Raw genomic sequence first — 144,179 nt, forward strand, 5'->3', positions numbered from 1 at the left:
ATAATGTTGGGCAAATGTTGGATAATGTTGGGCAAATGTTGGATAATGATGGGCAAATGTTGGATAATGTTGGGCAAATGTTGGATAATGATGGGCAAATGTTGGATAATGTTGGGCAAATGCTGGGTAATGTTGGGCAAATGTTGGATAATGTTGAGCAAATGCTGGATAATGTTGGGCAAATGTTGGATAATGTTGGGCAAATGTTGGATAATGATGGGCAAATGTTGGATAATGTTGGGCAAATGTTGGATAATGATGGGCAAATGTTGGATAATGTTGGACAAATGCTGGGTAATGTTGGGCAAATGTTGGATAATGTTGAGCAAATGCTGGATAATGTTGGGCAAATGTTGGATAATGTTGGGCAAATGCTGGATAATGTTAGGCAAATGTTGGATAATGTTGGGCAAATGCTGGGTAATGTTGGGCAAATGCTGGATAATGTTGGGCAAATGTTGGATAATGTTGGGCAAATGCTGGATAATGTTTGGCAAATGTTGGATAATGTTGGGCAAATGCTGGATAATGTTGGGCAAATGTTGGATAATGTTGGGCAAATGTTGGATAATGTTGGGCAAATGCTGGATAATGTTGGGAAAATGTTGGATAATGTTGAGCAATGCTGGGTACTGTTGGGTGTTGCTGAGTAACATTGGACATAAATATAATAATTATCATTATAAGAGAGGGCCCTAAGAACTTAATAAAAAACATAAATAATCACTCTCTTGGGCATATGCATAGTATAGAGGTGTAGCTGAATATATGATTAATGTGGAGCTTGGCGCCATTTATGAAGTCGGTGCTGTGTGTGGAATGTATGTGTGGCATTAAGATTTAGTTCCATTTATTCATTCAGTACTGGTTGTTGAATGTAGGCAAGGTATATATATATATATGCATACAGTTATTGTTATACGTAATTTCTTTTGAAATGACATGTGTGGATCTAGGTAAGGTAACCAAGAGTTGGGCAATAGACTTATGGTAAAACACTATTAAGCCGACATACAGAAGATCTATATATATATTTAAACCAATACTTGGAAAACATTGGTTTTCTTCAATGGTCTGATTCTTAAATCCAGGTAGTATTGTTGAGTTAAAGATTTCCTGACCCAGTCTTGGGCCTGACTGTTTTGGTCCTTTGAACAGGAAAGATCAGATCATGGAAGTACCCAGCAGAGAGACAGAGACCCACACTTGCAACATTTACTGACCAGGGAAGAACCTTTTTGTTCCTAGGTATTTTGCTTGTAATGATCTCCCAGGACTGACTTTTCTGAACAGGTAACACCATCTGGCTGCTATCTTAATGTCTATTCCTCTCTATCTAGAACCTTTGCCAGTGTTCTGTGTATTTCTAATCACAATTTCCATCATCTTTATAGTGTGCTGCCACTAAATGTACTTATTTCCTGAGAGGAAGTGTGGTTGGCCAGTGGAAATAAGATATTAGCGTGGTAGCTGGTTGCAGCTTCACCCATTATGCCCATATCAGCGTGGATGCAATAAGCCACCTTCATGGGGCTGAAACGAAAAGAAACCTTGCACGTCCTGTGTCAGACTGTGAGTTCCAGGCGGCACGGGTCGGGTTATTATCTTTAGCGCATGGAGAATGATTGGTCAGAATACTCTGTCCCTGTGGTAATGACTAATTTAAAATAATGCTCAATTATGAACTTGCTGGATTGCCCGAGTTTGTCATCACCATTGGTTTATTGTTCATAATAGCAGATATTATTTGGCATATTTGATAGCCTTAAGTACACAGCCATTGTCAGTAAAATCAAGAAGTCCCCAGGTTCTGAGGAGAACCACACGTCCTCAGAGCCCTAGGCCTAGGCTTATTTATCTTCCGGGAAGGCGAGTATTAAATGACCGATAGACCGGGTGGTGTCAACTTGTTGTAGAGAGGTTAATTGGAATAGAGTGTGTATGGGGAGGGCTTATCTACACACGGAGAAGCTCTTTGAGTATAATGGGGAACTTAGGCTCAGCAAAGAGGCTTGACCAGAGTCTGCTTCTCCCAGACACAAGCAAACGCCTGCCGAAGAAATGGCAGAAAAATATGGGTTGTGGATAACTGAGCGATTGCCAGAATGGAATTACATGACCAAGAGTGATTTACTTGGCCAATATAAGGAAGCTTTAGTTTAAACATATGGCCACATTTTAGGGAAAATTATTCTGACAGACTAGACAAGGAAGGGATGAATGTGGCCTACATACTGCGGAGATAAATAAGTGTTCGGCATGCTTCACCAAATTACAAGAATACCCTAGCATAAAGGGAACAGAACTTGCAATTAAAACCCTCTGTAAATGCTGTGTTGGAACAACCATTAACACAGAAAACATAGATAAACTTATGAAAAAACTCCAATTCCAGTGGGATGTGGAAATGTGTAGAGATCCAAAAAGACATTGGGAATTCACTACGGTAGCAGGGAAGCACGTACAAAGAGGAGGGGAAGGAAAAGGAGGGATAACTGGCAGAGGTTACTCACATACAACTAGGATTCTGAGTACAAAATCCAGGCATTCTTCTACAACTTTGGGTGTTTTTAAGATTCCCGAAGCAAGAGAAAGCCTGCACACCAGTACAAACAACAGAACCACAAAGTAGTACAAAAGCAGGAGTGAGTATAGGAGAAAGAGCTGTAACTTCTTGTACTTGGGTACCTTTCACTCATTTTGAAATTATCCAACTGACTAAGAGATTCACAAAGGACTCACAAAATCTCACTTGGGCAGATGTAGTTGCAATATTAAGACCTGCGCTCAGTTTAAATGATTGGAGCATATATCCCAGGAGGCCTGCAGAGCGTTAGGCCGAGGTAGTTTAGGTCCTAATAGAGGACTCGCATATCCATTTACTTCTGAAGATTATGATGCAGGAGCTCTCCCAGGAGAAGGGATCACTTTTTGAGATTAAACCAGCTCCAGGAGAAGATGTGTGAGATTACTGGAGGTATCAGGATTTCTCTAGGGAGCTAGAAGTGGATCTAGAAAATAGAGCAAATGTTATTTCTAATGCTGCCAGACAGCATGGGTATCAGGTTTGCAAAAGGCTATCTGGAAGAAATTGTATGAGATTAGGCCAGATTATAAAAGTATGGCTATCAGTGCTTTGCGTGATCTGTGTACTAGAGTAGAACAAGAAAGTTGCAAAAAAAGAGGTTTTTTTTTTAGTGATGATGGGGATGCAAAAATCTTTTAAATCCTTGAAGTCAGAAATAGTCCTAGAACCTCATATGCCACTGTAAATCAAACAGGGGTTTTAATTTGTGGCCAATTGCCCCTCACTTTTTGGCACAAGGGGCAGAACTGGTAGCCTTGGCAAAGGCATAAGAATTGGAATAAGGGAAGGCTGTTATTTTTACAGACAGTAGATATTGTTACAGTATTATTTTTGATTTTGAACCAAGGTGGGAAAAATAGAGGGTTCAAAACCGCCCAAGGGCTCCTATTAAAAATTGGAAAGAGGTTAGTGCTGTTTTCCAAGCAGTTAAATTGCCTTCTAAAAAAAGCTGTGCTGAAAATAAAGGTTGCTGGTAACACCGAGTTGCAAAAGCCATCCATAAACACAGACAGGATTCAGAAAGGGAAAGAGAAGGAGAGAAGGCACACAGCACCACTGTTGACCCCTCCCACCAGAATTTTTCTAACAGCACAGGCAAAAATAATTCCTATGACCCCCCTTAATAGGCTTTGACTGTTGCAAAAGCTGCGCCTTCTGGATGGATAGATAAGATACAGGAGCTAGGAGCCATTAGTATTGAGAGCAAAAGGGAGGGGGCTATGGGCTAAAATATGAAGCCATGAGAGCCTCCTAATGCTGAATTTAGGATATTGCAACTGGTGTATGGAACTGGCCACGTTGGATAAAGTCCAGTGTCACAGCTAATTTCTAAACAATGGTATTTGCACAATTAAATGGACAAATACCAAGCATTTGTTCAAAACAATTGTCAAACGTGTACAATACACAATGTGGGGAGACACATTTGCTGAGACCTAGTTACCCCTTCCAGCAGCTTTAGGTAGATTATATAATGATTCCCCATAGTGGGACATATAGGTATGCATTGGTTTGTGTGGGTATGGTATGTTCTTGGGATAGAAGGAGGTATGGCCAGTGGCCACTGCCAGTGCTAAGACAACAGCCTTAAAAATGCTACAAGAAGTTGTCATTGGATATGGTGTTCCTGAGACAATAATGTAACAGAGGTGCACATTTCACAGGGCAGATAATGAAATAAATTTGCCAAGAGCTAAGGATACAATTGTTATTCTACATCAGAGTTCCCCAACCAGTGGCTCATGAGCAACATGTTGCTTGCCAACCCCTTGGATGTTGCTCCCAGTGGCCTCAAAGCAGGTGATTATTTTTGAATTTATGGTAAGAAGGCAAGCTTTTGGTTGCATAAAAACCAAGTATAATACCAAACAGAGCCTTCTGTAGGCTGCCAGTCCACATAGGGGCTATAAAGTAGCCAATTATAGCTCTTATTGCTACTCCTAGAAACCTTTTTCATGCTTGTGTTGCTCCCCAAAACTTTTTCCATTTAAATGTTGCTCACGGGTATAAAAGGTTGGGGATCCCTGTTCTACATAGTGTTTCACAACAGGTCCAAAAACAGGGTAGTACTTCCTACACAAACCAGGCAAAATGCAGAAGAATTTATGCTCTTATGTAATTGTGTTAAAAAAAAACACTCACTGTGTTGCACAAAAGTGCATTTCTCTCTCTTCTAGATCCACGTACCTGAGGTGGAAGCATAATCTCAAATTGGAGACTGGGTAGTCATCAAGGTATTCAAAAGACATACAGTAGCTCCACAATATGAAGGACCATATCATGCTCTGTTTGTCACACCAACTGCTGGGAAACTAGAAGGAAAGACATCTTGGACACATGCCAGACACTGCAAGCTGGTGATTACCCCTGCTCAACAGCAAACATGGCGTATATCCTTTACTTGCTTGGTATAATATTATACAATGTTTTGAGAGAAGCCACCAATTTAATATCAGATATGTAAAGGCAATGAAGACATAGTTTCCATAGTGGGCGCAATCATTAATAATACTTATATTCATGGTAATTGGTCGTCAGGCAGATAAGTTAAATGAATATTCTAAGATGTAAGTTGAATCATTAATGACACCACTAGCTCAGTCCATGTTATGAACAAAGAATTTGCACATGTTAGAGAAGTGGCACTTCAATAAAATGGCCTTAGGTTACTTATTGGCTGCACAGGATGGAGTTTGAGCCATAATAGGAAATAAACGTAGCACTTGGATCCAAGATTCCAATGATCCAATCTAGCCAAAGTAAGGGGGCAAAACCATTTTCATGGTTAGGAAGTGTAGGAACTTGGTTGTCAAACATTTTCATGGCTCCTATTGTGTGTGTAATTGTTATTATGGCTAAGCTAGTATTATGTTGTTACAGGGCCAAAGTTAAAACATCCCTTTATAGAAACACACAAAGGGAGATAGTGAAAATGATTGACTGTATAATTAAAGACAGCAACATCTTCTATTGAGTCAGGGGGACAAGATATCCTCCAAGTGACGACCCTTAGGAACCTCCTGAACATCCTATTTTTGGATGCAATACATAAGTCTTGCTTCAGCAACAAGAAGGATTGTACAATAGTTGTAACTCTAGCCATGTCTGAACAACACAACGCATCAGAAGATGAAGTTCCACTGCTTCCAGAGGGTGTGTATATGGTGGAAAGGATAACCGGTTTCATAATAGAATCTAATAATATATTCTGTGTTCTCCACGTGAAGATACTTGGGAGCCACTAAACCATCTGACTGAGCCACTAGGGAGGAGCTTGTGAAGAACTTCTAATTGATTTCTGGTTGTATTGTATAGATTTTAATATAATTATATATATATATATATATATATATATATATATAATTATGGGAGGTCAGGAATGGAGTCTCCTCAGACAATGTGTTCTCCTGTGGCATGTGTTGCTAATAGTGCTTACATGTTGCAAAGTGCTCAACCTGAGCTCCCATACTTTAGCTAACTTTGGTCAAGCTGTTATTATGACGTTTGCTTAAGTTGTTCACAGATAGAAGTATCTAGAAATGTATTTTTTGCACTTGTTTTGCAAATACTTTCAGGACATGCTGAGTCACTCGTCATCACCCCGCGCTATCTGAGCACCCCGGATGTCACACGTTGTCCCGCGACCCCCATTATCACAAGGAATCACGCTAATCTCCAGAACACTGGACACTGATTGGTCAACGTATGGGGGGGTGCAGTGGGAGTAGTTGGAAATCCCTACAAGGGGTTATGAATAGGCATGATGGGATATGGACTTTAGAAGATTAATGCACAACATTGCATTGTACGTTGGTTTTCTCCACTGGTCTATTAAAAGCTTATTTGATTCTTAAATCCAGGTGGTATTCTTGAGTTAAAGATTTCCTGACGCAGTCTTGGGCCTGCAGTTATTAATAAAGTGGGCAACACTGGGTAATGTTGGCCAATGAGGGGTAATGTTGGGCAATGCTGGGTAATGTTGGGCAATGCTGGGTAATGTTGGGCAATGCTGGGTAATGTTAGGCAATGCTGGATAATGTTGGGCAATGCTGGGTAATGTTGGGCAACGCTGGGTAATGTTGGGCAACGCTGGGTAATGTTGGGCAATGCTGGGTAATGTTGGGCAATGCTGGGTAATGTTGGGCAATGCTGGGTTATGCTGTAGCATATAACAAAGTTGGATATAATAATATAAAGATAGAGCCAAACTAAGCAATAGTAAGTGCTAAGAATCGCAGAATCTCACACCTGCAGGCCACTTATAGTTATACACAAAAAACCTTATATCGTGGGGCTGGTAAACCAATCAATTTCATTATTGAACAGACTACTAAAACACAGTAGAAGTAGTTATCCACATAATGTAACAGAACCAACCAATGAGGCTTCCCCTACTCAGTATAAAAGAGACAACCAATGAGATTTTTCTAGCATATAAACTAACCAACCAATGGCATTTTTCTACAGAATATAAAAAATCCAACCAATTTAAGCTTCTCTGTGCAGTATGAAATGGAAACCAATGTATTTCTCTGCAGAATTACAAGCCACTCAAATTTGTCTAATAAATATTAAAGCAACAGGCAACATATTTCTTTACAGTATATAAAATTACCAACCAATGAGATTTCTCAAGAGAATATAAAGGAACCAATCTGTGAAATTTCCCTACAGACTAGAAAATAACCAGCCATGGCCTTTATATTGTAACGGAAGTCCTTGGTGTATTTATTTATAATAGGGGGTATATCCATTCCTGCACAAAGGACATAATACTGCTCTTGTGCAAGAGTCTTGTTCATGGTCGAATAGGAAATTCACCATAGCCGTGGGCTTTGCAGAACTAATTCAGTCACGGTGATAAGTAATTGGATTTGCGCAGGCTTTGATGCAAGACTGACACTATGTTGCTCCCACTTAAAGGTGATCTTATCAACACTACGAATAAAGGGCTGTGACCCTACTCTACTCCCTCCCTCTGTATAATATATAGATTTGTGATGCTTTAGGGCTCTGGCACACGGGGGAGATTAGTCGCCCGCGGCAAAACTCCCTGTTCGCGGGCGACTAATCTCCCCGAGTTGCCATGACCCGCCATCCCACCGGCGAACATGTAAGTCGCCGGCGGGATGGCACACGCGGCAGCGCGATTTCCCGAAATCTCCCGAAAAAGACTCGCGAGACTTACATGTTCGCCGGCGGGATGGCGGGTCATGGCAACTCGGGGAGATTAGTCGCCCGCGAACAGGGGGTTTTGTCGCGGGCGACTAATCTCCCCCGTGTGCCAGAGCCCTTAAATAGAGGCACCAATACACATTAATGTTCTTGTTTCTTGCAGAATGGCTAACTGGAATATTTGTAGCCAAATGCAGAATCAGTTTTTGTTTTGCTTTATTTCACCAGACTTTAATGCAGGTGTTGCTTACTCAGGTTGCAGTTTCAGCCTTGTCTTAGCTGCCCTTATCTCCAGCTGTACAACCCTTCATACCCCATCCATTAGGCCTCCTATTTTGCTACTATCCTCTAACAAGAAGCCAGGAGCTCAAGCGTGTAGTGTAATATAATTGGGTGCGGTCTGACTAAGCAGTCCATAGGAGTCCTTTTCTTGCTCCATTTGTGCTCCCCAACAAGATATGCTCTGCACTCATTGCCAAAAGAAAAAGAAAGCAGCATCAGGACAGGCACCACAACCCTAAGCACAAGACCCTAATGTGAGTCCAACTTCTCCCTACTGAGCGCTCACAGGAGTTGCCTGAAGGTGGCTCAGGGCATAAAATGACCCCTGGCCCCAAGTCTCTATGCACTGAAATGGAGGGCAGCCATTTGCAGTCAGCCAAACTTAGCGTTTTAATGTCATTTCCTTCAGCCCTTTCTTATTTTTACCATATGCCTATATAAACTCTATACCATTTGGTACTGTCAAATTGTTGTAAAAGCAGGCCCTGAACATCCACCAAAGGGTGGGCGATATCAGGGAACATGTAGGCTAATTCGATCGTTTGGCCCCAGGGCGGCAATGGGGCAGTCGGTTCGGGGACCACATCAACGAGCCAATGCGGTCTCCGATCCGACTGAATCTTTTAACCTGCCGATCGATATCTGGCCGATTTCAGGATATGGCCGTCGTTTCTGCCCCTACATGGGCCAATAAGCTGCCGAATCGGTCCAAGAGACCAATAAAAAAGGGACCTTTAGACTCAAGGTTAATTCCCCTTTACATGGTTTTCCCAAAGTTGGTCCTTGTCCTAACTATGGAACCAGCTGTATGCTTTAGTTCTGTGACAGAGGAACTGGTTACCCATCACTGTTCTAGTGAATGCAACAATCCAATAACCATCGATTAAGCCCATTTCTAAATGCTGTTCTCTAATTGGTAGCTTCTTGGTTCAGTTCTCCAAGGCAAGTAACCAATGAAATAACAAAGACACAAGCATACACACCACTTCTTTTTCTTTCATTTGTATAAAAGTTGTAAATAGGATGGTACTGGGCTTATAATGGAAAGCATATAGAGGTCTTTATCATTCAGATGCCCATCCCCGGTGGCCCACCTGCACATTGTCTTCTATGCACCAGGATTGCAGATTTTAATTAAAAAAGAGGGATTTATTCTATATATATGTATGTTATACAGTAAATTATATATAAAAGAAACCCCCATCTTCCTAGTGATGGTGCATTGTGGGTTGGTTTGCTGGGGAAGAAGGTATAGACCCTGAGCTGGGATACCATACCCATGTTCTTCCCACTTTCAGAAGACAGAATAGGGTAGTGAGAGATGGGATGGGGCAAACCGGCACACAAAGTTTGGGAAGGGGCAGTTTATTTCGCACGCACAGCGTACATTGTAAAAGACTGAGGCATCGCAGTGTTTCTGATGAATACAGAGGAGGCTTCAAAAATACTCCCACTCCAAGACAGAGCATTGGGAGGAACAGGGAGAACGGGCAAATGTCCAGGCTTGTGCCCTTAATTCTCTCACGTCAGTATCACGTTCTTCCCCTGCTCATTTCTGGTCCATACACCAGCTAGTCTGTATAAGACCTCCGAGGCCCTGTTTCACTCAGGCGCTCCAGCATCTAAGGGGTCTGCCAGTCTTCGGTGGTGTGAATGGGGTGTTACATTTTCAGGAGCAGGTGGAGGTGGGGGAGGGGGTTTGGGGGACTGAGGTGGTCGGGGAAGAGGTGGTGGACCTCTCAAAGTCTGTATCCGCCTGCATTCTTGACAAATTCTAAAGTGAGCACACCCCCCACGGGTGGAGGAAGACGGAGGGTCCTCGTGAAGTCGCTGTGCACCAGGAGCAGGGGGTGGGTGAGGTGGGGCAGGAGGGTGCTGATGGGTCTGGTATAGGCGCCCATTGCAGAGTCGGGTCTCCCTGGTGGAACGGGGAGGTCGGCTCAAAGAAAGCAGAGTCCGGCCATGTAGATGGCGTGGTGGGCGGCGGCGGTGTCGGGAACGGGAAGTCTTCTTACAAGACACAGCACTGCGTAACTCACTTAGCATCTCCTGACACACGGAGATCTGGCGAAAGCAGAAGAACAGACAGTGAGTGTAGCACAATAGCTATAATGTTCCATCAAAGCAACTATTCATTAATTGGGACTAATAAATAAGTAGAAACTTGTAAATGTAAAGCCCAAGAAGATTAAGGCCCCACCAAACATCTGATGGTTTGTTGTTCTGCAATGCCACAGAGACCCTGGTAAAGCTCATAAGACATGGCCCACCTGGTATAATATCACACCTACTCTATTCTTATTTCAGGCCCACATGAAAAGACATGAAAGTATATTGAAAAACAAGCAGGAAGGACAATAATATTGGTTAGAATGCTAGAAGCTATATTTTATTATTACGGACCCATTACTTCCTTTCTACCAACTTGCTCTCTCTTCCTCTAACACCAGATTTGGTGGCTGAAACCAAAGGTATCTGGACCTGGTATCTGTTATTGGCTTTGCCCTGATGTGGCTAAAAGTGCAACATACAGTCCATGTACCCCGAGGTGCACAGGATAACCATGATCTATTCTATGTATGATCTATTTCCCACATTTACGCCTGGCACTGTACATTCATATTCCTGCTATACAGTGGTTCCATTTGTTCCATATCCCATGTGCCCACTTACTGTTCCTCCTACAACAAGAGCTAATCCTCTATAATGAGGTCTGGTAGTTGGAAGACCATAAACTAGACAAGATCAGCATGAGATCAGGATACTGGGACAGAGATGATATTATTATGTATCCAGCTTATTTTATTCAAACTGTCTGCAAAGCACCCTCCCAGGGCAAACCTGACTAACACAGGTCTTATATAAAGCAAATATTCACACTTTGGTTGACCTACAGCTGGCACATCAGCAACTTTTGGCAGTGCATACCAGGAAAAATCGGTAGCCATAACAAGTATATATTAAAAGCAATAAATCATTATTCAAACATATGATAAAACAGTGTCAAAGGCTATGCACGTCCTTCAATGATCTACAGCTGCCAACACCCCTTAAGGGTGAGTGGGTGACAAGTGTGGCTTTCTATGCATTCAGGTAATTAGGTGCTGCACAGACTTCCCCCCAAATAATGGGAGAAAGCAATAACATTTTCATTGCTTTGTATTATTCTGGCAGTTCACACTTCTCCTCTGGCTTATCTTTCCCACTTCTATGCTACCATGCATATACTAACCTCCTCATTGTCCACAGAACGTCTTGTTGACCAGACAAATTCCATAATGGCCACAAACACAGCGATGATTAAACCACAGATCAAAACCACAAAGATTCCTCCAATATTCTCCATCCCCAGTCCTGTTAAAATAGACAAATACATTATCACAGGGAGGAATGACAATCATTTATAGGCATCAGTAATAAAATGGAGGATATGTTCCAAAGTTCAAATTTTCTAGTGATATAGAAAAATCCTGGGACATTAAAAATGTAGATGTTATTGAGCTAGCATAGGGTTTGTTAAACTTACTGCTGGGAGAGGAAACCTCAGATAGCCTTAGTAACAGGAAATCAAATGTTTGGACACTGAATCAAAAGGTACTGACTGGGTTTGAAATCAATGGGTTTAAAATCAGAAAAGAGTTGGGAGACAGAAGATGCTTGGTTTACTAATAAAGTGGCCACTAGACATTGGATATGCTCAGAGAGAATCACAAATGCTCGGGTATCAGTGAGGCAAGGCTGAGACTGGAGACGCTACAAGAGGCTTTGGAATGGCAGCCTGGAGATCAGAGACGCTTAAGAGGAATCAGAAACTCAAGCAGCAGATTGGTCATGCTGAGAAGGGATACAGAAAGCTAGGCTTCAGATCAAAGGTGCCTGATGGGAATAATGCCTTCGGGGGAGGCTAAGTTGGTTGTTCAGAAGCACGTCTCTGGTCAGAGATGAAAGATGTCAAAAGGGAGGGAAAAGTATACGAGACGCAGTTTCAAGATCAGAAGAACCATTTGCTTGCAGGGAAAACATGGTGTTTTTGGAGTGCCTACCGCTATCTTTAATACAGGTTTTGTAATTATAATCCAATTTAAAGTTGTCACAATGTGAAAGATACCAAGGTAATTGGAGACAAAACCACAAAACTATAAAAATAGCAGTCACAATGGAGTAAAAGGATGGGGATAAAGTGATGATGCATAAAGAATAGCAAAAGTAGATGTAATTTGCTCCATTAGTATCCCAATGTCTCCTACCTTTGGCTCTGTGGTCCTCCTCCTTGGGACATTTGCCTCCCTCCCACCACTTGCGCTTCAGTATCTCCAGGCGGTTGTTCTCCTGTAGTTGTAGAATTGCAAGAGTGATCTCGTCTCTGTACGGAGACCCTGAATGAGACAAGGAATCCAGCGCATAGGTGAGAGGAGAGGTAGGTATTAGAGGCAGAAGGAAGGAATAGAATGCACACATGGAGCTGGAGATGGAGCAGGAAGTACTAAGGCACCTTGAGACGATGTGCTGCAGTATAGCAAACATCTGTTCTCTATGAATTTTACCCCTAAATTAAATATATATATACATACATACACCAGCGTATAGTTTGCACTCTGTTTGTATAAGCTATTTGCCTGGGTGCCAGAACCAAAAAACTACATAGCATCATATAAAACTGCACTCAAAGGTCTTGAAACAAAAATTGTCATTTATTGAACTGACCTTTCTCAAGGTTGCAGGGCAGGAACAAAAAGCTGACATTAATAACCCCCAACAAGAACTGGCGCCAACGGGTCTGTGTTGGTTGCCATAGTAACCAATATAAACACCTTGCCATGAATTGTGTAACAGTGAAGTGACATAAATACATAAAACAAAAGATAAAATAAAAGAGTGTTTGTCTCGGTGTTGTCTCGTTAGGCGTCATAATCCCTGAGTCCTATTGTGCTAAAATGCAGTCAGGAACATTAGGATAAATATTGTAGGCAATACAGTGCTTGGCATTTAAAAAAAAAGCTGACTTTAACTTTGCAAGACCCGTGAGTGCAGTTTTATATATATATATAGTTCAACAGTTTAGGATTGAGCCGAGGATAAGCAAAGTGGAATGAGTCAGTGTTGCCAACAGTTTTGTGTTTTATATTTAGCATGTTATAACCCATATTAATTATTTTCTCCTTACCATTTTATTTAAAGCCCATGTTATTTTGCCAAATCTAACCCTGCCAGCAGCCCCGTGGCATATAACCAAACACTCCCCCTCTTACCCTCCTGTTCCTCTGGCATGGTCACCCTCCTCCTTAATGTCCTGCCTTTGGAACATGTGCAATGACTCGGTGGGCACCAGGTACATAATGCCAATGGGCCCTAGTACCCTGTAGGCAGAGATGTGCACCATTCACTGCACCTTGGAACTTAGTAGATGGAGGCCATCTTGGTGCAGTCAGGGTAGGGCCCCGTTTTAATGGAATTGGGTTGCTGACCCTGAGACGTGGCACAAACACCTATGCCATACAAGGAATTAGATTAGATAGAAACAGGTTTTATTTTATATATATATATATATATATAGCATGAAATAATCCATGGCCGGCACACCCTTAAAATTCAAAAAAAATTTTTATTGAAAACTCATTGTTTAAAAAGGTTTTTAAACAATGAGTTTTCAATAAAATTTTTTTTTGAATTTTAAGGGTGTGCCGGCCATGGATTATTTCATGCTAAATACTCAGATTTTGGCTGTGCACCCCACAGAATACTAAAAGCCTTGGAGTGCAGACACCATCAGGACTGATATATATATATATATATACACAAAGGATGGCACACCACTACATAACATACCTCGGGTGCTCAGTAAAAGGTTCCAATAGTATAAAAAAGACCAGCTGATCTTTTTTTATACTATATATATATACAGTATATATATATATATATATATATATAATATTTTAAGGGCAATTTATTAAAATTTACTTGAAACAATATTATTACTGGTGTAGATTTTGAAAACAGTGGGGTCATTTATTAACACTGGGCACATTTGCCCATGGGCAGTAACCCATAGCAACCAATCAGCGATTTCTGCAGTCAGCTGCAAGTAGGACAATGATTGCAACAATTTAATTGATTGCCATGAGTTACTGCCCATGGGTAAATTTGCCCAAGTGTTGATAAATGAACCCCAGTATGGTCTGTGAACTAGCCTTTGAAACAGAAGGCAAAACAGTTCAATGCTTACACCACAAGAGGGGGCCAGAGCTCTTCCTATTGACCAATGCCTCGCTGCAGCCAGGGCTATCCCAGTTACAATGCAGTAGGGATGTGAATGCTTTAATAAGCAAGCTTAGCCTATGAGCGTTGCTGCGACTCCAGACGAGAGCAACATATGCTGCGTGAATGGAGTAAGTAGTATATTCCCCCCATGGATGTCACGGATATCTCAGATAAATGATTCAGCGGGGTGAGTGTGTGGGTAGTGGGTGAGAGCGGTGTCTGCGCACAGTGTGAGTAATGTCTGGGTGCTTTATGGAAAGGCCTTGTTGTAATGCACAGACTTGGCAGGTAGTTGAAGCGTAGGGGGGCAACCAGAGATTAATTATGTGCCATTTCCTTTGCAGAGTAATGAGAAGCCAAGCCCAGCTGTACTATTGCAGAGGCAGAATAACTTGCATTGCCCCTGACCCCTAGCTCTCTCTCAGTATCTATCACTCCAGGCTGGGCTGTGGCTTTACACTCCTGTGGACCAGACTAACACAGTTCTCACTTGCTAAGCAGGGACAGTGGGCACATTTATACCTGACACTGGCAACTAGCCTTCTGTGCTAAAGAACAGTCACTGCCAGGACTTAGCATACTGATATTGTGTAAGCATCTTACCCATTTGCTGCCATCTGCCCTAGTATAATTGCTAGCTACCCCTCCCTCTTTTACTGTTTATAGCTGCTGTTCCATGGTCCCCATTATATAAAGGCCTGCAAAGCTAGGTAAAATGGCTTTTCTATGTAGGATAGATTAAAGGCTAGTTCAATTTCCAAAAGTAACCATAAGCAGAAAATACCTTCAATAGTCCCCATGCTCCTGGCCGAGCCTCTGGGGAGGTGGGAGATTGATGGGAGATTGCAGTGAGTGCAACTTGCTCATTCTATACTGTATATAGTGTCTATATTACTGTGCCCCACAGCACCTACTACACTTCAGAGCAGCTACAGAGTCTGGTCCTTTTAGTACAACCTGATATTGTGACTGCAACTGATTAGAGAAACTTACAGTTCTATTCCTAGAAAATGATATAGCTCTGAACCCTCCATAGAGTTGCTGAATTAGCCAGCAAGTCCGCTAACTGTATGCACGCACTAAATGCCCACACTCTGCCACCCACTCTCACCTCCCAGCCTCCCTTATGGGCTTAGCCTGCCCCCTACCTTCTGCCCACCTACTCACACCTGTGTTGAGCACAATCAGGCGAGGGTGGGTGCACATGTAAATGAAACATGATGCTGCTACACTGATGAATGTATATTTAATGGCACCTACACAGTCAATAGAATGGAACATTCTAACATTACATTAAAAGAAGACAAGGAAGCTCTGGATTTCAAGGGCCACTACAGCCTTTAATTCCCTTGCAGAAGGCTTAGTACAAGGGAATACTTTGGATTTATGATATATGTCAGTATGGGATATGAAAATCCTAGGCAATTTTCACTGATCTAGAAAGTATTATTTCTGGCTACCACTTGCCACACCCTGATAGCCCTGAATAACAGGATACTTTGACTTTCTGAATTATCTAAATAGGATTATAACAAAGTAGGGGGTGCATGTGAAATGATAAGCAAGCTGGTGCCTAGCCCACTAAAATAACACTGTCAGTTTAAGCAAGGATTAACCTGCAATTTGAGCAAATAGTAACAGCAGGAAACTTTGCACGACTTTGGAAAACAAAGTGACACATATGCCTTCCTACTGCCGGTGGGAAGGTATTTCAGGAAGATTAGTCACCCCTGGTATACAGCTCTTTGTATTTTTATCATGACAAAAAAATTCAAATATTTAGGGGCCCTCAGGTCGCGAGCGAGAGTCAAAATAGGCCCTGGCATTTCAATTACACAGAGGCCCAAAAGCCCAACAAATAGCAACTGTCTATGACAATTTATAGCAGCCCCAAATTGCCAGTGTGGGCCTGGTTGCCCTTAATGGTATGAATGGCATCTGTTGGTAGGAAAGGTCCCTTCTAAGGTTCCCTGAGTTTGAGATCACACATAGGGAGATATATTTGAACCATTTCTATTGAGAAATTCCAAGGCAAAGTTATGTGTTTATCACTAAGAATCCCTGCGACTTACCTAGAGGCATCCCAATGCCGTAGCCTTTGGTATCAAGCAGGCCCCCTATCTGGGTGAGGTTGCAGTTGAGCCGTCGGTGATACTCATTCATGGTGGACTCCAGAAGAAAGGCATAGCGGGAATTAAGCACGCGTGCTATTCCTTCCTCCGTGCTCTTCACAAACACACTGGGCTGCTTGGAGTTCATGTAGTTCCACATACGCTGGTATGTTTGATACCGTGAATTCTGCAGAAAGCAAACAGGTTTCCCTTTTGGAATTGCAAGTGTGAATGCAACCGTTGCAGACCTGGATACTGGGAGCTGTAATTCACAATGGGTGCCTGCTAAAATTCCAGGGATCATTGTCCCTATGTAGGAAGGTTGACAAAGGCACTAATTTGCACTGCTGCAGTTGGTCCAAGCTAGCAATAAGCAGTGAGTTTTAAACATTAAACTGCCAGGGCTGTCATGGTTGGGCATCACAGACATTTTTTTTTTCCTGGTCTTTTTTCTTTGAAAGCCATTCAACTAGTGAGGCTGGAGTCTGACATCAACTAATAAGAACAGATAATACACTTGATATTAGCCAAAAGACAGAGAAAGCCAAATGACTGACCCATTCCAAAGCCCCACTTGTCTCCTTTAAAATAACTGTAATATCACTGAATGACAATTGGCTTCACCAAGTCTATTGTATTTATTGGAGAGCTGGCTAATCCATATTTACCATCTGCCCCAATAGCGCTGCCAGATATACTACCGGTATTCTCCAAAATAAAAAAAAAACATGCTTTTCTTAGAAAGTAGAGATCACATGACCATTGATATAACTGCAAAGACAGTCCTTTCTGCCTCACACTACAAAACAAGCGCTGCTTCCATTGCGTATTTGCATTAATGGGCGCAGAGCATTTGCATCTAAAGAATCAGTGAACACGTGACTCTTGTGCAGATCAGAAATGCCGCCCACTGGCCTTGGAAAACTTTCAATTGCATCCAATCTACAGGGAAGTGCAAGTGCAATAGTGCTCATTTTAAAGCAGCAGCCGCAACTGCATCAGGTGCAATGCAACCACGTCAGTGCTACACCCACTCTCTATTGCAATGGTGCTGGAATTATGGGGGAAAAAATATGGCAACTGCACTTAAAACTGTACTTTGCTCACTGCACTTCCAGTTGTAAATTATCCTTAAGTTCTTGGTGGAGTCTTAATAAATGCGAAACAATATCAAAATGTGCCAAAACTGTCATCCTAACCAAGGGTTTTAAAGTGACAGGTCCTTTAATATATAATAATTGAACGTATTGATTGCTCCGGTATTGCTGCTTTAAACTTAAAATTTTTGGGGGTGATGGGTCCTAAAATAATTTTTGCTAGAGGGGTCACTTTTAAAAAACAAAAAACTGCCTCCTTTCTGACCTGGAAGAAGGTCATTGTGGAACCTCCATGAATGGTGCCATATTCTATGTTGGTCTGATCTGCAAGGTCATCTGCTGATTCGATTGGAACCTCCATTCTTTGTACAGTCAGGAAGGCAGCGAGGTTGGCTGTGTATGAGGAAATGATGATTAAAGTGAATGCCCACCTAGGGTAGAAGAAGGAGAACCATGATTTGTAAGAGATAAAGAAATGCATCAACCTGTTGCTGGGTACACAGATCAGACTGCAATAGTACTGAGTTAGCACTGGCACATACCAGACCCCACTGACGCATCTTGTTGAGAGAGCTCTGGGCATAACCTCTGACCCCTGCTGCATAAACCCGCCAACTGGAAACCACAGGCTGTTCCCCAAGGTGTATTGGTTCTCAAGAATATGATGTCGCTCACGCAAACACGGGTGTGGGTTGTACCATTCGTAGGGGCTCAATCTTAAAAGAAAGAAATAGTGTTGCAGTGGATTATACCATTCATAGCAGCAAAACCTTTTGTTTCTCCTGCTCAATTTACTGTCAAAGTCGCAAAGTAGCAAAACAGGTTTCTCCTGCTTGGGTGCTATTCTCATATATATAACTAGGTGGGGCATGTGAGCACATTTAGCAATGCAAACGATTTCTATTTTTTATTTCATCTCTATAATGCTAAAATCTTCTCCAGCCTTTAGCAAACCTGCTTTTTAGAAGGGTGTTGGGGGTGTCTGAAAGCATTGCCTCTCAATGTATTTAATGTATTTGGGGCTGAAGGTCCCTATCCCTGCATTTCATGTATTTGTGGTGCCAATGCCCTCTGTCTCTTACTGTATTCAATGTATTTTGGGTGCCACTACTTCTGCCACTCACTGTATAATGTATTTATTTTTTTCATTATAGTCAGTGTACTATTATTTGCAAGAGAATCCTGTGTGTATATACTGTATCTATATATCCTTTACTGTACAAGCTAATTGAGGCTAATGACATGGAGTAGTTTTTCCACGGTGTATTTCAGCTGACAAAGAAATGCCTGAAGCCACCCTAAATTATTATGCAGCAGTATAAGTAATTTTGTTTGTTTACTCACTTGCTAACAGTGCTCAGCAGAGGTGTCAGGTAGTTGTTATAATCTGCCTATTGTTCTGCTGATTCTAAATTTTTATTGCGTGAGCGGGCTGGCATTAATTAGGCTATTACCTTGTCATCTCTTACATGCCCTTCGGGCCTGATTGAGGCTATATGAAGTCTATGCAAGATCCATGGTTTTATAATTTTTGTACAAGGCAATGATAGGAACACTGAATTGCCTGGTGATCTAATAAAGCTTAAGTGATCTATTAAGCTTTTACAGCAGTGTCATTTTCCAAGGATTCTCTCTACTGTTGGTTTTCATAGCAGCATGGGTGGGCCAATACCACCGGGTGCCCTAGACCCTGGGCAATGCGATGGGTCATTGCCCCCACCGCGTAATGACAAGTGGCAGGGGCAATGACAAAGGAGCGCGGACTAGGGGTAGTCAGGAGAGGCTCCTGTTTGGCGGCCCCCAATTGTTGCGCCCTAGACAGTTGCCTCTTCTGCCTACCCCTAGTTCCGGCCCTGCATAGCAAGCACCAACTAGTGATAGAATAAATTATTTAGTTATAAAAACTCAAGCACAAAGATACAACGAATTTGGCCGAATCTCAGCACTTTTTGAAGGATTTGCCTGAATCCATAGTGCTTCGCCAAACTGAATCTGAACTATTAAAGTCGGTGCAGCATGACTGAAGGCAACATCTTTTTTGCTTCACTAACCACTTTTGTAATTTATTTTTTAATAAGCCTTTTTTCAATGTCTTTTTTTTCTCTTCCAGCTCCTATAGGGATCCAGGAATTACTATAGGACAGGTTCAGACTGGGATTCAAAATAGACCCAGGCATTTCAGGTTCTACAGGAGTTCTCTCCAATCAGAAGTCACCTGTATAAGCTGCCCTCCATCCCACTACTGCTGCAACCCTTCCGTACATACGCATGCTGGTACTGTGTCTGTTTCCATGGTATGAAAAGCCCCAGGAGCCATAGAAGATAAGACAGTGTGTTAAAAGAAAAGAGTCAAATATGTATATTTGCTTATCCCTAATGTGTGCACTTTATGTTCAGGTGAAGATCTGCGTATGTGATTCATACAGACTGTGGGCAGCAGTCCCTCGGCAAGTGGCAACAGCCTGTCGGAATGACTCATGCGACAATTCATCCATCTGTGCCCGTACTTGTATCTACCCAGCTGGGCTTCACTGTACTTTGGAAACTTTTATATGCCAAGTTTGGGTTCTAATAACCAATAACAACCAATCACCCCTTAGCATTTACTGTTCTGCTGTTTGAATAATACCTTTTATTGGCTGCTCAGGGGTGTGAGACCCGGAGCAAACATTGCACCTATCATTATACCGCCCCAACAAATATCTTGTTACTTCTGCAACATTATTGATTCTATTGCCCTTAGAGTAGAGTTTGTAATTTAATTGCCCACTCAAAGTCCTCATTTTTGACAAATTGCTATTCCTTCTGGCCTTGTAGAGTCATTATTTGGAGTCAGACAAAATTAATTGATGTCCTGAAAACTGTTGTTTCCAGTGTAAAGGTCAAGCTGTTAGTAGTACATGAGCCAGACACGTGGATTAATTGGGCTTATAAGCAGAGAATAATGAAGGTTTAGGAAGGTGTAGCCTCCCCAAAACAAGGCCAGCTGCCATATATAAGTATATGATTATAAACTCAGCTATTATTGCCAAATCAGGAGCCTTTGATGCCATAAACTGCATTATGGGGTTTCATTATCACCCACAACCACAGTGCGGGCAGGATTTAGTGGTGTCAGTTATCTTGGTATTTACTGTCCATTGTCTAACAATGCAGCTAACCAATAAATTATTGACGCCCAGGCGACTGCTTACATCTAGGATGGACAGAGCCAAGCTTAAGGTTTCCATGAAGGGGTAGATATTGCGCTGAAGTTTTCTGCTCGTTCTGTCCCCAGTGCTCCGTATGTGAGCAAAGTTCGGGTGGGCGGCAGGGTGGCCTGGATGTTGCTCAGAACCAGGGATCCCCAACCTTTCTTACTCGTGAGCCACAGGCAAATGTAAAAAGACTTGGAGAGCAACACAAGCATTATAAAAGTTTATGGAGGTGCTAAATAAGAGCTAAGATTGGCTGTTGGCTCAATGCACACTGTAAACTTACAGGAGGCTTTATTAGGTAGTAAATCTTGTTTTAATTCAACCAAGACTTGCCCCCAAGTCAGGAATTCCAAAATAACTACCTGGTTTGGGGGCACTGAGAGCAACATCCAAGGGGTTGGTGAGCAACATGTTGCCCCCGAGCCACTGGTTGTGGATCACTGCTCTGGACAATAGGCAGTAGATCTGGCTTATTCTGTTTCTGCCACTGGTTGTGGATCACTGCTCTGGACAATAGGCAGTAGATCTGGCTTATTCTGTTTCATGGTGCATAGAAGGCACAATCTATTGGATAGTGCACAAGGACACAGTTTGGAACTTGTATCTAGCTACTCACTGGTCCCCAGTACAATGGCCAGCTTACTGAGGATTTTTTAGATGTTGCACTGGTTTATGTTGGGGAGACTGTAAGGTCCACATGGCAATAACCACTAGGCTGGGTTTAGTCTACTGAAGGATGCACAGGACAATGGGGCTTAGTAGAGAATACTAAAGTGCCTCTAGCTAGAAATTTGTAAGTCTCAGTCTGTATGTATTTGGCTGAATGTGGATTTCATGCGTGCCCAACCACCATTTTTTGATATAAGATATTGCTAATTTTGCTGCCCATTTTGGGCAAAGACGCACTTGTTCAGTACCCTCACCTGATGAGTGTATATAACCAGCTAAAATCTACTGGAAGGTGTACAAGAAACTAGTCTGTAGACTAAGATCAATATATTAGACATGCACAAGACAAAACGTGGCAGAATGAATGACACACAGCACATTGGGCTCCCTTTGTTAGTGTACATAGGACAGGGTACACAGTACACAAATGAAATTATTGATGTCATTACCTGGCTGCCAGGAAGAGCACACAGCTGACTGCCAGATAAGCCAACAACATGAAGAGCCAAACAGCAGGAGAGAAAGGATCCAGGAAAGAGAAGTAACCCGGCTTCCGGCCCTGCGGGAGACAGGGGAATATATATACAATATATATATATATACACAGGCAAGGAACATATATATTTATAGGTGAGGTAGAGTAGGTGCAGGTACATTCAGAGGATACAGGGCACAGACTGAGTGTGTATTTATAAAGAAAAAGGGCACAGCATTTTACGCAGGAGTAGGAACCTCATGGGAAAAGCATCCACACTGGTAAAATGCAAAGTTTGAAGGAGCTTCCACTGAGCTGATCAGGTACATTGGAAGAAGGGCATCTGTTTAGTACAATGCAAGTCAAGGGGTAGGCAACAATACAGGAAAGAGGGCACACTATGCTAGGGGGCATAGAAATTGGTGTAAAAGGTTGTTCAGTGGGTACAATGTAAATGAGGCATCCATACAGGAGAACACGCTCACTACTAGAATACAGACATCCCTACAGAAGAGTGGGCACAGAGTGTAGGAAAGCATGTATACAGAAGCAGAGGAGAAAATGGCCATTACAAAGGAAGAGGGCATGCTTGCAGGAGAATAGAGCACATATACAAATATTAGGTACAGAATCCACAGTAAGTAGGGCACACCCATGCAAGAATAGGCATGGTGGATAAGTGGGTTTCCATAATGAAGAATATGTACAGTGTGTAGAGGGACATCTATATAGGAAAGTAGGCAGTCCCTGTAGTAGATTAATCCATGCACAAGCATAAGCAAAATACATTTTTAGGAAGCCTGTATAAGAGTGGTCTGTGGGGCATCCACGAGAGAGACCTCCACATGGGAAACTATATAAAGCCTTTAGTGGGTAAATCCATACAGCAGAGTGAGCAGAACCATATAGGGTATTGTTATAGGATAATAGCAGAAATGCCTTTATGGGCGTGTACATGATAGGAGGTACAGACATCCGATAGAGCACAGTGTGTAGGGAGGCATCCATATGGGGAATGTGGGAGATCTATCGAGAAATCCATACAGTAGAGCAGGAAATTATATATACAGAAAAATGGACACAGTGGGTACTAGATCATCCACATAAGAGCAGGTTAGGTGAAGGGGCGGGATTATTAGGGTGACAGTCATGTAGGACAGCAGGCAGTACCCCACAATATGTATGTGTGGGGTAGGAAGGGGGAACCGTTTTCTTCAGCTTTTGAAGATTATGTGTTGCAATTTTAAGTTAATATGTAGTATTTTTGTTCTTTGCAAGGGTAATCCCAACCTCTTTTATCTACCCCCAAGAGTAATTCCTGTGCTCCTGTCTTACCACACTTAAAACAAGGAGGACTATGCCTGCTTTCCCTACAGCCCAATTCTCCAATTTGTGATTGCAACTCTTCCTATGGGGTGAAGCCTGAAAGAAAGGGAATAACACCTACCATCTGCACCCGGTACAAGATGCTAATACCCAGGGTCATAAATGGTTTGGAAAAATCGATCACCTTCTCTCGCTCAGCTGTGATAGTGAAAGCGGCAACGGCAAGGTCGGCCTTCTGTGGGGGGAGAGGATAGTCACAATGGTTAGCAAAAACTGGAGCTGCTCTGCTCAGGTAACCCCCATGCAGTTGTTTTTTGAAGCACAACTCCCAGCATTTTCCACAGACATTAAACAAAATGAACCCTTACAGTCAATATATCACTAATTGCATTTCCATGCCCATCTATAGTATACTAAAACTTCTCCATTAATTGTCTGAAGTTGCACAGAGTTTCGGTTTAGCAGCTAAGGATCAACAGGTTGAAAACACAGTGATTAGTCTTGCTGGGTATATATTAGAGTGATTAGATTTCTTGCTGCTTGATTACTAATACCCAAAGAGAGTGGTCAAGCAAAAGTAACTTGGTAATTAATCTAAACAGGCTATTCGTGTCTCCAGAGAAACTGCCCACAGATGATATTTTACACAAAGTAAATTAAAGAAACTTCATGAATTTTCAACCTACCATCTCCCACCTACCAAACAACTACCATGGAAACTGGGTCAGTGATTAGTAAGGGGGTTGCATTGCGTCCATAGGTGCCACCATGAATAAAAACCCACATACAAGTATCAAATAATTTCTTTCAGCTGCCACAGTTGCCTCCCTTATTTGCAATTAAGAAGCACCCAAAGGCTGCACTACACAAACTATGATAAACCAATAGCCCTGCATTGAATGAAAATTTTGGGAACCGTATATTGTAACAGAAAAAAAAAAGCTAAGACAGCCCTAGTTATTCACAACATACTATAACTGTCTCATATGCTCAAACAATGCCCAGAGACCATTAAATAAACCTCAATCACTATCTGACAAGTGGCATCGCTAGTGAGCATAATCATTAGTACATACATTTATTAACCATTTCTGATGCATTGCCTGATAACATTTCCAATCTGACTGATTCCCAGAAGGTCCATGGAACAACTTTCATAGACTGGTTGTTAAGTCTGTATCTAAAATTCCTCAAAAAGGTTCATGCAAACATATTCATCTTCATCTTCATCTTATTATTTCTCTGTCTGAAGCTCCAGAATGATCGGGCACAATGTGAGGTTGAGTTAGTACATGGCAGTCATGACATTAATGATCATGTTGTGAACTGTATGGATCTCAGACTCAAACCAGGGCCATGCAAGGACACTGCTTCTGAGTGTAACAGAGACAATGAATACGTATAATGGTAACTGAAATGCCCAGACTCTCAGCTAAATCTGCGGTATTTCTGCAGTGTCTGATACAGGTACTTGCTTTTGATCTGGGGCTGCATTTCATTGTACATTCAGCCCAGTATTTACCTCCCATCTGCCAACTGGTAATGGAACTGTGGCGAACTCACAGCATACAGATGATTTAGAGATATTTAATTTCAAAGCTTCCAAGTTTTCCTTTAAAAAACATTCAATGACATCTGTATTTCTTACATTCACTGACATCTTACCAGGTAAGAAATAATCCATAAAAATGTATGTCACTGTGTGTTTCTGGAAGTATGTTTTCTTACCCAGAATCTACTCTTGTTCCTGGTAAGCTTTCTGTACTGCTACTGTGCAAATGCTCATACAGTGGCTGCTCTATTATCATTTACCTAGTGTCCAGTACATTTCTGTTTCTTATAATCTTCTAAATTGCTATATCTAATGCTATAATTTGGGAGTGGCCTTACATTGCTTAGCAGTCAGCTTCTATTCGATGTTGCCTGTTACTTGACATTAAAAATTGAAAGGAAACATCAAACACACCGGACAATGGAGTCTGCTTAAAACATGATCTTTTATTCCTTCATCTTAAAAACAAGGTGCCTGACACGTTTCATGCGTTTGAGCACTTAGTCATAACGCAAAAACGCGTCAGGCACCTTGTTTTTAAGATGAAGGAATAAAAGATCATGTTTTAAGCAGACTCCATTGTCCGGTGTGTTTGATGTTTCCTTTCAATTTTTAGTGAAATCTTCCCTCAGCTGCGGGTTCGGGGCTTTGGGCACCCGGACCACCTCTGGATAACGGTGAGCACACATTTATTTCCTTTTTGCAAGATTCTGCAAAATTTGATTATTTCCGGGATCTGCTATCAAGTGATAGGCTGGGGGTTTTTACACCCGAGCCTCATCTTGTCGTTTGGTACGTTAAATACGGCTTATAATGTGTTAAAGGATTATTTTCAGAGAGAAAAATTGGGCTTGATTTATTCGAGTCTTTACCTTTAGATTTTGTTACTTGACATTGTCTAGTTTATAGTTTGATAAGATAAATTTGTTGTCCCCTCTTACCTTGATAAAGTATATATTAGATGTTCATTCTATCCCTTTCCATATATCTGAATGAACCTGCATGCCTTGAAATATATTTACTGCAGTATTTCTGTTTCTGAGAATTTGCTTGAAGAGAGACTCCAGTAATGTTACTTTCAATTTCTATTACTCATAAGGTTGAGTAAAACACATGAGCATAACTTATATTGTGCAGAAAGCCTTATTTATAAGCATGTTTGTACAGGGTAATATGTAAAGGAGCTGCCATAAAACTAATAGAACTAATAAACTAATATCTTCATAACTGTACCCTTACCTTTCTTGCTCCCAATTTCTAAGTGGGGCATAGCACCCCTTCTTCCACACACAATGGCTTGAACAGATGACATTTACTACCTGCTTCACTCCGAGACCCTGAGTTAATTATTCGAGCAATTTAAGTAATTAGCAATCAGTGTGCCAGAATGCTGGAGCATTAGCAGGTGATCACTGTCTGGCATTCTGATTCATCAGTAATAACTATCCTTGCAAATGCCCAGACCTGGAACCAATTTAGCCAAGAAGATAATAATTAAAACCAGACCCCAAAAATCACATTTAATGCAAAACTGGAACAACATTGGAAGGGAAAAATCCTATTAACCTCTGGCAATCACCAAAACACAAAATGTAACTTGTGATAAGCAGCCATATCGTAGGAGTCTGTCAGAACATGATTCTCTGTTATCCGCTCTCCAGTTCCATGCCCTAGAAGTGCTACAGGCGGATGGAACATCTATCCATTTTCAATGCAATTGTTCCTCTGCCTACCATTTCCCTGTCATTACCACTACTCCTGAATTGTGGATGGGTAAGTACACCCTACAGATTTTTTTCCCAGATAAAAAGGCACCATCACACCATAATATCCTGTTATTTTGCAGAAATTGCAGAGAAATGATACTGTCGCTTCTATGCCATTTGGTATAAATAACCTTAACTACAAAATAGTGAGCTTTCCGCTTTCTACCAAAGAGTGGCAATTAATGGAACAGTGACTATGGGAAAAATACTAGATGATAGATAGATAGATAGATAGATAGATAGATAGATGATAGATAGATAGATAGATAGATAGATAGATAGATGATAGATAGATAGATGATGGATAGATAGATAGATAGATAGATAGATAGATAATAGATAGATAGATAGATAGATAGATGATAGATAGATAGATGATAGATAGATGATAGATAGATAGATGATGGATAGATAGATAGATAGATAGATAGATAGATAGATAGATAATAGATAGATAGATAGATAGATAGATAGATGATAGATAGGTAGATTGATAGATAGATAGATAGATAGATAGATAGATAGATGATAGATAGATAGGTAGATGATAGATAGATAGATAGATAGATAGATAGATGATAGATAGGTAGATTGATAGATAGATAGATAGATAGATAGATAGATAGATAGATAGATAGGTAGATGATAGATAGATAGATAGATAGATAGATGATAGATAGGTAGATTGATAGATAGATAGATAGATAGATAGATAGATAGATAGATAGATAGATGATAGATAGATAGATGATGGATAGATAGATAGATAGATAGATAGATAGATAGATAGATAGATAATAGATAGATAGATAGATAGATGATAGATAGATAGATGATAGATGATAGATAGATAGATAGATAGATAGATAGATGATAGATAGATAGATAGATGATGGATAGATAGATAGATAGATAGATAGATAGATAGATAGATAGATAGATGATAGATAGATAGATAGATGATAGATAGTTAGATAGATAGATAGATAGATATATAGATAGATGATAGATGATTTTTATATTACATATTACTCATACAGAGTACAGTTAATTATTTGTGCCAGATTAGCCCTAGAACATTGAGGCATCTGAACAGGCAGAAACAATTTGGGATCAGATTTCTGTATGGATGGTTAGAAAGCCTAAGCATAACATGCTCACACTGCCTGGTGTATATCGCCGTCAGATATTTAGTCTGCCGGCTCCCTAGAGGTTTAGTTTACCGGGCCCATTGCCAAACTACCAGATATGTACATTTAGCTGCCAATTTAGCCATTGACACGTGTGGTTTGCTTTAGCATTCATTCCCTGAGCTCTAAGAAAGCATGATATTTATATTTGAGTCCTGAAGGGGCTTTATACAGCCAGTGCTCTGAGGCTGTGGCATTCTCTTGCGGTAGCAGAAAAGACAGATACACTAGATAGCTTCAAGAAGAAGCTTTGCTGCCTTTTAATCAAGTGAGAAAATGCAAAGCTACTGCTATCATCAGTCTTATTACAGCATTGATCTAATCTTGTTTGTAAGTCCCCTGTTTGTCATAATATTATTGTAAATCATTGCCTCGCTCACTGGCGCTATATTAATAAATGATGAAGATGATTGCAATTTTGGCATCTGGAAGGAAATTTTTCCCCTTTCTGTGCCAAATAAGAGACAAAATCAGATGGGTTTTTTTTTCTTCCCACTTTATCTAAAAGCTGGATGGGATTTGTTAGAAAGGAGGATTGTGCTATGGTTTTCATCACCGTCTATTAGGTTTTCATGCCTAATCTTTGGTTTCTTTTTCTCTTTTGATATGTGATCACTGCAACTCAATAGCATCTATAGGGGCTTAGTGAAAAGGTATTGGTGGTGGTAAATGTTTAAATCTATACTCAAAACATAACTTTTTTAACTTTTACACTGCAGGGCTCAAGCACGCCAATCATCAGATCAGCAGTCTCTAGCGCTTATATTGGAAATCATGGGTCTGAGAGAAAACGGTTTTCTCTGTGAAATGAACACGATACAGTTGGAGAATATTTCAATCAGTTTTTTGGCCATCTAGAGGGTTCATTAATAAATGTTGTGTTAGCAATGCCATTGGTTGCATCCAGACTATCGCTTTGCATTTCCATGTAATTGGGCCAAGTACACAGTACTGGATCATGCACAATTGCACATATTGATGCTGAGGAACCTTGGATCTATCGCAGCGCTGGACTGGCAATATGTGGATTCTGGCAGATGCCAGAAGGGCTGCTGTAAGATGCCATAGACAGTCACTATTTAAAGGAAAACTATACCCTGAGAATGAACTTAACCAACAGATATTTTACATCATATACTTAATATCGGTGCTGTCCAACTGGCGCATGCGGCCCGCGACCCCCCTCTGTGTGGCCCCCCACCTGTCTGGCTGCTTTGATGGCTTAGCTTTAAATGGTATCAGTACTGAGATTAACTGGCCCCCTGCATGGTTCTCACCTCAGATTCAGGCTGTAATCCCCCTGTATTGTTTAAAAATGTAATCCCCTGTGTTGTTCACACCTTTTAATCCCTCCATTGTTCCCCCCTGCAGTGTTCACACCTCAGGCTCAGGCTGTAATCACCCACTTTGTTCCCCTGTTCACACCTCAGACATTGTAGGTACTGCCTGGACTATGCTGCCTGTGTGTATTGCACACACAGGGAGCATATGGTAGGCAGATTATGGCACATAGGCAGCATAGGGCAGGCAGAGTATGGCACCCACAGGCAGGGTAGGGCAGGCAGAGTATGGCACACACAGGCAGGGTATGGCAGGCAGAGTATGGCACACACAGGCAGGGTAGGGCAGGCAGAGTATGGCACACATAGGCAGCATAGGACAGGCAGAGTGCTGCCTGTGTGTGCCATACTCTGCCTGAACTATGCTGCCTGTGTGTGCCATACTCTGCCTGACCTACCCTGCCTGTGTGTGCCATACTCTGACTGCCCTACCCTGCCTGTGGCAGGTGAACCTGGCAGGGGTTTGTTTTGGGAGTTTGTTTGGAAATAGCCATTAAATGGTCCCTAAGGTGTGTAATTATGTGCTGGGGGTTGCTGTGCTATCCACTGGGGAGGAGGCATATGGATATCTTAATATGACATAATATAATTCTTTCACATATGAGTGGTAGTTGATATCCCCACAGTAAGGACCAAGCATTTGGGTTTTTGCTGCACTACCACCATTGTGAAAAAATTGTGTGGTTTGAAGTGGGTGTGGTTTAAAAAGGGGAGTGGTCAAAACTGGCTTCCATTAGCGGCCCTTCACCATGTTTGCTAGAGAAATTCCGGCCCTCGGCACCGCAGAAGTTGGACAGCACTGCTTAATATGATAAGTATAAGACATATTAAAGAATCTCTCCAAACTGGAATATATCAGTAAATATTGCTTTTTTACATCTTTTCCCTTGCTCCCTCAGAGATCACATGACCAGAAATAAGGAAGAAGTGTGGAAGCAAAAGACAGAACTGTCCATTCATTGCCTGATGGGGCCTAGCATGTATGTGTGCCTTGGTTTGTTTGCATGCACTGTGAATCCTATGATCCAAGGGGGCGGCTCTTAATCCTTAAAATGGCCATTTTCTATTTAGGATTACCCAATGGCACATATTACTAAAAAAGTATATTTTTATGAAAATGGTTTATTTAGATGAAGCAGGGTTTTACATATGAGCTTGTTTACTAAATATATTTTTATAGAGACCTACATTGTTTGGGGGTATAGTATAGAAATGCCAGGGCCTTTTCTGAATCTCAGTCTGAGCCTTATAAACCACCACCCCCAATAAAAGCATTATTAAGACCACAGGTGCAGTGTGCAAAGTGAAATTTTAGAAGGAAATCACTTATTTTAACCTATAATATCTGGGGTTTCCAAGCTTTTTAGTCCTCCAACTGTTCCCAAGTACTGTGACATTCAGTTCTACAATATCTGCTGGACTGAATTGTGGCCATTCCTGGGCTACGGCACTTGGACACGGTTTGGCAGGATGAATGATTGTATTCCAATATTCTCCCTGCACACAATTTAGATGTCCAGCTGAAACTGCTGATCTCTATCCTGGAGAAGTGCCCGAGGAATGCTGAGGTGCAGAAAGCATTGTGTTGGGATGCAATTCATTCTGAATCAGTCACACTGTGCTAATCTTGTCTCATCAGCAGCTACAGAAGAACAAGTACACAAGTGCATCTCGTGAGCCATGGCCGTGTACTAGCTGCTGAGTGCATAAATGCCTAATGTTTTGTAACCCCCTCAGTCTAGCACAGCCCCTCAGTAGCTCTGCTGTACTTGGTTATCCAGAAGAAATGTCCATGATTATAGTTTATTTACATTCCTCCTGAGGTGGTACGACACAGGGGCTGTGGAAGTTTACCAATGTACATAAGAAACCAGTGGAACAGGCTCAAGCAGTGACCAAGTGCTGCATTAGGAACTACAAGAAAACCGCAAATTCTCTGCCCAGAAAGGAAGTCAAACCACTGCTCCAAAGGACTGTGTGAAGAAGGAAAATAATGGGAGTGGAAAGAAAGTATTCCCCATGATGCAGTAGTGCCCTAGTCATTGCTGTCACCAACTGTGGCACAAAGACCTTACAACCACAAAACCCAACAAACTATAATAATAGCCCACTGGCGCAGTGTAACACAAATCCTATATTGCACTAGTGTCAACTGCACTATATAAGAAGCCCCACTGTGCTTTCAGAATCCTTTACGCTAGCCACAAAGTAGACTAAACTATTGCAGTAGCTTCTCCTTTCCACATATTTATGTAGTGCATAATAATCCATCATAGTGCATAATCCATCAGAGCACCAAAGTGCACTGCATAATCCCCAGGACCTCCAGGCGCATTATAATGCCTTTCAGGGTACAAACATTGTACCAGAACCAAACACACCCCAGCAGACCCAAAGTAAACATATTACAAGAGTAAAAGTGCCCACACACGGGCATGTTTCATTGTGTAAAATAATCGATTTTAGGACAACCCGGTAAAATCATCAACTTATTGTTACACTGAGGGGGTACAAACAATCATAAAATGTTGGATCTTTCTGACTATATCATCACAACAATCTTTTGGACATGTTTAAAATGTTTTGTCATGAAACAATAATATCAGTCAGTGGATAGGAGGAAGAGATCATCACTGATAAATGAATCCTTACTAAGCATGGCTTTATTTTGAAGGGTTGGGTTAAATGTGGAAGTAAATAAAGGAACATATAGCCATCTGTTAATGTATGATCTTGCGGTCAAAATGTCAAAAGTCTCCTCCCATGGAGGATAAATGGATAAATTGTTTGTTAAAATGATTGGTTAGGCAATAAGATCGTTTTCAGGGTGCAGGTGAAATCTGCCCCTGTATGGTCAACTTAACAGTGGGTACTCATTGCCTCATAATCCTTCATATTGTCTTCAAGCAGCACATGAGATCAGTTCAGTTGCTCCCAAATCTGATGCCTCTCATGCCTAATCCCAGAGCTGATGTTGCCTGCCCTTACCCCTCTCAATCTTCTTAAATTGCTGAAATAGTTCCTGACAGAAAATCTAATAAAGCATCTTCATAGCTTTTCCTGGATGAAACCCTGGCATAGACTGTTCTATTATGAGGTGACAGAAAGTATAGCAAAAATACAGCCCGTTGTGATACCAGTTGTTCAATGTTTTTCTCCATATGGGTATACAGAAACCATTAGGCACGAACAGTGTAATTGTCCAATTTATACCAAATTAGGGAATGCACATAGCTCCCTGCTTTTCAGATTCAGACCCCAGGGACACTTATATATATATTAATCCAATGCGGTTACTGGGTTATCAATATTGCAGTTATTATTATTGATTGCCTATTGCTCATATTATATACATATTGCTGAATTGCCATTGTAACTTATTAATATAAAGATATATTGTATGTCCAGCGGTGCTACTGTAGTAGGTATTAATATTGATTATGTTTTGTTGCATTCCTTACACAACTGCTTGTTTAGCATTAATGTATAAATAAATACCTATCTATGAATGCAGTTATTTTGTTTAATGATATACAGTAGTATATATTACATACTGTAGTAGTATCAAGAGCTTTATAAAGTCTATTGGCTTTGGGTTCAGGGATGATAAGATGAGAAATCGCTACTTACCAGGTTAAAAATGCAAATAAATACCAAAGTTGGAAACATGTAAAATCTCCCAACATCTTCTACCAAGCAAAGGTTAACGCTGCCCTACAAACTGGCAATTTGGTGTTGGGTATAATTCTGCACCAGACGCTGCCAATCCTTTAAAGTCATAGACATCTGTAAGGGCCCATGCACATGTGCATCTGGGGTCGGACTGGGCCAGCGGGACACCAGCAGGTGTGTGATCGCAAGTTAAAAGAAGGCAACGTGCTGAAACTTTAAGGAACAGGGTGGGTATAGGTGGTGGGTGGGAGCAGGAGTTAGTGACTGGGGTGGGGGCCCTTAGGGTGTCAGTACGACACTGTGTGAATCTCTTGATGTTGACAGGACTCACTGCAGCTCATCTTTCTGAATCACTGTACATTTCTACACTAAAAGACTATATTAACATCCTCTAAGCTCTCTTCCCACCTCTGGGACACTTTGCATTCTCAAACCCCCTCTGGGGCCCGCCACCTGCCCGCTCACCCCCTACATGCGCACCTCATACTAACTTTTGCAGTAACAGGGGGAAGCGGGCAGTGGGGGAGCAATGGGGGAGGACAGACGGGGATTGGGATTGGGTCAGCAGGGTCCATCAGGTTACTTCTGGTGTCCCGCCGGCCCAGTCCAACCCTGAATCCTCCTATTGCCAATATTCCTAACAACTTCTACTCCCTGTTTAACACCACTATTTATTCTGCCTTAGCCAGCTATGCTGAGTGATTAATATATCTAAGGCAGTTCAGAAGCCTTACTTGAAACACCGAACCACATCTTCCTACTGTTTCCAACTTGCATGTAGATTTCAGCTCTATCCTTAGTTGGTACCTTTGAAGTAAGTTACTACTGCTGCAGGGATTGCCGCTTTGTAACAAGCATTGTACTGTGCACCACTGTGAAAATGCTTTATTAATGCTTTATTAATAATAAATAGATTGGCTTGCAGTCAATAGCTCCAAGGTTTCATCCCTTGCTGGAGAAACATCAGTATCACTTGAAATAGCTTTAATTTGTCTCCTAAAATTTCTCCCAAAGGTTTTTGTCAGACATTTAAATAGGATTCTAAATCATTTCACAAAATAAAGGAAAGCACAGGTGCAAATGTATTATATTAGCCCACAACTAGACAAAATGGCAATGAAAGTGCATCTACAGCCCCATGAATCTGTTAGATGTTAGGCACCAACGGGAAATGTAATGTAAGTCATAAACAGGAAAAAATAAAAACAAAAATTTACATTTGTCAATATCACATTCTTCACTGCATGATTACAGGTGTGGAATCCCTTATCTAGAAACCCATAATGGTGAATACTTCAAATTAAAGGAAGGCCATCTCCCATAGACTACATTTTTTTGTGTGCAATAATAAAACAGTAGCTTGTACTTTATGGTAAAAGAAAATATTCCTGTTGTGTTTATTAAATGTTTATTAAATGATTTTAGTAGATTTAAGGCATTGACTTCAATGCATTTTGCAAATTTTTTAGCAAAGCATAAAGGGACTGATTTACTCATCACTTGATGCCATCTGTTTGGTGCAAGAATAAGCAGAGTGCTCAAGAATATATTTAAATGCTTGCTTATTACACCCATGATCCTTAGCTGGTAGGGCAAATAGTTGTATCCTAGCCACAAAACCAAAGAAACTCAAATAAACCACTTGAAAATAAAACATGTGAAACATGGTTTGGAGACACTTACTCTGTTAATGAGCTCCCCCACCATTCCAGTCCAGGAGCCGTTTGGTTCAGGGGCTCCATACAGCCCATCTTCTACAAGTTTAATTTTGTAATTAAAACGCAGAAGAGCTGCAAGCTCCATCAACATCTCAGCACAGAAGCCTTCATACTGGTCATTGCCAGACAAGGAACGGTAATTTGACTTGCGCATCATGTACGGATTCTCCTAGGAAGACAGGAGTATTAGTAAGAATACGATATGTTGCAGGTTTCAATAAGGTTAGTGACATAAAAACAAAATGCAACTACAGGTCATTTCTGCTTGCTTTCAGGAGGACTTGCTGCCAGAAGTGAAGAGATGCTGTGGTTCTTTTAACAAAGGTGTGCTGTGTGGTTACACATAGCAACCAATCAGATACAGTATTTGGTTTTAATCTCTAATTTGTAGCAGGCTAACCAGATATAATCTCTGTCTGGTTGCTTTGTTAGTGCATTGGTGTAGTATGTTTACAAATGAGTCTCCGTAGCATTGTCTGTAGTTGGAGAAAGCATCTATCTCAAAGCCCAAGCATGGCCCAGACAAATGTGTACCCTTAGTTTGCATAGTAACGAAAGCTGTCCCAACTTTTACTCATTTTTATAATATATATTTAATGAAGATACAGTTTTGGGTTTTCACATGGCTGTAAGAATACAATCAATGAAGGGCACTCAGAGAGATACCTTTCTGCCACCAAAAGAAGTTTTGAAGTACACCAAACTGTTAAAGAAAGAGTGGAACCATAGGTACAATATTCAATTTGATTAAACAAATACTCAAAGTGCTATGTTTCTGCAGTCAATTCTCTCCTGGACAACACTGGGGTAATTATCATTTGCCCAATGGTATCTGCATTCTGATAGCTTTCTTTCAATCTGCTGGGGGTATGTATGTATTGTTATGCAGTTTTTGAAAAAAAAACTCTATTGTACTTTATTTGCTTCTCTTAATAAGCAAAAAATACATCTGGACTACAAACACACACCACTTTTAAGTAAACTGAATATTGTGCACATAGCTGCTATTTTACCAGACCAAACTAATAAAAACTATAGCTGTTGGCAATGATATTTATAAAGAAATAAGATATGTGAGATAGGAAGGCCAGTATTATTTCCTGAATAGATGGCAGACCTAGTACTGTGAGGAGTAAAAAGTGCCTAGCAAAGTTGTGTGGAAACTATATAAATATATAGAATAAATATACATGCAATAGTACTTACATCAGTCAGCTCCCTAAGTTCTCCAAGCATCTCCACGTAGGGATACACCATCCCTACAGTTTCCTATCTCCTCTACTAACTAGAAGCATGTAAATATAGGCACTGCCATCATAGGAATGCCATTTTCCCATCATTTCCTACACTATATTGTTGTGATATCACATTCAGTATAGGTGTAAGGTACAACTCAAAATAAATCATTTATATACTGTATGTAATGTATTAGTAAGCCAGGCAGTTTAAGTTCCAGATTCTGTAAGATATATTCCTTGCAAAATATAATAAATATCCAGAGGATATCCTGTGGACAAGAAGATGGAGTCTTCCAGGAACTCACCAGGATAGTGGTAACCACCAGTGTCTTGTTCTCTAGGGTTTCTGAAGTGCTGAGGTCCAGGCTGGTGGCATTCATGGCCAATGTGCGGTTGGAATACCACACACCAATCTGCACAAGTCAGAAGGAAAGGGTAAAAACATTTTAGGTAAGGATTAAACTCTCAGTATCCTCAGTCTATAGCAGTTAATTAGATTTTATAGGTTACAAGAACCAACTTAGCACCTGTTGTGATATTACCCTCTTTCTCTCTCTCCATCCATTTTGTATTTCCACTTGGCTTTCTTATATCTTTGGCACAATATATAACCCAAAATAAAAACCCTTTAGGCTTTCCACATGTTAAGCATGATAGTAGATGTAGTTAAACAATGAGCGTGAAACAGGCTGGCCAGTTCTACACTAAAGTCTGTGATTTCCCATAATGGACATTGCTTGACCTTTTAATTCACCCGTGTTCTCTTCCAAGTTATCATAAGTGCAATTTATAAAGAACAAGTTGACCAAAGAATGGCTAATGGCTGTGCCGTTATTAGAGGAATAAGAGCTGAAACCCGAATAATAAATCAACAAAGAAATTGGGAAAGGCTCCAGTCTCAACAGAACAAATGTAACTAAACGAAACATTATGAAGAATGAGCCGCGCCGCCAAAAGAAATCAATGGCACATTTGGTTCATAATTGCACAATCTACTGCACAAAACTCATAAGGCAGGTCTCATAGGATGAGCTGTTTAACTCCTTTTTATATCATCTCAAAAAGAATTTTATGTTTTATTACTCTGGTGACCCATTTCACCTTTTTTATAAGCGATTTTTTTGTTGCTGCTGCTGTACATGGGCAAGTTTTACTTTCCCTTCCGACAATGGTGTCTCTACTGATACCTCTGCTATCTTCCTTCCTTTGTCTATCCATGAGGACAGACCAATATTCACTGTCTCACTACTAGATCACTACATCTCCAACCACTTACTGGATCCTGCATGTCACTGAACTCAAAAATACTCGTCTCCCTTTCAACCTAAAAACACTCTACTCCCTTTCATGTATGGACTAAGATTTAAAATACGCCCTGATATTTCAAGTACTCTGAGACCCACAACCCCCACAAGCCCAAAAAAATAGTACCGGCCTATAGTAGCTTACAGCAAGATATACATATTCTATATTTACCAGGATACATACCAATTACCAATCCAGCCTGGTCACTCTGACTAAATCCAACAGAACCTGCTTATGGGGCCCCATCGGACTACGACCTCATTTACCACATCCCTGATGGCATTTTCAGACCTGCACATTGCCCAATAGATATTGGGTTGATTTTTAGGCAGATATCAGTTTGGCTGTCCCTATATACATGCCGATAAGCAACCAATATGGAGTTCTCTCACTACTACTGCCTGACTTATAGCTTGAACCTGAAATGACAACTTACCATTTACTGATTCTAACATTTTACTACACCAAGCAACGTTTGACTCAAATCAAACCCAACAATACTTGACTCTCTTACCTTCTCTAATCTCAAATACAGTGGTTTTTCTATTAAAAAAAAAAACAATAAAAGACTAGGGATGCGTTATATCCATAGCAAATCATTACCAAATCCTTCTCCAAAGATTAAGCCAAATCCTGTGCTAAGTTTAAACAATAATTTGCATGTTTACATTTGAGAATTGCACTGTGGTGGGATTCAGTCAAATTCCAACCCTAAACCTGCATTTGGTGCTGCCATAATCCATGTTAAAGAATTTTGAGAATACTGTCTCACTAAAACCAAATACGGATCTCTTTTACTGAAATAAACCACATCTTCCCTATTAAAAAACAAGCCACAGACCTCTCTTTAAATGAACCAGAAGTCCCTTACTGAACAAAGCCACAGGCCTCAGACTAACCAACCATACAGGACCCCTCTGACAATAACAGAACAAACTGTATCAGTATAAGCATCTGCAAGAATTCTTACCACAATGCATTCCCATTTTCCCCTCTCTAATGTATATATTCCTTGTTATTTGTGCCAAACTAATCACCCTACCCCAGAGAACTCTTTGCCTGCAGGCAAATTAAGCATGTGTTCTACTCATTCACACTGTTTCCCACATAAATTCCCAAGACTTTTCAAGTTTGTCTCACCTCTCGGTGTCCATCACCGGCCTTCTCCAGGATTCTCAAGGTATAGTTTGTTCTTTGTCCTTTGCTGTTAAATTCCACTCGTCCTGTAAGACCATCATACTCTACCTGGCAGAAGAGAATGTGTGAAACCGTTGGGACACAATAAAAAAAAGTAAAATGGAGAATGTAGTAGAAAATAATAGAATTGGAAGGACAACTATGTCATAAGGGGAAGAGAAGGTGAGATCTCTAAAGAAGGGATAGGAGGGTAAATCATAAACTCAGGAAGAAAAATGAGCAGTTCCGACATCATTGGCTCTGGGTTCACTTAAAACACATAGGAACCACAGATATTTTTCCTCCCCATGGTCTCTTTGTCAGTAATTCTGATGCCCCGCTGGGCCTAACTGGAGACTATATCCTTCATTCAGGGGAATAAAAATAGCATCAGCAAGAAAACACAGTTGGAAGTATATATGGTCAGGTAGGAACAATAGCTGATTTCCTTTTTATGTGTACAGAACAGATCATCCCACCTAGGGTTTATGGAATTGAAGAAACATTTTGCTACTTCATCTATATATCAGTACCAAAGGACTTGGACTTTATTTAATATAGACACCTGTCAAAATATTCAGTCACATACTTCAGTTACATACTGAAGCAGAAGCCCTTCCAGTAAGGGTAATAACACATGGGGCGATTAGTCTGTGGGACTTTTAAAAAAGGCAGTCACACTTTTCGCATTTTGTTTTAAAAGTCACGGCAACTAATTGCCCCATGTGCCATCGCCCTAATTGGATAACTGGACCCCTCCTGCTTTAAGTCTATTAATCCACTGAGAAACCGCTCTCAGTTCACCACCCTATCAGTTGCTCAGTAGGAGACCCCAGAACAATATTCCCTATGGAAATTGCATCCCACAAAATCCAGTTTGTAAACAACATATATGCAGTGTGTGCATGCATGTGCGACATATCAAAGCCTCTAAACATCTCACAATGGAGCACAACGAGTACATACCCTTTTAAGAAAATAATTTATATATGAGAGGTTCTCATATATAGCTTTTACCTCCACTGATTCATTTCTATCATATTGCTGAACTAGAAGGAAGTTTAAGGAGTTTGGACAGACATTAATAAAGCAGGACATCAATAGGTGGTTCCTTTGGGAAGACAGATCAATCAGTTTGGTCAATATCCCTATTAGCATGCTAAAAGCTAATACAGATAGTGCAAAGCTGTCCAGAGAAATGCCACACTTTGGAGGGTACACATATACTGAAGTTATAACAGATCTACACAGGTGCTGTCATAGCAGTTGGACAGATGTTAATCTGTGATAGGCTTCCCATTGCTATGGCCCATGAGACATGCAAAACAATATTGGGGAGATGTAATTTTACTGTTTATATTTCCTCACCATGCGCAGGTAGTTCATGAGGCTGGTCCCATGCTGCCATATCTGAGATGTACTGCAGGACAATTGTTTAACACCAATCTCCTGGCTCCTATTCAGCTCCCGTACGGCACTCACCACGACATGCACCGCATCAAACATCAATGCAGCCGAGAGCTATGACAAAGACAAGAGTTGAGATAGAAAAAGTATGAAAGTGGGAATTTGATTCAATATCCCTTTCTTTCTATGATCCCTAGAATTATTTTTAGAGTGGGTATTTGACAATGCGACTGCCCTGGGCCCTGTACAAAGGTGACCGTTGGTTGTGGGATAGTGGTTATGTAAGATGACAATATGATCAGTTCTGCACAGCCTGCAACTCATTACTTGTTATTTAGGTAGCTACTTTATATAAACAAATTATGTTTACCCCTGGATACTCCACTATTTGCCACAAATATTAATAACTTATTTACTTACAGCAAGATTAATGTACATTTTAAATTCATATGCACCACAAAGTCCAAGTTACACGTGAATATTACACCACCAGAGGTCTAATGTCCATACTCGGTTTACACTGACTCAGGCTCAAGATACTTGCTCACATGATCACTTTAGGCCCAAGGTACATGCTGCATTCACCCTCACTGTAGCTCCATGGTACATGCTAAATGCACACACATTACAGACCCATCAAAAGTACTAAGTTTACACTCACTGCAGGCCCAAGGTATGTGCTAAGTTCACAGTTTTCTCTCCAAGACATGTTGAGGCTTCTCAAAAACTCCAGGTAGAAAGGGTGACTGCTGTTATACATTGAAAACCCCAGGATGTTAGATTGGTCACTAACTATACCTTCCAGGGACAGCAAGGGGAAGTCCTATAAAGAAAACAGACCAGTGATAATGTTGATTTTAAGATACAGCCCCTTCTACCACTTAAGTTAATGCCTGGGATGTTCCAATAAACCCCTATTTAATGATTCCCTAAGAAAAGGAAACATTACACAATGTGTAAGTAGGATGTGTCTTATATTACTGTAGGGACTCAATATATAAATAATATATATGGCACACTTATTACGTGAGCAGAATATTCTGTCTATATATGACTATTAAAAGGCAAGCAGAGGAGCTCACATGATAACCTAGTATGTAGTAGAGAAGACAGTAGAGCTGGGAAATAAAGGGATTCTGTTATCAGAATAAAATGTGTTTCAGTTTACATGAAAACAATGTGTAAATGTAGTAAAGAGGTTATCCCAGGAATGATTTATTACATACTTGATCTAAAATGCCCTTTCTTTAACTAGAATTGTCCCTGTACCATAGGACAAAGCAGGGTCAAACTCCCTTTATCTGAAAGATTCATTAATATTTACTACACTGCTGCTTTGATATTAATACAGAGATGTCATCTCTCCTGTATTTTTCTAAATCCTCCTGGATTTATATATCAGGATGCTTTTATAATAAAAGGGGGTATATAAAGACAGTGTCCTAATAAATGTGCCTATATAAGGTGTGGCATCTCAAAAGCAACACGGCAGTTGGTGCCATAAAACTGACATGGTTTATATATATATATATATATATATAAACCTTTACCATTACAGGGTCTTTGTTGCCCTTTAAATGACAATAAAAAGGGGGGTTATAATTTTATTTTAACACATCCAGACTATTTCCATAGGTCTTACCATTGTAGTCAGTATATACTTGTAATGAGCAGATGTCATCCCGAGCTCGGAAGCCTATGAAACAGATATATGGAATTAGGAGCAGCAGAGAGACAGACAAGGATTGCCAATTAAAACACAGAAAATCCGAATCATTAAAGCCATAGCAGTTTAAATTGCGTCTTCATTTGACACCCCTGCCCCAGTACAACTTAAACCTCTAACCTCCAAACAGCGATACATTATATTCCGAACACAAAGTGATTCATACTTCTTGCTGTTAAAATAAAATGCTTGTTTGTGTCGGACCAACCCACGTTAATGTCTGATTTTCTGTTTAGAACAGTCACTATCAGACTTTTTCGGTTCAAGCCTCCCCTTAGTGTTAACCCTTTCCATATCTAGCTTAAACATGTTTCAGAAGTTACCTTAAGGGTGAAGACACACAGAGCTACTAGTAGCAGCTACTTTTTCATGGCTACTAGAATTGCCTCTGCTAAAACACACATAGAGACAATTATCAGTAAATTATCAGCTTTGTCTATTTTAGTAGCCACAACAAGTAGCTGCTACTAGTAGCTCCACCCTAAATATCCATATTAGTAGTCTTCACCCTAAATATCCATATTAACCTTGACCTTTCCTTAAAATAAACAAGTGCAGCCTTCTTCCTAAAACAGGACCCTTGTTTTATGCCCAAGCACCTTCAGACCACAGTTGCTGACCTTCTTGAGAATGAGGTGTGACACAGTTGCATTGGCATCAATAATAATGGTAGACACTTTATCATCACGGATCTCCTTCAACAGTGGCGTTGGGTCATTGGACTCGTCCAGCATCCTCACAGAAAGAGTGTCCTTTGAGATGAGAAACTGGCGGACAAGCTCCTCCAACCTCAATAAACCTGGCAACAAGTACAGGAGATATTAGCAAGACAAGGACAGCAGTAGGACCATGTAGAAATGAGATGCAAGAGTTGATATGATGTTATATCAACAATGAAGCAATTAGATGCACGAACTGGGTTTAAAGGTGTTAATGTTTAAGGTGTGTGCTTGGTGTGAGTTTTTGCTGCACCCACTAAGAGTAAATGATTGCTAAGCACCCCAACTGAGCCAAAACACTAACTTTTTGTCTCTTCAAGGAACAGAAAACATGGTGGTATAATGCTTCCCAGCCAAGGAAAGTGCACTGAACAGGGGCAGAAGGTTAGTATTCTGGCTCACTGGTGGGTGCCTTGCAAGGGCACACATGGACTCTAGGGAACCCTGAAACTACCAACAGTCTGGGCATGGTACTGTATAATGCTAAAACACTACATTAGGGATAAAACACATCATTTCTGCCTCTAAAAATTGCACTTTGCACAATGCACCACATTCATATAAGATCCCTGAGGTCTCAATGTACAAATGCCATAGAACAATGCTAGCAAAAAGTTATCTCTGTGGCACACACAGTTTTAATGAGATTCATTAGCTTTTGAGTCAGATAATGTGACAAAGTGCACACAAGACTAACAGCCAGACGTATTTTCACAGCTCCTAAAATACCGCAGAGCAGGAGGTCACATCTGCAGCATGGCAACTAGGTGAAAAAAACTGTGATTTCATCCTTGAGACATAAATAATTCCATAAAAGCTCTAATAAAAGCACTTCCCGCTACTAGGAATTATCACCTAACAATCAGCCGTTACTGGGAATTATTACTCCACACCAAGTGAATCTGACTATACACAATCACTAATTAGATCTAAACTGACCAAAAATGTAAATATTATATACTACTGGTGATAAGGTCAGTATCTGCTCTGCTTTCTGGGGCTCCTCTCACTTCTACTTCTAAAAATGTATTCTTATTCAAGGTGATTTTAAAGCATGCTATAATTTCAGAACAGTTTAAGGTGTGTCAGATACAGTATGTACATGATGGTGAAATGTGGAATAAAAAGGCATCAGTGTAAATTGGGTAAAACATTAGTTGCTCCACACACGCAATAACATAAAGGATGACCATATTTTGTTCTTGGCCACCTTTACTTTACTCTCCAACAAAACCATAACTGGTTGGCAAGCTTGCAAGGTCTTTATGCGAGGGGCCATAAATCCACAGCAAAGGGCACCTCTGCTCAGCAGTTCCTTTCTAACACAGCAGGTGTCACTCTGTAAATATCAAAATATGAGCAGTCTGGGGTAGGTACATGGCTGGGGATGTACTGGCAGACTGCATTCCATCCTTTCAACCAAGAGAGAGATAAATCCAGAAGCAGCAGATCTGCCTTTCCCCTAAGAGTGACAGAGATGGCTTCTTACTGACAATGGCACACTGTATGTTTTGCCTGCCAGGTTTTTAACTTCAACAAACATTTGTTTATATATTGCCACACATTTACGCAGCAATTTACACATTGTCTGGTGATTCTTGACCAAAGACATGGTAATGCCTATATGTAAAATTAGGAGCATTAGGTGCTTTAGGGGGTGTCTATATATATATATAAGAAATGAAATTAAAAATCCCCCTATCCACTGACAAGATAGCAGTCAAATCTGCTGGTGGTGTTGGGGGAGTAGTACCATACATTTTGGACTGGCCCACAGGGATACAAGGAAAATTCCCAGGTGGGCCCTCCTACTTCTAGCCATTTGGCCTAATTCATTTTCTATGGGAACAAAGCAACTAAATATATAGAAGAATATATTATAGTATGCAAAGATAAAAAAAAACTAGGAAAATATAGAGACTGAGTAAGAAGCGAATGAAAAATTGTTTGGAAAGTGGGCCCATGGTCTAAGGTTTTCTGGTGGGCCCCTGGCATTCCAGTCCCACACTGGTACCATATGTTCCACCTTTCTGTACATGAACAGTATGGATACCCAATTACATACATGCACCGATTGCCAAATGAGGTGGTCAAGCTCCTGTGTCCATGCTGCCCTACAGCCCTGGAACTCTAATATCCTCATACTTTGCTGAAGGGGCACATTATAATGAAAGAAGCTGCAATGAGTCAAGTGGCCCTAAGTACCAAATGTAACATTAAGGACTATTTATATGCATACATTTTGCAGGTTATCACTGGCTCTTGGATGTTATAAAGATGTAGATACTTATCTACTCTGGACAGTTACTTTCTATATCCCTAAACCAGACTCGCTTCAGCCTCCTCTCTGCTATTATATATGTCATCTTTTAAATCTCTTTAATCATACAGCCTTACACAATGGGAGGTCAGAGGCACATATGGACTAGCTGCTCTGTGAGCACCTATATGATAATTAATTAGAAGGCTAAAGATCAGGGTGTAGCAGTGCAGGATATGCAAAGCTTCTTTATACACTTTCTTATCCTTATAGTCTTTCCCGAACACTGGCACTTATTTTACTTATGCTTAACAATTATATCTTTTTTACATATTTAAATATACATTGTCATCAGTATGGAAATGTGCCTTTCTCCCCAAGAATGGAATGGGACCGTTTCCTACTTACTTCCTCTAAAAAGAATAACAGCAGGCCTGTCATGTTTTATGCTTGATAGTCTATCCATCTGTAGAACAGATGGTAGAACAGCACAAAGTCAAAAAAGTCACAGATCCTCCAGCTAGATGACAATGTTTAATCATTGTTTGCTTGAGCTAATTAGCAGAGTAGGTAAAATAAGAAAGATAAACAAAGGCAGAGTAATCAAAACCTTGGTGGTTTTTAAATGTATCTAAATTTAGGAGAAAACTGTGATCCATGCGTAAAATTAGAGGTGGGGCAATTCTAGTTTAATTCCAGCCAGGTAACTATATTCCACAGAGATATAGAAAAAGGGCTGACTGACCAGCTAAAAGCATTGAATGTACAATAGCTCATGAGCCTACCAGCACCACCTCTGCAAATTCTGCTAGTAGTGTTCCAGAGTGGGACTGGCCTACCAAAGTTCCAAAGGATCTCCTAGTGAGCCCAATTTCTAGTTGGCCTCACCCTAGGACAATTCCCTTTAGCTCATCCATATTTCACTATGATATCAGTAGTGTTGGCACTGTAATATACTGTATACTGCCACGTACATTCGGCCTTGGCACAGATAAGGCTGGTAGAGGGGTTGTGGAAGGATTTCAGGATATGTGACACTGCTAGGCTGATGTCCTCATTGCTGGGGTACAGGCTGACCGAAGCAAACCGCAGATATTGGAGCTTGGGAGCTTCTTCTGGACCCACCTTTATATGAGGGATCTGGGGGTCAAGAGATACATATAGAAGAATTAGACAAAGAGTAAATGGAACATAAGAGACTGTGATTAGAAGAGACAATGCAAACTGAAGGAAGAGCCTTAAGGTTAAATGATGTTTGCAGGAAACGGGAGGAAGCCAACATGAGGGGGTGGGATAATGGGAGAAATTTGTCATATGGGACAGAACTGGAAATGGAATGATGAGAAAAGACCTGGGGGAAAACAAGGGGAGGACATGAAGATGCAAAGACATTATCATATAATTATATTATTCATACAAACAACATCTCTCCCAAAAGACTATGATTAAACAATAATCCTAACGAGGCAAAAAACAGTCCCTTAATACTCTCTATTTCCTCTGCAGCACTGATGTGTTTGTATAGAAGGAAGGTTAAGCAGGAGCAGCAAGAAATAAACAGAGCAATCTGGCCTTATATTTATCCACTGTTCTACCTCCCATTCTGATGGCATTTATTCTGTATGTTCTGCAGCAATTGTGCTGTGCTTTATGGCTGAGATCCTACCTCTCTTTATAACAGACCATAGTGGTCATCATTTCCCTATCCCATCACTGCAGGGTTTAGGGCTTTTAACTGAATCCATTCGCTTAGTGACTGATATATGACATTATAAAATAAGGCAAAGGAAATGACTCAGAAGAAGTTTTACAATAAATATTTGTATGAAAAAAGATACATATTGTCCCTAGCAAATTCACTGCTTGTCCCTCATGAAGCATTCATTCTCCATGTAATTATACGGTCACAGAATAGGTCTCCTAGTAGTAATAATTACACAGTACTGGTATTACTGCCGTAAGAAACACCTTACCCCAGGTAAACAATATAGCAGCTCCCACTCATATTTATAAATGCAGGTATTCATGGGAAATCAAAAGCAACTGCTGGGTCTGCTGTCTATATCATTACACCCCTGCAAACATGAGAACATTCTGTGCAAGCAAAAATCAATGTTATAATGCTTACAGTCTTAGGGGTAAAAGGTGTAGCATAAAGCCAGTGGTCTTCAGATTTTCTTGTTTAAAGTTTCACTATTTGGTCTGGGCCCCCCTTATAGCATACAATGTATTGTAGTAGCCATAGTTCTGAAAACATCTTTGGGGGCTTTGGGGGTATCTCAGAGAGTCGGCAGTCATAATCCTTAGATGTCACCAAGACATCTTCATCGATTCTAGGCCTTTAAGCCTCCACTCCAGGCCCTGCTAGGGGGACATCCCCACAGTTTAGGATCCACTGTGCTATACAAAAATACTGCTGGCATTCTAAATATGCCCTTCCTGGCTAGTAACATGCAGTCTCTAAAGAGCAGGTTAAAGTGCAGGAGGACCCAAGAGTAGAAGCCTGGTCACTGGGTAGGGGCTTCACAAAGAAGAGTAAGAAATACATTTTGCACATGCAGAACCAAATTTGTAGTAGAAAATGCTCTGAAAGAGTTAATGAATGTTGCAGCCAGTTGCCAAAATGTTTCCATGTGGGCAGTAAAGGTGTTGACAGACAGAAGGGAATGCAGCAAGGGCAATGCGGTTTTACAAATGAACACAGAGAAACAGACAGGTTTTACAAACGAACACAGAGAAACAGAGAGGTTTTACAAATGAACACTGAGAAACAGACAGATACAACCATTGCCACCCTTGCTGATGCCAAACTACAAATCCCAGATACATCTCAAGCAACTTAACTGGTAGAGGATTCCGGGAGTTGTAATTCAGCAACAGCTGTTTAGGCATTTAGCTACCCCTGATTTCTACACCTCTGGGCTCACATGTAGGCTTTCTCACCTCCTTCTCCCCGCAGATGTGGCTGACCGTGGATGCAGAGGCTGGGCTGGTTGAGGGTCCAAGAACTGAGACCACCCCTTTGGGTAAAATCTGACACACTGCAAAATACAGAGGGAAGGAAAGAAGCTCAAAGGAAAAGAAACAGAAGGAGATGTATTATTCATTAACATTGCCATTTAAGCTGTGATTCCTTCATTGTTCCATCTTTTGTCTTTGTCTCGTTGTCCTGTTCTCAGTACTAATACTCTAGGTACAGTCACTTACCTTATAGCACTAATCGTCTCTTGGTATCTCATCCATAACAATTTGGTTCCTCCCTCTGTCCAAATTGTACTGTTATCATTTATTTATATAGTACAAAAATATTAGAAAGGTTTTACAGAGATTATACATCATTCACTGCATCAGTAGCACTTTCAGTCTAAGCCCCTTATCTCACTCACACATGGTATGGTCAGTTTTATTAGGAACCACTTAACCTGCCTGTATGTATGTATGTAATTATGGCAGAAAACCAGAGTGCCTGGAGGAAGCCCATGTAGACATGAGTGAGAACATGCACTTGCACTTGCAGATAGTGCTCTAGCTGGAATTTAATATAGGACCCCATCACTGCACAACAGCAGTGCTAACCACCTTGTCTTGTCGTAATCCACCATTATTTTTTTTCCTTATTATCCTGTTTTTCTTCTCTGTGTTGCACTGTATTCTCCTCCTCATTATGACCCCTTGCCTCACTCTCCCTTCTTTTTTCACTGGCCAATTGTTTTCCTTCTCTCCATTCTGCCCCAGTTTTAGTAGGTTTTTCCCCATTGTCCCAGTCATTTTTTTTTTCTTCCCCTGTCATTGTTCTCTTGTTCTGTTTGTCACTGTTTTCATCCACTATCCTTGTCTTCCTGTCTTGTCTCCCCATTCTTAATGTCTACTTGTACTTAATTCCTTCATCACTTTATTTGTGCTTCACCCTCTTCTGTCACTGTCCCTTTGCACTTATCCCTACTGTCACCGACCTCAAGTGCTCATCTGCCCTCTCACTGCCTTTTTGTCATCCTCTCCCCATCCAAGTACCTTTGTGCTTTTCCTCTTTGTTACAGCTTTTTCTCCTTGTTCCAGGTTGTTTTCTCTTCTACAGTTTATGTGTGTTCCTCCCCTCCCTCGCACCAACATTTTGTGCACCAACATTGTGACAAACTCCCTTAGATTTGATTCCTTCTCTTTATGTCTCCTGCTGCTCCATCACCTCATCAAACTCACTTTCCACAGTGACTCCATCACTCGCTCTTGGCACTAGTCCTTTTTTGCAATTCTCTGTCACTCTCATCCCTCTCTTTTTGTCAGTATGTGATCCACCACATTTTCCCAGTTTTCTCACCACAACTGCCAGTGCCCTGTTACACTCCCACAGTCTGTAATTGTTGGACTTCTTTCTCACTGTGAATCTTTGCTCTCACCACAAGTAATTCTCAACTGTCACTGGTTTCTTTCCCCCAATGTCCTTTCTGCCACACTCTTGTCATATTCCACCTGTTATCTTTTTTGTTTGTACCCTGTGTTCTCCACAACTTTGCAGCACATAAACCCTTTAACAAACACCAGCTTTAATAAATTCTTTCTTTGATCACTGTCGCCTTGCTATGTAGACTGTTAGATGGTTACACTTGCTTGTGTATATGTTGGATGTTACTTAATAATATAGCAGGGCTTCAGAGGTGCTGTGTCCATACTACACTACATAAAGCTTTTAATTTCCATTTAGTTACAAAACACAGGGAATTGCCATGTTATTGTACATGTATTTATGCCAGGTCTATGAAGTGTTTAAGTACAACAGATTTTTATGACATAATCTATGGTAGGCAGCTGTATACATAATACAGTATTCCCCAGACTTGGGCCTGCAGTGAGAATACAAGAGATGTATTTGTGATAAATGAATCTGTCCCATTTCGCTTTGCTGAAAAATTTGTAAAACTGTGGAAAAATTGTGAAAAAGTGTGAATAAATGGGCATTTGTTTCCACTGTGTTTTTTTTCTCAAGTTTTTTCTTACACTATTTTTTCTTACACTATTGCATTGAAGTCAATGGGTGGGTTTTATTGGTGGTTTTATTACGCATACATTAAAGTTAATGGGTTTTTTTCTAAAGTTGTTTTCATGCCAAATGCATTAAACTCAATGGGCATTTCTTCTTAAGTATATTTTTTCTTCTTAAGTATTTTCTCACAGCAATTGGGCATTTTTTGCCATGAAAAGTTCATCAATGGTGAACATCGAATTTCACTGCAAATCCACCCTTGGCAAAAACATTTGCTCATCAATAGAGGCAACTGTATGCTATAGGGAATGAAATATCGTGGAATTGCACTGAAGGAGGGCTTGAAAGCTTTGATAAAATCAAAAGTTGCAGGGAATGGCAGGGTGGAATCCTGGGCAGAATTTCAAGATACAGAAAAGATGGGGGGGGGTGACCAGGGATATAACCTCAAGGTGCAGGAATAGAATTGAGTTGAATATTAAACATAGAGGAAAGGAGGAGGGAAACAATGGCTAGAAACCCAATGTGAAGGAATGGAGTAGAAACTCCAAACCTTGGACAGAATTTCATTGAACAGGGAAAAGAGGTAGAGACCATGGATAGAATATCAAGGTGCATGAAAAGGAAGAGCAAGACACAGAATAAATCTCAAGGTGTACATAAATGAGGCTGGAGACCCTTGATAGAATCTCAAGGTCAAAGGGAAATGAGGAGGGAGACCTTAGCTAGAAGATGGGAATTGGGAAATGTTCCGGTTACAACAATGTTAAACCTGCAGATTTAAAGATATTAAAGGTGCAGAGAGATCAATTGTGGCAAGGAAAATAAGTATTACTCGAATTAAGCAATAGGTTACAGATGTGTCCATGTTGAGTCACAATGTAAGTTACCCTGGAAGTGGTTGAAGTTAAGATAATTAGTCATGTTGCACACCTGCTGTTATGACCTACAACTCCAGTCATTGTTGGGCTATGGATGCTGTCAAAGTTCACAAATTATAGTCACTCAATATATAATTCTTACATAAATTGTTGAAGAATGTTCACTTGACCGAGGTAATAAATATATTCTGAGCTTAAAGAATTTATTTTGTGACACAAAATAATTTTAGTTCTGTAAAAGTTTCATTTTTCAACTTAATAATATTCCATAGAGATGCAATCAGTTTTAGCTAGTCACTGGTGCCCTGCAATGGATTCTGTAGCTCAACAACAAGTGCAGAATTCACATATTCTCAATCCTTGTGTAAAAGGGAAGAACTATACAAGCCTGAAGGCCTGAAGAAGTGGGCAAGGTTACTAGTTATGGCTGGCAATTAGTGGTTCCCCATACTGTAGACATGTTTCTGGAGGGGAAAGCAGATTGGGTTTTGTGGGAAGGGCTAGACCCAGTGTGGCAAATTCCTAGGGACCGTATACTGCCCATTTTCCACATAGTTACTAATAGAAAGCAGGAAAAGGCACTGAGGACTGCTTCAGAGGTTCAAGCAGTAGGTATAGGTGGAGTTTCTCAAGTGGGTTACAAGCAGGTTTGCAATGTGCTAACAGGGAAGTGGGGTTTGTTGTGAATACCAGCTAGTGGGGAGAGAGGAGGCATTTTTATACTACATTAGATGGGGATCCTCAAATATGAATAAAGAGTATAGACTTTCTTTGGTACTCATTGGTTTCCTATTTTACAAGCAAGTATTTCCTATTTTTATCAGGCAACTAAAAAGAAAAATGCCCCAGGAAACTATGAGCCAAATGTCTGTTTACTAATGGATTGCCTTAGGGAATCTGGTGTCTTTACAAGGTGTCTCAGCTGGCAGCTAGCACAGAAGCACCCCTATTAGTATCATTCACTGGAACAGAGGTATGGCACTGGTGTCCTGTAAGGATGAGAGTCAGTAAAAACAAAAATGGAACATCTACCTCTGGGTAAGAAGAACGAATCCCACAAACCTGGAATAGTCGGTGCTAGACATAGTTCTGTAATAGCTCCCTTTGGAACAAGACTCAAGTGTTGGGTAGCTAGTAAGCGTTGTGTAGGTGTCCCTATGGGGCTGAGGTTATTGGTCCAAGGCAGAACTTAACAGCGGTTTTAATGCCTTGTCTTTTGCATCACCTTGTTTTTTTCCACGCTACAGAAATTCTATGGGGGTTGTAGCCATGAAACAATGGAGACTTTTACAAGGAATAAACTTCAAGCTAAGTTATTGGCACCTTGATGCTATAGAAAACAATACAACTAGCATAACCATATATATGTATATATATTTTATATAATTTGCAGAGTTCTTAAGTCATTAATATGTCTAATTATTATTTATATATAGTGCTAACATGTTACACAGCAGTGTAAATCACATTCTTTAATATTCACATAATTCCCTATCCCAGTGGAGGTTACAAACTAATTGCCCTATTACATCTACACGAAACACACACACTGGGGTCAAATTCATCAGGAGTGACCTACTCAGTCTTGAACTCAGAACCCCAGTGTTGCATGATCTAATACAGAAAAGATGTGGGGTAAGGGTTGTATTTACAACACACAAGAGATGCCCACAGTAAGAGAAAGAATTTAACAGATGCAGTGCATTAAAATTCAAGGTGTTACACCAAAGGAATTATCTTCAGAGCAGTGCATACAGGAATGAATGGTCTGACAACACGAACGTGTAAGTTACATATTTTTTATTACTGTGGCCCTTTAAAAAAAACAAGTAAAGCGTGCCTATTGGGTGAGCCAGAGACACACATTAATAACAAGCAGGTTCAAGGTGGAAATGAAAGGAGACAGTGGAGAGAATACAGAGAGAACATCTTATTCTTCCATGCCACTCAAAAAAGAAGTCACAACAGGATGGAAGTGTGGGTAACGACAACATGGAGGGTGAGTGGGTGGAAAGAATGTCTCTTCGAATAAAATTAGACCTGCAATTAAGTCAGTCGGCAAAGGCTTGCGGAGAGGAAACATTAGGGATAATGCAGGTAGGAGGCTGAGGGGGGTTTAAGTATGTATGTGTTTTAAAGGCACAGTAAAATATTTGTATTATTTCCCTTGTATTTTTTTCATTAGATAAATGACTTTCCTGATGGATATCCCCCCCGTAAAGGAGGATAAGTGCATGCTTATAACTTATAGTATCAAAGACATTGTTTTGCTTTTCTCCCACAATCATGATACTTAGTTCAGTTGCTAGTGCAAATAATCAGCCCCTATGCTCCCATCAGCCTTTCCATGTGCCTGCGAATTTGTGTGTTTTAGCGCCAAAATCCAGTCCAAGTGCCTGCATCCGCCTTAATGCAGTGGCTCAGGTACAGGCACATCCAAAAGCTGCGCGGAGAGGCTGATACCTGGTTTGCATTTTTATTCGCATTCTGAGAATCAGCCCTGTCTGGCATAAGTTTAATAACAGGAATAGCTGTTATTATTACTATTATTATTATGTATTTATGAAGTGCCACCATATTCCACAGCGTTGTACAATAAATAGGTATATAAACTAAACATACAGATTACATACAAAAATAAAACTGATACCTGATACAAAAGCTAAATAAGGCCCTGCCCAAAATAGCTTACAATCTTAAAGGAGATAAGAAATACGCAAGTACAGCTCCTGTAGCACAGCAACATATATCAACCAATTCACATTTAGCTTTAATTGGCCGAAACACATAAGACAAATGAGAGCATAGGTTTATGTGGATTGCGGATACTTTGTTGTGTTTATTTTTGTGAATTCCTACAATGACTAATTTTAAAGGGGTAGTTAACTCTTTTTGAATTAGTTGCCTTCTTCCTCTGCCTCCTTCCAACTTTCACAGACACCAGAAGCTGAAAAAACTATTCACTCTGTGAGGCTACAATGTTATCGTTATTATTATTATTGTTTTTATTACTTATCTTTGTATTCAGGCCCCTTTCCTATACATATTCCAGTTTTATACCACTGCCAGGGTGCTGAAATTGTTAACAGAGAGATGCTGAACAAAGCTAAAAGATTTAAAACAAAACATTAAAAAAAAACAAATTATGTCCAGTCAGCACACCACCTGAATTTGAAAAAAATATTTTTATTTTTTTACATTTTTGGCTGAAACCTTGGGGGACCTTCAGTTTTACAGATCTTCTAAATGTATGAAGTGACTAGATCTTATGAAATCTTCAGAAATAAATACATATATAAGAACTGATCTGTTTATTTGTATGACTCTTGCTTTTCTCAAATCATACACAAAATGTCATCCAAGGTAATTGCTTTAGAATCTGTTGTTTTGGGACACAGGGATGATTTGATGCCTCTTGCACCATCCCCAACATGAGAAATGAAGGCGCCATGCGTCGGTCTGTGATTTCACATGCCTTAAAGAGCAGGCCCCGAGCCTGTACCACCAGTGTCACTATGGCAACTATTCTCAGATCTTAATGAGAAACCTCTAATAATCTAAAGTGTACACTGACTGAAACGCCTGAATGTTTTACAAACAGCCAATGTAATGTAACAATATGACAAGTAGAAAACACGCATTTTCTATATAAATGTATTCATTCTATTTTGGAACATCACTTACTTCAGATGTTTATAATGTAAATCTTATGAACAGATTTCCAAAAAACAAGTCTCCCCCCCACCCCTTTATGGTAGATTTTAGCTTCCAACTCCCTGGGATATCATTGGAGTGGTAACTGCTCTGGCATATCAATAAGGGGAGATGCTGTAAAATACTTGAATTTGGAAGGACCTTTAATAAGGCAAAGGCTCTTCGTAGGTACAGTAGCCTTGAGATAATTTGGCAGGAATATTTGAAGGACGCATTTGGGGATAAAAAAGAAAATATTTACTGAAGATCACTGTCCTCTTTATCTGCTGCTGATCTAGAGCATCACAATCAGTACAGTACTGGGTACCTCAGGGCCCACTAGGACTACCCTCGCCAACACTAATTGCACAGTTGCACATGATGCACACTCCCCAACCCAAAACGGAAAGAGAGACAAAATAAATGCTGCGTGCAGCGTTGCAATTTTTGACCACACCTATTTTTGCGAACACACCCCCTGAATACCACTCTCATTTCCCTAAATTTGACTAAGTTTGAACACATTTCTGGGGGTTTTGGGGTCCTGTTTTATGTGTTATTACAGTTTGGCTGGAAAAAGGTGAAATTGTCCTAAGCTGCAAGTCTCAGTTCCCCCAAAAGACCCATTAGCTTATTAGTTACAATTGTATCTCAGTGCAGGGGGGATTTTTACCTTTCTGGGCTCTCTGCCAAAAGCTACTTATTTAATTAAAATTGAGAAACAAAATCTCAGTGCGGGTGACGCTCATTAAGATTTCTTGGCTCTCTGTCAAAAGCTACTTTTAAGTAAATTTGTATCTTTTTTAGCCTCAGTGCAGGGAAATGAGGGACTTTTCAGTAAGAATCCGGAACTGTTGGTTGAGCTGCCAAAAGAGGGACTGTCCCGTGAAAAAGCGGAACAGTTGGGAGGTATGTATTCTCCAGTATTAAGATGGGGCAAGATAGGCAAGGGCCCTGCAAGTTTTCTTTTTGGGGCCCCCGAATGAAATACTCTTTACATGTACTTTGAACATAATTAAAAATTATATAATAAACTTTAATATTAAAAACGTTATTGGTTGGTTGTATACCTGGCCTGTGTACAAGAACTGCTGCTATCTCTTTTACCAGCCTTTAGGCTGGGGTGGGCAGGGCCATAATGTCATGGGGTAGGAAAATGGGCTGGCATGGTGGGAAAATAAGTGCATGGGGCAGAAAAACCAGAGTGGGTTTGAGCAAGGGAATGGAGAGCAGAGACAGGCCTGTGCTTATAAGTGGTAATTGGGCAGTGGGGAGGGTCAAGGAAGACAGGGATTACAAATTTACTGGCAAAAGACAGGGATTACAAATTTTATGTTGTAAAAAGAAAAATATTTGAGAAATACAATGGTGTCCCTTTAATCACCATTAGGGCTCCACTCCACAAGTGATTTTCACAATGGAACAAGTTTGCTTGGAGAACCTCCTTAATCTGAATTCCAGCCATACCATTGGCACTCTCATTAACTATTGTGGTATGAGGCAACAATCGTGTTCAGCAATAAAAATAGTGAAACTCCTTAGTCTCCCTCTGCATGACAGATTTATTTGTTTACCTTCTCAGTACAATTCCCTCTTGTCATTTAAAATAAAATCAATAAGAAATACTAAATGGTATTTTAGCAAGCTGCAAGAACGAGCAGGGGACGGACCCACAGACAGGAGGGGTCACTATACTAGTGTGTTTGTCTCTATCACGGACCTATGTAGGCCAATCATCAACAATAAAGGAAGGAGTTTGGCCCAATTCAAAAAATAAAATTGAAAAAGCATGTTCAAACTGTGGCCCTGTAGCTGTACCTACAAATTGCAGCATTCATGCCTAGGAAGCCCTGCCAATTGTTGTGCTGTTGGTAGAAATTCATACCAACAGTACAGAACTGCCAGTGGCATAATGGGAGTAATTAGAAGTTAGCCTTGCCCATTACTGCTTTAGAATGTACAGGGCAGCACTTTTTAACCTCTTTTTTTTTGGGACCTGAATAAAGTTAAAAAATCTGCATTGCAACCCAAAAATGTAGTTTTAGAAAGGCATTAACATTATTAAGGAAATCACATAAATCCACTCAACACAGGATGGAGACTCATTTTGGGTGCTCATCCATAGGTGAAGAATCCTTGTGCCATAACATCAGTAAAACTACTGATACACTGTTTCACATACATTGATCCACAGATCCAGCGAAAACATTGATATAATCAATCATTTACATTGATACATGGAAACCATTTCTGAAGCTATAACTGAGCAATGAATCTCTCCTTTGCTGAAGGAGCACTTATCAGCTACAGTTTCCCAAACCGGAGACTAACAGAACAGAACAAAAGTAAAAAAAGGCTCAAGTCAAGCATTCTGGCCCCCCGCACCAGAAGAGAGCTCCCTGTGTGGTGAGCCATGTTGAGGCACATACATGCACATCATAAGCAAGTGCTTAAGCTCAAGTGTGCAGGATCGGACAGAGTTTCCCCATGATCCTACATTAAACACATGTATTTCACAAACAAGACACGGTCTCCTTGGTCTTCAAGCTGGGCTTCCAATATCCTGCACAGCCAACAGGCATTGCCCCAAAAACCTTACCCCACAGTTTGTGGGGCACAGTGGCCACACTACCAAGAAAATGGAGCAACACTTGCTCAGTTTAACCAAACACTAACTTTTTATGCATCCCTCTCAGAGAAAGCAGTACCATTCCACCATACCAGTCACATCACTGCAAACATTCATTGTAAAAGCAGGAGATATGCAACAACAACAATAACGTGACTTATTTAAATGATGGACAATCCTGTAGTTTAAGAGACTATTCTATATAAAGGCTATTTGTCTTCTATTCCCATTTCTTACTATCTTCAACCTTTGCCATTTGCTGGAGCACTCTTTCTTAAAGACATCTGTTTGTTAGGTAAAGGGACCACCCAATCCCACAAGAAGAATATTTTCCTACACTTTCATTACAATAAAAGTTTTACAAGTAAGGAATTCCCTGTTTATAGCACTTAAATGGTAATCAGGAACTTGGCACTTTTGGGAGTTTAATGTAGCCCAGTTAATCCTGTGCTTACAGAACCATGCAGCTCAACCATATCCACTATCCTTGCAGTGATGGGTGGTTGAGTGCATAGAAGTGCAGAACATTACTCATATTTTTCTATAGCCTTGCATTAAACAATTGCTTTCTACTGACACAGCAATAAGAATAGCAATAGCCACCCTACTGCCTGCCAACTATAAAAGTCACTTTTCTCTTCTTATTCTGCTTTCTCTAATGCTGGTGTCAGTGGCTCCTATGTTTTACAGTTAAATGTCTTTTTGATTGTAAGCTAAATTGAGCTAAACCCCATTTACTTCCTGTAATGATCAGTATTTGTAAGTAATTTTTATGTTTCATGTATAAACCCATCTATTACACAATACTGCAGAATATCTAGGCACTTTTTTAATAATAATAACCTCTTCTATATAGAACAAAAATGTACGAAAGGAAGACTGCCGACCCAGTGCTGTCCAACCTTCTCTAGTGTTCCACAGACTTGCTTCTGTATCATCATCATCAAGCAATATGGCCCAAGAGCTAGTAATACATACATTAAGCAGTTCAATAGATGTAAGAATTGGACAGCACCAATCTATATCATATCTACAATAATAATTTTCAATTTGTTTTACATATTTCTCTCTCTCTGAGTCACGAGCAATTGCTCTGTTTTCTGAAGTAAATACAAAAGGAGAAATTGAGCCAATCCAGTGTTTAGAACAATTTGAACTTGTTATCCTCCATTTATGAAGAATTGGTAATCATTGTACTTTACATATACACAACCCTGACTCAGATTGTTCTGAATAGAGTTAGTTCCACACTTACTTGTGTCAGTTGTCTCGTACTGGCTGTCTTTCTGCAATTCAAAGATCTCAACCTCCACGCGTCCGCTGGCCGATCCCTGTGTGTGACTGTTGATATGTTCACGGGCAAGAGCAAGTGCCAGTCTCTCACCACGGCCACACACAGTCTGGTCGTCAAGGATTGCAGCTATAAAACGAAAGAGAGCTATAAGCAAAATGGCATTGTTCTACATGACACCAAGAGAGATTTCCATGCAAGAGCACTGCAAACAGAGAAAATGACCATCAGAACTGGTTTGCAAAGTTTGAAATATATTGGTGAAGACTGGCATACCTGGAAATCCTATCTGGGTTAAAGGCTGCTGTTCTATGAGCAGTTAGAGTAGGGAGAGATGATGCCGATAGTAGCAGTGGGGATAATAGCCCCTGGGAAGGGACTGTGGCTGTGGGATAGCAGGTATAGTAGGGAGAGATGGTGCCTATAGTAGCAGTGGGATAATAGCCTCTGGGAAGGGACTGTGGCTGTGGGATAGCAGGTATAGTAGGGAGAGATGGTGCCTATAGTAGCAGTGGGGGGATAATAGCCTCTGGGAAGGGACTGTGGCTGTGGGATAGCAGGTATAGTAGGGAGAGATGGTGCCTATAGTAGCAGTGGGGGGATAATAGCCTCTGGGAAGGGACTGCGGCTGTGGGATAGCAAGTATAGTAGGGAGTGATGGTGCCTATAGTAGCAGTGGGGATAATAGCTTCTGGGAAGAGACTGTGGCTGTGGGGCAGCAGGTATAGTAAGATGATATGGTGCCTAAAGTAGCAGTGGGGATAATAGCCTCTGGGAAGGGACTGTGGCTGTGGGATAGTAGGTATAGTAGGGAGAGATGGTGCCTATAGAAGCAGTGGGGATAATAGCCTCTGGGAAGGGACTGGGGCTGTGGGATAGTAGGTATAATAGGGAGAGATGGTGCCTATAGAAGCAGTGGGGATAATAGCCTCTGGGAAGGGACTGTAGCTTGGGAAAGCAGGTATAGTAGGAAAGAATGGTGCCTATAGTAGCAGTGGAATAATAGCCTAAGGGAAGGGACTGTAGCTGTGGGATAGCAGGTATAGTAGGGAGTGATGGTGCCTATAGTAGCAATGGGGATAATAGCTTCTGGGAAGGGACTGTGGCTGTGGGATAGCAGGTATAGTAGGGAGAGATGGTGCCTATAGTAGCAGTGGGGGGATAATAGCCTCTGGGAAGGGACTGGGGCTGTGGGATAGCAGGTATAGTAGGGAGAGATGGTGCCTATAGTAGCAGTGGGGGGATAATAGCCTCTGGGAAGGGACTGGGGCTGTGGGATAGCAGGTATAGTAGGGAGAGATGGTGCCTATAGTAGCAGTGGGATAATAGCCTCTGGGAAGGGACTGTGGCTGTGGGATAGCAGGTATAGTAGGGAGAGATGGTGCCTATAGTAGCAGTGGGATAATAGCCTCTGGGAAGGGACTGTGGCTGTGGGATAGCAGGTATATAATATATGTAGGCTGACATATTATGCAGTGCTTTTATAAAGATTGGTTATTAATCCTTCCTATCAAACAATTTACACACATGTGTATCTGGAGCCAATTAACCTGTGTGTATATTTTACGTGTGGGAGAAAAGCAGATTAACACAGGAAAATACCCTGCAAGCACAAATAGAACATACAAACTTCTTGCAGATTGAGTCTGGGTAAGAATCAAACTCAGGACCCCAAGGCTGCCAGGCAGCAGTGCTTTGAATTTTACCAGGAGCTAAACGGCAACAGGATGAACAGTCCCACATGAAATAAACAGATTCTCACAATGACCGTTTAGTTCTATTTAAGCAAATGGGATGCAGTGTAAATCAGCAACTTTCACATTAAACCACAGGCAGTGTAACAACAAGGGGCCAATTGAAAAGCAGTGTATTAGACTCACAGAGTAAGAATCCTACAGACAGGGAGGGGAGACTAAAGTGGAATTATATAAACCCCCCCCCCATCTTTTGTATTGGCATCTTCCAGCTGAAAGGCCAGGACACAGAATTTGCTGCTGAAATTCATTGCACATTACTTGCAGTTTTTCTCCAGTAAAAAATACATCAACTGAATGAGATGATGATTTCTCTTTGACTCTCTTTTTGACACCTTGCCCTCTGGCTTTCCACTGAGAATATGGCCCCATCTAAACAAAATCCCATTGGCTCACAGTAAGCTCACTCTGTAAACCAGTCATACCTCTGAACACAAGTTATGTATCACGTGTAAGATGTTTATATCACAAAGGCCTTTTTTTTAAGCTAAGGAGATGGTATCAAGGCCATGTTTAGTTATTTAAAGCAAAACTATACCCCCAGAATGAATACTTAACCAACAGATAGTTTATATTATCTTAGGTGACCTATTATAGAATCTCGCCAAACTGGAAAAAACAGAAAAGTTGTACTCTTTCAAGCCCATATACCATCTTTCCCTACTATACCTGCTATCCCACAGCAACAATCCCTTCCCAGAGGCTATTATCCCCCCACTGCTACTATAGGCACCATCTCTCCCTACTATACCTGCTATCCCACAGCCACAGTCCCTTCCCAGAGGCTATTATCCCCCCACTGCTACTATAGGCACCATCTCTCCCTACTATACCTGCTATCCCACAGCCACAGTCCCTTCCCAGAGGCTATTATCCCCACTGCTACTATAGGCACCATCTCTCCCTACTATACCTGCTATCCCACAGCCACAGTCCCTTCCCAGAGGCTATTATCCCACTGGTACTATAGGCACCATCTCTCCCTACTATACCTGCTATCCCACAGCCACAGTCCCTTCCCAGAGGCTATTATCCCCCCAATGCTACTATAGGCACCATCTCTCCCTACTATACCTGCTATCCCACAGCCACAGTCCCTTCCCAGAGGCTATTATCCCCCCAATGCTACTATAGGCACCATCTCTCCCTACTATACCTGATATCCCACAGCCACAGTCCCTTCCCAGTGGCTATTATCCCCCCAATGCTACTATAGGCACCATCTCTCCCTACTACATCTGCTATCCCAAAGCCACAGTCCCTTCCCAGAGGCTATTATCCCACTGCTACTATAGGCACCATCTCTCCCTACTATACCTGCTATCCCTACTATACCTGCTATCTCGCTACTAATACTTCTCGATCTCTCTGCTGCTTTTGACACTGTGGATCACCCTCTTCTCTTCCAGACTCTCCACTCTCTTGGCCTTCGTGACACTGCCTTATCCTGGTTTTCATCTTATCTCTCAGATCGATCCTTCAGTGTCTCTTACAATGGGGAATCATCTTCTCCCCTGCCTCTTTCTGTCGGGGTTCCTCAAGGCTCTGTCCTGGGCCATTTACTATTTTCTCTCTATACCTTCTCACTTGGCAAATTAATCAATTCTTTTGGCTTTCAGTACCACCTCTATGCTGATGATACTCAGATCTATCTTTCCTCTCCTGATCTCAACCCAGAGCTTCTAACTCGCGTCTCTTCCTGCCTGTCCGCTATCTCCACTTGGATGTCCCAACGTTACCTTAAATTAAACCTCTCTAAGACTGAACTGGTTCTCTTTCCCCCATCCAACGCCCACAGTGTTCCCGAGGTATCTATAACGGTTAACAATTCTACCATCACCCCATCTTCCCAGGCCCGGTGCCTTGGGGTTATCCTTGATTCTGCCCTGTCCTTCACTCCTCATATCCAATCACTTATCAAATCATGTCACTTTCACCTAAGAAATATTTCCAAAATACGATCATTTATCACCCAAGATGCTGCCAAAATTCTTATTCACTCTCTTATAATATCTCGCCTGGACTACTGTAACTCCCTGTTAATTGGCCTTCCCCTCCAAAGTCTGTCCCCTCTCCAGTCCATAATGAATACTGCTGCCAGGCTCATACACCTCTCCAGCCACTCCTCCCCTGCCATGCCACTCTGCCAATCCTTGCACTGGCTTCCCCTACCATCCAGGATAAAATTCAAACTAATGATTCTCACATTTAAAGCAGTTCGTAACTCTGCCCCACCCTACATCTCTGAACTTATCTGTAGGTACCATCCAACCCGCTTGTTACGCTCCTCTACTGACCTGCTCCTCAACTCCTCTCTCATTCCCTCCTCACACACTCGCATTCAAGACTGTGCAAGGGCTGCCCCCCTTCTCTGGAATTCGCTCCCACAAACTGTCAGACTTTCTCCCAATCTCTCTGCCTTCAAGAGATCTCTAAAAACACATTTATTTAGAGAAGCTTACCCTAATCTAGTTTAACATAACCTCAGTGTGCTGCTAAAAGCAATACCCTGTGCCCCACCTCTCCCAACTCTGGTCATGCCCATTCCCACACCTTGTGTCTCAACCCTTTCTCCTTGTAGATTGTAAGCTCTTTTGGGCAGGGCCCTCTTCACCTCTTGTATCGGTTATTGATTGCTTTATATGTTACTCTGGATGTCCAATGTATGAAACCCACTTATTGTACAGCGCTGCGGAATATGTTGGTGCTTTATAAATAAATGTTAATAATAATCCCACAGCCACAGTCCCTTCCCAGAGGCTATTATCTCACTGCTATTATAGGCACCATCTCCCTACTATGCACAACTCCTCTATGTTTGAGGTCAAGGGCAGTTATCTCTATTTGCATGTCTCTAAAGGCAACCTCACCTGGCTTCATCCATTCTCTTTGATGCCCCCATCTATGAATATTGATTCCTTCCTTATCCATGGATAAAGAAAAGAATGGAATGAATGGGAAGAATCCATTAGTGTTAACATCACAAAACGCTGCCACATTCCAGGCTCAGCGCCATTTCACTCTGCCCTCTCCTTTATACCCACATCCAATCACTTTCAAAATCCTGTCACTTTCATCCCTGAAACATCTCCATAGTGTGACCTTGCGTGAAACAGGATGCCAAGATTCTTATTGGCGCCCTAATTATCTTTGGTCTTTATGATTCTAACTCCTGAATAATTGTTCTTGGCCTCATTCACCTCACAAGTCCTTCCTATGGTGCAGCCCCATACTGCCCTTTTCTATTTGACGTTAAGGATCAAAGTTAAAGGGAAATAGGTCCAGATGCTTATTTCAATTATTTCCTTAAAATAAGGTAGTAAAAATAAAAATATGTTGCATTAATTGCACAGAACTTTTTTTAGCAGTTCTTAAATAGAAATTGGCAGCAGAGATGCAACAGAAAGAAGCCTCTTCAGGCAATAAGAACCATAGCACCCCTGGTGGCCACTAGGGGGTCACCAACAGCTCTGCTTCAATTAGCACGCTACTTTTCCTTACCCATAAAAGTTGCAGAGCCTGCCATTGATCTGGCAAGCATCCCATATAATATTAAGCATATACAATATGTTGGAAAAGGATTACTGTGCCGCTATTGCAAGCCACAGCTTCCAATAGAGCTTTGCTCCAGGACTGTCCCAGACTGGCAGTCTGTAGGTTCTGGCAAATGCCAGAGGGGCTGCTGTAAGATGCCATAGACAGTCACTATTTATTGGGCTAGTGGAGGCTGTTTGGGCCTCTGTGTACTTGACAGCGGATCTTCTCTCAATATGCTTCCTAAGATGGGTGATACTGGGCTAATTCTAAAATTTGGCCCTGGGGCCAATTTTAGGCCAGATGTCGGTCAAGGAGGCCCATCGGTGGTGCCCATACACGGACAGATAAGATGCTGAATTGGTCTAAAGGACCGATATCAGCAGCTGAAATTAGTGTATGGCCACCTTAAGACTTTCACCCATCTTTTCAACTAGCATCCAAGTGCTTACTCACACACTAAAGACCATCTATTCCTCATGGTTGCTGCGGGGTTCAGGGGATCTTGGACACTGCACTTGCACAACAGATGGAGGCGCACACAACCTTCCAATCTTCTCTCTATATTTTAACTTTGCCCAATAAAATGCAAGTGGATAAATGCAGTCAAAACCTAACAACAAATGAAGCCAAGGCAGTGGTCCTTCTAGACTCCTTGCAGAGTCTGATGTATTGATAAACACCTACAATAAGCACTATTGCTAAGCACTAAAGTGGCCACGTGTGATAAAAATTGCTTGTTTGGCGAGGTCGCCAAATGAGCGAATCTTTCCCCCGATATGCCCACCTTGGGTCGGCAATATTGTGCTAATGTGATCGTTTGGCCCTAGGAAGGAAACATGAGAAGTAAGAGCAAGGAATGCATCAATGAGGTCCACAATCTAACAGGAAATTTAAGCCTGCCGATTGCCAGATATCAGTTGGCAATGCCTGTCAGAAGGTTCCATACATTGGCCTGAAGGACCCAAATAGCTAGCATATATCTGCCCATGTATGGCCACCTTTAGACTGTAAGTGCTTCGGGGTATAATACCCTTACAAATGCAATCATCTATATATCTCCTATTTTCCATATTTAAAAATGCCTGATTTAGGGGAGAGCAAAGGGGGTATTTGCAATGGCCCCAGCCCCTCTGCATAACTTTGGCCAAATAATAACCACTGTAAAATACAAGCTGCATATTGTTTTACTGAATAAAGACATATGTATTAAGGGGAAAGTCCAGCCTGTAGCCCTCTAGCAACCATTCACTTACGGCAGGGGCATGGGAGGATGATATGTTGGCAAACCAGGATCTATAGCAACTAGGGTCTATTTGTTGGGCAATGGCAGCACCCAGCTCTCTAAACGGAGGCCTGTTTTGCCACTTCTGTCTATAAGTCAATCCCCACTCCCCCACCCTCTCGGAGGGAGAGATTGACCAAGGTTGGTGGGAATGATTTAGAAACAGAGTCCTTTGAAGCTTTTCATCTCATTCATTTATTTGGAATTTATTACTTTTTCTTTATCCCACTTTTTTGATATGTTAATTTCACAAATTGTAGAGTATTAAATGTATGTCTTTGTATTGCAGCTTTTATGTGCAGAGCAGAGCGAGACAAAGCATCTAAAGGGCACCCCCACCCGTCTAATAACCTCCTCTTGCAGCCTCTTCCTTTTTCAGCATGAAGTCTAATAAGAGGAGCCAGATACAGGAGAACCTCCTGACATTTCTGCGGGCCCTCTGGGAAGAAGCATTTTCAATAGAGGAAGACATTTGCAGCAACAGCTTCATCCAGCCCTGATTTACCCCTTACAGCAACATCCTTTCCGCTCTTCAATTATTTGCCCTCCGGATCATGATCCTTTCCTCTCAGTCCCCATTAACCCTTATGCCCAAGGTCTCTTAGCAAATCACTTTTTATTTATACAAGTAAACTAAAAGAGCCTGGTACCACTGATACCCCTAAAGCCAGGAGAACCATCCTGGTTCACTCAGCACATTAACAATGGGAGCTTTATTAATATACCTATCAAGGAAATGTCAATCTAAGTAACCTTCCAATATGCACTCAACACACATTTTCCATGGCCCAAGCTATTTGTAAACTTAACTGATATTGGAAGCCGTATATGCCCATATCTTTCTGCACTGCTGCTTCTGACACTCGACACTTATATATAGTATAGCACGTCAGTTCTCTTCTAGCCAAGACAGGTCTGTTAATCAACTGGCTTCTTGCCTACATTGTTTCCAAAGTCAAAAGCAATACAGGGCAAATCCCCCTGTCATCCAATCATGATTGCTCTTTTAACCTTCCCCTGTCCTTTTTAACAAAACAACCTGTGCTTCATTTACTATTGTAAATATTGTAAATGGAAGGAACCAAATTGTCTTGGACCTATAGCCACTGTGTATGGATGTGAAGGCAATAGTTTAAGGCATAGTTTACAACTACTTCAGATCAGGCGCAGAGTACAGTGTGCAGAGCTAATATTTCACTTTTTCTTAATTTGTGATCAGTTTAGAGCAGTGATCCCCAACCAGTGGCTCGGGGGCAAAATGTTGCTCCCCAACCCCTTGGATGTTGCTCTCAGTGCCCCCAAACCAGGTAGTTATTCTTAAATTACTGACTTTTGGTTGAATAAAAACAAGATTTCCTACCAAATAAAGCCCCCTGTAAGCTGATAGTGTGAATAGAGGCTGCCTAATAGCCAATCTTAGCCCTTATTTGGCTCCTCCATGAACTTTTATGATGCTTGTGTTGCTCTTCAAGTCTTTTTACATTTGACTTTGGCTCACGAGTAAGAAAGGTTGGGGCCCCTGGTTTAGAGGAAGTATTAGGGTTGCCACCTGGCTGGTATTTTACCAGCCTGGCCAGTAAAAATGATGCCTGCTGCAAATGGTAATAGGCAAAAAAGATAAAATTATAAGAAGTATTTTTTCTAGAAAAGGTGGCAAGCCTAAGCACCAGACACTGCCACAACCACATTAGCAGAGGCCAAAGGTCACAGAACTCCAAATCTAATATGCTAAACTTTTGCATCTTATGTTGATTTTGTATTTTTAGTGAGAAATTAGCCATTTAATACCAGACATTTAGCTCATCATCTCTCTCTCCCTTTACAGGAAGTGCATAGAAAAAACACAGTCACTGACACTCTGATCTTATAAAGCGAGATGTTGAGCTGGAAGCCTGGTATTAGGAGTCTTAAACTGTCTAAAACTTCTAATATCTCCAGGAAATGAATGCAAAGTGCTCAGACTAGGCTGACCAGATAACTTGAAAATACAGGGACAAGTCTAAAAAAAATACATGTTGCAGGGCATAAACTGCAACCAATTCAGATTTTTTAGATGTGTCCTTGAATTTTCAAGTGATCTGGTCACCCTGGCACCACTGCTCTGAGTAAGTCTACCAACTATCAATTGATGTTTCACGTTTAAATCAACTTTAAAATGGGGGGTTGGTTTGTACCATATTCACAATTCAATAAGTCAGAAAGCAGCAAAGTTTTCAATTAAATATAGATAAATTGTGGACGAAGCACAGGAACATCCTTCCATAAAATATCACTTTTATTCAAACGATTAAAACCATCACGGAGTTAGGTACCCACAGCTTTACGCGTTTCATGGCTTCTCGCCACTTCATCAGTAGCTTCTGATGAAGTGGCGAGAAGCCATGAAACGCGTAAAGCTGTGGGTGCCTAATTCCTTGATGGTTTTAATCGTTTGAATAAAAGTAATATTTTATGGAAGGATGCTCCTGTGCTCCGTCCACAGTTTATCTATATTTCACTGAGTTTTGCCTGGATCGGGGGCGTTTTTGAGACGTTGCAGCACGGAGTACCTAGTTGCAGTTCAACCCATCTGGTGAGTGCTCCCCTGTTTTGCTATAGCAAAGTTTACAAAGGCTAACCACAAACCAATACTCATAACGAATATGGATACAGATATATATCCTTATAGATATAAAAACCTGATAAATAATGGACTGATCTGGTAGGGTTACAACAATGGTGCACTTGTTTTTTTTGAGCCAACCATGGGTCAATGTTAGTTCTTCATCTTCAGCCCTTATACACATACACAGCAGAATATCATATATAAAAATGCATAGATGCAGATATTACGTGTCCATATGCTCTGTGCCGAGTGTACTTATGGCCAGTGCCTAAGGGCGACGAGGGATGCTTCAAGTGCCATGCAATCAACGTGACAGTCATGCTTGTAGACATATATCCGGCTCTCGGGCTCCGAGAGCAGAAAATCCTATTGCTAGATTTCTAGTTTTCTTCCTGAAAGCAACCTGATGTCCAAGTTACAGAAAATCAAGTAACTTGCCTAATTTAGCTAATGGGCATGGTGGAATGGGGGCTGGGATTGGGACACTGGCATTTAAGTGGGGTTATGAATATTGTTGTAAACCTATTGACAGCTCTTAGGAAATTATAACACAAAAGAAGAGCTATGGGGCGTTTGTGGTCAGTCAGACGGCCTAGGAAACAATGGCTGGTTTGGGAAAATCTGCAAGCTGTGATACCAACTCTTTCATAGATGCTAGAGGGAAGTAACAAGAAATAATTATACCCTACATGTTCATTTTCATTACAAAATAAAGGTATAGGGGCCCTTTAATGAGTTTTCACTTTATCGGCAACATGCAGGAAAGCCCGCAGCAGGGATAAGCAACCTTCAGCCTATCTGCTGGTGTGGAATGACAGCTCCCAGCTAGGGTTGCCAGCGGCCAAGTTTAATAAGGGTCACATAGAATATGCACAAAAGCTGCATAGATTTCCATGCAGCAATAAACAAAGCATTTTTATAGCATTGCTTATTGGAGGTGATTGCTGGTAACCCTTCCCCTAATGTGGACCTGTCAGTTCAGCCAGTGGGGAGATGGAGGGAGCTGGAAGCACTGAAGGTTACTTCTTCCCGGCTTCCAGTATTTAGTTATGCTACTGCGGCTAAAATACTGCGGTGACTAAAGTATTATTGCTGTGACCTGATGAAGCGTATCATTAACTCCTACTGCTACAGAGCCGGGCATGTCTTGCACTTTGTAGGCAAATGCACAATTATAGAACTGCTCCCCTCCAACGCAACTGAGACTCCCAGCATCCTCTGCCATTCTGAAACTGGAAGGCAGGGGATCATTCCTTGTCTTTTAAGGGTAACTATATACTTTTTGTACTATTTATAAGCATTGTTACCGTTACTTTACAGCTGTCTTGCAAAACCCATTCACATATAGCATATTTCTGTTAATTCCTACTGGATAGAGCTGCCATGCTCTTCCACTTTGTATCAACTAGTTAAACCTTATCCATAGCGTCAAGTAAAACGGTGCTCTCTTTCGGCCAACATTACAATTATGCATGACCTCTTATATATAGTAGTCGCTGGGGCTGATTTACTCTAGCAACTAGTTTGGAAGTCAAAAAACATAATTAAAAATGGGCCTGAATCTTTATACAATCAACAAAAACTATCAAAATCAATAAAATTAAAGCCTCACAGACTATGTCAGGGTAATGGTTAATGGGTAATTAAGGAAGGCTAATAATTTCAAGACCAGTTGAAAAGCAGTTCAGAAAAGTTGCTCTAGAACTATGGGTTTTGACTCAAGACTGTGAATTACAAAATATAATGGTGATATGTGCACTTTGGATACTTATATATTTATACAGTATCAGTGTTGCTGATAGAAATTCTCGTAAGTTGGGGAGCACTAGGTACTGGGCCCATTGTAAGATCCTCTGGTACTCTGGAAGTCCAGTTTGATAGTATCAAGAAGAGTTGACTCATATAGCTGGCCTAGCATTGCAATTCTTCAGGTAGCTCCAGGTGTAATAGGAGCACCCATTCTTAATAAACATGCACAAAACAAACACATATATAGCTACTATAGAACACTCTTGGATTTGCTAGAGACTGCATTTTGAGGACACTGTTGTTTCTATGAAATAGGGGACATTCTGGCTGCCTTTCTTTACAGTGGGCTAGAAAAGCAGTTGAGAGCCTTTCTGCAGCCTTTCAACAGTCTTTTCGTCACTGTCATGGCATACCCCTCCCTTCCTGTTTCCTTTTCGCTTGGCTCTGATTGCAATTAATGCTAAAGCCTGGTTTCTGTTCATCTTTTCATGTACCAGTAATCTTGATCCAAAACAATAACATTGAACCTAATCAGCCTGCCTTGACCTGAACCTGTTTACCAACTTGGACTATGATACACAATAGGGTTCTGTTCCACCTTCAATATCTTATCATAACAGTAACAGGCACAACAACTCTACATTTGTATAAAGGTGGCCATACATGCACCGATAATATTGTACGAAACCTCGTTTCGTACGATATTCGGTGCGTGTATGGTATGTCGGCGAGTCGACCAACATCGCAGGAATCGGACCAGTTTGAAAATTTTGATCGGGCGCCATAGAAGGCGCCTGACCAAAATCTCCCTTCAGCGCTGAATCGGCAGAAGGAGGTAGAAATCCTATTGTTTCTACCTCCTTACCTGCCAATTAAGCCCTGAATGGTGTGTGGCGGATCTGACGATGTTTCATGCGACCGATGGTCGCACAAAACATCGTCAGATCGCCACGTGTATGGCCAGCTTAAGTCTCATAAATGTTATCTAGACACTCTTTCTGACAATACCTTCCTGTGCCCTATACTGAGATTTGCCACAAACTAATGCATCTTTGCTTGACTGTTTTGTCTTTCATTCCGAACCAGGGCATGGACATCATGATTGAGGAGTAGGCACTTTCTTTCATTTATCCTAGCAGCTAATGCCAAGATGGTGATGTCTTGCCTTTAGATTCGCATATTAACATACTCAGCCACTGTTTCTATGCAGTGTGTGTTCCTCATAGCAGCTTCTTGGAAACATTCCCCTACAACAGTGACCCTCAACCAGTGGCTTGTGAGCAACATGTTGCTCCCCAACCCCTTGGATGTTGCTCTCAATGCCCCCAAAGCAGGTAGTTATTTTTGAATTCTTGACTTGATGGTTTTGGTTGAATAGAAACAAGATTTACTACCAAATAAAGCCCCTGTAAGCTGATAGTGTGCATAGAGGCTCCCTAATAGCCAATCTTAGCTCCTATTTGGCACCTCCATGAACTTTTATGATGTTTGTGTTGCTCTCCAATTCTTTTTACATTTGTCTGTGGCTCATAAGTAAGAAAGGTTGGGGATCCCTGCCCTAAAATCATTCCCTTTCTAAGGCCACTGAGGTCTCCTCCTCAACCATGGTAGCCAAACCAACAGTGACAAACGGAGCCTGCTCAGCTCTAAACACAGGGCTGCCTTCCATATTCATGAGGTCCATCTGACTAAGTTAGCAGGGACTTCCCCCAGGGATCCCCAGTTACTAGCCCACCGATCACCTGGGCACTAACAAGTAGAATCTAACTGACCTGCATGCATGGCTACACTCCATAATCCACTCTGACCCCTTTATGGCAAAACACCATACATGATCCACCTGTAGGGGATCAGAGAACCCTGTCCCCTGTTTCTCAGTCTGTGATCTCATCCAGCCTAGCTACAGCCTGGGGAGGGATCCGGTTGGCTGGCTGCCCCAGTGCACGTCTGGGAGAGGTGTGCCTAAGCTTTGGAGCCAAAAATCTAGGGGCGGGCCCAGCAGCTTATAAAGGGAGCCCCTGCTGTTGTTTGCCAGTACAGAGGAAAACCCAGAGTGAGCAGTTAGCACAAACAGTGTGTGTTCAGACTGGAAAGGATAAAAGTCTGCTGGGCTGCCAGGGAATATAAAGTCCTCTGTGGTACTCTGTGTGTGTGTCCCCTGGAGGAACAGGTATTGCTTGGTTACCTGCTACGTGGGAGCAGCCACCCCTTTCAACAGGGAAGGTACTCTGGGGCAGGTAGCGCTACCTGGGGGGACTAAAGAGCTCTTGGGGAAGGGACTGAACTGATTTAAGGGTTGGGGGTCTATCCGGATCTAAAGTGAGCTGGGCAAGTACAGAGACTGTGCCAGTGTGGATAGCCCTCCCAAGTTTCCTCAGGAAAGGATTATCAGTCACCCAAAAGCTGTTCAACTGTTTATGTCCAAAGTTATATAAAGTTTAATATTTCTGCAAACCGTGTGTGATTATTTCCTAGTGGAAATCCCCTAGAGGTGTGTTCCTCAGTGTCCACTAGGTGGAGGCACTGCGCTGTTCCCAGTTCCCAGTATCAATATTCTTTGAAAACACACATCTCCTGTGAAAATACAGCCCATATTAAGTGAATGTGCCAAGAAAGAGTTACACACCCAAACCCTGGCCACTACCTGCAAGCCCCACCCATCACATCCGTTTGTCCTGGGGTCTGCCCACTGCCACAGGGCACATGACTGGAGTAACCCCTAATGGCAGCCCCGAAGAACCATAATAAACTAAGAGGAATGTAAGTACCTGTTTGCAGGGTAATTTACTAACATCTATGATAAACTGCACAATTGGAGCTACTCATCGCAACAAGTTAAAAAGTCATAATTAGTCTTAATTAATGAAAGGCAAACTCAGCCTTCAATTCAACCTGACAAAGATGGGAATGTCTGACACCAAAGATCCAACTGGAAAAATCCCTGAATCAATAACCATAATGATTTTATTCAGTAATGCGAGCAACAAACACACTTCCTTGCTAGAAAGCCATTGCGCCCGACCCAATGAATCCTTCATAAACAATAATCATAATGGCAAGTGCAAGTTGAAAAGACAAGCACATAAATAAGATTGTTATTTATTAGAGGATATAAATGAACAAACTGCCTACGTGTTTCCCATCAGCTGTGAGAACGCAGCCTGTGATCATTTCCATAGCGGGCGCCCAGCCTACTCCGATTGCTCTTCATCAGAGGCGAGAGACAAGGAAAACAAATAAGCTAAATCAGGGCTGCATTGCGAGTTTGTCATGAAATCTCCAGGTGCTGTCAGCTCATTATGCCTGGAGAGAGGAAATAAAACCCTGAACTGGATTGCACACAACTGAACCAGCTCCTCCATTCCTTTCCTATAGCCAAGCCCTGAGCAGAAATCATCAGACGGGAGCCCTAGCCAGAAAGCATCATAGCACAACAGGCATCTCATAACAAGGAGATGGAATCCTGCCCTGCAGCGCATCACAGTAGCAGAGAAACAATGCGCTGCAGGACTGCTATTTATGCAGGAAAGCAATCCAGTTGGTTCAGTTGTGTGCCGGTGGGCTTCACAGGGGAGCCGGGACTAGCAGGGAATCCGTTAGGCAGGACTATACATATGAATAGGAATTTTCTTGATTCAAAAAAAAATAAAAATTGCAATTTCACCCCATGTGTATATTTTTGTATGCAGATGTGATGACAATAAAGCTTGGCTTGACTTAGATAGGTGATAGATATATAGATAGATGATATAGATAGATAGATAGATAGATAGATAGATAGATAGATAGATAGATAGATAGATAGATAGATAGATAGAGAGAGAGTAAATACTACATTACAATGTATTATTTGACTGAAGTTTGTGCCTAACTTTGCCTTTAGACTGTGGCATTGCAATTACAAGTATAAATCCCAGCATTCCCAGTGGCACACCGATTGGACATTCTTCATTTAAAGAACACTAAAGTGCTTTAATAAGCAGCATCATACAGTTGTAGCTTTGCTATAACAGGAGACCAAAGCAGGGCTGTAATTTTTATATAGGCACAAAATGGCCTGTTCCTAGGAAGACAGCTTAGGAGTGAAAAGGACTTTATGGGTCTATACAGTAAAAAACTATTTCAACATATAAGTTGTATGTGCAGTAATCAATCGGTACGCACCAATCAAATCAGGGAGGGGTGGGTGAATGGAGAAGACTTAGGACAACAAGCTCCTATTATGTTCCTGCCTACTGCAGGGGATCAGAGGCCCAGCGCAGTTCCCTCTAGGCCACAAAAGGCAAAAAGTAAGCTGCAAAACACCCCATCTGTCATTGCTTTTATGGGGCTTTAGCAGTGGTAAAACAATAAACGAGCAGTCACCCCAAATAACAAAATGAATAAAATTCCCACCCTTGCCCAGCAGTTGCACTGGGGGGGGGGGCACTGTTTACACAAGTAATGTGCTAAATGCCCCAATCAGGCTACAATACATTGGTCAGCAAATGACTGACTCTAAAAATACAAATAATATCAACCAGGATGGTCCAAAAAAAACCATTACAGGTCTGGTTAATGACAGAACCATAAAGACTTGAAATCAGCAGCCGCCATTCACATGTGAGACACCAGAGATATAGACTGCACACCTTGGCTGAGAAGGCATCTCCTTATAATGAGAAAGGAGCTGTGGCAGCTTTCCAAGCTGTGTCATGATGAATAAATGCAAGAGGAAAAAAGGCAACAGCAGCCGAGATATCCATTTAGCTGAATGCAATCGGTGGCTCCGATAAACAACAAAAGTGAAAATTAAAGGGAAAATACATTCACTTCATATGTTTATTTTAAATTTATTACCCCACAGACATAAATCAGAGGATGAGAAATAGCCCTCCTATGATTGTTGGTGCATACATTCACAGACCGTACTAAGGGCAGAAAAATGGTACCACCCAGGGCTGCCAAGATGGTACAGGGGATGGAACAGAGCCCCTAGAGGCACAAGAATGTAATTTACCAGTTACTAAGAGGACATGGTTTGTTGGGGTCAGGTTTGGGTGGATTATGGGTGGACTATGGGTGGGGGATTGGTGTAGTGGAGTCCTGCTAGGGCAGTTCAGGGGTATGGCATTGGGCCATTTTTTTTTTTCAGGGCCCAGTTACTGGCTAATTTAGTACTATGCGGCTCCATGATTCTTTACGGTGACCCTGGCACTCATATGTATAACACAAATATGTTCTGTGTACACATGAAGTTATATCATAATTCAGCACTGCCTGTGAAGGTCCATCCTTAGGAGAGGGGGGGAAGGTGGGAGGGTAGTCTAAGGCCCTGTTATGATGGGTAACAAGACATGATGGTCCAGAATTACAGACCCTGGAGGGGGCTTAGCCAAGAATTTACAGGGCAGGCTGGGGGCATGGTTGGAGTGACAAGGGTGTGGCCGAGCATATTGGGGGCATGGCCAGATCTGATTTATTTTGACTATTTCAAACAAGAGTTCCCATTCTATCTAGATGGCAAGGCCAACATCCAAATGGGTATTCGGGCAGATAACTTACAACCAGGCAAAGTAATATGTCCATGTAATGGTGTAATGTATGTAATGGTATCCATGGCATCATCACTGGGCCTGGCACCCTTCCTGCTTGCCCTTCACCTGCCACAACCCCACCTCACACACACTGCTTGGTCCACACAGACCCCCACCACTCTCTCCCCTCTACTGCTCTCCACTTTCTCCCTGCTTCGCACCCCTTCCCCTCAAATTTTGCCTGTGACACATGCCTATGCTGAAATCTTAGGTTCTTACCCTGTAATATAAACCCCCATGATTTCTGATGGCAGTGCTGTATCCAATGAAAAGAATATGGCACACTGATAGGTATTAATATATATATAAATATATATATATAAACGAAAATGGAAACCACTGGCACTCACGTTTAAAGCACTCAAACTGCCTGGGTGCAGCCTCCAACAGCAGAAGACAAAAATAGAAAATAACGAAGCCGCTCTCTCAGGACTTATGTAAAAAAAAAAATATATATATATATTATATATATATATATAATAAATATATTGTACCATCTGTTTCAAGTGACAATAAACTTATAAATAAGGCTCATAGGTCTTCTAACTTTCAGCACAGTAAGTCGTGCCCTACAGGCTCGGCCTATCAGCCAAGATTAGGTTCAGCCAAATCTCTGCCAAGGGTGCAATAATTTGTGAGTTACCTTGTCTGCACTAAGCCCCTTCTCAAATGCTAGGATTCCAAAAAGCTCTAAGATTCAGCTTCATCGAAGTGCTGGAGGCGATGGCCAGAAACCTACAGCATTGTAACTGACAATGAAGCTTACAAGGTGTTTAGCAAGAAAAGGGCTACCCTTAGATGAAAGGGGAAATATTCCTTCGCACATATTGATTTCTGGAAATGATTCCCAAGGTGCAAGATGTGAGCTTCAAAGGATCTTTACCAACCGGATCTATTACACTGGCAACATCTTCAATAAGAGAATAAAAGCTGTCCAACATATGTATATATTACTGAGTCACTAAGGAGTTCCATGACATATTAAAGTTCATAGAACACGTTGTTATATTTTGAAGTATAGTATGAATTATTTATTCTTCTACCTGTTTTAATGAGTCATGTGACACAAGTGACATCATTATGCCCTGATTATAACAGATTACATCACTAGGCTACAGGATCAGCCTGTGTATTGGCCACTGTTAAGGTATTCAGCCACACAGAAGGCCAAATAGCAGTGTTCCATAATTCTTGGCCAACATAGAGTAGATCTGAGAGAAAGTGAGAAGACATTCCGTTGGCCATCTATCTATCTTCCATTTACATGCCAAAAAGAATCGACAGGCGTGGCTTGGACAGACTGACTTTAAACTGATGCTTCAACAAATGGTTTGCTTCAACAAATGCCCCATAGCCATGCACTCATTTCAGAGATGTTGTCTGGAAAAATAAACCACTCAGCCCCCCTTTGTCATCAAATTGACGTAAAGTGACTTAATTAAATAGAGGAGCTATTTTTTTCTTTGAAGCAGATAATTCTCTCTTGGTTACTGGGAGTTATTTCAAGGGGCAGCAAAGCACAATTAGCTTAAATATCAAAGTCTGTTTACATTCACTGGTATCATATTAAATACTAAAATAGTTTTACTACAAATGCCTCTTCTGAGCAGGCTCAGAGAACTAAAGGCAATACATAGCATCATATTGACATCCATGCAGATAAGCTAGACTCGCTGCCTTTAATTGGCTTTAATAGATTTCATTATTACCTAAATGGCATATACCAGATGGCTTAAATGCAACAGTGTTGAATTGCCCGTGTGGTTATGAAGTGAAAGTTGAATGCACGGTACATATTTTTATAGGCACTTTAACTATGTATCCCCAGTGGTTATCAAAGCATGATACTGCCATTTAAGGAGGGTAGTTCATGGCAGATTAAAACTGCTTATAAAAGAACTATGCAGTACTAACTGAAATGCTAACTGCACAATAAGGACAACACAAACAGACCTCTGCTCCACAAGACCTGGGTCTAAGGTCAGCAGGGCAAAGGGGTGATGTATTTGTCAGTACTAGAGAAATATAGGCTGGGTGTCCCAAAGGGTGCATTGTAAATCCATCAGAAAGAGGGATCAATGGGATGGGAGAAAAAGGAGCAGGCTTGTGATATACCCTTCCCCCACAGACTCATGGGAATTCATACAAGAAAAAAGAAGGAACCTACATTAGTACAAGGATGATTGTATACATTGTACAGTAACCCCCAGCCCCAGGATAATGTCAGGGTGACTTTCTAGTAGCACTTAAATTCCCCATGGAGAGAAAAAGCTCAAGCCGGTGTTGGTTGGAACTGCAGAAAATCAAAACATCTTCTTGGCAGCCTCATGTACATGTACGATTCCGCCTGTTCTGTGTGGCTAACATACTTTAAGCCACATATTGATACAGAGGGATTAGTTGCTTGTCAATCAGAATGAGCCTGCTCGAGCATTAGAAGTGCTATGCTGATGATTCTTGTGAAGGTCTACCTAGCTAATTTTGCCATTAGAGACTTATCGGAGACTATCAGAGACTTATCAACCCCACTAAGATATTAAATTAAAGAAAACAATTAATAAAATTTAATTTTATTTAAGGAACAGTAACACAAAAAAATGAAAAAGCTTTAAAGTAATAAAAATATAATGTACTGTTGCCCTGCACTGGTAAAACTGGTGTGTTTGCTACAGTAACACTACTATAATTTATATAATAAGCTGCTGTGTAGCCCTGGGGGCAGCCATTCAAGCTGGAAAAAAAAGGAGAAAAGGCACAGGTTACAGATAAGATAACAGATAAGTTCTGTAGAATACAATAGTGTTTTATCTGTTATCTGCTATGTGCCTGTGCCTTTTCTCCTTTGAATGGCTGCCCCCATGGCTACACAGCAGCTTATTTATATAAATTATAGTAGACTTTCTGAAGTAAACACACAATTTTTACCAGTGCAGGGCAGCAGCACATTATATTTTAGTTACCTTTATACACTTTCATTTTTTGGTGTTACTGTTCCTTTAATGTCAACTTCTGGCCAGTAACCAAGTGCTTTCTAGCAAATGGGCACCAGAGAAAAAGTGATAAATATGCCTAGCATCTAATCACTGGCACTAGTACAATACACCCCACAATGCACAGTCTTCATCCAAAGAGGCACAATGCCAAGAGTATACGAGTTTCACTGCCCACATGGCGGCCAGCTGTCCCTAAATTCCAAGCATAGACCCCGATTTTTAAATTTTAGTTGAATTTGGACAAATTCAGTTTCCGTGCTCAAAATGCTACCAAGAAAGTCCAAATGTTTTTTAATTTGGTTTAAGGGCTGTGGCAGACAGGGAGACTAGTCGCCCGCAACAAATCTCCCTTGTCGCAGGCAACTAATCTCCCCGTGTGCCACAGCCCTAAGGGTGAAGACACATAGAGCTATTTAATAGCAGCTACTTGTCACAGTTACTAAATGCCAGGAAATTCCCTGCCATAGACTATATTGAGAATTGCCTCTGCTAAAACAAACACAGAGACAATTATCAGTAAATGATCAGCGTTGTCTATTTTAGTACCCGTGACAAGTAGCAGCTACTAGTAGCACTTTTTCTCACATCCTGGGTGCCACATGTAGCACACTGAGCTCTTAGTCAATCAAGAGTCAAATCATACATCACTGTAGCAGCAAAATGTAAAAATCATTTTAGGGTTTTGGAAGGCAACTCATTTAATCTACCTAAACAGTCAGCAGCACAGTTGACTATAAAAAATCAAAACCAAATACACTACTGGAAGTCAGAATGTTCTAGACAAGCTGGCGCCACAGATAAAAGCTTAGATCATTGCACAAGTGCAGGAACATAATAAACTGGGTCACCTATTGGTACAGTTTTTATATTCGGCTATCTCTTAAAGACCAAGTATTTATATAAGCCCAAGAGCAGGAAAGCCTGTTACTTATTATCTACATCCCCAAGAGAGGCCATTGCACACAGGACTTCCCTTTACTGCAGTGGTTCCCAAGACTGTGGAGCTGGCCACATTTGGGGGGAGCTTGGAGGACTGACAGGGAGGGCTCAATTTGGGGAGAATTCCTATCTGCTCTCCTAGATAAACCTGAAGGTCCAGTTTGAAAGTAAATTGGTAAGAGTTAGGGTAAAAACTGGTGTCCAAGATATTCTGGGAATTATGGCTGACTGACAGGTACACCAATGTTTTCCTAAATCTGTAACCTACAATGGCTAAAAGGGGTTTGATAAAGGGTTGGGGCCCACAGTTTCAAGATTCCCAGCTCTGTATGATTGTTTGAAGTTCAAGTGAGTGAAAGTGCTCACCAACACGTAACGATGACAGAAGTGAGACCCCCGGGGAGGTGAAACTCAGGAGCAGTAGGAGGAGCGGAGCTCCCAGCTCAAGTTGCAGCATCTTCTTCTACTCCTCATGGAGACGGATCAGGGCGCAGCCAGGCTGACACCACCTGTGGGGGACAAAGAGAGAAAGAGTGATGCTGAGATACAGCTTGAGTGAATAGTCATTAGCACAACAGATAAGTGTTTGTCACATGACAAACAAACGTGACACGACCAACACACAGCCCACGTTACTGGCCCACAACTGCAAGCATTCTCAAAACATGCTGGGGATATCAGTCCAACAACAAAGTAAAACCATGCCTAGTTCATATAATCAATGAAAATAAAGGCATCTGTGTAGCCCTTTAGAAACAAAGTTTCGCACAATTATTAACATTAAAATAAAATGTTTGCTTTGAATGCTCTACTTTAACTAATTGTTTTTACCTCTGGCATTGTTGATTCCTTATTGGACCATTATTGCTGTCATAAACACCTTTTCTCTGAAACCAGAGGGAGGCACTTTGATTGGTATAGAGCCTACAACAATATCAGCCTAGCAATATATAGTTTGGACTATAATTCAACGCCATTAGACCCTTAAAGAAATACTTTGACTGCAGTGGGAAGCAATTCACTGTGACTCTGAGCCTTTTGTCATGGTGACTTTTCCCAGGAAAAGTCACTCTGGCTCATTTAACATGGTGATTTGTCCAAGTGCAGTAACCTAAAGCAACCAACTGGTGAGTCCAGTTAGAATAATCAAAGAGCATGTCTGGATCATTAGCCTTATGAGGCAATCACTCAGACATTACATGACCATTCTACAATTAAATATTCCTGCAAGCTTAAGGCAAATACCTGTTTATGGTATTTATGTGTGTAAAAAGCTATTAGAAATTGTCACTGCTATGGACAGTGCCATAGTCTTTTGCCTGGCCATGGCCACTGTTATGCCACGCCTCCATTTGTTGTCTTTCACCGATATTATAACACAGATAAATAAGATAAGGAGAACATGCTGATTTCATTTATAAAAAATATTACAAATTCAAAATAACAGGGCAAAGTATTGAATTCATTTGTTTCAAGCTACACAAACTTAAAATTTTATGTGGCCTAATCAATTGAAAGCCCCCTGCCCAACAGCCATTCTGCCCTGTAGCGTGCTAGAACCTATGGAGAGACCGCTGGACGAGGACTTTGAGAAGAGACTGAAACACACACAATGGTTAATAGAAATGACAGTGTTTTATAGAAATAGAGAGGAAAATAAATGGAATATTAGAAAAGCAATTATTTTGAGAAGATAACGTGTGAGAGACAAAGGAGAGGTTGGAGCCTGACCAGGGAGTGAGGAAATAGGATAAGATCGGGGCTGTGTGATACACTGTAAGTACAGAGAATGGGATCAGAGACAGACAGTGCTCACAGACCGATCCTGCAGTCACAAACTGATCCTGCACTCACAGACTGAGCTAGCACTCACAGAGTAAGCCTGCACTCACAGACTGAGCTAGCACTCACAGAGTAAGCCTGCACTCACAGACTGAGTTAGCACTCACAGAGTAAGCCTGCACTCACAGACTGAGCTAGCACTCACAGAGTAAGCCTGCACTCACAGACTGAGTTAGCACTCACAGAGTAAGCCTGCACTCACAGACTGCGCTAGCACTCACAGAGTAAGCCTGAAGGTTAAGGTACCGATTATAGATGCACGGGATTAAGAATATTCTACAATAAATACATTTTGTAAGTCCAACCATGTACCCATATGGCATTAAATTTCTCCGGGCACCCTCTTGCTAGGTAGGTCAGATTCTGGCTAGGAAGGGAATTGTCCACCAATTTTTGACAAAATTGTAGGGAAGGGGGATCTAGAGACTTCCAGTGCATTGCAATGTAAAACCAGGAGAGGGGTTTAGTCAGGTCTTGTCTGTGAAGGTAAGGCTCAAGGGCTGTTTCAGCTAACCTTATAGGCCTTGAAGGGAACTGTATAGGGTTACTTATTCTTTAGGGAGCATGGACAGGCGCAAAGTTCTTTGCTAATTATATTTAAAGGTGCATATTTTTGCAACCATTTAAGTTCTTTGCACTTGTGTTTGCAAATGATCCACAGCACAGGTAGATGAAACTCACTCACAGATCTGATGAAAAGGGGAGAGTACTATAAGAGCACTCATGAAATAGAATGGGAACTGATGCAGGAGAGGTCTAAGAAAAAGAAAGAGCTGAGCACTAAGGAACAAAAGGGGAGCTCTAGGTGGCACAGTGCCCAGCAACAGACAATGACATTGCTGAGTGACCTGCAGAGATATACACTGAGATCACTGAGTGCATGACAGAGGTACGCTAAGCAGTCACAGATGGTGAGAATGCTCATAGAAATTAGAGTGTTCATAGGACTGAGAGTGCTTAGGCAACTGTCACACAGGTACTACCAGAGTTCCTAGAAAAGGTAAGAAGGGGTTGGGGGATGATTTAAGAACCTCAAGCTTCACTGCTTGCACCCTGTAAGGCCCCTGTGATTGCCTGGCTGTGACCCTGCCTTGTAGGCCTTAGGGCAAATTGAGCTGCCCGAGTCTTCCTGGCAACAGTTGTGTCTCTGCCAGTTTGGCTATGGAATGGCTTCTTGTCTGGCCAAAGGTAGCTGAGCTGCTTAACTGAGGTGTTAGAATAGATAGTGATAGGAGAGTGACACAAACGAGGGAACTGCCAAAACCAGAGACAGAGAGAAGGACAAAGGGGCAGAGAGTGGGATTTTAAAGAGAGCTTGGTGAACAAGAGACATCAGAGAAATAGCTAGGTGACAGGCAGTGAGAGTGGAGAGGGAAAGAGATGAGTGTCACAGAGCGAGAGAGCAGAGAGAAAAAACAACTAAGTGTCAGAAAGGTAGAGATGAGAAAGAAAGCTGGGTTCAGAGAGGGAGAGTATGAAGACACAATGGACAGGGTGCCAGAGTGAGAGAAGAGAGAAAGAGAAAAATGAGTGCCAAACAGTGAGAAAATGGAGAACAAGAGAGAGAGAAAAAGAAAAAAAGCTGGGTGTCAGAAAGTGAGACCTTTCAGTCCCTCTGGCTGCTGTTTATCCTATATCCTATATATCCTTGTAACTGTGAGAGGTAGAAAACATGGGGCCAGACTGAATTCAATAAAAACAATATATACTGTAGTTTATCTGCAGAGAATACCAGAGATTGTGTATTAAACCATGATATGCAAGGGGATTAAACCTATTATTATATATCTTAAATGAGTGATGTCACAACAGAAATATATTAATGGGAATAATGTACCCCCTTCTATTAATTTCACCAGACCCCCCCATGCAAACCAACAGTCCTCTTGTTGATCAAGAAAACTTTGCTAATTCTGTAGTGGCCATTTTGGATCTTTGTCTTTCACCAATCTGCTTCTCGTAGTAACACACCGGATGGAGAATTCTGGGAGTTGTAGGTTTGCTGTTAGATAAAGATTGCTTATTCCTGTTAAATGAATTTTATTTGCATGAAGGCTGGGCTAGGAGCATGCACTGGCACGTGCCGGATATATTCAGGTACAGGCACACACTCCACTGGGGGAGGGCATTGATATATGAGTTCCTCTTGTGCACTGTCCCATTTATCATATGAGAGCTCCATCTCCGTATAATGACCCGGGGACACTAATGGAGAGCATCAGTCAGAGTGACAGGTAGCAGGCAGGAGTGCTTACACTGGTACACCTCGCCTCTCTCCCTGTCCCTCCCTGCTATATCCATGCCCAGTGCTGTTCCAGCATACCAGATTCTCCTTTCTTTGCATTTTCTGTCTGGCCCCTATCTCAGCAGGTGGCTGCTTGTCTCAGTTATATTAACAGGTGTTGGATGTGTGCTCCCTGCAGGTGCCATCCCTGCCCAGTCCTTGCCCACTGATTGTCCCTGCCAGCTTTCCCTGCAGCGTTGCATACAATTACCTGTGAAAACCCCAATTTGTTCCTAAACACTTCATATAATAGCTGCTTGGGCAGTGGTAATATATAGCTGTGCCATATACTCTAATATATGTGCCCACCTGCCATCTGGTTACTTTGTCTATTGAGTCAAAGATGTCGGTATCTCATTCATTCAAGGCTGAGAGAGGCGGACTGGGCTAATAGCTTGACACTTAAACCCACTTTTGGAATGGTGCACTAAGGTACAGGTATAGGACCTGTTATCCAGAATGCTCGGGACCAAGGGTATTCCGGATAAGGGGTCTTTCCGTAATTTGGATCTCCATACCTTAAGTCTACTAAAAAATCAATAAAACATTAATTAAACCCCATAGGATTGTTTTGCATCCAATAAGGATTAATTATATCTTAGTTGGGATCAAGTACAGGTAGTGTTTTATTATTACAGAGAAAAGGGAATCATTTAACCATTAAATAAACCCAATAGGTCTATTCTGCCCCCAATAAGGGATAATTATATCTTAGTTGGGATCAAGTACAGGTACTGTTTTATTATTACAGAGAAAAAGGAATCATTTAACCATTAAATAAACCCAATAGGGCTGTTCTGCCCCCAATAAGGGGTAATTATATCTTAGTTGGGATCAAGTACAGGTACTGTTTTATTATTACAGAGAAAAGGGAATCATTTAACCATTAAATAAACCCAATAGGGCTGTTCTGCCCCCAATAAGGGGTAATTATATCTTAGTTGGGATCAAGTACAGGTACTGTTTTATTATTACAGAGAAAAAGGAAATCAGTTTTAAAATTCTGAATAATTTGATTAAAATGGAGTCTATGGGAGACGGGCTTTCCGTAATTCAGAGCTTTCTGGATAACGGGTTTCCGGATAAGGGATCACATACCTGTACCAGAAAATTCCTGGTGGGCCTTCCTGTTAAACCATTATGCCTTTTAAGGTCTTAGAGATCCTAGTAGATTTTAATATTATTTTAATTTACACCAGAGAAGCCCATATATCTCCACCAAAGGGCACATGCTTAGCCTGCACAATTCAACTCTTGATATTATATTGCTGAGGAGGCACCTACATGTCAGGAGGTATTATAATGTATAGACTATAAGACCTTAAAGTGGTTGTTCACATTTGAGGCAATTTTAATTATGATGTAGAGCGTAATACTGTAAGCCTACTTTAACTTGGTCTTCATTTTTTTATTTTTTATTATTGTTTTTTTTTTTTATTATGTCACTTTTTGTTCAGCAACTCACCAGTTTGGAATTTCAGCAGTTATCAGGTTGCTATGATTTAAATGACCTTAACAACCAGGGAGTGATTTGAATGAGAAACTTGTATGTGAATAGGAGAGGACCTCAATAGGAAAATAAGTCATAAAGAGTAACAATAACAATAAAAATGGTAGCCTTGCAGAGCAACAGTGTTTTGGCTACGGGGGTCAGTGACCCCCCCACCCATTTCCAAAGTTGAAAAGAGGCAGAAGAAGAAGGCAAATAATTGAAAAACTATAGAGAATAAATAATGAAGATCAATTGAAAAATTGCTTAGAATCGGCCATTCTATAACAAACTATAAATGAACTTAAAGGTGAACCACCCCTTTAAATAAACCATTTGCATTTCAGTCAAACAGAACACCCTTTGCCAACCATGCAGCATGTCCTATGTATCAGTCAACCAAAGCAAATTCTGTGTTAGCAAGTCAGAATACTTACTTTGCCTAGCTGAGCATCTTGACATATATACGTCAGTATCCAATGCCCAATCTGTGACCCACTAACTGCGCAGAAGCTGGAAGATACAGTTTTACATCAGCTTGTAGAGTGCCAGCTGGGCATTCCTGGAGTAGGACCCTACATGTTATATTAGATATTGGTCAGGCAGGTGGAAAATCCTACTGGTCAACGATTACACTGGTTAGATGTGATATGATCCAAAGCCAACAGGTCTGCACTAGACCAACATGTAACCTGATTTTTGGCCAAATGATCAGCCACATTCAGTGGACCACTTAGGGCAAAGATCTGATTATGTATAGGCAGCCTTAGCTCCAGCTAATGGGAGGGGCTAGGGCCCTTTGGGGGTCCTTTCCATGTGCCAGAATGCCACACATAAGGTAGCTGTGCTTGAGTTTTTGCTTAGGAGAGGCACAATGCACATGTTTGTGCTTAAGAAAGGCACAAGGGAGCCCCATACTTTACACCTGCCATTAACAAGGTGTTGAGGGGATTGTGAGCATACACCAATTCCCCCTTGCATAAACTCTGGGAGTTGTGAGTGCAACCTGCATGATAATCTGGCATGTTTTTGCACTTTGCCCACGTTAGAAAATTATTTTTTTTCTGTCTCTTGGGTGTCAGGCAGGGTGGCTGCACATCAGGAGAGAGAAGGGCTGTTATTTTCTCCATGCAATGTTAGATTAAGTGGAGCTGTCAAGGGGCCCCTCCATGTCACAGAAATTTAGCAAGATCTCTGTATAGGGAGAAAGTCATAAGAACAGACAAACACCAGTGATTTACTGACTTGCTGCCGTGAGAAGTGTAGGTATAAAATCTAATGTTTCACCCCAATAACTCAGAGAAGGCATTCTATAAAGTTCCTAGCATGTAGCTCTTTCCAGCTCACAGCAGATGATTTAGTCTGGAGACGAGTGGTCACCCAACAGCCTGCCAGGGCAATACCTGGTCCTGCCCTACAATAATCAAAACAATTGGCTCCCTCATTGTCAGTGGAAAAGCTAGAAGATACTAGGCCCCTCATCAAAATAATTTTAGGGCCTCCTTAAACATTGAAACAACCTAAATTAGAATCCTACTGGGCCCCTATACTTTTTGGCTCACCTATCAGTCACAAGTGTTGCATCCTCTATAAAAAACTGTTACTCCATGGTACTTTCTAGCCAAATTTCTAAGCATAAAAGTAAATGGAGTGCCAATTTTGCCATGCAATTGCCTGCTTAGGTGGATGTGAACTCAAATACACAAAAGGTGAGCACAACCACTATTGTTAGATGTTACCTTGGTATTTGATAGATTCAAAAAATGCAAAATACCCACAGGTCCCCGTTCTGCCCTACTGCCCTACTTACAGATATCTATTTCAAGATTAGATCCCTGCAACAGTCCTCCAGCCATACTTCTGTGGGTATGTCACCAGGTTGCCAGCTCTTCCCAGAGTCATGTTCAACAAGAAGGCTCTAAACCACATGATTAGCTATTATGTATGTATGTCTGTATAACTTTATTTAAGCATTACAAGGGTATGCAGTGCTGTACAATCTTACAAAATTACACACAGGGAGGACAAGTGTTATAATAAATACAATAAATATGTATAAATACAGAGTGCCTTGTGGTATGAGACACAGTAGAAAGGAGGTCCCTGCCCTGTAGAGCTTACAGTTTATATAAAACAAATGTTCTTCCCAATTAATATAATAATGTATGGAAGGTTCACTTTGATTGTTGAATCTGCTTTTTTTATTCAGTAGAATGGGAAAGAAAACACTTCATAACTGAGTACCTTAATCTAGTGTCCCTTTAATATTTCTGGCCCTATTTATTCCTGGGTCTATGCCCAAGAGACATCGCAGAGCCAATGTATAAACAACTTACTAGTAAAGTATTTTAAAATGAAGTTTTCCCACAAATTTTCCATTGGATGATATCATTAATACAATAATTGATAAATGAAGTGCACAGGTAAGACATTTACCTGACACTGAGGTAAGAACTGAATCCTGGGAAGCTTGCAGTTCTGGAGGGGTTCTTTCTAATGAGATCATAAACCACAGCAATTTGTTTTGATCAGTCTATTGCAGCAGTTCTCAACCTGTGGGTCGGGACCCCAGGGGTCACCTAAGACCTTCGGAAAACACATATTTCCAATGGTCTTAGGAATAACTTTATGGTTGGGGTCACCACAACTTGAGGAACTGTATTAAACGGTCCCGACATTGAGAACCAATGGTCTATTAGATGTTGCAAAATGACAGCATAGGGTAATAAAGCATCATTGTGCAACTGAGCACTATTGTCTATCTGAAGTAAAGGGACCCCATACTATTAAGGTTGAAGTTACCAGAAGATAATTTTTTCTGCCCCTGGAAACTGGCAGCTCATTGCCTCCTGAGACAAGCTCCCGCTCCTTGCCCCGCTGCCAACAAGCAGAATAGGGCCCTACCCACAGTATGACCAAACTCCTGATAAACCCAGTCATATGAAATTATAACAATATACCTATGATGTACACAACCCTCACCCATTGCCATAGGCTCTTAGGACCCCTCTGCCATGGGGCACCTCCTGATAGCAGCCCTGGTTTGACTTGTTAGTCATGTTAAAAGAGAGCTGGTGAGTACCCAGTATACCTAAATGTGGGTTTTTGGACAGAGCTTAGGCTTTGTCTGCTTCAGCTTGATGCAGATCAGTGATTCTTCTGGTTTTATCTATATATTCTCATTACAATCTTTTTGCAAGGCCTTGTGTAGATCTAACACTTATATGCAAGTGTAGGTGGAATTACTTGCATATAAAATCCCATCTGCTCCCAAGAGAACTCACACATTGAATCTAATGACTTGTACTGACGTGGAATGTTATTTATATGTTTATTTAAGTGTGTGACTGTATGTGTTTCACACTTTTTTTATCAACATCAAAGCATACAGCAACTTTGGTGCAGCAGTTTGGTATTTAATACATACATGATGTATTTCACCTGAAGAAGGGTGTATACCCCAAAAGCTTGTGCCACTTCTTTCTGCAATAAATGTGTTAAAGGCATTTGGCTGTATGCTGGTGTGCTTCTTCCTTGTATGGAGGCAACAGTTTAGTTAAACAGGCAACTGCACCCTCAGAAACCCCTTCCAACTTTACTGGAACACTGTAAATGGGATTTCTAAGAGCCCAGAACATCAGAAGTCAATATGCTGGGTCCTGAGGGTGGCCATTTATCAGTATTTTAGGGTATCAGTACATGTATGGGACCTGTTATCCAGAGTGCTCAGGACCTAGGGTTTTACAAATAAGGGGTCTTGTCGTGATTTTGATATCCCCATACCTTGAGTCTATTAAAAAATAATTTAGACATTTTATAAACCCAATAGGACTGTTCTGGCCCCAATAAGGATTAATAATATCTTAGTTGGGATCAAGTACAAGGTACTGTTTTATTGTTACGGAGAAAAAGCAAATAATTTCTAATGTTTCGGTATATTGGACACCATACCTTAACTTCTTTCAAGTGGATGCTAAGCAGAGGAACCAGCTTATCTCTATACAATATTAGCATATCTCGGTAATATCCCTTTAAACAGCACAGCAATATAGTGTATAAAGGTTACAAGCAGCCTTGTAAGAGATTTATTCCAGAAAAGATGCATTCCCTGCGCCTGCTGCTTGTTATCAAACATATGCATTTATTTTAAAGAGCTTGTTGTAAAAACATTTACTCATAGTAATGCTGGGTGACAGCAAGAGAAATCAGCACAGATAAAGCAATTTGCCCAAACTTGCTGTAAAACAGGTTTATATTCCTAACAAGTAAAATATGTTTTGCACATGCATATCTGTGTGCCAGCATGGAGTTTTACACAGGCAGATAGTTATGCTAATAGCTTGTGTGAACAGAATGTTCATATTTATAGACTAGTTAGATTTAGTTATTTATGACTTTTATGTAGTGTTGCTCTTTTTAGGGTTGGAGGGAATCCATCGGCAGGAGAAAGCAACATGGCAGCTCTCTGAGTAAGCAAAGTCCACATTTTTTTAAAGCAAATACAGGCAAGTGGAGCCACTCCCATTCTTATACATGAGAAACAGACGCTGGGGCTGTCGGATGAAGATTATTCGGAAGCACTCGCTTAGGTGAGACTGTCGCCTAACAGCTCCAGCGTCTGCTATATAAATAGAAAGCAGCTGCTGGCACCAGCACAAAACTGCCTGAGAGCACAGTGGCAATCATTGAGCCATTAGATAGAAGTCTATAAAAGCAATGGCGTAAATACCAGGGGGCAGGGGTTGAATCGGCACCAGGGGATGCCTGGTACCCCTGTGAGGTTGTCAGCACGGTGGTAATGAGATAAGTGGTAAAAGAGGGGGGCCTGCAGGACACCAGTTACCTTATTGTATGAAAAAAAAACTGTCCTAAGTTATTGTGGTATTGTGGTTTATTTATAGGAGAGTGGCAATAAAGCTGGGAGCAGTGGTTTTTATGATATCTGGAAACTTTGCAGCAATGTCATCTTTCAAGAATGTCAGCCAAAAGAGTTCTCAACTGTTTCTTTTGGTGTATATGCCACCTAGTGGCAGTATGCATAATTTATGAATAAATATTAGTAACTGTAAGTTACAGGTTTTAGGTGAAACATTTAAAAAAGGGATAAAATGATCTAGTCCAGATCAAAATGGACACAAAACAGTATCAATGTATAAATGCCCAGTTCACCAATCCTAGCAGTATTTCCAAGAACAGGGATCCCAACCTTTCCCAACCACAGTCAAAAAATACTTGGAGAGCAACATAAGCACCATAAAAGTTCATGGAGGAGCCAAATAAGGGCTAATATTGGCTATTAGGCAGCCTCTATGCACACTATCAGCTTACAGGGGGCTTTATTTGGTAGTAAATCTTGTTTTTATTCAACCAAAACTTGCCCCCAAGTCATATATAACTACCTGGTTTGGGGGCACTGAGTGCAACATCCAAGGGGTTGGTGAGCAGCATGTTGCCCCCTAAGCCACTGGTTGGGGATCACTGTCCCAGAACAACCAGGAACAAGTACTTGCAACTGCCAGACACAAGGAGCAAGAGGCTAGAGCTTGGCCTTGCAGCCTGGTTTAGAATGTGATACGTCTCCTTGGCATATATTAGCCCATTGTCCTTTATAATGCTTTATGGTTATGGGAGCAGTTTGTTAATTCTAGATGATGCAGTGATTCCTGCACAGACATTATGGCAGTCATTAAGCTCTTCTGTTAGAAAGGACCTTAAATAAATGAGAATACAAATTAAAGGAAGGGAAAATCTCAATACACTATGAAGTCATGATGCCATGCAAGCCAACCCTAGACTAGTCTTGGCACCTGTGCTAATATAATGGCTGTTATGGCATAATGGGGCTAATGTAACAATCCTACAAAGCCTGCAACATTTCTTAGAGGCAAGAAAATACCACGGATTTACTAAAGCACGTTATATAAAAAGAGGCTTGTATTAGATGCACAGCTTCATGGGAACAAGGCAACAAATGCTGCAAAAAAAACTGTCCTTGGGTTTTGTGGTTTATGTATAGGAGAATGGTAACAAAGCTGGGAGGGGTGGTTTTTATGATATCTGGAAACTTTGCAGCAATGTCATCTTTCAAGAATGTCAGCCAAAAGAGTTCTAACTGTTTCTTTTGGTGCATATGATATTTCATTACTTATCTGAGCAGCTTCTTCAGTTCAACTAACTGGTACAGGAAGTCCTCAGTATATAACCTCTTCCACTAATCCAATCACAATGGTGCATTGTAGCTCTTCAGAGAGGTGGCAACTAAAACTCACAGAGGTTGTGAATGCTGTGAGGTTACTTTAATAGGATTAACAAGGTGCTGTGGAACTCATACAGACATGTTACTTGTGAGAGTTGCATGAATGGATGCATGAAGTGTTCTAAAACCGCTGGGATACAGATGTCAGAACAGCACTGTATATAGCAAACAGGTGGTGTCATAGGCCCCCGCCTCTGTTTAAGGATGGTTTCTCCACCTTAACATGAACGGCCTGTAGAGTTCTCCCCCCCCCCCCCATGCTGGGCCATTCGCTCGGTGAACAATGTATAGGACTGTGCACTCCTCACTACACTGGACTGCATTTTCCACATGTTTGTTTTTGGTTTGGTGTTGGAAAATTATATATATATATATATATATATATATATATATACAGTATATATATATATATATATATATATTTATATATATATTAGGGGTTTCTGTGTTGTGTGGGGCTCACAGAAGCCAGAGTTCCCTGTTTTCTCTTCCATCCTGCAAGTTACCTTCCTCATCCTCGTTCCCCCTCATACCTGTCTCTCTTTCTGTCTTCCTCATCCTCTACTACCCATACCAGTCTCTCTTTCTGTCTCTGTCATCCTCTGCTACCCATAACAGTCTCTCTTTCTGTCTCTGTCATCCTCTGCTACCCATAACAGTCTCTCTTTCTGTCTCCCTCATCCTCTACTACACATACCAGTCTCTCTTTCTGTCTCCCTCATCCTCCTTCCCCACGTACCAGTCTCCCTTTATGCCTCCTTCATCCCCCAACATACCAGTCGCCATTCAGATCATCTTTAGCCTCCTACCCCCATACCAATCTCACTTTGTGCCTCCCTCATACGTCTTTTCCCCATACCAGTCTCTCCTTTTTTCTCCTTCACCCATTCCAGTCTGCCTGTCTCCCTTATACTCTACTCCCCATACCAGTCTCTCCTTTTTTCTCCCTCATTTTCCTTACCCAATACCAATCTCACTTTCTGCCTCCCTCATACGTCTTTTCCCCATACCAGTCTCTCCTTTTTTCTCCTTCACCCATTCCAGTCTGAATGTCTCCCTTATACTCTACTCCCCATACCAGTCTCTCCTTCTGTCTCACTCATCCTGTCCTACACACATCAGTCCCCCTTTCTGCCTTCCTCATACTCTACCATCCATAACCTCCCTGTCTGTCTCCCTCATCCTCTTCTGCCTGTACCAGTCTTCATTTTTGTCTCCCTCATCCTCATTCCCCCCTCATACCAGTCTCCCTTTCTGTCTCCCCCATACCGGTCTCTCTCTCTTGCTCATCCTCTACTACACATACCAGTCTCCCTGCTTCCCTCATCTTCATACCCCCATACCAGTCTCCCTTTCTGTCTCCCTCATCCTCATACCGCCATACCAGTCTCCCTTTCTGTCTCCCTCATCCTCTCAGTTTTATCAGGCCCTTGTCTTTCTGCTCTCTCCCTGCTGTCTCCTTCCCCTCTCTGTGTGATGTCTGCCAGCGAGACTGTGAAATCACATCACAGGCCATCAGCACGGACAGTACCACAGGGCATACTTGAAGACGACTGCAAACTCAATGGATTTCTTTCCGTTAAGATAAATAAATAAGGAGAGAGTCAGGAGAGCAAGGTGCATGCCACAGACACACAGCTTAAAGGAATAATAACCATCCAATTAGTGGCTCACTGAAAACAACAGCGTCTGGGTCACAATTTCAATTCAGTCCCATTCTTCCTATGCATTTCTGAATTAAAATAATGCAACACCCTATGTAAGGACTACATTCCTTACAGGAAGGAGGCTGAAGTTTGTGGTTAGTAGCCAATATAGAAATTGCATTTTTAGACTTTTTTTTATTAAGTATGCATATTATTAAATGCACCAGAGAAACATCACAAGACATATTGGGGGCTTATTACTTGCATAGGTGCTAAACTGGACCAACAATATATACCAGTAGAGTCCAATCAGGAATAAGTTTTAATCAGACTAACATAATATAGAAAATGAAAGGAAAATATCAGTGGTTGCTATTGGTAACAGAACTAATGCAATTAACAACTATGCAAGTAAATCAATCCCAGAGCACAGACAATCTAGCCATACAACAAACAGTATGTGTCTGGCCATGTTGGGTTCCTCCATAGGCAGGTATAGGGCAATATTAAACCAGCAGTCGGTTCTATCTATGCACTATAATGTTTTGAATTTAAATTTTAGTCTGAGTTATTGTGCAGGAAGGCGCAATGCCTAGATGGCGGCTGGTTGTTAGAATGCACAATTTCACATCTAAACAACGTTCATGCTAGCATTTGTGGGTCTTTAACAAACAGCTCAAGAACAGATGGAGAGACAGCTTTGCCGGAGAGAAAGACACTCCTATGATGGAAAGGCACGTCTATAAAGGGCATAAGGAACCGGTCCAATGGCTGTTAGAAGAAGCCATATCACAGTTAATGAGCCCCATTATTAAGCATGAAAAACCCATCACTGAGACAGCTGTACCAATAACATGGGCCATGCAGCCAGCAATAGAGGCAGTAAGCCCTCCATTCTCTGACAGCTAAGGAGAGACAGAACTTCACTAGGAGACACTGCCTTATATTCCAAGCCCATTACTGAATCTCAGGACAGTATGAAGTAGCTAGTTAATAACCAGTGATGGAGTTGCTGCTAAATAACCCTAGGGGCAGGGGAGGTAGTGTCAGACTCCATTCTGTAAAACCAACCTCTCTAAAAAAGGGAGACAGAGCTTTGCTGATACCCTATTTCTCAATCCATAGATCCCTGTAGGAACAAGACAGCTCAGACTCCCTATTAAACAGCCTCACATGCTGCTCCATCTGTATTTCAGGTTTCAACCAGTTAAGGTTAATTAAAGTTAATTTTCACGCACCACAGAACCTCCAATTACAGCAGAGCATGGATAGAAGCCACAAGTGACTGCTGCCCCGGGTGACATGTTACCCTGATGGTTTGCAGCCCCCCACCTCATTCACAATTCATGTAGTAATCATGTAGCCTGTCAGTGTTTCACACACAGGAGAGTGGTTTCCTCAGTCTGACACTGTCACGCAAGGAGGCGAGAGTCTCTTCATATAACACTGTCATACACTGAAACGTGGCCTAGTGCCACACAAGGGAAGAGGCTCCCACAGCCTAACAGTGTCATGCACAGAAGAGGGGCTCCTGCAGTTTAACACACAGGAGAGTGGTCCCTCAGTCTAACAGTGTCACACACAGAGATACATGGTCTCCCCTCTCATTCGAACAGTGCCACAAATAGGAGATAGGCACCCCATTCTGACAGTGTCACAACCAGTCTCACTGATTCACATGGACATGTATCTGACACACAGGCCTGCCATCAGAAACTAATTTGTATACCAGAACCCTATAAAACTGTACTTTTGGGCCCAAAGTGTCATGTGGGGGGTCAGTGGATTTCCAGTGTTAAATGAATATACTCATTATTTAAATGTTTGACACTCACACATAAACAGAATAAGGGCTCCATCAATATGTCAGGGTGTCAGACACCCAAAAAAGGGGCTCCCAGTGAAACACAATCTGACCAATGGCCCCCGTGGCACATACTCAGGAGTGGGGTCTCAATCTGTCACACAGAAAACAGAGGGGTCACGTTGATCCAAATCCAAGCAAAGGAGAGTGGTCCCAGTGAACCAGACAGATAGGCCAGAAAATGGGGCCCAGTTTCACATACTAACACCCTTCTAGGCCTAGCCATTATGCTTGTATTGCCTTTGTCATTGTGCACATCAGTGTAACATGAAAAATCTGGAACGGTTCCGCTTAGGAAAAAGCTCCTTTCCTGTCACATTCAAACACGCTGGCACCCTCAATCAATTTAGAATGCACAGAATTACATTCGGTGTCACTGGCAGGAGAGAGCGAGAGAGAGGTGCGTCGTCAATGTCACCCACAGGAGACAGAGCCGGCTATAGCACATCCCATACATCCAGCATTCAGCTGCAGTCTATTTATCACTGTAGCTGAAGGCTGTGGCTTGCAATCAAGGGGCTCCTTAACCTTGCACAATTAGGTGCAGTTAGACATCTGTGTTTATGGTCTCCAACCCATTAGCTGTAGTGGAAGCTTTACAAAGGTAATTTCAGGAACAGACACGATACTCAGCTGCCTGCTGAAGCCTGCCTGTTCCATGGCACTGACCTACCAGCCATGCACTGAACCTACAGCTCACCCAGGCAAATGCCTTCTAAATTATTTGGTTTAATAGTGTTTAGGCCCTGAGGGCCCACAGGTTAATGCAAACCTTTGGGCACAATGCAAACATTATTTGTGCTTCCTACAAACCATCTCAGTGACTTTTTTACCCAAAGAATGTTCACAGAACTAAAAGGTAATTGCAATATAGCATGCACTGCAATTTGTAATTATCACTAGTTTTGATAAATGGCTCAACAATTTCTGTGCTGAGTTTTTAGTTGATGTAAATGTGAATGTTGTCACTTCTGGTGCAAACAGTACCTATAATGTAAGTAGAGTGCGCTACTAGGTGCAAGTCAGATACAGCCATGGATGTACCAACTTCTCAAGGCTGTTGTTTATCCCAAGGCTTCCTTGCAGCCTGACGCCTTTTTACTTTAAATTTTGCACACAACTGATCCATTTATCAGCACAGGCAGAACCAGCATATTGGGGCTATGTGCAAATTGCATGTACTGTGTATAAAGTGTAAATACCTTATTGAAGCTTTTACAGTTTCTTTTGTAGCTTTGCTTTTTACACTTGCCCTTGCAACTTAAATGAACCCTGTACGCTATTATGATGATCCAATATACTAACATAAAGGTACACACACAGTTTCCTTTTTTCAAAGGCTTATGCCCCCAGAATTCAGGCAGCTGTTAACATAGCTACAATGCAAATTAAACTACATGTCAAATCTTCTTATACAGGAATGCTGTGTGCCATCATGTAATTATACTAATCTACAACTCCCAACATGCCGAGCCAGAGATCTGTTATTTACCATTTCTGATGTGCCCCGGAGATGCTTTTATCAATTTCATTGGGAAATTGGGGAGAAAAAAAGCACTTTTCATTACCTGCTGCAAAAAAAAAGAATATATAAGACCCCCGTGCCTTTAAAGAAAAACTAAAGCTGAAGCACAAGCAGTTCCATCCTTAATATTATTATTATTAGCATGTATTTATACATGTTCTACAGGCTTGCCTCAGTTGTATGCATAAGTGCTGGGGTCTAAAGGTGCCCATACACACACCAATATTATCGTATGAAACAAGGTTTTGTACAATATTTAGTGCGTGTATGGTGGGTTGATGAGGCAACCGATATCGGCAAAAGCCTTGGATATTGATCAGCTGGTTGATCGTGCAGGTCTGAAAATTTTGATTGGGCACCTTAGAAGGCGCATGAATGTTTGCTATATGTTAATGCTGAATCATCAGAAACCAATTTTTGGCCAGACATTGGCCAGGGAGGCCTGTCGGAAGGCCCCATACACAGGCAGATAAGCTGCCGAGTTGATCTTAAGTACTTAAATCAGCATCTGAGTCTGCCCATGTATGACCACTTTAAGAGGGCAAATAAATTTTCACCCCTAAATCTCTTCATTTGACCTTGAAGTGGATCTTTCAGGTGTATCTAGGAAAGCAAACATGGAATCTCCCCATTTCTGAACCTAACTGGCCTTCAGCCTGAGCCCTTCCCTGTCACTGCTCTAGAACCACTGCTCTAGAGTCAACTGTATCAGGATCCAGTTAGTGTCCCCATTGGTTTTGGGAGTATTGGAGGAACCAGGGGTACCTATATACCTCCAATAATGAATGTTGTAGTTCAGCAGTAGCTAGAGGGCTACATGGGTTTAAACGCTGCTGTAGGACATATCCTGCATGACAGTATGATTTATTCATGTTAAAAGAATTTCACACACTGTCTGCCTATGGCAAATATAAACTCTAGAGGGTTTTATCTAATCTTTTCTGCTGATGATCGCACACATTGTCAGTCTCCAAAATTTAAGGGTAAATTTTTTTCTTTGTCCTTTGTTTGTACAGTAAGTCTCATTCCAAGCATCAGTCACGGAGATAAACAGAAAGTATCTGATAAGGAGAAACTGAGACAAGCACAACTGATTCAAGGAAATAGGGCAGCTAAAGCTGATTGGCTTGGTCTCTGAAAGTAAATGGGTTAACCCTTTAACATAAATGTAAAGCTGCCATGTATGGACCACTAAGACTAAAGCTGGCCATACATACATCAATATTATTGTACGAATCAAGGTTCGGTACAATATTCAGTGCGTGTATCGCAAAAGCCTTGGATATAGGTCATCTCGTCGATAGGGCGGGACAAAATATTTTGCAAAAGCTACATTTAAGGGCTCTGGCACACGGGGAGATTAGTCGCCCGCGACAAAACTCCCTGTTCGCAGGCGACTAATCTCCCCGAGTTGCCTTCACCTGCCATCCCACCGGCGAAAATGTAAGTCCCCGGTGGGATGGCACACGCAGCGGCGTGATTTAGCGCAAATCGACGAAAAAGCCTCGCGAGGCAACTTTTACATTTTCGCCGGTGGGATGGCAGGTGAAGGCAACTCAGGGAGATTAGTCGCCCACGAACAGGGAGTTTTGTCGCGGGCGACTAATCTCCCCGTGTGCCAGAGCCCTAAGGCTGAATGATCAGATAGGGGTAGACGTCCTATTGTTTCTACCTCCATATCTGACGATTCAGCTCTAAACGTCAGTGGAGGGTGGGAACGATCTTTCCTGCTACTATAGGCACCATCTCTCCCTACTATACCTGCTATTCCACAGCCACAGTCCCTTCCCAGAGGCTATTATCCCCCCACTGCTACTATAGGCACCATCTCTCCCTACTATACCTGCTATCCCACATACACAGTCCCTTCCCAGAGGCTATTATCCCCCCACTGCTACTATAGGCACCATCTCTCCCTACTATACCTGCTATCCCACAGCAACAGTCCCTTCCCAGAGGCTATTATCCCCCCACTGCTACTATAGGCACCATCTCTCCCTACTATACCTGCTATCCCACAGCCACAGTCCCTTTCCCAGAGGCTATTATCCCCCCACTGCTACTATAGGCACCATCTCTCCCTACTATACCTGCTATTCTACAACTAGACACCATCTCACACTAATTTACCTGATATCCCACAATATATTTGTAGTTCAATAGGTGGGGGGGGGGCAACATTATCACAATTGGCCATTCACTCAGTTCTAAAACAGGAGCAGCACATATTTCTGCAAATGTGAGTGCTATCTCGATGCTTCGTTATCCAGTTACCAATGCAAGTGCATAATGATTGCTTTTGTACTTCCACTGTTAAAGTCAACTATAATTTGTGCAAAATAAAGAAATCTGGTTTCTTGCGCTAAGTGGAATGGAGGTCAGTGCTACCAGACTAGAGAGGAGCTGTTCCATGCTGCATTGTGCTTGTGATAACAGATGGTTTGCAAACAGCCCAGAGCTCTTGGGTCCCTGTAATAGACTGCAGGTTTATCTGTGTTCATTGTTTATTTCCTTTTATACTGACAAACAGCCGTATTTTTATCTGACATAAAATCCAACACAATCATTTTGCCCATAAATAGGTGGCCTAGAAAAAATACCCCAAACAAGAAAAGTATGCCCAGTTGTAACCTCATTTGGAAAACTAAGGCGGGTGTATTCCTGCAACGCCACTGCTGAACTGACCCAAGAGACCTTCCGCGCCAGATGCAGGCATGAGATATTTGGCAGCGCTTCAGACAATAGCAGTGGAACATAAAAAAAATCCACTGAGCTTGACTGCGAAGACAGAGGCTATTCCTGCCTCCCCCAGGTAGCTGTGGCCAACAGGCTCTGCCTTGACCAGTGGTCAGAAATGAGTTACTAACAAATAAGGTAATGGCAATCCTGGGCAGGGGTGTTCAGTAGAAGTCCTCTTACCTTGCACTGTATGAAGAATCTTTCATTCTTTGCTTCACATTAGTGGGGGTACTCAAATAACAGAGCCCCTCAGGAGCACCCCTGTATCCCTTATATATATATATATATATATATATATATATATATATATATATATATATATATATATATATATATATATATATCTGAGCCCCAAAAGCAGCTCACAGTAAAGTCACAAAGGTAAAGTTAGGCCAAAATGATAGTTACAGTGGAGTAAAAAGCTTTATAAAAAATTAACAACTATATATTCACAATTCAAACATATTAAGCTGGCCCACAGACCAATGATCAGAATAAAGCAGGGGACTATTTAAAACAGTGGCAGAGACTGCATTAATAGCATATGGACCTTGGTCAAGAGGATCTTCATACCTTCTAGATATGTGGCCAATAGGCAGATATCAGTCAGGCATGCCATCACTGTGGCCAATAGGTAGATATCAGTCATGCCATCACTGTCACCTCATATATGGACCAGTAAGACACTGATTTAGGACTGACTGGCAGAGAATGTTCTCTGTGTAGGATTAGCTCTACCCAGTATAATCTGTCCTTTGTACAGGACCCCTTATCCGGAAACCCGTTATCCAGAAAGCTCCGAATTATGGAATGCCTGTCTCCTATAGACTCCATTTTAATCAAATAATTCAGAATTTTGAAACTGATTTCCTTTTTCTATGTAGAAATAAAACAGAACCTTGTAATTGATTCCAACTAAGATATAATTAATCCTTATTGGATGCAAAACAATCCTATTGGGTTTAATTAATGTTTTATTGATTTTTTAGTAGACTTAAGGTATTGAGATCCAAATTACCGAAAGACCCCTTATCCGGAATACCCTTGGTCCCGAGCATTCTGGATAATGGGTCCTATACCTGTAATTGTATCTACCTGTTTCCCCCAGATCTGAAGCTCTTATATAGGAGATGAAGCCCAGGTGCTGGCAATAGAACAGAGCGTCTGGCTAATTACTAACACTTTTATTACAGTTTCCTAAAAATCCCACTGGCCTCCAATGCTGTCTCTGCTAATGATGGGATGAAACTGATGATTAATTCCTTTGAAAAAACAAACATTTTTTTCCATTTTCTTTTTTGTAAAATGTATTCCATTTGGCTTTTTATTCCTCCTCCCAAAAAGCTTTACACAAATCTCAACCCAAAAGCCCAGAAAGCAGCCTGAGAATTACAGGACTTTCCTTCAAATCTGCCCAGAGCACAGCCCCCACTCTAACAAATGAGTGTTTCCCAAGCAGCCAAGTATAGCGTTGCTATTACTCCCTGAGTGAGCACAATAAGCCATGGGACGCTGCCTGCAGAGCACTCTCATTTCAGCTCTCCTTTTCAATTGTCTATTAAATTTATTACTATGTGTAGGTGGGGGAATTGGTTATATGGTATTATCCAAAATACTTGCTCTATGGAGACAACTGAATTACAGCAGGGGCCAATGTAGACCCTACCTACTAGCCAGTAAACAAAGAATCCTACCTTGTATATCAGGTATAGCAATAGCAGTTGTGTTAGGGAAAGATGGTGCCTGTAAGAGAATAATAGTCTCTGCGAAGGTACTGTGGGATAGAAGGTAAAGTGTGGAGAGATAGTGCCTATAGTAGCAGTGGGGATAAAAGCCTCTGGGAAGGGGCTGTGGCTATAGGATAGCAGCTATAGTAGGAAGAGATGGGGCCTATAGTAGCAGTGGGGGATAATAGCCTCTGGGAAGGGACTGTGGCTGTGGGATAGCAGGTATAGTAGGGAGAGATGGTGCCTATAGTAGCAGTGGGGATAATAGCCTCTGGGAAGGGGCTGTGGCTGTGGGATAGCAGGTATAGTAGGGAGAGATGGTGCCTATAGTAGCAGTGGGTGGATAATACCCTCTGGGAAGGGACTGTGGCTGTGGGATAGCTGGTATAGTAGGGAGAGATGGTGCCTATAGCAGCAGTGGGATAATAGCCTCTGGGAAGGGACTGTGGCTGTGGGATAGCAGGTATAGTAGGGAGAGATGGCGCCTATAGTAGCAGTGGGGGGATAATAGCCTCTGGGAAGGGGCTGTGGCTGTGGGATAGCAGGAATAGTAGGGAGAGATGGTGCCTATAGTAGCAGTGGGGGGATAATAGCCTCTGGGAAGGGGCTGTGGCTGTGGGATAGCAGCTATAGTAGGAAGAGATGGGGCCTATAGTAGCAGTCTTCTAGGAAGAGACTGGCTGTGAGATAGGCGGTATAGTAGAGAGAGATGGTACCAATAGTAGCAGTGGGATAATATGTCTATGAAGATTCTCATTCATCCAGGTCATGATATACAGTATCTAGTAGAATTAAGTCTAAAACAACTGGACTTTTCTGAGTTTTTCTTGAAAATTTGGTCAAAATTAAAGAACGCGAGGTTCCAGCCTTCACCAAACACATAAACTCGGTGGACAAAAACATCACGTTCACAAGGGAAGATGTGAAAGACAGCAAACTGGCTTTTTTGGACTGTGCTATAGTTATCAAAGAGGGGAGGGACCTGGATATTGAAGTATACAGGAAACCCACCCACACAGACCAGTACTTGCTGTTTGATTCCCACCACCCTTTGGAACATAAACTGGGTGTAATTAGGACTCTACATCATCGGGCTGAAACTGTGGCATCCAATGCAGAGGCCAAGGAGAAAGAATATAAACATCTAAAAGGAGCTCTGAAAACTTGTGGGTACCCAGACTGGGCCTTCATCAAAACCAAATCAAAGACCAACAGAAAGACCAGACCTACAAACAGAAGGGAGGAACACAGCAGGCGAAACAACATAGTCATTCCATATGTTGCTGGAACATCAGAAAAACTTAGGAGAATTTTCAACAAACATCGCATTCCTGTTTTTTTCAAACCCAGCAACACCCTGAGACAGAAGCTGGTGCACCCGAAAGACCCAACACCCAAGCACATGAAAAGTAATGTGGTCTATGCTGTCCAGTGTAGTGAAGAGTGCTCAGACTTATACATTGGGGAGATAAAACAACCTCTCTGTAAGAGAATGGCCCAACATAGGCGGGCAAACTCCTCAGGACAAGACTCAGCGGTCTATCTACACCTCAAAGAAAAAGGTCACTCTTTTGAGGACAGTAACGTGCATATTTTGGACCGAGAGGACAGATGGTTTGAAAGAGGTGTGAAAGAGGCCATTTATGCCAACCTGGAAAAACCATCCCTGAACAGAGGAGGGGGCCTGAGACACCGCTTGTCACCAACATACAATGGCGCGTTGACATCCTTACCCCGGCAGTTTCACAACAGTTCACACTTCCAGTCATGTACTTTGAAGGATTAACACCTTCATCAATGAGAATCTTGGTACCATTGTGATTGGATCATACCTTCTTACACCTGTCAGTTTCAGCTAACACCTAACTGAACAAGTTCAATGGAACCATTGTGATTGGATGTCTGTGACTCTACTACCATCAAGAGTTTAAATACCGGGGAATTCCCTACCAGTCATTTGAACTGAAGAAGCCACTCGGATGAGTGGTGAAACGTTTTCAAGAAAAACTCAGAAAAGTCCAGTTGTTTTAGACTTAATTCTACTAGATACAGTGGGATAATAGCTTCTGGGAAGGGACTGTGGCTTTGGGATAGCAAGTGTAGTAGGGAGTAATTGTTCCTGTAGTAGCGGTGAGATAATAGCCTCTGGGAAGGGTCTATAGCTTTGGTATAGTAGGGAGAGATGGTGGCTATAGTAGCAGTGGGGGATAATAGCCTCTGGGAAGGGACTGTGGCTGTGGGATAGCAGGTATAGTAGGGTGAGATGGTGCCTATAGTAGCAGTGGGATAATAGCCTCTGGGAAGGGACTGTGGCTGTGGGATAGCAGGTATAGTAAGGGGAGATGGTGTCAATAGTAGCAGTGGGGGGATAATAGCCTCTGGGAAGGGACTGTGGCTGTGGGATAGCAGGTATAGTAGGGAGAGATGGTGTCTATAGTAGCAGTGGGGGGATAATAGTCTCTGGGAAGGGACTGTGGCTGTGGGATAGCAGGTATAGTAGGGAGAGATGGTGCCTATAGTAGCAGTGGGGGGATAATAGCCTCTGGGAAGGGACTGGGGCTGTGGGATAGCAGGTATAGTAGGGAGAGATGGTGTCTATAGTAGCAGTGGGATAATAGCCTCTGGGAAGGGACTGTGGCTGTGGGATAGCAGGTATAGTAGGGAGAGATGGTGCCTATAGTAGCAGTGGGGGGATAATAGCCTCTGGGAAGGGACTGTGGCTGTGGGATAGCAGGTATAGTAGGGAGAGATGGCGCCTATAGTAGAAGTGGCAATAATAGCAAATAGAGAGCTATTTACTCCAGTATTTTATGTAAGAAAAAGTGCAGAAAAAGTTATGCCTGGGGATGTGTGACAAATTTTTTTCATAGTTTTTTGTGTGTAGAATTCCTAGCCTAATTATTGATCGATCTTTAGTTTTCCTTAAAAGTGTATTGTGTGCCACATGTGGTTTAATAGCGGGTCAGTCCCTCTGACCACACTGTTATGGGCACTGGGCTGGAAGCAGATAATTGCCGCTCTTGATAAAGTCCCATTGTTTAAATCCTGTTTAAGGGATTATCTAGCAAAGTTTAGAACTATTGTATCATCCAGTTTAAAGGGCCGTGATCAATTTAACATTAAATGTAAGCGCTCCCGCAATAAAGGCTTGGGAATCCCTACCTCGTACCACCCAGGACTGCGTTTAACAATGGCACAGGCTGTTTTTATCCGTTTTGAAACTCTCCCCTCCAAGCCTTGAGCGGTGAAAGCGACCGGGCTGTCTGCAAACCTAATCTCTTCCTTCTAAGGTAACAGCAGAGCAGGGGGATTTAGAAATCCAATAAAGAGCTTACAGGAACACTGGTTACATATTTCAGCATCTAAGATAGAGGTACGTGAGATCTGGTTAGTTTGCCTTTATGTCTTACTTGTCGCTGTTTCTGCCCTCGCTAGTACATTTGTCAGGGAAAGCCAAAACCAAAACAAATAACAAAACAAATTGTGCCATGTTTTCCCCTCTACTTTAGAAGTGGTTGTACAGGTATGGGATCCGTTATCCAGAAACCTGTTATCCAGAAAGTTCTGAATTACAGGAAGGCCTTTTCACATTCAGTATTAATCATATAATTCAAATGTTTAGAAATGTTTTACTTTCTCTTTGTAATAATAAATAAATAAACAGTGCCTACTACTTGATCCCAACTAATTCATTATAAATAATATAATTAATGCTTGGGTTTGTTGGGTTTACTTAATGTTTACATGATTTTCTTATTAGATTTAAAGTATGGAAATCGAAATTACAGAAAGACACTTTATCCAGAACTAGAAGCTATTCTGGAATCAAACATGGCTGCACAGAAAAAAATGCACCCTATTCTTTTTAACATGCTCGTTAACATGCAGCATTCCACCTGCATTCGGCGTTTACAAATGCCTGTGTGAGTACGGGCGCATTAAGAAGACTAGAGTACTTCATTTCTGCACTTTCCTGTGGTGGAATGCAGAGGAACACAATGCAGGGAAGCGCAGAAGCAAATGAGCCCTTAGCACTCTTGCACATCTGCCCTGGGGAAAACATAAATTACCCCTATTTCCTTTCTGTAGACAAAATGTTATCCATTTCATTCTGAGGGTAATTAATTAATCTAGCCTAAATTATTCCAATAATATTTTTCTCTTTTTGGGGCACAGGAGAGTATTCCCTAACCTTACTGCACTGCTCTATTCCAGGTGTGCTGGTACTTATTATAAGGGACTGCTAGATACTGGGACACTGGATGATACATTCTGACAGGGGGTAACCAGCAGTAATTTAGTGAGACGGGGCATGGTACAATATAATGATTGCTGATGTGCGCTAAAACCCTGTGACACGATGTGGAATAGCCTGACGTGTAATAAAGGGAGGTAGAGTGAGGGGTGCGGGCTAGCAGGCACTGATATCTCCTAACAGGTTCTGACTTGCTGTGACACAATAACATTATATTCTGTGACATGCAGAATGATTTGGGGAAACGGGCTTCGTTATGGTGCCCATTTATGTGCTTTCTAAATAAAAGCTTAAACCTCTTTTAAAGGAGAAGTTTGTCAACTGCTTACTTTCTACCCCAGCACTCCTTTTCAGTGGCATAACAAGCCCTGCCTAAATATATTTTTCTGTGCCCCCAACAGGTGACATGAAATCATGGGGAACAATTGGGGAACAATATCTCCTCAGGGGCCCCTTCAAAGAAGAACAAGCCCAGGGCCCCCTTGGGCTGTAAGTCTGCTTCCTCTATAGTTTACCCACTACACCTTTTCTTTAAAAAACACGCCAGGCCATGGCACTTTATAGCACGGCACGTGCCCCCTTGGGCAGGCATACTGTGCAGAGTGATGTTTTGGCCTTTACTGCACATGTGCCTAGCAAGGGATATCTTGGTGGAGGAACAGAGATGTCAGCGCGCTGTTCTGCTGGAAAGTACCCTGGGCTGGTGCTTTTTTAAAAAAAAAAGATCTGGGGTAGAATGTAAGAGATTTTAGTTACCCAGCAGGTGCCTAAACAATAATATCACTGGTGATTGTGGGTTTCCTTCTCGTTTAAATTCCTTTTTATTATCTTATAAATAGGACTGTACTACGCTACCTTTCAAATGGTATTCATGATTGATTTTGCATGTTTTCTGATTTATTAGTATTCCTGTTTCTGCCTATTCCCAGCCTGCTTTTTGTTTGCTGGGATCACTGACCCTGGAAACCAAAAACAACAAATTAACTGCCAGGGTTCGCTGTTATTGCTATTCTTAGTTTTATCTGTATATCTATTCTTTAAGGCCCTGCTATTTATCTTGCATTCTGACTTTCTGCAAGGGTAATTGAGCCCTAGCAACCAGAAAGTAGTTACAATTCCAAGCCTGAGAGATACCAAATAAAAAAACAAACACAAAATAGGAAATGACAAAGTGATGACAAATGGTATTGGAATACTTCTGTCTACAGTAAAAGTTCATTTTACGCTGTACAACCCCTTTGAGCATCACCTAGAAGACCCCAGGTTTGGGTATCTTTGTAGTGCTGATGTTTGTGGCTCATTAGCAATCCGGGCTGCCTCTGCTATTGACAGTAAATAGAGCCAGTATATTTCCTTGTTGAAGCAGAAGAACAATCCAGGTAAAATGCCCCTGCAAAGGCATCAGGGCTTGTATGTGTAGAGTTTTCCCAAGGGATTTTAGGAATGGCCTCTAGGCTGTAATATAGCAGTGATATATTGGTGCAGTCTGGGTTCCTCAAAGGAAGCCGTACAGCTAATATAAAAGCACAGAGTTCCACCACAGCAGCACCCAATAGCCAAATAGGACCCTATTTAAACTTTTCTTGAATATCAGATATCATTAGGAACCTGGCTTTCTTACAGTATGCAGCCAATGGATAGTTTTTAAGGTTGATGGTCACAGCACATTTTGGCAATGTGCTTAAAATATTCTGGGTGGAATTCCCCTTTTACATACCATAAGTGCCTTATTTGCTGGGTAGGTGGCATAAAAACACACCAAAAGTGCCCTGCATTGAAAACATTTTTCTATATGGTCAACTTAATTAATATACAGTTGGATAAATACACTGGAGTTTACATGGTGATGCCTGACTTCTATGCACTCTTGAAGAAGCAGCTATTGTCTCATTGGGTGGCTGGATACAGGCTTCCTTGTTAACTTTGATTCTTCATATTGGTTTATGAATTTATTATAAGAGGTAAGAAGAGAGTGTGGCATAGCAATCCAAAAGGGACAAGGGAGCATGGCTAACCAAAGCTTAATGTCACTGTCCATAGCATTAATAACTCCCTGGAGTTTTCCCTTGCTTGTCCAGAGTCAAGTTATCTATACCCTCATATGCATTCCTATACAGTTAGCACAATTATAAAGGAAAATGTAAGGGTACAGTGGGCACTTAAGATATGTACTTTTAGAACAAAATGGATCCCGCTAGATCATTAAGTTTTAGTTTAAAAAATAAAAAGGGGGTGAGATGCGATAATATCTATCAGCTTCACTTTAACTTACAGCCTCTGGGCATGCTGCCTACATGTCATTTGTTTCTTCCACTCCTTTCCTCCATTTTTACACTCAATCAGTTTCACATTCCTGTCATTTCTGCCTACAAGTCTCTGCCAAAAATATGTCTCTGCTTTACTTAGTGCCCTTCTTAAGTTCTTTCTTTCTCCCTTGTCTCCTGGCTTGGTTCTTGTTATACCCTAGGAACTGGCACTTTATCCTCAAAAAGCTTCTAAGACCCAGACTCGCCCACCTCATCATCCGCTGGTGTTCTGCTCTGCCTGCTGACTCCACCTGTACCCAGGATCGGATTCATTATATTATGTGTAACAACTTCAATCCATATCTGCCCCTGTTCCTAAGAACCCTGCTAAGGATCAATAAAAAAAAATATGTATTTTCATCCTTATAACTTCCCACCTCCCACATACCACACACCTCCAGAATCTGTAAAGCAGCGAATGACTTGTTTTTTTGGTTCAAGCCCTTCTTCTTGGAGATCCAGGCTTTGGTCAGAGCCCCCCTTAGCTCATAGTAAGGTTACAGCTATATTGAAACGTTTGCGTATCAGTCATTCAGCCATAGTTCCAATAATATATAGAACTGCAAGTATGGGTACACCCCCCAAACCAAATACCACTATATCTGACCATCCCACATTGTCCTCAAATCTTATGACTCTCTAACCTCAACCACTGCTTCAGGCCCCCAAAGTTTGGGCTGCTCTATAGGTGATTTCACTGACCTGTAGAAGCACTGATTGGGCACACCACTGTAATGCCATTTACTGGACCCTACAGTGTAATAAAGGGAGACACGCTGCCTGTTGAAAATACTTCAGCAGCATTAGGGGCTGCAAGGGGCATCAATATTAGTGAAGGGAGCTAAGCAGGGTTTTCTGGGAAAGGCTTTTTTTTTGGAAAGACTATTGGAGGGGCCACTGTACTTTGTTGCAGAGACTAAATCCTGAATGTTTTGCCATTTAAATGTATGTTTGTTATGGGCACACACATGGGTCAATGTTGTACCAAATTGGTGATAACTGGCAGCATAAGCTTTCAGTAAGGTAAGCACTCTCTGTCGGGTTTTTAGCAGCACATACAGACAAATCAAGAATCTAACCGTGCAAAAGGGACAGAGAAAAATGTAGAAGGGAGTCACAGAGTAGACATATACACGATCATCAGCATATCCATAACTCTCTAGAAATACAATGTAAAGGGCACCCAAGCCTTTAATTCAAGCAATACCATAGTACAGTGAGATTCAGTGTCCATCACTTTTCCTTCCAATAAACAAAGAGGGCTCATATAAAGTACAAAGAACTACCAGCTGCTATGTTGCTTTTCATAGCTTAGGCATTCTTAGTGGTACACCTTTAGATTAACATTTAATATGTTATAGAATGGCCTATTCTTAGCAACGTTTCAACCTGTCTTCCTTTTTATAGTTGTTGAATTATTTCCCTTCCTCTTATGACTCTTTTTAGTTTTCAGATGGGGGTCACTGACCCCAGCAGCCAGAAAACTGTTGCTATGTGAGTCTACAATTTTATTGTTACTTTTTATTACTTATCTGTCTATTTAGGCCCTCCTCTATTCATATCCCCTATTCATATTACTGTCTCTCTTTCAAAAACCGCAAATAATACAAAATGAATACTAATTGCAATGACCACTAGGGGTGCTGTTGTGTAATTTCAATGAAAGTTAGATAGTTGAACTTGCACAAATCCATACAATAAGTATTCAGCAAAGACTGAGTGCTTGAAGTTTCTCCTTCAATTAAAACTTTTAACTATTCATCTTTAAATTAGTACATTATATACAACCTTTTATATTTGTAAAAAGGCATCTGTGTCTGTATCTACATCTCCCTATCACCCCCACTGATATGTACACAAAGAGAGAGCGAGGTTAGCATGCATAAAGATGTGTGTATATGCAAATAACTGCGTCTGCACTCATAGGGCACCCTACGTACGTCAGAGCAATGTAGAATTTCTGTGAGCCCTCAAGGATAGGGAATTAATTCACAGTATGGCCTTCTTAAGTACAGAATTAACATGCATGACGACGTGTAAAATACATATCTAATGTACGGTATAACCTGTATTTTAATATGTAGGATTAATTTATTTATAAATATGGTTAAACAGCTTTACAAATGAATGAAATGTATGAAAGAACATACGGACACTTATATGTACAGTATATAATGCAGGCCAAGGAACATCTTTATAAATTGATAAAGATCTTCACCCTGTGAAACAATTGTGATGTTAGAACCTCCAGGGATGCCATCAATGTGAGCTCATGGTGCTGCTACTAAATGTTTCAAAATCATGTAGCCTTTCAACAGGAGCGCGTGTGAGAAGACTACAAATCCCATGAATGCAGCAGAGTTCAGTAGATGAGCTTGCCTGCTCTTGCTTGGAGCCATTTCCTCAATGAAAATGATAAGCTGGGATCTGGGGAGGACTACAAATGCCATGGGGCACTGTGAGGGTAGTTGGGTTGCTCCAGCGTCAGTGCAGGCATATGGGAAAAGATTATAAATTGTATAATGTATTGTGAGGTCATTTTTACATGAGAACAGCACTTTGGGCTGACAGGGTGGTCTGTCAACTGTGTGTTTTAGTGGGGTGCCATAGCACTCCCAAGTCAGCCGCTTTTCTCTACTATTGAATTGAATATTTAATTTCTGAGAGGCATAAATGCAACAGCCTAGCATGCCTGCTGGGGTATGAGACCATGTATTAAAATAAGAATGGACAATGATTACCTGCATATTGTTATAAATGAGACATTGATTGATGTCAGGAGTAGCCATTTCTATAATGTATCCACCCTACACTTATCCTGTCACACAGGTCTCAGCATTGCAAAGTGACCTTTAATAGCAGGGATGTGATTATTATTTTTAGTTATTAAAAAGGATTCAGAAGCACTGTACAACTGAGGGGTGTATATCTCAGATTACATACAAATACTGACCAAAATGGAAGGTAAAGAGGGTCCTGCTCATTAGAGAGAGGGGCTACTGTAAGATGCCATAGACAGTTACTATTTAGTCGCCTGGTTGGGGCTGTTTGGGCCTCTGTGGACTTGAAATGCCAGGGCCTATTTTAAATTAAAGTCCAGGCTGTCAGCCCTTGAGTTTTATTCAAATTTAACTTTCCAAAAAATTCTCTACAGTGACAGAGGACATCAGGTCAGCTGGACATTGGTTATGGTGTTATGTGTCAGTCATGAGTTCTTTCATCAAAGGATGCTGGGAGTTTAGTGCCTTGCAAGTAAGACAATGCTGTATAATCTAAATTATAACTAAATTTAATAGTTAGTGATAATCAGATTTGTTTACATTAGAAATAATATAATAATAATGGTGGTTGAACAAATGGTGGATATAGTCAGACTCAGACCCCTGTGCTGGATCATTATGGACCCCTTCCCCTTTACTAACATCCATATACCAGCCCCTCTGAGTGGAAATAATGGTAACAATATGAAACGATTCATTATAAAGTTCTGAAGTTACTTTATGTGCGCGTTTGATACTGAGATTTTATTGTGACAGCGTTTGACACAAACGGAAGTGGCAGTCCACTCTGTGGAACGCCTGTGTTTGCCACTGGCTAGTGATGGATACTGAATGACAGCACAGCACACTACTTTAGAACAATAATATCAAACCCAGAACTTTATATTACTGGACTCAGCATGTTTCAACACCAGTCATTTTCACAGAAGGCTGCCTGCTACTTTATAGCAGAGACAGCAGTGCATGAAGGTAAAGAGCCCTGTATATAGGGGGAAGATCATAGTAAATAAGACTAAAGCACTGAACCGTGGCACGATTCCGTAGAGTGCCTATATACCGATGCAGTTCTGTGTTCACAGCAATTGTGCATCTTTTTGCAGAGAATTAACAGCAGTTCATGTGCAGGAAAGTGTATATCAGTATATACCAAACACTTATATCTGCAGGATGCCGCATGTAGGTAGATTCTGGCAGGGACTGCTGAAAGCAGTGAATTTGTGTGCAGATTACTTGGTATTAATTAGCTTTTTGCTGAGTACTGCTATCAGTGTGTTTATGTGCAGAGCGGCACAAAGCAGAGCCCGGAGGAGACGCAGTTGTGGGTAGGGAGAGCCTGGGTAGCTCTGTGTAGTCCCACATATTTACCTCTTGGCTGTAGAGCCAGTGCCTTTAGTTATAAACACCTCTGAAAAGAAACAGTGCCTGTTAAATAGGTGGATAATTAGGCAACATGGCGTCAGTATGTACAATACTTTATGGGGAAGTAAGAAACACAGCCAACTCTCTTCTAGCCCATTCTGCCTGAGCCATACCTACATCCAACCTTATGCCAACATTCCATTCCAGATGCACATTTTGTGGAAATTTGGGGGAAAAACTGGTATAATAGGTAAAAGAAAGAATAATCCACACAGGTTTCAGGTACAATTACCTAGTGTAAAGTGTGATATAAGAATGTTAACACAAAGTATCTATACACTGCACTGGATAGAAGCATTGACAAGACTAAAATGTAAGTGCCTACACAATGAACTATATAGAGGGATTGCCAATTCCGTAAATTAATTACCTATACAATGTTCTATACAGAGATATTAACATGTCTATAAAGTAAGTACCTACACAATGTACTGTATTGAGTTATTGGCAAGTCTATAAAGTATCTATACAATGTACTATATACAGGTACTGACATGTCTATTAAGTACCTACACAATGTGCTGTATAGAGGTATTGCCTTGTCACTGATATGCCTATAAAGTAAGTACCTACACAATGTACTGTATAGAGGTATTGCCATGTCACTGATATGCCTATAAAGTAAGTACCTACACAATGTGCTGTATAGAGGTATTGCCATGTCACTGATATGCCTATAAAGTAAGTACCTACACAATGTGCTGTATAGAGGTATTGCCATGCCACTGATATGCCTATAAAGTAAGTACCTACACAATGTACTGTATAGAGGTATTGCCATGTCACTGATATGCCTATAAAGTAAGTACCTACACAATGTGCTATATAGAGGTATTGCCATGTCACTGAAATGCCTATAAAGTAAGTACCTACACAATGTACTGTACAAATGTGCTGAAATGTCTATGGCATTACATGATGCACATACAAGGGTTTTAAAATGACATTTGCCACCACTAACTGAACTCAACAGGTAGGAAGGAGTTGTTCTAACAGCTATCACAGCACCACTAGACAAGAGGGGCAGCAAGAAGGATCATAGCAATCATAGCAACTGTAGAATAGTATATTATAGTACAGAACAGGAATATAATTAATGGAACCAATTTTTTTTTCAAGTTCATAGAATAAAGTAAGTAATTCAGTGATACCCTAGGTTGGAGCAGTTAATATAACTTCTCTAGATTTCATCAATAGGATGATTTAGAAATTGTCATGTTTAGGACTTGACTTGGAAGGGTTACACTAACAGTGCAACATGTTGCTCACTAACCCCTTGGATGCTGCTCCCAGTGGCCTCAAAGAAGGTGCTTTAAACATTTATTTTCATGTTTGTGTTGCTCCCCATCTTTTTACATATTTTAATGGGGCTCATAGGTGAAAATGGTTGGGGATCCCTGGGATAGTGTTTATTGGTGTGTGTACAGGTGGTGTGTAAATACTAGCACGTACAAGCAGTAAAAGGAGTACTGGTTCCATGCACTGTTGATACAAAGCTGTACATTGAGTTCCTATGCAAAACACTGTGCATTTGTTTTGGTACAAAGTACTATTAAAGGAGACATATTGAGTGAAAAACAATATTGTGCCAATGAATTGTATTTATCTAAATATAGAAGGAATGTGCTTTAAAAAGTAGTGCTGTGGGATGATTTACTGAAAATTTTTCAAAAAACCCTTCTAGTCCAGCCCTCTTGTTACACTTCCTGTTGCCTCCATTCCCAGGCTGTGCAGGGGGGTCAGCGGCACTTTGCTCACTGCACTATATAATAGGAACCAATCAGAAGCTAGGCAGACCCGATGGGGAACTGTAGCCTGTCTTTGCTTGTTTGACTGTAGGGTTGTGATTGGCTACTCCCCTCCTACTGTGCTTCTGGCAGGGACCATTAGGACATGTCCACCCCTCATTTGAAACACGGACGGGGACCTGAGAGGATCTCTAGAAAGCTCTAATAAAGTGGCCATTTTTACAGATAGTATTAATTTTTTGAACAAAGTGAAACCAGCACCATATATTACTCATAATTGCTAACAAGAGTATTTTTTCATTTATCCTATTATATGCCTCTTTTAAAGTTGGCTATGTGTCTATTGAACTATATTATGAGTCAGATGCAATGCACTGATGTTAGTGAGTAATATAATTATATATTATTAATACAAAACATTGCATATACCAAGAGTCTAGCCAACTAATATTGCTCCAATACTGTATCTATAGTAGATTAGGTATAGTGCACTCATTTTAGTAAAGGTACAATAAATTCTAAAGTGCAGTAGGTACAATGCATGAATGTTTGTGCTAATGCATTTGTATTGGTGAACACATGTCTTTCATTACATAGCAGAGTAGGGATAGTAAACTAATATTGGTAAATAAAGGTACAATAAATGATAAAGGTACAAAGTGCAATATATAGTAGATAAGAGATTGTGCACAAATGTTGGTAAGCAGATGAGATTGCAATCAATAGCAGCCTGTGTAAAATGGAGCAGTGCAATTCTGTCCAACTAATATCCAACACTGAGGCAAATAGCCAACACTGTATCAATAAGGGACCACATTTTATCTAATGATTATGTTAAAGACATATACAGAGTTGGTGGGGGTCTGGAAGCCATAATGATGTTCTGGGGAGTTGCTGCAGACCTCTAGCTGGACACCAATACACGGGCAAGCAGTAAATGTCCAGTGCACTATAGAGTGCTGTTGGCATAGTACCCTAGGTTAGTGAGTTCACGTGCATTACACTAGCATTAGATCAGGCACAATGCACTGTGGGACAGTGACTACACATAGGGATGCAAGGAATCCAAGGTTTGGTTCTGGATTTAGACAAAGCCGTAGGGGCCTATATATTATGCTATGTAAGAGGAAATTTGCTGTATAAAATGGTGTAAAGCTGTGTAAAAAATTACTCTATATTAAATATATATATATAGTAAATAGGTCCCTTAGTGTTTTGCCAACCAATTCCAAACCCTTAAGGTCATGTGACTTTAACGCATAGAATAAATGAAAGCAACAATCTTTTGTTTCCTTTTTTTTTTTTATGTAAATATGAAAATTAGAGTTCCGATTTGGTTCAGTATTTGACCAAATCTCTTGTGAAAGATCCAGTACATCTTATGTATATGTTCTGCAGGTACTAGTCACTGTCTTGTTAGTAGTACATGCTTAGTACAAAGTCTTGGTACCATTGTTAGAATATGTCAAATTCACAATACAGCATAGCAGGAACAAAGCAATAGTTAGTGAGTACAAGTAGTGTGAGTACTGTACACTAATGTTACTATGTGTGTAGTTCTACATTAGCTGTGATGCACAGTACATGTCTGTACTGAGCACTGTTAATTAGTGTGTCCAGAAAGCAACCAACTATAGGGCTTATTGACTAACAATAACTCCAACTGCCAATCTTTTCTCTTGCTTTGTTACTTTTGGACTACTCAAAGCTAATGTAGCTCATATATTAGTAAATTAGCTCTACTGGTGAGTACACATGCAATGCACTAGTGTTACTGTGTAGAGATTTACACAGCAGTGTTAAAGGCTAAAAAGTATCACATGTACATGTAGATAAGTTTGTATTTCTGCATGTACAGTAAATATGAACTGCTCTGCAAGTGTGCATGTATAGTAACAGCTCTGTACATTTATACAGTCTTTATTATTGAGCCACAAGTCCCAGGAATCCCTGAGAGCCATGTACAGGGAGCTGCACACAGTAAGCTATACAGGAACATATAGAATAAATACGTATATATCCTGACAGGCCACTGATATGACTGTACAATTTAAACCAACTGTAGAAATAAAACTTCATATTTAATCAGATCTTCGTTTCTGTGAATTTATATAAAGTGCTAGAACCCACCCCTCAACACACAAACCCCTACATATACCTGTATGAATATATTACAACAATAATGGGCAATAAATGTTCGTTCCCCCATAGGTGCCCATGTGGTACCCTAAGGCCAGTGCTGCCTGGGTGCCTGGGTGCTTGGGTGCCCTGTCACTGTCCCACTGTACCCAGGAGCAGGCCATGATGCGCAAGATGACAGGGGTGGGGGCAGACTGAAGCAAGAGCCCCCAGGAACTCAGGGCCTTCCAGTAGGGTTAGAGAAGTAGGGAACATGCAAAGGTGGGCAAACATTTTACTCCCCCCCCCCTCATTTTGCAGCTGTATCTCCCTTCCCTCAGCCTCCCCCCCTTTTCCTCTTCAAACCCAAACCTGGCGGAGCTCAGAGCTTTCCCAGCACCGCCATATTTAAAGGGGCCCTCCAAGCCAAGAGCTTCTTTTCCCCCTACCCCATAATCCCAACAGTGACATTCCTGGCTGTGCCCCCTATTACCCGGGGAGGGAGAGAGCTACTCACAGATAGATGGAGATGCAGCGAGAGAGGTGCCAGCTGGGGGGGAGCTCTATTCCTTGATGCCGGAGTAGCCCACACACCAATGGGGGGTGACGGGAAGCTTGTGGGAGACACACGGTGCGGAGGGGAGTCGGGGGAGACAATCACACCCCTTTCCAAGACCCCCCCAAGACAAACTGCAAGGAAGCCATCCTGACCTCCCTTTACACAATTCTGCTCTCGATTCCTACTCCGTCTCCCGGAGACGGCGCGAAGAAGGGGTGGGGGATTCCACCTCATCCACAGGGGGGGCAATCACGTCCTTTTAGGGGGGAGAGGCTGCTCCGACTCTCTATCCCCCCAGCCAGCCTGGGCAAGACACGGGTAATGGCATTAAGGCACAGAGTCCCACAGGATTGGGGGGCTTCCGCTGACGTGACGGGGCAAAAGGGAGAAGAAGAAATCCAGCACCCCCCGAGCTCAGGCAGCGATCAGGAGAAGCTCACAGTCATTCTCTCAGAGCAGAAGTGCAGGGCTGCAAACCGGAGAGGCTTAGAATTGGGCATCCTGATGGTCCCTCAGGAGAGAAATGGATGAGAGTGAAGGCTCCTGACAGAGGGGGGGCTGGAGGGGAAGAATGGAGGGATCTGCAAGAGAGGAACATAGAGTAGCAAAATGGGGTGGGGGGGGGGAGTAGAATCCAGTGATGGGGAGAAAATAGTACAATGAAATTCTCAAATGGGAATGAAAATCCCAAAGATGGGGTTGAATTGAATGGACCTGAGAAACAGGAATGATTGAGTGATCACTGGAGAGTCCTGAGTTATTGCCTTGATAATTGGAATGTCTTGTAAACCAGGGTGGGGGGGGGGTCGGTTTTGCAAGGTCCTGAGTTAATTATTCTTTTCTCCTCATCTCCCCTTTTGAACCGTTCTGCCCAGGATCCAAAAGAAAAGAGGGGAAGAAGCTCAGTTTGGACAGGAAAGAGCAGATATGAGGGAGCGGGTCCCCTGGTCCAGGACTGCAGGAGATGCTGTGCTTGCAGCTAGGCGCCCAGTGCTGAGAGATGCTGTGTGTAGGCAGGGAGGATGCTGAGCTTGGATACAGGAGGATGCAGGGACAGCAGTGCAGGAAGAGATGCTGTGTATTTTAGTAGGAGGGAGCGCACAGGGAGTCAGGGGTGGGCACCAGGAGTAAGGAACGGACACTTTGCATATTCAGAGATGCCGGTGTGTGGGGTGATGTGCAGTCTCCCCTTGTCTTTGTCTAACCCCCCTGCTACCCACTTCCCCTGCTCTCTCCCTCCCAACTCAAGGCTCTCTCTCACACATCCTCCTCCTCCTCACATCTCCCCCATTCCTCCCAGTGTGCTCCCTCATTTATCTCACTCACAGCCTCTCCTCTCACTGTCACTCTCCTTCCATTCGATGGCTCCCCCCCCCCCACCTCTCCTTCACTGGGCCCCTGGCCCCTATCCCTGCTTTACTCCCTGTCTCTTTCCTTTGCAGCAGTTAAATCATGAAACAAACTGTAACCTTTGCCAATATCCCAACCCCCTTCTCCATTCATAAAAAGGGCTCTGAGGTGGGGGGGTTGGATGCATTTCAAGAGTAGGAGGAGGGCCCCAAACATAGTGATGGTATCACTGTTTGTGTTGGGCAGCATGTGTGGCTGCCCTACCATGATATCCACCCAGTAAGCTGCATGGCTACTTTGTATATTACATTACATTAACATTTATTTATAAAGCGCCAACATATTCCGCAGCGCTGTACAATACGTGGGTTACATACTTTGGACATACAGAGTAACATATAAAGCAATCAGTAACCGATACAAGAGGTGATGAGGGCCCTGCCCAAAAGAGCTTACAATCTTTGTATAGGCACAATATTTCCACCATAGACAGAACTACATTTAAAGGGTACAAGCAGGGGGCCACACCAGGTCGATATTCTTTGTGGGGCAATGCAGAGTAATAGTTGTGTTCATTGGATATAAAAAGAAACTTAACTGAGCCCCCTCAGATTATTCTGCAACTGTAGAGTTGTATATCATAAAGCAAGATGGTGTAAAGGGCAGACAGTTTAACTGAGAGATAGTGTTTTTAGTAAGGTGAGATGGTTACTAAGGCATAGAGCTGCAACAGTGAGGTATCCTGTATATTAAGATAATGTTAGGGGCCTTTATCTGTAAGATTGTGTGTATAATAAAGGAATTTACCTTTTATAAATTGGATATTCAATTTACCTAATTATATAAGTATGGCAGCTTCCACTCATGAACAAAACAATGCTAAGAAATGCATCTGTCTGTAGCATAACCCTTCCCTGCTTGTTTAATAGAAGAATTAAAGTGACAGTACACCCTGATTATGCTTCTTATTGATATCATTATGCCTTTTGTATCTGCTTTGAAGGAAGAGCTTTGCTTCCCGGGCATCACATGACTCTTCTCCATCTCAAAGCAAAGGGAAAAGCATTAAGTGGCACGGCTCTTTCTCGTATAGTTAATTAATCTCTTCTGGGAAAACACAGGAATGTCATTGTTTCATTAGTGCTGTTAGATTAAACATTTCTGTAGATCAATTTGCAGAATGGAACAGACCACAACAGTGTAACCAACTAACCATCAGGACAGGAGCCAACAGGGGAATGAAACGCAAAAAAAATCCATGGAAATAAGGACAAAAATTTGCATTTTGCAATGCATTATTCTTCAATAGACAGTGATTTTTCCATTAACGACTTGGACTACATCTATCCAAAAGACTGTAAATACTGAAAACCAGTAAAGGTTTCCCCAGTGGTGCACCACAGGGCTGGAACATGAGGTCTACAGGCATGGTTGACTAGAACCGTCGCTGTTGGGGTCCTATAGTTAAATGCCTTTTGTTTTTTATACTAAAACCAAGAATAAGGAACCAGTCTTCATTACTGCATGACTTTAAGCAAAATAGCAGACAACCAAATAAAAGGATAAATCATCATACAGTATTTTGGGAGCAAAACCCTGCCAGGTGTTTATTGTGTCCTCATATTTGGCTTGGATCCCTTCACCAGACATATATATATCTGGTCAGATTACATGTTTATTGTCATTGTACAATGTTTAGGGTGTAGAACCCTTTTGTCTGGTACATGGACTACTAACAATATTGAAAGTTAAGAATTACAGGAAGGCCATCTCCCATGCACTCCATTTTAAGCAAATAATTCTTTAAAAATTATTTTTCTAGGGAGTAATAAAACAGTAGCCTGTACTTAAACATAATGAGGCTGCATGAATCCATATTGGTAGCAAAACAATTGGGTTAATTTATGTTTAAGTGATTTTAGCAGACTTACGGCGTGGAAAGCCAATTTACAGAAAGATCCCTTATCCGGAAAACCTGCATCTTAATTTGTTCCAAAGCACTGGGGATGTGCGGGAGATTTGATAGCTCTTTAAATCTCAGGCGCACAATCCTCAATGCTCCAGACCCGAGAAGAAGAAATTTGTGCATGCGTGCGCACACATGTTCGACCTGAAGGGGAGGGCAGTAGTGATGTGCGGGCCGATACTAATGGGACCCGCGGGCAGGTCCAGGCCAACCACAGCACATCACTTGCGGGTCGCGGGTGGGTTCAGGTTGAGCTCTTCCACTCGGCCTCCCTGTTTATTCTGTTTAAAGGCGCGCCCCCGTCACACCCCTTTGTGATGTAATTGCGGAGTAGGGCGGGCGCAGGTCTATAAATACAGGCCAGAAGCCGGGTCTGGTAGGGTTCGGGTTAGGAGTGGGCGGATTAGTGTCGGGTGTGGGACGAGTTTTTCTTGACCCACACATCACTAGAGGGCAGGGGTAATGAGTGGCACAGGCTTTAGGGTGCCCACTGTTTAAATCCGGGCCTGTCCCTGCTACAGTATCTCCTCATCTTAAACAGGTGTTTAGTGCAGGCACCTTTGCACAATGACATCACTTCTATGTTCTGACACACTAGGGTTGATTCACTAAAGGTCGATAAGTTTTATCGCACGCTTTTTTGCATTAAAAAAAGCGCGATTCGCTAAAGTATTAATGCGTGCGTTAAATTTCGCACTACCGCATGCGTTAATTTGCGCACGGAAATAATACTAACACATGATTCACAAACACTTAGACGCGCTAAATATCGCATTTAAGTTGCGATACTTGAGGCAGGCATAATTATAGAAAAGTACAGTTAATGAGCTTTTGGCAACACAATATGGACTTTGCAGTGGGATTTATTCAAGTCTGAGTGATGCAGCTTCCAGTTTGCAGGGAAATAGTCATTTTCAGAACAGTAGTTTTCCGAAAGTAATGGTGTGTATGGCTACACGCAGCAACTATTTGTGCGCGATTCGTTGATTAGCGTGCATTCCGTCAAATACCGCACGAAAATCTTCGCAACTTAAATAACGCAAGCAGCATCGCATCTAAATTAACGCAAATATACTTTCAGTGAATTGTGTGTTAAAACGCGAAAAATTAGACACGATAAAATTTTCAATGCATGCTATAAATAGCGCACGTTTTAATGCACCTTACTGAATCAACCTTACTTTGTATGAGGAGGCTATTATCTGTGGGCCAAGCAATCTGAAAGTCTTATGCCACTAGTTATGTAATGAGCCCAAGTGCTTGTTTAGGAATTTAATTGAAAGCACCATGGGTGATGCACGCCGTGAGAAGCAACCTCATCTCCGCCTGTAACCAATCCATGTGTGTGTATCAGCCAGGGCACTTTCAATTAAATTACCTTAGGAGTGGTGACAGGCAGACAGGGGCAATTTGACCATCACTGTTTTCAGCTGTACAGCAGAAAGTAAATACTAAACCTCCCTGTTATCCCTGTCCCCTTAGAGGCACAGTTCAGAACAATTTAACCATATTAAATGGGATTTTTAAATGCAGTGCTAAAGGCAAGAGGGGTACCCAGTGGCATAACTAGAAAAAGAAGGGCACCCTTTCCCGTGAACACCACAACTGGTGTCAGACAGACTGCACAAATATCTGGCTTAACTGCATCCAATTATGGCAAAATGCAAGAGCGGTTGCATCCATTTTAATGAATCGGACGCAGTGCGCAAGAATCAGAGGCAACACACCCATATTGCGCGTGCAATGGCAAAAAAAATTGTCGATTGCATCCAGAATTGCACTTTGCTGACTTCAACTTCATCAGTGAATGCAATGCAAACAATACAGTTTTGGAGGGCACACCACAATTACTTTAAATTTAAACAGAAAAAAGAATCTGTTTCCCAAACCTACATAGGGACAAACAGAATATTAGTACAAATTAATCAATTTCTCAATGCACACCTATTTAAACCTCAGAACAAAAAGGGGCAGCAGATGGTATGTTTAACATATAATGCTCTTTATATAGTAGATATATAGCTTAATACCCGTGAATGTATCCTGGAGGTATGCACTTGAACATAGAATGGGCAGTGCCATTGTGGATGCATTTTATATTTAGCCACTTTAAAGGAAATCTCTGTCACTTCAGAGGATGAATTTCTCTGCTGAATTTACAACTGTACGTGTATCTGGGTCCAATGGTCCTCAAGGGCCCACTGCCCCAGCTTCCGAGGCCCCAACCCCAGTGACATATCTGCCATATGGGCACGCATGAGGTCATGTCTAGGGTAGTAGTTTCAGGGAGCACCTATATTGTAAATAAACATGACACTGACAGGCTGTCTTTGCATGGGCCAACCACGGGAGAAAGAACAGGCTGAGGTGTGTGTTTAGGCAAGTACTAGACCAAAATACAGCCCTGCCACTCCCCATAGAGTCTGGTTCAGCAGGGCCCAATGTGATTTCCCCCAGTGAGCCGGCAACCAATCCAATCCTGACTGTGCACATAGCACTATTTGTAAAGCAGGTAAAATTTGTCACTTCTGCCATACAGAAGAGTGTCCCCTGACATATTCTCTATCTATTCTCTTCAATCACTATCACATTTATAGATAACATTTAAATTGTTGAAAATGTTTAATGTATATTAGGAATCTATTTATATATTATAATCTATAAGTTTTTTTTTTCTATTATGGAAAAAACTAAGTGGAAGTTAAAAAGAAGTTAAATTACTCCCTACATAAAGGGGCTGATTTACTTACCCACGAACGGGTCGAATGGAGTCCGATTGCGTTTTTTTCGTAATGATCGGTACTTTGCGATTTTTTCGTATGTTTTGTTAAGTTTTAACGCTACGAAAAATGCGCAACTTTTCGCGTAAGTTTTAACGCTACGCAAAATGCGCAACTTTTTACGCAACTTTCGTAATGGATACGAAAAACTCGCGTTTTTACGCAAAAATCGTATTGGTAACGAAAAATTCGTACAGAATCCGAAAAAATCGCAAAACATACGAAAAAGTCGCAAAATGTTCGTTTTCAAGTCGGAACTTTTCCAATTCGGGTCGGATTCGTGGGTTAGTAAATCAGCCCCATAGAGTACATAACTCGACCCACCACAAAGGCCTTTTGCATTCAAGATGTACCTAGACTGCCACTTGTTCAGTTTATATTTCTGGCCAGTGCAGTAAAGGGTATCAGAGGAGCAAAGATGGAGAATGCAGAGCCCCATGTAAATATAAACCTGACCCCCCCACCAGACAAGGCAATGATGACACCTGGCTAACAAGTGACTTAATCAGTACTTTAACGCAAAGTCTCGTTTCTCTTGTTTATGGCGAAATCTTTATAATAGATCCCCTGGATAAAAATACAACTTTCTGTGGGACCATCTGGCAGTACAAAATGCTGGAGGTAATTCTCTCTGAACATAATGCAATGGTAATTACGGGCAGGAAAAAAAAAGAGAAGACAAAAAGTTCCTCTTTATTGTGACGTCTCCTTTTCCCTGAGAGCTGCTATGGAGTCCACAGACAATCTGTCATCTTGTAGACAACAACTGCAGCAGGGCCCCCACCAAATGAAAAGGCCACTGAAAATATCTTGCCCATCTGCTCAAAAATGTGACTGGAAATGGCTTTTTTGTCAGACATAACATTAGGTTTTTTTCTGCTTTCCACAAAAAGTCCCTGATATGTATATACACAGTAGATCAAAGTTTGCAATTTAACACTTTGTAAAGGTGGCCATATACAGACAGATTTTAGCTGCCGATTCAGGTCCTTTAGACCAACTCGGCAGCTTATATGCCCGTGTATGGGCACCCCAACGTCCCTACCCGACCAACATCTGGCCTAATTGGCCCTAGGGCCAAACAATCAAATTACCCAATATTACCCACCTTAGGTAGGCATATTGGGAGAAGATCCTCTTGTTTGGCGACCTCCACAAACGAGCGGATCTTACAGTGTATGGCCACCTTTAGGTGCCCCCCCTGCAGAGGTACCGATATGGTAAGTACCACCCTTAGGGTGAAGCCACATGGAGATACTTGTAGCAGCTACTTGTCACGGCAGCAAAAATAGACAATGCTGATAATTTACTGATAATTGTCTCTACAATGGGAAGGCAGGGAGATTAGCGAAGATTTATCGCTGGCACCTAATTTCCCTGTGTGTCACCAGCCTTACAATTCTGTAAATAGCCCCCAAATGAGGGGTGGAACCAGCTACAAGAAGATATTGTTCCCCCAGGCAGGGATAGTTGGACTAGCGGCACCAATACTTCTGTTCATATATACCCCCTAACCCCCAAATTATTTAAAGGATTTAAATATAAAGCTTGGTTAAAAGTCCCTTAAAGAGATGTCAACTCAGCTAAACACCCTTTCGGGCACATCCCGACTATGCCCCAAGCCACACCCCGATGAAATGCCTAGCTCTGTTGAGCACCATCTCCATGAAAGCAAATTTAGTCACTAGAGTGCTCAATGGCAGCTCCAAAGAAAATTTGGATGACCCAGTGCATAGATAACTGATGAAACGGATAGCTAAAGGTGACTTGATGTGTAATAGATGCTCTAACAAAGGGCCACAGAGGGGAAGCTAAAGCACAACTTGTATTCTCAGACTGGGGTTCCAAGCGCCCACCAGTAAACCTTAGACAACAGCCCTTGCTATTCCCCCATCCCCATTCTTCTTTCACCCTTATTAACATAAACTTATTATATCTCCTTTACTCTATTCCTCCTATTTATATAGAAATGGCAAATGGTTAGATAAAAGCAGGGATTACTGACACCTTGGCCTAATGTGGCTTCCCTGGCCTGTCTGACACTCATCTTCAATGAAGAGATGGAGCAGGGTTAGAACCCTAGGCTGCCAGATGACATCCTTTTCAGAATGATTAACACCAGCTATATGAAGCTTCACCTAGGAGGCTTATCATGCTTGAGAATTTGGTGAATCCAAATAAAGACTTGATAGCAGGCAGGTGTAGCTGTATTATGCAGGAGAGAAAGCAGGTACTGGGAGTTAGCCTGGGTGCTGCTTAGCATGTCTGCATTGATGTGCTGGGAGCCTTAGTTTGATTCTGATGAGGGCACTTTCTGCAAGGAGTTTGCATGTCCTTCCTGTGTTTACATAGATTGTATCCAGCACTCCAAAAACATAAAGATTTGAAACTCTATGAAATTGATGCAAGGGAATTCATTTTAGGATTTTTTTTAAAAACGCACTGCCAGGACAAAACTACATCCCAACAGCAAAATGTTGAGACACCATAACTAAAAAAGAAAACCCTTGGGATCCCTATATAAGCATCTCTTGAAGACCCACAGTGGCACATTGGGATCTATGGGTTGTTGGTATGTAACTCCTGCACTGTTGGGCATAGCCTAGAGCAGCAAGTACAGAGCAAGGTACCAAAAGCAACATGCGCTCAGAAGAGGGGAACAGAAAAAAAAAGAGTGAAGAGCTAGACACGAGTTATAAATGGCTTCTGCAGAGAACAAGCAATTCTAGTTCTATGCTCAGTCCAGTTTGTTGTACATGATCAGCTTTATTTTTAAATGATTTTTCTGGTGTCAAGTACTTTGAATGATGATAATCCAGAGATTGCCAGTGGTGTGGTCTGCCTGGTTAAAATGGCATCCAGCAGTGGCAGAGAACTTCCTTTGAATTAATTATATATTTCATCCAAGAATCACATCATTGTCAAATAAGGGCAATTAGGACCCACCCATGAATAAGGTGCAGGCCTGGACTGGGATTCAAAATAGGCCCTGGCATTACACAGAGGCCCAAATGGCCCCCGCATGCCCAATAAATAGTGACTGTCTATGGCATCTTACAGCAGCCCCTCTGGTATTTGCCAGAACCCACAGATTGGCAATCTGGGTCTGAACATGTGCCAGGGGCCCACCAATGTCCCAACAGTTTGTGGGGACCCAATTTTGCTAGTACAAAGAGCACAACTGCTGCTTTAGTGCTATTTAGAAGTGGAATACAACTTCCTTGTAATGTCTATATCAGTTTTCTTCTGGTTGTCTGAATGCTACAATAAAGGTATAGGTATAAGATAGTAGCCCAAGATTAATTTATTCTTAGTATCTTATAGAACTTGGAGTCATCTGATTTGCTGCTACCAGTTGGGAAGCTTAAGGTAGCCATACACAGGCAGATTTCAGCTGCAGTTTCAGGTCCCTCAGACTAATTTGGCAGCTTATTTGCCCATGTATGGGCACCCCGATGGGCCTACCCAACCAGATCTTGATCAGGCGGGTTTGATTTTTTCATTGGATCAAGGACCTTTCATTTTTATTTGACCGTTTGGCCCTAGAGCCAAACAATCAAATAACCTGCTATCGCTTACTGTAGGTGGGCATATAAGGAGGCGAGGTTGCCAAACGGTCGTGTATGGCCACCATTACACAACTGGTAGAGCTATTCTAGGCCTAGCCACCAGACTACCATAATCTTAAACCTCCAAAGTTGGAGGCTGGCCTCTATAGGGAGACAAAACTAGTGATTTGGGGCTAGACTGTAGGTAAATAAAGATTGCATTAATGGAACCATAAAATAATACATTTTGTGTTCAAGATTTTCTATATCTGTGACTTTTATGAGCTGAGGCAACCAAACATTTGACTGCAAAGGGGTGCATGGACATTTTTGACTTATGGCCCATGGGGTATTATCTAGCAACTTTTTGTTCACTAGAGCATATTCAGGCTGAAATAAGAGTTAGTGCTGACAGAGGCGGTTTGAATACGCAGGAGCCAAATACATCCCTTGTACCATCAGCCAAAAGTCTAAAAACCTCTACCTTAGATCCTATTCCAGCTGGTGGCATAAGGGTGAGTTATATTGATTTCATTCCATGCCCAATTTGCTTTTGTTTTTGCACTCAGTATATTTCAGCTGCTAGACCCTGGAGAATTGTTCCAGGCCTAGGTAAAGTTGTACATCATCTCATTTTGCAATTGGGCCGAAAGATAACCATTCTTTAACATTTTATGTTTTAGAAATGATTTCTCCTTTAAAATATATTGCCTCAGGGTAAAAAACACTGCTTCCCAGTTCAAGAAGGGCTGATTTTTTTCTGTATCAGCATTAACCCAGGTACATGCTGTAATGCTGAACAAGGATCCATATCTAAATACAGAATGTATGTATGTATGTATAACTTTATTTATAAAGCGCCACAAGGGTACACAGCGCTGTACAATCTTACAATATACAAAATTACACACAGGGAGGACAAGTGTTATAATAAATACAATAAATAAGTATAAATACACAGGGAGTGAGTGCCATGTGGTATGAGACACAGTAGGAAGGAGGTCCCTGCCCCATAGAGCTTACAATCTAAGTGGCTGGGGAACATACAGGCACAAACTGGAAGGTAAGAGTGCACCAGGTATGGGCATTTGCCCTTAAGAGCAGGACTGGGCAAAATAATGTTTAGTGCTCCAGAAAATAGCATTTGAGTTTCATCTTAAAGAGAGTTAGTGAGTGTTCCCTACGGAGGGATTCAGGGATAGAGTTCCAGAGGGAAGGAGCAGCGAGATAGAAAGGGTTAAGACGAGAGAGAGCAGTGGGTGTGGATGGTGTAAAAAGACGGAGGCTCTGAGAGGAGCGGAGGAGACGACCAGGAACATGCAGGGAGACCAGTGAAGAAATGTAGTGAGGAGCAGAGGAGTGAAGGGCTTTGAATGTCAGCAGAAGGATTCTGTAAGCTATTCTTTGCTTGACAGGCAGCCATGCTAGTGAGCTTAATTGAGGCTGAACAGGATCCCTCTTAGGAGAGAGCAGGAGGATCCTGGCAGCAGAGTTTAAGATTGATTGCAGGGGAGAGAGGTGGGAGTCTGGGAGGCCGGTTAGTAGGAGATTGCAGTAATCTAAACGGGAAAGGATAAGGGCATGTGTTGATTTAGTGAACCTAGGTGATTTATGACCCCAGATATTTAAGGAGTTATACTTGAATAGCTTGCCGTTATTATTATCATTCTTTATTTACACAGTGCCAACAAATTCTTTAGTTTCTTACAGACATTATAAATCATTCCCCAATATACACAAGCCCATTCATTGGTGGATGTCTACCATATTGGTACCTTTATTCTCCATTAAGCCTATATTCTGCAAAATATATTGAAAATATGCAAGTATCAGGTTCAGTGTTGGTGATTAGTCCTAATATGTTGTTGGTTTGTGTTCTACTTATTTTAGTTCTCACATCCTATCCTGAGATAGCTGTTTCCACTGTTAAAGGGGGCATTACACTGGCTAATTATGGATTAGAAAGGCATAAAGAGTTTTGCATGGCTAGTTATACTCAGAAATAATAAAAGTATGGCCATACTCGACTCACCCTTGTTTTGAGAGCTATTGTTCCATACACTGAAGAAAGCATTTGGATACAGAGCTGTCTGTTGGGCACAAACAAAATGGCTGTTGAGGGAAAGTATCTCCATAGTTCTCTATGGAATTTTATCTTTTTCTAAGAATGCTTATATTTAATTAAATGTAATTTTCTAATAGTACAAGGGCTGTGTGATATTTTGTAAGTAGCTTGTATGGGTCAATCTAACTCACTTTAACTTCCTATTAACAGAACAACCAACTTGAACCTTGTAATTTAGGATTGTTGCTGACACTCAGCACTATAAGAATAAGCATTCCTGGACTGGTATACCAGGGCTCACCAAATGTCCAAAGTCAAGGCCTGCCACCACAAACAAACATCCACACAAATCTGCCACTGGTGTTGATGGCCAGCCAATGGCAATCCATCCCTAGGACAGAGGGGTTCAACAGGACTGGGGCCAACCAGGTTTTGTCCTGGTTGGCCGCCCTAGTGGTAAAGTCTGACTCTGGGGTTAAAAGTATATTGTTCTCTAAAAAGAGATTAATATCAGTCAGAATTGACTCACAAAGCCTGACTCTAGCGACTATATGGCAAAAATACATTTACGCTCAACACGTGATTAATTCTATTTCTATAGATAAAATTATGTAAAAAAATGCCAACTTTTCTGAACAATGATTATCAGTGCAATGAAATCAAAGCAGCTTGGCAATTGGTCTGCCTTTATTTTATATGGGGGGGTTAAGAATTTGGCAAGGTGAAAGACGTTTTCAGTATCAACACGTGTGCCCATTTAAAAAAAGCTGGCAGCAGACCTGCCTAAATTGCCGTGTTGTCTTCAGGTTAGGGCAGTATATATCTTCTAGGCATGTAACAATGCTCAGCTCTACGTTGCTGTAGGAACTGACATTCCTTAAGCAACTGTAGGCCAATTATCTGGCCAAATTCATGCCAGTGTCAAGCTTCAGTTCAGCTCTGCCGGAAGCATTATTTCCATGCTAATTTTATAAGACTCATGAGCATCACCACTCCCCCACCCCCATGTCAGTGGGATCAATAGACTGAGACAGTTATTTGCTGCACAATGCTCAAAGCTTTGGTCCATGAATATCTGGCAGTCACAGAAGAATGTAGGCAGTTAGTGTCTTCTCTGTTACTTTTACCAAATACCGACATGGCAACTCTGAGGATACCATTTATCACCACAAACTATGCAATCAGTCTTTATTTTGGGGGTTTAATTTATTACTTGCCTTATATTCTGTCTTGTTAGAATCCAACATGTACATTATACTAGGCTCCATGATCCTTGATGCAATTTGATTGCATGCCTATATATTTATTGTTAGTATTTTCTTATACAATTATGGAATCTATTTTTAATGCTTAACTTGTTAAATGTTGAACTGAGGTTTTGGCAGATCAGTGCATAAGATTAGAACACCAGGACTAGAGGAATGGTTGTATAACAAGGCAAGCATTTGGCCATGCCCAGACTCAGACTGGCAATTTGTAGGTTCTAGAAAATGCCAAAGGGTCTGCACTAATATGCCATAGGCAGTTACAATCTAGTGGACTTTGAGGGGATGTTTGGACCTCTGTGTACTTGAAATGCTAGGGACTATTTTGAAGCCCAGTCCAGACCTGGCTATGCCAATAATACAACCAAGCTATGCCGCATTATGCCCTGGTCACACCCAATTATGCAGCAAAGAAAGTTCACCCAGCACACCCTTACCTCCTCCAACAATTCTTACTCGGTGCACAGCCCAGAGAGTCGGCACTCCCAGCACAGTCCAGCAAAAAATAGTTGACCGGCACAACGAGTGTAATGCAAGCGGGGCTTAGCCCCTGTGTGTTTATTCAAAAAATAGCAGCACCCAATTATGCATCATGCGCATTGATCCACTGTGGTGAAATATAAATACTGGTGGCTCTCAAAATCTGGGAGGGTTGATAGTGCTGCCGTTAAGCTAATGTTGCAATGTACATGGTTCAGTACTCTGCCATTTTCAATAAACAACATTGAATGGGTTATATAAATAAGAGGGTGCCGTCCCTTTAAAAAAGTCAGAAATCCATAGTGCAGGCAGTAAGTACAGAGCCCTGGGCAGCCTTTTGCTCTGAATGACATGCAAGTTAGGAGACACATAGGGGGGCTTCTACATACCCCCTTGCACTTGCCCCTTATCAATACTCTTGAATTAAGAGGGCTGTGATTAGAAGAAATAGTGATTGGACAAACACCCAATACCTTCCTTTCTTTTGATATATCAATATACTAATTGTAACTAAAGGTGTATCGATGATTTCAGCCCTTTGTTGGTCACTGTGAAATTTTCTTATTGTAGAAAGGTTTAAACTAACTGTCAGGCTTTGCATATGTAGATACATATGTATGTATGTATATCTTTATTTATAAAACGCTACTTATGTATGCAGCGCTGTACAGTAGAAAGATAATAATAGATAAATACAAAGTATAACAATAAATACAAATAAATGCAATTTACAGTTGCAATAAGTTAAGAGTTAAAGACACAAAAGGATGGAAGTCCCTGCCCCGTAGAGCTTACAATCTATATGGTCAGCGACCTAGGCTTTGTAACAAGCAAGCTACTCATAGATTGAACAAGTTATAGAAATAAGAGGGATCCACTTTAAAAAAGTAAAAAAATCCATAGAGCAGGCAGTAAGTACAGAGCCCTGGGCAGCCTTCTGCTCTGAATGACGTGCAAGTTAGGAGACACACAGGGGGGCTTCTACATACCCCATTGCCCCTGGCACTACTGACACTGAAGAAATAGCAAATGAGGTGTACTGTAAATATATATAAGGTCAGGGACCTATGGCTTTGTAACAAGCAAGTTACTCATACGGTAGATGAAATGAAGCACGTAAGAGATGGAAAGGGATTTAGGAAAGTTTAGCAAGAACACTCAGTGCAAGGCGGCAGCAGCTGCTAATAAGATCTTATCATGCATCAAAATGGAAATAGAGAGGCAAGAAAGGCAAAAATAATCTTGCCATTCCAGCAAGAAAATGCATTTGTGGTTGTGACCATTATAATAAAACCATTACAGTGAAGGATCCAGGAACTTATCCAGCAGCCAGTTTTAGGGGTCAGGAGGACAATCTGTCAACCACCTTGAGGCTGACTTGGCAGCTGGCCTGCTGGGAATGTTTCTATGCCTGGATTAAAATGGAGAGGGTTTTGCGAATGCTGAACTTGATGGAATATTGTCTTCTCCCAGCCGCGCCATGTTACTAAGTAAAACTGAATGTGCAATCAAATCACTGTAATCAATAAGATTTAAACACAAAAGCTTAAATGCCTGTCCCTACAGGTGTGTTGCGTGCAATTTAGAGATCTGGCGCATTGCCAGCCACAGGGAAGTCAGTAATAACTCAAGCCGCTTTATCTTTGGGGTGGGAAAGTCATTTTATTAGAGAGCTTTCAAAGGTATGATTATATATGCCGTAAAATGTAACTAAATAAGGCTTGCATGCAGTTGTCTTCTACTGAACCAAATGGGTGTCTAAGGGGGGGGGCTTAATCAGACCCCATGATTCATTAAATGTATTTAGTATGTTAATTATGGAACTTGATGTGATTATATTACAGGTCACCCTAATGTTCTTCACAGATGGGATTATGTAATAAATGGTTATGCCTAGGAGCAGTAACCCATAGCAACCAATCAGCAGTTAGCAGGTCACCTGTTTAAAAGCTAATATCTAACTGGTTGTTATAGGTTACTGCTCCTAGGCAAACTTAGTGCCTTTATTACATATAGGAGATAGACTTTTAAGGGCCCATTATTCAAAATGTGTGTTTAGAGCTTAATACATAAAAACTCACCCACAATCTTTTCATTCCTGTGGGATTTTAAGAAACTTATTTATCAATTGGTGAATTCTAACTTTCCCCCATTCTAAAATAGAACGGGTGAGTTTTTATCTATAAAAGGAACAGTAACACCAAAAAATGAAAGAGCTTTAAAGTAATAAAAATATAATGCACTGTTGCCCTGCACTGGTAAAACTGGTGTGTTTGCTACAGTAACACTACTATAATTTATATAATAAGCCGCTGTGTAGCCATGGGGGCAGCCATTCAAGCTGGAAAAAAGGAGAAAAGGCACAGGTTACATAGCAGATAACAGATAAGTTCTGTAGAATACAATAGTGTTTTATCTGTAATCTGCTATGTGCCTGTGCCTTTTCTCCTTTGAATGGCTGCCCCCATGGCTACATAGCAGCTTATTTATATAAATTATAGTAGGCTTTCTGAAGTAAACACACAACTGTTACCAGTGCAGGGCAGCAGCACATTATATTTTAGTTACTTTTATACACTTTCATTTTTTGGTGTTACTGTTCCTTTAAGCTCTAAAGTCAAATTTTGCTAAATCTGCCCCCTAATGTCTTGATATTGTACAACAGGTAGTATATTTCTTCTGGAGCCGGAACAACAGGTGCTCAGTCGGAATGGCAATGATGTTGAGATTGCAAAGGAATGCTTCAAGGAGAAGGAAAGGCTAAGTCACTTGGGGGTGCCAAAATGTTAGGGGCACCAGCCTGGGGTACAAGGTAGGCGATTAAAGTCACTTAGGGGTGCCTACCTTGTACCCCAGGCTGGTGCCCCTAACATTTTGGCACCCCCAAGTGACTTAGCCTTTCCTTTTCCTTTAAAGGGAAAACAATACCACCAAAAAACCGCTGCTTCATCTAAATAAACCATTTTCACAAAAAAAAAATTTTTTTAAGTTGTATGTGCCATTGGGTAATCTTGAATAGAAAACTGGCATTTTAAGTACTAAGGGCCGCCCCCTGGGATCATAGGATTCACGGTGCACACAAACAAACCAAGGCACACATACATGTATACAAGTTCTGTCTTTTACTCCCACACTACTTCCTGTTACAGTTAGAGCTGCATTATTTCCTGTCAGCTGATCTCTGAGGGAGCACACAGCCCATCACAAAATGGCGGCTCAAGGGAAAAGATATAAAAGGGCAATATTTACTGGGATATATATTCCAGTTTGGTAAGATATTTTAATAGGCCACTTAATATGGAATAAACTATCTGTTGGTTAAGTATTCATTCTGGGGCTACAGTTTTGCTTTAACTGATTGCCTTACCTTGCAAAGAGCTAAGAGTCTGGCCAAATGTTAAGCCCCCCTCAACAAAAACATCTGAAATCCTTGCATTTAGGATAACCCAAACAAAGAAGTGTGGACTTAATCCTGGAAGCTATAAGAGATTTGTTAAGATTTAACCCTTTATAAAAATACTTTAGTGCATCGTCATAGCACCAACAGAAAAAAAGAAGGTCTAAAGTGGCATATGGGTGGCCTTAAGTAACCTTGACTAACCTTAAGTAATCTTGTGTAACATTAAAAAGCATTGATTTATACCATTTTATGGTATCCATAAAATAATACTGATGAGACCTTAAATGTGGGCTGCCCACCTCACCCTTTGCATGGTAATACGGTTGGCATATTCTATTCACACTCCTGCTGATTGAGCCATGTAGATATTTCCCTCAGATCTGTCCAGTGGTGTGATATATATATATATATATATACAACCTAGTTACCAAACTAATCTAGGAACCCAACCACATACTGGAGGGGAAGTCAGAAAGTCAGAAAGTCTGACAGCTCTGCTATAGGCTGCTACTGCCTATAAAAAGATCACAATTCTGACTTCAGAATGCTGTTGCCAGCCGGGTAAAAATATAGATTTCAACCACAAAAGTGATTTCATTTTCTCTTAACTAGAAGACGGAAGCAGGCTGCAGGACTGCAATCTCAATGAGAAATAAACCGATCTAGAGCTCAGACGTGTCTCTATCAAAGTACAGCGGAACCTCACTGCATTCCCAAATCAATTGGAATATAAGAAAAGGGATTATCTGCAGGAAATATTCTGCAATATATCAATAAACAAGATAAGCAAAGGAGTCTTCAGTGCTAATCTATGTGCTGGCTCAATACTGTGGGATGGCACCTTTCTGAGCTCCTGGCTGGCGCATACCATCTAATCAATGGCTTCTTATAACTCTTATTTTACAGGCTGGCACACATAGCAATGCTATATTAAAGGCTGGCATGGGTTCAGGACTCGCTTCAGTTGTGGGGAGGTTCATGGCAATAAAAGAGCTTAACTAATTATTTGGATCCATTACTATGGAAGTCAGTTAAGTTTTGTTTTTTTTGGGGGGGTGACTGGTGGGATATCAAAACAGCATTGATACAGCTGAAATATATTTTGTATTAAGATATGGGTCTTATTTATTAAACTGCAAGCGCAAAAAATAACTGGGCCCATAGTGAAGGTTCATTTTCCCCAGAACCACACTTGCTGGACACAACCTTATACAGTGTTTCCTTGTGCCTATAGCACTGTTTGTTGCTCCCTGAGCCTCAGTTGCAAATAATATGAGTAAAACAAATGATAAATGTGCAACAATTAACTCACGCTTTATTGGCTTCAAAGCAGAAGGTTCCACCATTTAAAAGCTGCAGCTTTTTGTGTTTTTGGATCTCTGTTCTCTGGATCTTGGCAGATTGTGGTTTCATGTTCTGTTGGCAAAAGAAGGTTTATTGCTGTCTTGAGATTGTGTGAGTTGTTTCCCTCTTTCTTCTATTTTAGACCAAAACCTCTATTTCAGATTTAAAGTATAATTTTATATATATATATATTACACTAAATGCACATGGTGTAACTGTAACACAACTCAGTAACTGCAGTAACCCAAAAAAGAACATGACAATTCTCATGCAAAAGCTTTTCCTTGAATCCATATGCTGCCATTATTTGCATCCATTCTGTATTGAGAGAAGTAGATTGTAAGTTCATAATTAGCAATTAATGCTGAACTGGCAAAAATGCTGCTGCTGTGCTGCACTGTCTGCAGCTTTAATATGATCTGCTATAGTCAGTGCTCCCATCAGTGGGGGTTGGGTTCAGGGTAAGTGATAGTCCGCAATCCATTCCCAGAGGCTTTTATCCCACTGCTACTTATAGGCACCATCTCTCCCTACTATACCTACTATCCCACAGCCACAGTCCCTTCCCAGAGGCTATTATCCCCACTGCTACTATAGGCACCATCTCTCCCTACTATACCCGCTATCCCACAGCCCCAGTCCCTTCCCAGAGGCTATTATCCCCACTGCTACTATAGGCACCATCTCTCCCTACTATACCTGCTATCCCACAGCCACAGTCCCTTCCCAGAGGCTATTATCCCCACTGCTACTATAGGCACCATCTCTCCCTACTATACCTGCTATCCCACAGCCACAGTCCCTTCCCAGAGGCTATTATCCCCCCACTGCTACTATAGGCACCATCTCCCCCTACTATACCTGCTATCCCACAATCCCACAGCCACAGTCCCTTCCCAGAGGCTATTATCCCCCCACTGCTACTAAAGGCACCATCTCTCCCTACTATACCTGCTATCCCACAGCCACAGTCCCTTCCCAGAGACTATTATCCCCCCACTGCTACTATAGGCACCATCTCTCCCTACTATACCTGCTATCCCACAGCCACAGTCCCTTCCCAGAGACTATTATCCCCCCACTGCTACTATAGGCACCATCTCCCCCTACTATACCCTCTATCCCACAGCCACAGTCCCTTCCCAGAGGCTATTATCCCACTGCTACTATAGGCACCATCTCTCCCTACTATACCTGCTATCCCACAGCCACAGTCCCTTCCCAGAGGCTATTATCCCCCCACTGCTACTATAGGCACCATCTCCCCCTACTATACCTGCTATCCCACAGCCACAGTCCCTTCCCAGAGGCTATTATCCCACTGCTACTATAGGCACAATCTCTCCCTACTATACCTGCTATCCCACAGCCACAGTCCCTTCCCAGAGGCTATTATCCCACTGCTACTATAGGCACAATCTCTCCCTACTATACCTGCTATCCCACAGCCCCAATCCCTTCCCAGAGGCTATTATCCCCCCACTGCTACTATAGGCACCATCTCTCCCTACTATACCTGCTATCCCACAGCCCCAGTCCCTTCCCAGAGGCTATTATCCCACTGCTACTATAGGCACCATCTCTCCCTACTATACCTGCTATCCCACAGCCACAGTCCCTTCCCAGAGGCTATTATCCCCCCACTGCTACTATAGGCACCACTCAGTCACAGGGAAAAGGGATAAGAAACTCCTTCATTTAACCTCATAAATGGACATGAGAGTGATCGCTACAATCCTGAATAAACTCACATGTACTGTTTTCTAGACACATATGAATTAATAACTTGAGATATTATGAGTTAACAGTTGTAACCTGTATGTTTCTATATTTTATATTTCACTGATAAATTTTGCATGACATGATTCAGATTTCCATGAATGCATCTGGTTTATTAGTGTGCAGTTGTGGAATACGTAGAAGCTGACAAAAGGATGGATTTAGCAATATTAGTGCGGGGTCACTACACCTCCAAGGTCACTTTGGAACCCACTTGTTAAAAAGATGTCTCTCTGCCTCTAGGGCAGTGGCAATAATGACAATATCGTCTGTAAGGGTCTTTCCTTTTCCTCTGCACTTGGAGGAACTCATGGAGTTGAATTGCTGGGGAATCAGAGAAAATCTCCTAAATTCTCATCCATACCAATTATGCTGGTGATCCAAAGCAGCACAAGATTACTAATGATTTTCCTAAGTTGAATTTGGCTCCGTGTTTAAGTGGGGGGTATTCAGCAGTGGTTAGAAAGTTCTTTGCTTGCCTCTCCCATTACTGAGGCAGCGGCCAGATGCTATATCTCAGGGGTGCTGGTGCCGCTAGCTGGCCAAACAGGCTGTGTAGCCTTACAGCTTCTAAGTCAGGAAACATTACCCAGACAATAAGGACTTTCTTACCCTTTAACCACACTAAAGATGTGCATTTTTAGGTCAATTTACTGCCTCCTTTTTGGTTTCTGAGGCCCTTTTAGCCTGTCCCCTCTCTCTAGCTATAAACACATGTCTCTCTCTCCCCACTCGCGCCTGTGTCTCTCTCCCTCGTGCCCTGCATACAGAAGCAACCTCTCAATATTCTGGTCGCGCAACTGCTAACAGCATCAATGGGGAGAAATAGAGAGAAGGGCGGGAGGAGAGAGAAACAGGGGAAGGGGGGTGGCGATAGAGAAACTGGTCACAGAATGAAAGAAACCAGCACATAGGGTGGTAATGAAATAAATTAGCACAGGAGAAGTTAGGGAGGGGCACCTGCAGTTCCTCCCATGTCTGCACCCATGTGTATATATGAGGTGTGCATGTGTGTATATACATATGTATGAAAACAGCATAGGTTCCAATATGTGAAAATAGGGATCCTTTGCCACTGAATCATTACACCTCACAAGAACCCTAGGTGGGCACAGTGGGCAGCACCTTGTATATACAGCATGCTTCATGCTCCTTGTAGAAATACAGTGGGGTCACAAGCTCCCCTGGGTCATTATAAAGTGAAAAACTGGGGCTGCTCCTGGAAATGGGGGACATGGTGTGTGTGTAACTGTGTCTATTTGAGCCAGGGAGTGAGTAAGGGTGTATATGTATAAATGTCTGAGCGTTGCTACTTGCCTGCCACTGATCTCCCATGGGTTTTGACAGGGGTCACTGGCCGACATGATATTCAGTCAGAAGCAATCGACAGCTATCAAATTAGACCACAACATAGTCACTCAGCATGGCCAGTGGAGGTCCCAGGGCACAGAGCAACAGATGGATAACTTCACTGAAAATTAACTCATCAGCTAAACCTCTTGCTCTGTGTGAGGCCATCTTAAAAGTGAGCAGGACTCCACATGCTCTTTGGCTGGAAAAGAATCTCCTCAGTAGTGCAGCTGAGCATTGTGGGTGGGTATGACTGGCAGCCAGTAAAGACTGTCATAATCTGCAGATCTCTGCATCTTTACCCTATGAATTCTACATTGTACAGATTAGGGTACCGACCTATTGTTTGGGGGAGGGCTGGGCTACATTTGCTGTGCATCCGTCCATCTATCCGATTAGCATTTAGGCAATAGAAAGACACTGGCAGACCCCAGGCTGACCCTGTACATTGGCTGTGGGGGAAGCAGCAATATTTGCATTGACTTTTAACTGCACATTCATCATTGTCATTCTTTTTTATGTCAGGCAGGGTTGGTCTAGGCCACTGGCATATGTCATCTGGTGCAGAGGGATCCAGGGAAGCCCTGAGAGTATCCGTCCTCTGGTATTTCCGAGGTTGTCTAGTGAGCGTTTTTGGACTGAGGTGCCAGCACTGGCACTGCCAGGACCTTCCATCCAAGGGAAAGTTGGCTTTGGTGCCATGTGCATTACATGGATCAAATGTTTTGCCACAATCTCAGACAAATTGTTGATTGCCCCATGTGAAAGTATCTTTGAGCCAACTGGTATTTTGCCCACCACATATTTTTTTTGGCTCATAATGCAGATTCAAACATTTCTGGGGGTAGAAATTTATAAACCATCACTTATAAACACTGAGCAAATTAGCACCTGGGCAGTTGTCCAGTAAGCCATGGCAACATGCAGTTGACTAAAAAATGCCAATCACTGCTTGGTTGCTAGGGGTTACTACCCATGTGCAAATTTGCCCAGTGTTTATAAATGGCCCCAGTGTGTTGGAAAACCAGTGACATGCAAATCAACTCAAATTTCTAACTGTGTACCTTGAAAACTGAGGTGCCTAGAGCCCACTAAATAACTGGACCTCCAGGGCATCCTCCCTACCACTCACACAAATGCACACCATGGCCAATTCCCCCTCACACACACAACTTGCCACCGTATGGACCAGTAGTACTGTGGAAGGTATAGGGTAGGCAGCAGGACAAGTCCAGTGGGGCTACAGACAACCGGCATTTTTCTAGGTACCCAAGTGGGTCAGTCAGACCATGTAGAAGACCGCTAGAAGAAGATATCCTAGGTAACATTACAGTGATATATTTGTAGCCATTCTTCCACTGTCTCTAGTTATCATATTGGATAACAATACACAATCAAAAACAGGGGCATTTTGGCCCTTACTCCACTCAGACCCCACCACAATTGTTTCACCCTATGGGCAGATCTACTCTTACCCCCCCCCCTCATTTGCCCCAATCAATATGCATCCTGATATGTGGAACTCTCTTGGGAAAAATGGGAGAATTGTTGGTTATATATAATATGCTTGGAATGCTGCCATTAATACCCTCAGTATGAGTGGGAACTGGTTCCTGTCATGTTATTGATAAAAAATTTGATCCGATGTCAGAATGACAGAAGAATAATATAGATAGAAGAATGCAGTTCCATGATATGGTGTAGCTGACAGAAAGTTATACATGAAAGATCATCCTTGGAACGTTCCTGCTATTAAGACTCTTTACTTTCCTAGGTCAATTGATGAATGTCCTTTTTATCTGAGTGATGGGTCATTTTTAACTTTTAAATCCAGTTATGGCTGCATTTGGAATGGAATCCCAGCCGATACTGCACAGAGGCACAGATAAGAATGAATTGGAATATTTCCATGCTATATGTCACATTTCAGCTTATTATCCACTTTACTATACCTTATCACATTCTTTCATCTAAACAACTTGGGCCTCACCCGTCCATCAGTAAATGTGGCAAAATATTCCATAACATTCAAAAATAGTCATTTATATGTTTTTATGCTCTTGTAAAGTAGTAAAATATAAGATATCTGAAATGGCTTTGCTGAGTTTAAGCAGTAGAACAGGATCGGCCTTCTTGTCATTTAGAAAGTCTATGCCTCCTATAAAAAAACAGACGTGCATGTGAATTTATTATTGTCATTACCATTTTTTATCTAGCGCTGACATGTTTAGCCGCAGAGTTTCTCTACCAGTCAGCTCTGTTAGTAAGAAGATTATTATAACGCTATGAGGCCTCGTTTAAGAAGTTGGGGAAACCAATTGTTACCCAATGGTTTGGATCCTCTTTACACTCCTACAATGGTGAAAAAAGATGACAAGAGGCGGGGAAGGGACTAAAAAGTGTGTGGGGCTATGACATGGATGGGGTGGGGCTATGAAGCAAAGGGGGGCAGAGCTTCTAAACTTGGGGCAAACCGGAGGGACCTGCAGTGTGAAAGTGGTAATGGGTGGGATGGAGGGGTAGTGGGGCGAGGTAGTTGGAGGAATTAGTGCAGTCCACAGGCAGAACATGGGATTACAAATTTATGGGCAAGTAAGTTTCCTGTAAATTTGTAATACCAGCCCTGGCCCTGGTTGGTATTTTACTGTCTAGGCCAGTGAAATACCGACCAGATAGCAACCATAGGCACATAGCCAAATACCCCTATTTGGCCAGATAGCAACCCTAGGCGCATAGTCAAATATTCCTGTTTGGGTAGAAATCTGCTTTCCATCTACCACTTGATATCCACTTACTGTTTTGCCTTAATGTCTAGTTGGCATGGTGGAGCCACTACACTATAACACCTGCCACTGATATTGCTACAGCTGGGCTTAAGCACCTTTGGGGGATTAGAAAAAGTGGAAATAAAAGCAAAAAACAGCTATTTCTCTTTATTTTTTTTGTTCTGATGCTTGAGAAGGCCATTGGTGCCAACGTCTGTATATCAGAGGGACACTTTGCTGATGGGACTGTGCTCCAAGCCAGCATACAGGATTTTTAACTAAATGTCTTCAGTTATAGATTCTACACAGTGCAACAAAATGTAACTAGGCCCCCCAGTAAATTCAATTTGAGGGCCCAAAACATTGGTAAAATAACCTAATACTCCAAAATATATTTAAATTTTTATAAATTTGGGCCCCCCTAGAGTCCTGGGCCCCTGCAACCAGACTGCTTCCCCTGTAGTTAAAATCTACAGCAAGAGAAGACACTAATAACTGATTTCTTCTCATAAAGTCACTAAGATGTCAACCCCTGGGGAACCAAATACCTGATTTTGGCCACAACAGAACAGGTCTGTACTGTATATTGTGCAGGAAGTATTAAAGCCAACACTAAACCTGTCACAGCGGAGGGGTCTGGTGCTCATCTAGTCATGATGAGTTTGGCACAACGACATTGTATCTGTGTGAGGCAGAAAAAATAGTGAGTGTGACCTCTTTGAGCTAATGTACATAAAGGCTGCAGAACATACGGGGCCAATGTGCAATATAATTTTTGGGACCCCTGCCAATCAGATAACACAATAACAGCCCTTACCATCAGGCCCAAAGCAGCCCCTAGAGTTACTGGGCACCTGTGCCACTGCACTTGGCAACTGTAGATGGTTCTTGAAAAGCCCAATGCATTCATACAAACATACTCACAAAACATCAGCTTTAGTTTCTCTTTAAACTCATTTTTATTTGCCCTATACATTTCTGCCAGACCTCTGTGTATAATGTAGCATTATGGCCAGTTCCAAAAAAGTGTTCTGTTATAGGGCCACAGCAGGCCCCATCTAGTTTCAGCAGCACACTGTGTGTATGGCCTTGGCAGCAGCACACTGTGTGTATGGCCTTGGCAGCAGCACACTGTGTGTATGTTCTGTCGCCTATTCTGATGGGATTTCAGCATTGCTTCGTCCTGCGGCAGGATGACACGTTTCACCTAAATAATATGACATTTTAGAAACGCACTTGGGTCTTAAAAGAGTGTCCTCTGCCAACAGCCAGACACAGTGGCAAAGGGAGATAAAGGAGATAATGAGATCATTAAAATGGAAGTGGAATACAGTTCTCAGACTTACCCTTTCAGCTCCCTGTGGCACAGACACGGGTATGGCAAACAGCACCATGTTATAGCAGCCAAGCACTTATTAACAACACCCATCAAACACAGGGCGTTGGTGGGGGGAGAGGGGGCTGGCATCATTTATAAGGTCAGAGGGCTGCATTCATACTGTCCCACAAATGTATTGACTATGCACAAGGTACACTATGGGGCACAGAGCAAGTACTACGTCTGGGTCTGTACAAAACCAACTGATTGGATAGCCGCCCAACCAGACATTATTTCACTGTACTCCGATGCCCACACACTGGTTTGCTTATGTAATTGAATTTGCATCACTGCTGTTACCTATAGCAACCAACCGGCAGTCAGCTTTGTTCCATCTCGTCTCATTAGAATCATGAAAGCGAATATCCGATTGGAGGATATGGCACTGTGGCAAACATGCCTTTCTAATTAAAAGCTGCATCTTGTGCAAAGTTGTGTCATTGCTAAGCATTCTGGGTGAACTATTGGAAATAAACATGGCAGATTAAGCCAAATTTCATGCAAAATGTGTGTCAGAGTCCCATAACAAATGCTCCCTACTAATTGTCCCGTTTATATAACCCAGCCAAGTAAGAGATACAAGTGCCACTTCTACACCTCGGCTATTAGTGCTGCATTAAAGGAAAACATTTACATTTACGCTTATTTGGAGCCCGGATACATCAGTACACGTAATATCAGCACACTAGTACAAAGCATAGAGGTTAATGCCTTATAACGCAGCATCCACTCAGCCTACTGCAGTGGAATTTTAGATCTGATGGGCATACTGTGGTGCCTGTAGTTTCAGCTCAACCCCCCATATTATTATTATTCCAGGGCTGTCACCACCCTGTTATTAATGTGCCGGTGTTGCTCCCTCATTCGCGCACATGTTACTGATCTCTCCGACAAGCTGATGTGTCATAAAGGATTTTGCAGTTGTTTTTATTTATTTTTCTTTCAATTTTTCAGAAGGCCTTGTACCTTCTGAAAGTGCTGTTCTCTGATGGTCTCCTGAAATTACCCATAATGCCCTAACATTGCTTTTTCTGTGCCAAATGCCAGCATGAGAAGCTACTGTATGTAATAGGTGATGTTTGCCCAGTAAGATCCCGGACTACAACAGTATCTGGGTTCCTTTAAGAGCAGTTATGACCATGCTCTACTTAGTTGACAAGGCCCACCACCCCCAGGGGCTCTGGTGGGTGGTGGACTAATAACTGAGGCCCCCTGAGGGGAGGAAGACCTCATGATTTCTGGTGGCAGCCTTGGAGCAGGTACTTATGTGACTGATGTAAAAATCACTTTGTGCTGAACATGTTGGCACTATATAAATAAAGATAATGATAATACTAGATATTATGAGTCACTTTAAAGGTTTAAAGCCTGTCATAAAAGTACTGGGACCTTAAATATCCTTATAATTTACAGTAGGGGGTATAGTATCCCTTATAATACATGTGATATTCAGAATTCTCTGTTTGCATACCTGAGAAAACAGCCCTAGAAGCAGCCTCTGTTTGTTTAAGATAGCAGCTGCCATTTTAGCTCGGTCTCAGTAGCTTCTGTGCTGCTGCTGTGGCTGCTGGTAGCTAAGATTACAGCACAGTTGGGAAGGGGAGAGAGAGATGATAGGAGGGGTGAAGGAGAATGGAGGGGGAGAGATGAACAAACTGAGCAGACTTGTGCCTTGCCCTGAAGGATTTTTCTGAGAGCAGGATGTCTGGCACAGAAGAACATGTATACACAAGAGAAGACAAGACATCCTGTGTTTCTTTTGATAGAGGACTCTATGCAGTGTTTCTGTGAGTGCTTATGGCTGTATTTACATAGACCTTTCTGATAAAGCTTGCTTAGTTTTTCCTGCTTAAAGGGAAGGAAAGGTAAAAACTATCACTTGGGACAAATGCAGCTGGAAGGCAAATCTGCAATTTGTGCAAAGAATCCTAAGTGGCGGGGAGCTAAGGATCAGACAATGGGGGAACTGATACAGACGGGGAGTGAGCTAAAGGGTACATGCATCCCATCTGCCTAAGGCAACACACACTCCTGCTTTGGGGAAAGCAGCTAGGCACATAGGCAGGACCAAAGTCTCCAAAATACCCTTGTTCTCCCATACAGGAGTTGGCGTTGAACTCAAAGATGCTCACAGATTGTCCATTTCACTTGATTTCTATCGAATCACAGTATGGCAGCTCTATTGGCTGCTGATACATTTTGAGCTTCTTGGGTAGGAAAGTGAATTTATCATGGCCTGTTCAAAACAGTTCTCATGGGCACAGGCAACAGCTGGCACTGCCACTGTAGAGCAATGGAGAAACATAGATGTCACTTGGTATTTCTCTAGAACAGAGAAATCCATACCAACCACATGCTGCTTTACAGACCCATTTTTTGCAGTTGTGGGCAGAGCCCTAGGCAAAAAATATCTAATGAGCCCAACTCTATAAAGTAGGACCAGTGGCCCTTCAACCACTGTTGAACACTAACTCTATACATCTGCTTTTACACAAATAGTGTAATGGGTTGTAGCTTTGGCAGTACTGATTTAAACTGTTGCTGTTTCTGTTTTACCCCACAATAATGTCTATCCCACAGTCCCTTCCCAGAGGCTATTATCCCCCCACTGCTACTATAGGCACCATCTCTCCCTACTATACCTGCTATCCCACAGCCACAGTCCCTTCCCAGAGGCTATTATCCCCCCACTGCTACTATAGGCACCATCTCTCCCTACTATACCTGCTATCCCACAGCCACAGTCCCTTCCCAGAGGCTATTATCCCCACTGCTACTATAGGCACCATCTCTCCCTACTATACCTGCTATCCCACAGCCACAGTCCCTTCCCAGAGGCTATTATCCCCACTGCTACTATAGGCACCATCTCTCCCTATTATACCTGATATCCCACAGCCACAGTCCCTTCCCAGAGGCTATTATCCCACTGCTACTATAGGCACCATCTCTCCCTACTATACCTGCTATCCCACAGCCACAGTCCCTTCCCAGAGGCTATTATCCCCCCACTGCTACTATAGGCACCATCTCTCCCTACTATACCTGATATCCCACAGCCACAGTCCCTTCCCAGAGGCTATTATCCCCCCACTGCAACTATAGGCACCATCTCTCCCTACTATACCTGCTATCCCACAGCCACAGTCCCTTCCCAGAGGCTATTATCCCCACTGCTAATATAGGCACCATCTCTCCCTACTATACCTGCTATCCCACAGCCACAGTCCCTTCCCAGAGGCTATTATCCCCCCACTGCTACTATAGGCACCATCTCTCCCTACTATACCTGCTATACCACAGCCACAGTCCCTTCCCAGAGGCTATTATCCCCACTGCTACTATAGGCACCATCTCTCCCTACTATACCTGCTATCCCACAGCCACAGTCCCTTCCCAGAGGCTATTATCCCCACTGCTACTATAGGCACCATCTCTCCCTACTATACCTGCTATCCCACAGCCACAGTCCCTTCCCAGAGGCTATTATCCCCACTGCTACTATAGGCACCATCTCTCCCTATTATACCTGATATCCCACAGCCACAGTCCCTTCCCAGAGGCTATTATCCCACTGCTACTATAGGCACCATCTCTCCCTACTATCCCACAGCCCCTTCCCAGAGGCTATTATCCCCCCACTGCTACTATAGGCACCATCTCTCCCTACTATACCTGCTATCCCACAGCCACAGTCCCTTCCCAGAGGCTATTATCCCACTGCTACTATAGGCACCATCTCTCCCTACTATACCTGCTATCCCACAGCCACAGTCCCTTCCCAGAGGCTATTATCCCCCACTGCTACTATAGGCACCATCTCACCCTACTATACCTGTTATGCCACAGACACAGTCCCTTCCCAGAGGCTATTATCCCACTGCTACTATAGGCACCATCTCTCCCTACTATACCTGCTATCTCACAGCCACAGTCCCTTCCCAGAGGCTATTATCCCCCCACTGCTGCTATAGGCACCATCTCTCCCTACTATACCTG

At 41.8% G+C, this 144,179-nt stretch overlaps 1 protein-coding gene across 1 annotated transcript; it reads right to left on the reverse strand.

Moving 5' to 3' along the window:
- Positions 1-9,020: 9,020 nt before the first annotated feature.
- Positions 9,021-115,934, reverse strand: grik5 (glutamate receptor, ionotropic, kainate 5). Its single transcript, XM_002936400.5, has 20 exons — positions 114,669-115,934; positions 78,520-78,662; positions 57,683-57,847; positions 47,190-47,287; positions 45,221-45,386; positions 41,888-42,066; positions 41,184-41,237; positions 40,203-40,364; positions 39,503-39,655; positions 38,099-38,203; positions 35,959-36,066; positions 34,381-34,584; positions 23,299-23,412; positions 21,826-21,935; positions 18,053-18,226; positions 17,776-17,941; positions 16,375-16,600; positions 12,292-12,420; positions 11,277-11,398; positions 9,021-10,108 (listed from the first exon to the last, which is right to left on the reverse strand). Exons 2-20 carry the CDS (start codon positions 78,608-78,610, stop codon positions 9,647-9,649), a joined length of 2,988 nt encoding a protein of 995 aa, XP_002936446.1. The 5' UTR covers positions 78,611-78,662; positions 114,669-115,934; the 3' UTR covers positions 9,021-9,646.
- Positions 115,935-144,179: the final 28,245 nt, after the last annotated feature.

Source organism: Xenopus tropicalis, chromosome 7 (genome assembly GCF_000004195.4).
Source record: "Xenopus tropicalis strain Nigerian chromosome 7, UCB_Xtro_10.0, whole genome shotgun sequence".
Lineage (NCBI taxonomy): Eukaryota > Metazoa > Chordata > Amphibia > Anura > Pipidae > Xenopus > Xenopus tropicalis.

Coding starts and splice junctions, on each gene's coding strand:
- grik5 (XM_002936400.5), bottom strand. CDS start 78,610: ATGCTGCAACTTGAGCTGGGAGCTCCGCTCCTCCTACTGCTCCTGAGT. Junction 38,204..39,502: donor TCATGAACTACCTGCGCATG/GTGAGGAAATAT, acceptor CTCTTCTGCCAG/GTAGAGTATGATGGTCTTAC. Junction 12,421..16,374: donor CGGCATTGGGATGCCTCTAG/GTAAGTCGCAGG, acceptor TGTCTCATTCAG/GGTCTCCGTACAGAGACGAG.